Genomic DNA, 115,063 nt, shown 5'->3' with positions numbered 1-115,063 from the left:
TGTTTTATTACTTCCTCCACTGGTAAGTAAGTGAATGTTTTAGTTACTAATAGGATCCAGGATTACGTTTGAACCTATGATCTATGACCTTGTTGGAACTTTTAAAAACAGCACTTGGGCCAAATTCCTCTGCCCTTATGTTTTTGCTCCTGACAGCCAATATCGCCTGGCCTAAGGCACATACAGTATATCTGTCTGTCTGAGTTCCTAACAGTGTTTGGGCAATGACGGTTTTATTAATGAAAAGCTTAGACCTCAGTTAGGGTTCATAAGGAAACTTGTGAGACAGTTTGGTTAAGTACTGTGAAAACAGCCCTTAGAGCATGTGTGCTTTTTCATTGAGCATGATAGGGTCAAAGCTTTATTTTGAATGCTGTGACCCATGCTTGTGGATGTATGTGCACACATTTATGGTTTTCATTAAGATCCGTTTATCCGTTCCTGGGTTTCCCAGTGTTTCTCTTATTTCTTCCTAAACCCATCTGGTTCACCTTAGGAACCACCATTCCAATCAGACATCCAGCTTTGGAACAGCCAGAGTCCTGATCATATGTTTGTTTCTTTATTTTCATCATATTTCACCCAATGTTTTAAAAACTAGACATTAAAAGCTATAAATTAAATGCTTTAAATCTTGATATTTGCCTACATGTAGGGCTGACGTGATTTATACGTTTTCAGTATTAACCCTTTTCACACTTCTGCGTTCGCGAAGTGAAAGTCGTCATAGTTGGGTAAACTAGGGCGGCGATCAGGAAGATCGGTAATAACTTTTATCGGTAATAAAAGTTTGTGTTTCCATGAATTTCCAAAAGATGCTGAACTTTACGAGCATGGTAAAGTTAATAACTTTGTTATTAAACGAGGAAGCACTTTCGTCTGTGGACAGTATTTTCAAAATGAGGACTTACAGCATTCGCTCACAGGTGGAATTGCGAAATGCTTTGAAATCTGAGCTGTACCGTCACGGTTTCAATGGAATGATTACACATCACAACCAACACGAGAGTGTGTGTTTGACAGGGTTAGAAGTTGGATGGAGCGGGACATGGGTCTCTCCACTCCTTCACATCGTGCATCGCCCCTATCAGGTATTTGTTTCACAGATTTGTTAACTGCTGATTTAATGCACAACCTCTCAATAATAATTTATTTTTATTGATTTACCTTCTTATTTGTGCAGATAACCCTCTAAAAACAACTTGTAATCTTTGTTGAGTTTAGATTTAACCATTGATGGCCGATGCGGTTTATGTCTCCAAACGTAAATGCAGGCAAATCTTTTAAGGACTTGAAAACACATAAACCTCGGCAGTGGCCATAGTTGCGTTTACCCAACCATGACGACTTCCGTTTTGCAAACGCAGATGTGTGAAAAGGGTCCGTACTTTAGAATCTACGATTAAAAACCGTGAAATGTTTAATTTACATGTGGCAAAAATATTATGTTTAAAATATATATATTATAGAGTTTTTCGGTGTAAGCCTAAATTTTTAAATCTCTTGTGCTTGTGCCTTAGTGGATTAATGGTATCGTGGCCTGAACATAAACTTTAATTTCACATGAAATTGGATCTACACACAAACTCTAAAATATAACAGTGGAATTCGATCTACCAGACTCTTATCCACCAAAAAAGCACCTTAAATCAGCTGTTTGGGTGCATTTGAAGGACTGAGGGTTTCTGAAGATGACGGATGTTAATAATCCAGAAAGAAGTCATGCACTACATGCAGAATTATTAGGCAGTTAGTATTTTTAATTTTACCGGTAAACAGACACAATGCTGTCAGTGATTCCTAAAACCTTATTTGGTACCTTAACTTAATATTTAACAAAGAAAAATTGAGAGTTGTGTTTCTCAGGGAGGTAAAATGTAACATTTAAAAAAGTATGTTTTAGTAAATAACTCATTTAAAATAACATATAAAATGTAACATTTTGGGTCATTTCAAGATATTCAGTGGTCAATAAAACACTTCACACCCACAACTTTCATGAACTTCATTCATAAATTCTGTCATTTTCTTGATGTGTTCTCGAACAATTTTAGCTCAAGCAGCCGCCACAGCCTCCTAGATGTAATTCAAAGATGTGAAATGTTTTGGCTCACTGTAAATCTTGCATTTTAGAAGGGCCCACAAGTTCTCCATTGGGTTAAGTTCAGGTGAGGAATGGGGCCAGTCATGTGTTCACACTTGGCAGGTTTGGTTCGATTAAAACGAACTCTGATGTGATTGCTTTGTTAGTGCGGTTCATTTGAACAAGTGTGAATGCTGCCATCCGAACCTTGGTGAGCACCAAACAAGCGGACCAAGACCCCCTGAATAGTGGGTCTCGGTCCGATTCCAAAGGAACTCTGGTGCGGTTCGACTGATATATGAACGCAGCATGGACCAAAGATGTCTAAACGGACCAATAACAGGATGTGATGTCACAAGATGCGACCCTAAAAATCACGTGATTTGATAACAGAGCGGTAAGAGCGGTGTACGCAAAGCAAAATGAGCAGAGGGCAAACATGGCGCAATGAGTAGGTGAAGTTCCTTATTAACATTTGGTCCGATGAGCAGATTTCCAGTATACTGGAAAAAAATGTGCAAAAATGCTCAAGTGTTCAAAATGTTCAGTGATAGGTTAAGGAAAAGTGGGTCCAACGCGCACATTTAGCCCAGCAGCCAGCATTGTTTTGGATGTTCGGCAAGTTCCGTCGCATAATATATGTCATAAAAGCTGTCCAATCAGGTTGTGACCTTATCCTTATGCCTTTTGTATCTTTAGGTTCGGTTTTAAAAATGCCACTGTGAACGCTAAGCAAACCAGGACTAAATGTATCATTTTCTTTTTTGGTCCGGACTGAGAGAACCGAACTACAAGTGTGAACACACCCTTAGTCACCTTTCAATCCTTTTCTGGGTAGTTAAGTAGTGGAGTACCTAGATGAATGTATAGGAGCCTTATTTTGCATGAAGATCATAGTTGTCTTGAATACTTGAATTCATCTTGTACCAATGTTCGAAGAAAGTGTCTTCCAGAAACTGGCAGTAGTTTTTAGAGTTTATTTTATTTATTTTTATTTTTTATTTTGTCCATCAGTAGCCTGAAAAGGTCCAACAAGCTCATCATTAATGATAGCAAACCACATAATTTCCTCTCCTCCAACCTGCTGGCACCTGACCCAAACCCATATTATGTGTGCATTAGTGATCAAGCTACTGTATGTTTCCACACGTCTGGTCGGTCAAGAGCCAATCTCATCACATCTGTCCATAAAACCATTGAAAAATCAGTTTTCTGGTATTTCCTTTTTTTTTTTTTTTTTTTTTTTTTTGCCAATTTGGAATGCCCAATTCCCAATGTGCTTTTAAGTCTTCGTGGTCACGTAGTGATTCACCTCAGTTCGGGTGGCGGAGGATGAATCCCAGTTGCCTCCGCGTCTGAGAACATCAACCCGCGCATCTTATCGTGTGGCCTGTTGAGCACGCGGGGGTCACGAGGAGGTTTTCAATTTCAATTTGTGCTTTTTCTTAACACATTTTTGTGGTTCTCCTGACTGATTATTAATGAAGTATTTCATTGTCTTTTGGTCACACCTCAATAGGATGGAAATTTCAAGAGTGTTGCATCCTTGTGATTTATATTAAAACAGTAATATTTTCAGCTGTGGTGCTTTTAAAGGGATACATTGAGAGATGCAATTTTTTGGAATGTTTAAAGGCCAGGGTATACTTTGTTTTTCTGCATATCGGATCACACCCGGTTGACCACATTGCCTTTCAAAGTATACTCTTTTGATCGTATATATGAACAAGTTCTACGCATGTGCACAACGACTACATTGTGATTCTCTTTTAGCATAGTCAACTGTGAGAAAATCTGTTTTTTAGTTGACATATACAGAGGACCATTTAAAGCAAAGAAAAATCTGAGTACAATACTTCATGATTGATGCGCGGAGTAATCGGTAATGCGGACAACGATTTATACTTTGGCCGTTAGCATGCTGACAGTACGCGGTGTATTTGTGTGTAGTTACTTTCAACATGGTAAACTTAGTCGCATCATAAATCATCCTAATTATTTAAAGCTGTGGTTCTTTATAGTGGTGTGTCTGACAGCTTTAATAAACTGATGCAGAAGAAAAAAATGTTGGATGCTGTGAACTACATGTTGCGCAACCACAATAATCTTACAGTTATGCACTTTTGAAGCGCATCATATTTGTTGTGTCTGTATCAGTTTTCTTATTGTAGGGCCGCACTTAGCTTCAATATATCTCTTGGAAACGTGTCCACTAATACATTAAATTGTAATATGATATTACTTTTCTGACTTTTTTTTAAAATTTTTATTATGTGCTGTTGCATAATTAAAAAAAATTGCAAATTATCGTAAAACCGGTTAAACACTTTTTTTTCAACAGTAATCTAACCGTTAAAAACTGACACCGTGGCATCCCTACCTACGTGAAAGTTTAAAATGTTTTAAGATCTGTCAGTTTGTCTGGTTAAAGTTTTATTTCCCCTGAAATTATTATATGTGAATGTGTGAGGCAATGTTCCAGGTAAGTTATATTTTTGTATAATAAGATTGGGTCGTTATCAGAGGTGGAAAGTAACAAATTACAACTACTCTCGTTACAGTACTTGAGTACATTTTTCACATTTTTCTGCTATTTAATTATAAATAATAGTACTTTTACTTGAGCTGATTAAAAATGAAGTATCCAACTTCGCTACAGTTATTTTTCACCACAATTACAAAGTACAAAAAAATACATAATATTTCTGAAATTTTAGGAAGAAAGTTATAAGAGCTAAATCTGTTTATACAAAAATGTGCTGTGCGCAGCACGATGGAAGCCCACAAGGCACAGCATCATGAGCACAGCAGCTTGCATAAACTGCCGCCGGTGTCCTCTCTTCTCTAGCTTCTCCAAGACTTTCTGCCTTGTCACTATACAAGAACTGTAATACTGTGATTTTCTGCATATTTCATTTTATTCTGGAAAGAAGCCGTTCATGCAGGTACGAGGGAACCGTCTGAACACCTTTAACCGCTGATCAAAATTCACTTGTTTTTAAGGTAGGCAATGTTTTAACTGTGTCAAACATTAACACAATGTAGTTTGGCATATAGTAGCAAGTAAACAAGATATCCCCACATATGTATAAAACAAACTTTTAATACCATAGAAAGATACAATGCCAATAGTGTCAGAAATTAACGGGGACTTGGGGCAAAATTCAAAATATTGAGGCAAAAAATGCCCACGTAACGAGTTTCCGTGTTTTATTGTTAATATCTGATATAGTTACAATTACATTTCGATCTTCTTTCGACTTTTCACTGAACATTATTTTTTTTCCTGCCGTCCGGTTCCTCGCACTCCGCTTCTATCAATCGACAACAATTTGGTATTGTTCTCCCACGTTAAATTCCATTACCGTTCGCCCCTCTTGTTCAAATGAAACTGTCATAGCGGGTACTGTTATTCCCTACCCTGTGCTGCTGTTTATCTGTCTGCAAAGCCTCACCCACTAGAGGCCAATAGTGCGCAGGGGATGGATGTTATATAAAGAAGGTATGAGAAAACACAAAACATAATGTAACCAAATGCTACAATTTATTTAATAATAATAATAATATCTCGGTATGATAAATAACCATAATGTTAATTAAGACATTATTATTACCACTGTAATACAAGAATACATATACAGAAAAACCACTTTAAGTGTTTGAATCAATCATATCTCTCACTAAACATTGTGAAATGTTTATTTTTGCCTTATTTATTCAGTTGGCATGTAGGAATTGATAACAGTTTGCTTGATAATCTCATTCCATATCTGGATAATTGCTGCAATATCAAGAGGATAAATTTCATCTATGATATTGCATTATATTAGTTTTGTAAAGTATGTTAACTTAGCCATACTTGGACATACACTGACGGCCAAATGTTTGGAATAATGTACAGATTTAGCTGTTTTGGAAGGAAATTGGTACTTTAATTCACCAGAGTGGCATTCAGCTGATCACAAAGTATAGTCAGGACATTACTGATGTAAAAAACAGCACCATCACTATTTGAAAAGTCATTTTTGATCAAATCTAGACAGGACCCATTTCCAGCAGCCATCACTCCAACACCTTATCCTTGAGTAATCATGCTAAATTGCTAATTTGGTACTAGAAAATCACTTGCCATAATATCAAACACTGCTGAAAGCTATTTGGTTCGTTAAATAAAGCTTGTGTTTGATTTTGAGTTGCCACAGTATGCAATAGTCTTGCATGTCTTAAGGTCTGTATTAGGTCAAAAATTATAAAAATGAAACCGCTTTCTCTAGAAACTCATCAGTCAATCATTGTTTTGAGGAATGAAGGCTATACAATGCTTGAAATTGCCAAAAAAAAAAACTGAAGACTTCATACAAAGGTGTACACTACAGTCTTCAAAGACAAAGGACAGAAAGAGATTTGGAAGGCCAGATGTACAACTAAACAAGAGGATAAGTACATCAAAGTCTCTAGTTTGAGAAATAGATGCCTCACATGTCCTCAGCTGACAGCTTCACTGAATTCTACCCGCTCAACACCAGTTTCATGTACAAAAGTAAAGAGAAGACTCGGGGTGCAGGCCTTATGGGAAGAATTGCAAAGAAAAAGCCACTTTTAAAACAGATAAAACAAAAAGAAGAGGATAGAGTGGGCAAAGAAACACAGACATTGGACAACAGATAATTGGAAAAGAGTGTTATGGATCTTAACCCCATTGAGCTTTTGTGGGATCAGCTAGACTGTAAGGTGCGTGAGAAGTGCCAGACAAGACAGCCACATCTATGGCAAGTGCTACAGGAAGCGTGGGGTGAAATGTCACCTGAGTGTCTGGACAAACTGACAGCTAGAATGCCAAGGATCTGCAAAGCTGTCATTGCTGCACATGGAGGATTGTTTTGATGAGAACTCTTTGAAGTAGTTTAACGTTTTTTATCAAACTATAATAGTAATTTTTCACGTTATTAATATCCTGACTATACATTGTGATCATTTGAATGTCACTTTGGTGAATAAAAGTGCCAATTTCTTTCCATAAGAGCTGTAAAAATCTGTACATTATTCCAAACTTTTGGTCGCCAGTGAACATAGCAACAATGCTTATTTAATTATGGTTCCTCTCAATAAAAAAACGCATTATTCCAAACTTCTGTCCGCCAGTGTATGTGAATGAGAATAAACCTGAAATAGGAATGTGTTTCAGTCACAATGCACATTATGTAGTTTACAGACAATTTAGAGACATTTAGAATTTTACAAATGGCTATTTCTGTTTAAACAAATGTTGTATTCTTAATTTTCTGTTTGTCCAAGTATCATCTTGCAGCAATGCAGGTCTTTGGCATTTAGAAGCTGCTAGTTTAGGACCTGTGAGGAGTCAGTTTCTCTAACTAGAGACCTTGATTTACTTGTCTTTTTGTTGTTCATCTGGGCCATCCACTTCCCTCTCTATCCTGGTTAGAGATTATTTTTTCAAAACAGTAATGCATTAAATAGCCTTCATCTCTCTAAATCAGTAGACTAGGAGAAAATAGAATTTCAGGGGAAATGCGTTTCTTTTTGCCTGTTTTTAAAACCAAAATTTGACCTGCAAATGTAAAGCAACTTGTAAGAACTCAATACCTCAGCAAATGGGGAAATAAAACACTGTATTGTGATTTCCGCATGGTAGTGGAACCATTTTCAATTGTTCTAATAATAAGAATTTTCTTGAGTACAAAATTAGCACTTTAGAATGCTTTTGTAAGGAATAGGTGACAGTATATGTTTTCCATCATGGGTAAAGATTTTTTTTTATAAATATCACTTAAAACAATTATTTCAAACCGTAATAATAATTTGCAATTAATGATTTTGGCAGTATTTTTGATCAACTTAATGCATCCTTGGTGAAAGGAAGCATCACTTTCTTTCAAGAACAAAAATGCCTTTGTGTTCTAAAAATGGAAGCGTATATACTAAAGTATAATTTTCATAAAGTAACTTGAAACGTAATTACTTGTAGCTTTTTGGCAAACTACTTAATTTTTCTTACTTGAGTCATAATATTTCTCAGTACTTCTACTTGTACTCAAGTGAATTATTTCTTAGCATTACTTTTACTTAAGTAAAAAAAAATTTAAAAAAAAATATCAGTACGCTTTCCACCACTGGTCGTGATGCAATAAAATTGCAATTCTTTGTTTAGTGTATTGTGAATAAAAATACACACTAACGGAGCACTTTATTAGGTACACCTAGTTATTCATGCGATTCATCTAATCAGCCATTCCTGTGGCAGCAGTTAAGTGCATAAAATCATGCATATACAGGTACATATACTTCAGTTTATGTTCACCCCAATCATCAGAATGGGGAAAAAATGTGTTTTCAGTTATTTAGACTGTGGCATGATTGTTGGTGCCAGACGGGATGGTTCGAGTATTTCTGTAACTGCTGGGATTATCACGCACAACAGTCTCTAGAGTTCACTCCGAATGGTTCCAAAAACAAAAAACATCCAGTGAGCGGCAGTTCTACGGACAGAAGCGCCTTGTTGATGAGAGAAGTCAACGGAGAATGGCCAGACTGGTTCGAGCTGACAAAGGCTACAGTAACTCCGATAACCCCTCTGTCCAATTGTTGTGAGCAGAATAGCATCTCAGAATGCACAACACGTCGAACCTTGAGGCGGATGGGATACAACTGCAGAAGACCATGTTGGGCACTTTATTAGGACCATAGTGTTCCTAATAAAGTTCTCAGTGAGTGTATATTGCTATCTTTTACTCGTTTGTGTTTCATCTTCACTGGTGCTTTTCACAAGTGAATAACTTCCCACGTTACTTCATCGTAAATTCATAGAAATAGCTTAGAGCAAAAGCATGTCACTGTCAGTAAAAAAGATGACGTGAGGGAATAGAATACATTAGTTTCAGGTGTATCATTACACAAGAACCCTTGCAGTCTAGCTGCATGGATGGTCTATATCAGACATCCCTCCAAATGAAATGGGTTATAAACTTAAATCAGCTTGTTCAGAGTTCGCATTTTGGTTGAATAGAAACCGCACATTCGTTGTCCCAATGCCACAGATCGTTCCATATTTTCAGACATTCTCTGAATGGTGGCCAATCTCTTAACCCAAAAACTAAATATATATGTGAAAAATATAAAAGAAATATTAATTCTTGACTTTAAAATATTCTACAGTATCAAGAGGTCAAATATATTTGGAAAAAAAAATCCATCAAGCAATTTGTCTGTCTCACTGGGATTAGACAGTGCAGCTGAAATGGAAACAAGGCAGCTTACTAAATGTCCTGTAGCTTGTCACGGCTGGATAGAACAAAACCTAATGAACATCAAAAAGAGCTTGTAGTGCTTGTCACTTTATTACATCACTCAGTTTATCGCAACATTGTGTAATAAATAACATGTTTAGGGCATTATCTTTGTCCACTGGTGTTCCCTCTGCTCTGTAATGTTAGTCAGCTTTGACCTGCACTTCCTCTTGGTCAAGTTTCTTTTATATAGTTGAAGTCAGAAGTTTACATACACCTTAGCCAAATACATTTAAACTCAGTTTTTCACAATTCCTGACATTTAATCGTAGAAAACTTTCCCTGTCTTAGGTCAGTTAGGATCACTACTTATGTGAAATGTCAGAATAATAGTAGAGAGAGTGATTTATTTCAGCTTTTATTCCTTTCATCACATTCCAAGTGGGACAGAAGTTTACATACACTTTGTTAGTATTTGGTAGCATTGCCTTTAACTTGTTTAACTTGGGTCAAACGTTTTGGGTAGCCATCCACAAGCTTCTCACAATAAGTTGCTGGAATTTTGGCCCATTCCTCCAGACAGAACTGGTGTAACATGTTTGTAGGCCTCCTTGCTCGCACACCATTTTTCAGTTCTGCCGACAAATATTCTGTCGGATTGAGGTCAGGGCTTTGTGATGGCCACTTCAGTACCTTGACTTTGTTGTCCTTAAGCTATTTTGCCACAACTTTGGAGGTATTTTGGGGTCTTTGTCCATTTGGAAGACCCATTTGCGACCGAGCTTTAACTTCCTGGCTGATGTCTTGAGATGCTGCTTCAGTATATCCACATCATTTTGTGAAGTGCACCAGTCCCTCTTGCAGCAAAGCACCCCCACAACATGATGCTTCTACCCCCATGCTTCACTGTTGGGATGGTGTTCTTCGGCTTGCAAGCCTCACCCTTTTTTCTCCAAACATAACGATGGTCATAATGGCCAAACAGTTCAATTTTTGTTTCATCAGACCAGAGAACATTTCTCCAAAAAGTAAGATCTTTGTCTCCATGTGCACTTGCAAACTGTAGTCTGGCTTTTTTATGGCGGTTTTGGAGCAATGGCATCTTCCTTGCTGAGCAGCCTTTCAGGTTATATCAAATAGGTCTCGTTTTACTGTGGATATAGATACTTGTCAACCTGTTTCCTCCAGCATTGTTCTGGGATTGATTTGCACTTTTCGCACCAAACTACGTTCATCTCTAGGAGATGGAATGCGTTTCCTTCCTGAGTGGTATGACCATGGCCCCATGGTGTTTATACTTGTGTACTATTGTTTGTACAGATGAACATGGTCCCTTCAGGCATTTGGAAATTTTTCCCAAGGATGAACCAGACTTTTTTCTGAGGTCTTGGCTGATATCTTGTGATTTTCTCATGATGTCAAGCAAAGAGGTACTGAGTTTGAAGGTGGGCCTTAAAATACATCCACAGATACATCTCCAGTTGACTTCAGTTAGCCAATTAGCCTATCAGAAGCTAATTGCCTAAAGGCATGACATCATTTTCTGGAATTTTCCTAGCTGCTTAAAGGCACAGTTAACTTTAAACTTCTGACACACTGGAATTATGATATAGTCAATTAAAAGTGAAACAATGTGTCTGTAACAATTGTTGGGAAAATTATATCATTATCTCATGTCATGCACAAAATAGATGTCCTAAACGACTTGCCAAAACTATAGTTTGCTAATATGAAATCTGTGGAGTGGTTAAATTAGTTTTAATGACTTCAGCCTAAGTGTATGTAAACTTCTGACTTCAACTGTAGTTCCCCAGTTTGATTTTGCCAGCATTTTTGTATGTACTAGCATGTTTAGGTCCTTGTGTGTTTTGTTGGCTGGGTTGAGTCTCAGAGAAGCAAGGTCATTTCCGGGTTGAGAGAGAGGTCCTGACTGCGATGATGAGTCGGGGTTGGGGTGAGGCGTCTGCAGTGCGCCATGCTGGGAGAAGGGTAGCTGTGACCCAGCCCCTCCGGTCTGACCGCTGCTCTGTCCCCTTTCATCTCCATGGCCTGCTGCGGGACACGGGGCCAGTGCTTGTGATCTCTTACCTTCAACCCCTCTCAAACTTTACTGCCAGTGCTTTGAACTTGCGTGTAATCTCCTGTTAGATTCAGTCTCCCACTAGAACTCTCTTTGTCAGAAGAAATCCAAATATCAGAGTTTTGTCAACATCAACAGCATATGATAACAATTCTACCACCCCAAGAATAGGCAGAGGCAGAAGGGGAATATAGCAAATGGTAGAAGACGAAGTCATAGTAAAAATGTCTTTTTCTCTATTTCACCATGATTTGATTTGATTTTTTACATTAGACACTACCTATACTACAACAGGTAAAACAGTCAGAAGTAAATCATCAAAATTATTAGTATTTGCAAAATTATTGACCATTTTCAAAGCAGGTTTCCAGAATACTCCCTTTGTCTGTCATTGGTCATTGCTATTCAATTAAGAATATAACTAAATGAATATAAAATTAAAATGTGTCCAATCTTTATCCAAAAAAGTAATCCGTAACAATCATTTTCTGTACATAACTGTGGAGGTTAAGCTTGGTCTACAAGACAGGTGTGTCTTTGCCTGCATGTTACTTCCAATGGTAGCCCCCGAGGGACAAAGCTTTGGGGGTTAAAGGAGGAAGTAACTGATGTCATGCAGCAGATATGTGAGGGAGGGGTCAGCCAAAGAACAATGGGACTCAGCAAATCTTAGCCTTCACTCAGGAAATGTATTGCCCAAATCTGTGTCTGCTGTAAGCCACACAATGGATTCCTGATGATACTGTTTAAAAGGCTTATGGTGTTTTGGCAACCTGACCAACACACTGACATGAACACATGTCAATAGCATTTTATGCATGAGCATGCTCGTAGGAAGTATTAACAGACTACAGTATGTGGTAAGGAATCAAATTGCTTGGAGCAGTACACTTCTTTTTGATCATTGTCAGTAACAACATAATGGAGTATTGTGTATGGAAATAACTGGGGGAATTTATTGGCTTAATTTAGAATAGCATCCTTGTTTTCCATTTTGTTATGTTTGGTAATGAGCAGATAACTGAGCACAAAATGAACTTTTAGAGGAAGAAACAATCTCTGTAATTTCACATTCAATTTGAATCCCAGTAAACTGAATCCCTTGTATGTTTTTGGAGGCAAAAGATGTCCCAACATTAATTTCTCAGCAAATGGGATGACTTTGACTTTAAGTTAATTTGCTGTTTGCTGAAGCAGTGCTGGATTTGGTTTCTTTATGATACAATAACGGTACAATAAACAATTTTTGTACTGTGTTGGTTTACCACTTGATGTCCAATGTAAATTTAATCGAAACCAGTTAAGAACCACTGCCCCAGACCCTACCCTTTATCAGGTTGCCAACTTATTTCTAATATTTTCTGCTGGTTGGATAAAAAAAGTCTAATGTCTTGAAATTATGTATTTAAAAATAAAGTAAATGGACGAATCAGATTTGAATCAAAGGCATTTAAAAGTCAGTCATTTTTCAGGCTTTATTTTTGAGAAGGAAATGGTCATCAGTCCACCTCATCTTTCTACAAGGAAGCTAATTTGTTCTAATAAGCCATTAAATGGCTGCTGGGCCATCAGGCCTGAGAGGAATCTTTCTTTGAATTAAATTATTCAAAGCTCAGCTTGCATAACAGGCTCAGAGAGAAATTAGGCTTTGTTCTAAGAAAAGTTAGGAAAAGGAAGTAGCTTCTTAAAGCAATATTCTGGTTTCAATACAAGTTAAGCTCAATCGACAGCATTTGTGGCATAATGTTGATTACCACAAAAAAATTATTTTGACTTGTCCCTCCTTTTCTTAAGAAAAAAAAAAGAAAAAATTGAGGTTACAGTGAAGCACTAACAATGGAAGTGAATGGGGCCAATATTTTTAGGGTTTAAAGGCAAAAATGTGAAGCTTATAATTTTATAAAAGCACTTGCATTCATTTTTCTGTTAAAAGTTGTGTATAATTTAAGCTGTAAAGTTGTTTAAATAATTTCATCACTAAAATCATGTTAACAAGCATATTGTTTATGTCTTGTGGCTAAACATTTGAAGCAGTGAGTATTTTAATGTTTACAGATTTGTCCCTTTCACTTCCATTGTAAGTGCCTCACTGACACCCAGATATTTGCTTTTTTTAAAGAAAAGGAGAGGCAAGTCGAAATGTATTTTAGCGGGAATAAATATTACGCCACAAATGCTGTCGATTGAGTTGAACTTGTATTCCATGTACCTGGAATATTCATTTGGTTGCTTAGGAGACCTGGCTGGAGTCACTCAGCATGCCCTGGATTCGAACTTGCGAACTCCAGGAGTGGTAGTCGGCGTCTTTACTCACTGAGCTACCCAGGAATATTCCTTTAACTGATAAAAAGTGTTGGGATGGTGAATGTTGTCCTCTGACTTCCAACCTTTGAATGACAAAAGGAAAGGTGTTAATCAGTGAAACATGAAAACATGTTAAGAAGTCATGAGGAATGAAATATTTAAGATTGTGCATCCTCTTGTAAACTTGTAAAAGATTTTTGGAAATTGGATCCAGTGGATTTGAAACCTCCGTAAAAGGTTAACATTTACTGGGCAAGGTGAAATAGCTGGATAAATTATGTACTGTTTGGTTTTCAAGTCTCTGTCTTTTTCCTTTTTAATGATGAAATTTCATTAAGATAATTCCCTTCTTTTGCCTGTCTCTCACATGTGTGCCAGTCACTTGATTTTAATGTGTGGTATCTTAAGATTTGCTGTTCATTTTTCTTTTATATAATCAATTAGCCACTCAGGTTGACCTTCGGCTTCAAATTTTGTTGTTTGAGAATCAAAATGAAGACCATGAGTGAGATTATTATAAAGGCATCCCGAGTTGGCATATTCTCAGAAAGCGATGAAAAACTGAAAACGTATTTTAATATATAAATGTATTTCTTTGCACTGATCTGTCAACATTTATGAATCATTCTTAATTCATATTCTGAAACATTAAGCTGCTCATTGTGAGCCTGATAAGAGCAAGAACTCAATTTTATAAACACAGTTTAGTTAAAGGGGACATGAAATACGCTTTATATATATTACACAACAGTTAGTTCTGGTCCTCGAATCTGATTGGACGAGAGATGTTCCATGAGTACTGATGGTCTCACACCATCATCACTCAGATGCTTCACTGTGTGTGTCATTCCACTTGTGTTCGTGCCGTTCTAAACTAAAGTGTAAGAGCAGTGCAGATGTGTTAAGAGCTACTGTATATCTTTAAAAAAAAAAAATATTTTACATTACATATGTTAGCCTGCAGGTGGTGGCAAAAGATCATTTTTGTGTGTAATATGAGCCAGTTAGGTGACGTGAAGTGAATCCGTGTCAGTCAGTGTTTACATACAACAGCACTCTGTGATCGCTACTACACTACTAAAGCTAGGAAATAGCTTTTAAACTGCTTTAAATGAACAACTTCAGCATTAAGGCTCATCACAGCTGAGAGACACAACAGACTGATTAATTACACAAACTCAAGGCGCTTACCTCTTATCGGACTTTCCACATTGGAGAGGACGTGCTATTTAAAATGGCAGAGGATGTTGCAGTTTCTATAATGAAAGACTTTTGTGCACCGGCTACCATGAAATAGGGAGAAATACCCTTGCTTGGATGGCTATTTTTCCACTGAGAAAGCTGATCTTCAGAAAGCTGACAGCATCTCTGCTTGGGTGTGGCAACAGGTGATCGCACATGCTCCACACACACTCTCACTCTCACTCTCTCTCACACACACACACACACACACACACACACACGTTGGTGCCGCTATCCTTATGAGGACTCTCCATAGACATAATAATTTTTATACTGTATGAACTATAGATTCTATCCCCTAACCCTACCACTAAACCTGACCCTCACAATAAACTTTATGCATTTTTACATTTTCAAAAAAACATTGTTTAGTATTGTTTTTGTTTTTTTGTTTTTTTTTTAAGCAATTTGAATTATGGGGACACTAGAAATGTCCTCAAACCACATTTATAGCATAATACCCTTGTAATTATCAGTTTGTAACCTAAAAAAATGTCCTGGTAAACCACCCAAACCCACCCCCACACACACACACATCCATCCTTGTTAATCCAATTACTTGTTAGAAACAGCACTAGCCATGATACTATTTCTGAAGTGACATTTTTGAATTACTAACGAAGGCTTGGATGCATCATTTGGTTTGAACCAGCAACGGCAGATTCTGATCCATCGCATAAAGTAGTTACATGCACAAATGCGTTTTTTGTGACCTTTTTTTTCCTAATTTTTTAAAATGTACTTGTTCATTGAACTGTTGTATATAAAGGGCCAGGCAGCTTAAAACTGAGCATTTCAGACAGGGTGGAAAATGATTATATATGAATAAATTATGACTGTTTGGTGCAAAAAAAAAAAAAAAAAAAAACTTTTAATAATTTTCCACCCTGTCTTTAGCCCTCTGTCTGAAACGCTCAATTTTAAGCTGCCTGGCCCTTTAAGACTTCAGTGTAAATGCCCACTGTTGTGATTGGCTAGCATCATGAAGCCCTTCCAATACAGGCATATTTGAAACAAAATCCAAAGAAAATGAATCAAGTCCACACAACACTAAAACTACATTTCAGAGTTAACACATGATGTACACCCAACACATTTCATCTGAATGTATGAAACTGTTCACTCAAACACAGCATAAACTATCAAACAGTCATGACATATGAAATATCCATGAATGAAATTGGCTACTTGCAGTTTTTCATCCAATAGTCCAATTTTAACTGCCCGTCTTTCAATAACAGTTCCTTTGAAAGCTTGAATCGCACTGAAAGCAGAATTCGCACTGAAAGCGGAGATGCTGGTCTTCACATCTCACATTTTCCCAGTTTGTTTAAACACATTGCCGGAAACGCATCAAAATGATCACAGATGTTTACAGTTAAAAATAGCACAGATGGGTGCAAAAAATGTTCAGGATGCCTTCTAAACAGCACAACAGCAAGACAGCACAGCTGAATGAAACACAATGGGGGGTCCTTTTTAGAGTTATAACTTGACATTGCGTCTTTTAAAAGCGGCGTGAGATGTATGATAACGGTCAAAACCGTTCATCTAGTGCACATTTATGTAGAAAAACATTTAAATCCAGAGAGGCATAGTGTCCTGTGTAAGTCCACTTTGGATGAATCTCCCATGACAGGCCCATCTCTCTCCTCTTCTCCTCTGTGACTGACTAAGCTCCAGTGGGCGGGGCCAAGGGTGCAATGACGGAAAAATAGGTGTTGCATATGTATTTTATATGGTGATGGATATGGTCCTTGTGATGTCACAAGTTCCATAATTTTCCAAACGAGCCATTTTTGCAGCTTGGTTTAAATAAATGCTCTTTTTCTACAGTATTAAGGAGGAAGTTTTAAAAGAATTGAATAGAACCAAATAGAATATAGATTTTCTTGAAACATGTCCAGGCCTGTTGATTGTAGTTGTTGTAGGTACAGCTGTGTAACATGCGGTATAATAAAGATTATAAATGCAGGACTATGTTAGTAATTAGCTCAAATAATTTTATGATTCTGAATGGTGGAGTTATACACTCTGTGGTTATTAGGCACAGCACAATTTATTAGATCCATGGATTCATGTGTTTAGATATTTCCAATTTGTATTAACTAGCCGATGTATCTTTGTATCTAAGAAAGTGGCCACTGAGTGTAAGACTTGTAGCTGAGGTTTCTCAGATCAGTTCAAGAAAAGCTTCTGGTGTGATGCCAGTGTTCTTCTTATGGACAAAAACCAGATGTGGTGATTGGAGCATTCAGTTCCCATTGACAGAACCTAAACCTTTGGAGGACTACATAAGTGCAAGCATTTTTGAAGGGGCAAAAACTTCTTTTAATAAAAAAATAAATACATTTGTCAAGCGCATCTGCTATTGAGTGCCTGTCTTGTTGTGCAATGGTCCACTTAATACTCAACTCAAACTTGATGACCTGCTCTTTAAGACAGAATTAATAGATTTGTTGCCAACAAAGTAAACTGTCTCTGTTTGAGTCGTGGTTCTGAAGATGTTTTATATCTACAGTGATTTTTAAAATTGGAGTGTAATGTCTTAAAATTACAGTCATTTTCCAAAGGTAAAAGACACTGCAGTGAATTTTCAATTATCTCTTTTCTGGAGCTCAGAGAAAATACATGCATTGCCATTTAAAAACACAAATATTTACATGATATGCCACTCAATCGCCTAGTTATTCATTATGGTATTTGATATACATAATGTTTCAAAATAAAGCACTTACTAAGAAATGGCAATCGTCTCTTTAAAAAAGTTGCATTCATAGGGTTGTTTCGAGATGGCTAGTTTTACTGGCTCCAGCATTCCCCTCAGTTTGTTGTCAAGATGTGTCTGCCAGTAAGGTCTGTAACTGAATATATGCCTAAAATAGAATAGAATAATTGAACGTGCTTTGACATCTGTTAAACAACCTCTGCTTTGTGACTGAATCTATGATGCCACAAAACCAAGTAAAACTTAAAGGCAAATTCAAACAAAGTTATGAATTAACACAGACAAACTATGTATATTACTATAGTAATAGTCTACCTCAAGTACTAATGCTGAATTCAGTATATACCTCAATTCACTTTCTCACTCATTTAATCTTGTGTGCATTTTTGACATTGTTTATGCCCAAAAATCATTTTCCTTGGGTTTGATACCTCTATACCACTTTCAAATAAAATTGAAATATTATATACATATCTATAAGAGTTTTGCTTGCTCATTAAACTGTACGTTTCTTACAGATGAGCACCATGCCAGGCTTGCCTACACGACCCTGTTTTTATGATATTGACCTTGACCCTGTTACAGAGGAGATAAAAGGGCTCTTCTGATGGTGCTTGTTTCAGCCCCATACAAGCCCTTGACTGGTAAGAACATCATGACATTGTTTTGTCTTTGTGTTTCGTTCATGACACATAGCAAAAAGATCAGATCTAATCAAACAAATCTAACATGCCATTTTTTTCACTGAAAAAGGGAAGTTGCTTTGTAATTGATCAAATGTGTGAGGATTCAACTGACACTGATTTGTATTGCAACCAGTTCAAAGTCTGTATTTACAGATATTTGAATGTTTTCTGCTTTGTGAACCTAAAGGATCACACCTTTTATAGTTTGTGATTTTAATTTACCCAAAATTATCTCCTCCTTCATTTGTTTTTCTCATCTCTCTTTTTTTCCTCCATTCACAGGTGTTCCACAGGGTTCTTGTTGGTCTCCATTCATATGTGTCAGATCTTCACATTTTTTTGCACAGTTACTTTTCAACCCAAATCTTGCTTCCAAAGTAAGGTTCCTTTATAAACTGTTTTATTTTTATTAGTTACTTTTGATTTAATGAGAATTAGATTCAGTTGTTTCAGTTGTAGTTTTGTTTTAGGCTTTTAACATTATCAGTAAACTTTGCCATTAACATACTTTTCGTTTTTATCATTTATTGGTGCACAAAAGCTTCTAAATTAATTCCATGGAGCTATTATTTGTTTATTTAAAAGCTATTATCTAATATTTGTGCTTTTTAATGTTTCAAATTACAAATTAATTCGTAGCATATTAAAACAAAGCAGTTTCAGATTTTTGTTACAGCCAAATTTGTTACAGGAATCTAAGGTGCTCTTATTTAAACACTAACACAAAACAAATTCCAGCTGTTGTGCTTGATTTGATGCCTGTTCTATCTGTCTATTATAGATGCTCTGACCTCTTAACATTATCTTAGTGCAGGCAAAACATACTTCACACTACCTCTGTACACACCTTTTGAACTTGCATGTATCTACATGCCAGAAAATCTTGATTTAGACATTCCACCGTTATCTGTTATTCAGAGTCATAAACTACAGTGTGCTACGTGAGTAAAGAGAGGAATTCCATTGACTGTGTTGCAATGGTGTGGAGTCATGAAACCTGCATTTTTCCTGTGTTGAGTGAAAAATTCTACTGTAAAAATGGTACTAGATCAAAGAACAAGGTGACTGGACAGTACAAAAATAAAACAGTATTTTGCCAAACTTGTATTTAGTTTATTTTGATTGAAGAAGGGTCATTGAGTGAACAATTAACATTGCTATGAATGTGTATGTGCTTTGTTGAATTAGGTAATCTTAAGGTTCACTCACTGAAATAACCACACTTTCAATGCTCTTGCAATAAATTACTGTTTGACACATTCATTGTGTGTGTGTGTGTGTGTGTGTGTGTGTGTGTGTGTGTGTGTGTGTGAGAGAGAGAGAATTAGTGTGTGAGAGAATGCATTTGTGGTGTGTGCACATGTATAAGTGAGTTAATTAATTACTAATCCATATTGTGAAGTCAGACTGTTAGTCCATGAAGATGAAATTCCTCTTGATTAGATTTCTCATTCTTTTATTTAGAGCAGTGATGTCTGGAACAGAAGCAAATGACAGGCTCCTACTGAGTCTTTCCATTCTTAAACCTCTACAGGAAGCTGTCCTATCAGAGACACCCTGTCAAGATATTAGTACTCATTCATGCCCCTTTCAAAGAGAGGCCTGTTGCTCCTGTCATTGAAGACACCCATAATTAGTTGACCAACTGCTGGCCATCTACACTACACACAAAACCACAATGATCTGGCATTAGTCTAAATGTTGTTATTGTTCCTTTAAGAAATTACTTTTCTTGCTGTTTAAGGTAGTGGAAAGGAATAGAGTGTGTGTGGCCGGTAAGGAAATTATTCAGTGTATTTGAGATTGGTGGGATTTCAGATAGATCTCTGATGCAGTGAATGCTGACCTTTGACCTTTTGTTAGGATTTTACTAAGGTCATGTCAGGTACCAATATGGAGCTGTTATTGTTCCACAGGGGTACCTGGCCAAGTGAATGGAACTTCATATGTTTAGACTTAGTTATTATAACATTACATTTTACACAAATTAAACCTTTACATTTTAGTATTTAAGCTGACGTGTTTAGAGCTAAAAACAAGCAATTTCTTGTGTTTCTCACCAAAACCTATTGTATGCCTTCAGAAGACTTGGAATACGATGCACAAACTGCATGGACTACTTTTTTGATACTATTAGATGCTTTATTAAGCTTTAACCTTGTGCGACCCCATGTCCACATGCGTGTACGTTGAATTTTGTCTTCGTTATATGCAATGCATAATTTAATTTTAACCGACAATACTGTTCACAAAACTGTAGACTGTTATTTAAGCGGTAAACCTCTGGTGCACAGAGTCACGTGACACAACAACATTACGTTGATTCCCGTGAAGTGCTTCTGTGGGCACTGAGCCAAAAAAAGTGCCTCTGGTAAGACACCTCTTAAGTTTTGTAATTGAAACCTGTTTGGTTGTAAAGATTTCAGATGTAATTTCCGTAGGGTCTCAAAAAATATGAATAACCAACACTCCTGGAAACAAACAATTTGATGAAAAAAATCTGACTTTCTATAGCTTAGTATTATTAAAATTTCACAACATAGTCCTGCTGTCCACATAAGAGGACATACATTTTTAGTAAAAACTATTTGCTCTAGGAATTACATTTTTTTTATTTGTATTTTTTTGCTTGTTTATTAGGTGCTACTAGTTACAAATAAAAAAGGGAAAGGCACATTGCAATTACGCTTGGGTCTCAGGAGGTTACAGTGTGTCACTACCTGCCGCCATTGTATTGAAAAGATGGACCAGGATATTAATTTAATAAAATCGAACAGTTTTGGAATGACTTGAGGGTCGGTAAATTAACAGTTTTAATTTTTAGGTGAACTATTTCTGATCTTTGATGTGAACTTTAAATATGGGGTAATGGTGAAAACGTATGTTTAAATACTAAAATATGACCTGATCTGATTTATTTCATTTATTAACATGTAACAATAACAAGCAATGATTACATCATTTCAATCTGAAGGTGTTACTTCCTTTTTGCCAGATGTGGTACTTGGGTAAATAATCAATAAACATGGGATAACAAGAATGTGTATGATTGCACCCCCATTTATTTGATGGGACTTTTTTTTATTTTTTTTATATCTGGACAAGCACATGTACAATGTTGAAAGTGCCAGATTCCATTTAATTCTAGAGGCTTATCATTGGGTGGAATTATTGCTGAGGATGGGGTTACTGGCTGGTTTTTAAGAAGAATTTTTGCACATAAATTCCAGCTTGGTGCCTTCAAGACGAATACAGCTTCTACAGTTTTTAGGCATGGTAGGTATGGCCTCAACACTGTCTCAATGATTATGCTCCAAATATCCTTTATTTTGGCCAATGTATTAGTCAGCTTCCTATATATCCTTACTGAATAAGAATCTCAAAATGAATTATGATGAGTAACATTTCAGCCAATATGGAGGACCATGAACATTTCGTTTATGTAATTTTTTTATTCAGAGAGTGTTTATTGAAAATAGCTTTGGCTCATTGAGAGCATTTCAGTATTTGGTGAAACTGGGTCACAGAGGTGCTTATTCAGTTCTATGTTTAGGCTATATTTTTGAGGCATTTAGAAAATGTCCTTGAATGATTCGGGCGCCAGCTATTTTGCCTCTTTGGAACACCTTTTTTATTTGCCTGGTATTACAACTTAAGCTAATTCATGTATGTATGACACTTTTATAGCTGTTACATACTGATTATGTAACTCACCTTTGTAGCTGTATTTCTGAATGTGTGGTTTTCGCATAATATTACAGATATTTTCCTCTCAGATTATGCAAGTAATTTAACTGTAGGCACTTAACCTTTGGTTGTTCTATAGAACTGTCATTTCACTAACTGTATTATAATTATCATTGTATAAAAGAATCAGACAAAATTTAAATTTGTATTTCTTTGGTAACACTTTACAATAAGGTTCCGTTTGTTAACATTAGTTAATGCACTAGGTATAATGAACTAACATTACACAATATATTTCTTACAGCATTTATTAATCTTTGTTAATGTTAGATAATAAAAATACAATTGTTCATTGTCCGTTTATGTTAGTTCATAGTGCATTAACTAATGTTAACATATACAACTTTTGATTTTAAAAATATATTCCTATGAATTGAAATTAACATTAACAAAGATTATTAAATGCTGTAAAATTATTGTTCATTGTTAGTTCATGTTAACTAATGTTGTTACTGTTAACAAATGGAACCTTATTGTAAAGTGTTACCAATTATTTAGCCTCTGTGTTTCAGCTTCTCACTGAGCTTCTCAAGTGAACATCAAAATTATGAATCACTTAAACACACTTACATCTGCGAGAAGTAACACTGGGCAAAGTTGGAGTAATTTGATCAAGTCATATTAAGACGTTATCATAATTCTTCCACAATTGAATTGAATTATCAAATGAGATGAGCCCACAACTATTTGATGCACGTAGACCAACAATTTAACCAATAGGGGAAATTTTCTTGAAGGTTAAATGTGGTTATGATGCCACTCTCTCTGATTTACAATACAGAGTCATGGCTTAAACTTTGGTTCTGTGAGTTCAGATCAAAAGTTCAGCCTCTTTACAAGATAAAAAAATTAAAAATAGATAAGTCCAAGTCATACTTATTTAACCAGCACAAACTGCTGTTTCTCAACAGTAAATATGGTCTAAAGTTGGTTCCTGCAGCTAGAACTGAGTCTGAATATTTTCAAAAAGCAAACATGTCTTCAATTCATTCTTTCAGTTTTTTTCTCTTTCATTGTAACATAGTGGAGAAGGTACTATACTCTAAATTGACCCTTTATGCCTATACAAATGTCCACACATTTGTCCAGTAAGGCTTATTTTTTTAGAGATACAAAGGAATTATATGTTCATAACATAAATATGCAACATAGTTACCCAACCTGATCACTCATAAACTGATGAATTAAAATGACAAAGTCTAGTCATTTTAATCTTAACCCTGCACTGTACAGCACTAACAGTTGTTTACTTATCTAAATGCAGAGCCACTGAACCCTGCCACAGAAAGCTGGCTTGTGCAAACTTGGTTGTACTTTACAGGTGGCCTGTAATTTACGCATTTAAAGATTCTAAACAAAATGCCTTGGAGCACAGCCAGATGAACAATTAACGCAAAGAGAGAGAGAGCTGAGCTCTTGCTACATGGTTGTTTAGATACATGCACGTCAAACGTGCCTTGCTTCTGGACACAAAAAACAGTGCCCTCTTAATTCGAGATTTCCTGTGGGACACATTCCATAGGGCTGTTTTTCAGTGGAGGCCCATCCTGCTCCATTTTCTAACATGAGTCTACTGACTGCACAATGCTGACATTTTCACTATTCGTAAATAAAACTAGTGCTGAAGCTTATTATAGTTCTGCACACTTGTAATGTTACTGAGGCAAACAGGTGCTTTAGTAGGCTAATACAAATCTTAATGTTTTAAAAAATATATTATACAGAGCCAAATTCTGCAAGATAGCTGTCTAATTAAAGTGACAATATAGTTGTTTAGCCATGATGTCAATTTGTAGGCGAACTGGGGAGGGTTTTTGATGTTTGTTTGTTTTGTTTTTTTTTCTCATGGGATTTTCTATAGAGCTGTTTAGGTAGTAGCTTAAAAACCTAAAAGAGAATTAGTATTTTCAAGTCTTGGATTCCCTCTTGATTTTCCAGTCTGTTTTTATAATGTTTTTTTTTTTTTTTTTTTTCTATGTATCACACAACAAACATTACTTTTGAAGCTGCCCTGTTTTTTTTTTTTTTTTTTTTTTAAGTAGGTTGTTTACATGTTGCTAAATAAGGTCTATGGCAGTTTTCCATTTCGTCAGGCACAAATACTCAAGCTTGTGGTAGCTGTAGTCTTTTTTTTTTTTTTTTTTTTTTTAAATGGCAGCTTCAAAATTCACATTTGAGGTATGACTGTGTGAACCAACAAGTATCTTCAAGATACGGACATTATGGCTGGACAGCTCTTAAAATAAGGTAAAATAAGGTCTGTGCTAAACATCACTTGAAGATACTTGGACGTTTTGTTCTAACATAAATCGCCGAGTCATACCTCAAACGTATTAAAAAAAAAATAAAATAAAATAAAACATGCCAGCTTCAAAATTCATGTTTGAGGTATTACTGTGTAATTTATGTTGTAGACATAGAACAAAACGTCAAACTATCTTCGAGTAATGTTTACCACAGACATTATTTTACTCATAAAATCAAAACTGCCATTATAAAAACCCATAGGAAAAGCCCGAGGGCTTGAAAATGCTAATTCTCATCCCCGTTTGTGGAAAACAGTCTGTAATTGTAATCTATAAACTATAATCAAGCATTTATTTATTTATTTATTTATTTTCCAAAAATGTTGATTTATATTCGGTTGAAGTTGTTTTTAACCTGACGTGTCGCTCCTGCGCGAGACGCTGAAAAAACAGACGTTAAAGACATTCATAAGGCGCATGTTTACATTGAAAAACAGTGCAGACGGACGTGAAAATTAACGAATTTTACAAAGACATGCAGGTGCTTTAAAAAGATTTAAATTTCGCGTAATATTAAAATAAAACGACAATAAAATCAGTTCTTAGTTTATAACCAAGCGATTTTTGTTTTCTAAAATGTTGTTTTGTATTTATGCAGTTCTGTTTTGATGCTGTAAGGCGTGTCTGGCTGTTCTCCCTGTGATACTGATGGGAGGAGGGCTCCTAAAGTGAACCTACAGACCCGTTTCAACAATTTCCAAATCAGACAACCCTCGGGACGGACTGCAGGGCGCATACGCGGGCTGTTGGATACCTAATTCGGCAACGGTAGTTTCCTTTTGAACGCTCACAGAGTGGAGAAATAGCTTGGTTTTTAACCATGGGAGCGACACCATCCGTGCAACGGGACGACAAGAGCCCTGAAGATGCTCCAGCAGAGGACATCAGCGCAGAGGTGAACGAGACTCAGGATGGAGAAACCGTTGATTGCAAGGTAGCATTACGCATGCAAAAGTAACTGTTGTGACGTTTTTGACTTGAGTCGCTGAATTTGCTCATCTCAGTATCCCCGTTCGAGACCCCTAAAATCTGATGTGTGGCGCAGCTAGTTATCGAGTTACGCATTGTGTAGGTAAATACCTGATACCTCGTGACAGCTGTGACAGCGGTGTGCTTAGCAGTTAGTGAAGGAAATGTAGAAATACGCTTGCTTGTGCATATTCTCAGAGGTTATGCATTTTATTGAAGTTTAATGGGAGGACAGCCCGCATTGGTACTGTTGTTGACTGTTCTGCATTATGAGGCAGTCTGGCAAGCGGTTTGGTCATATTGGCTACTGAAGCACAGAAGCCACCGGTGCAATGCTACAGAAGTGTGACACATTTTGTTTTGTCATTAGACAACAATATCAGATATCATGAGGCAAAACAAAATCAATGTTCTGATTTTTCTATCCTATTCCCAGTTTCCTGTGATGAAGATGCATGTTCTCAATTTTTTATGAGATAGTGAGAGAAACAGGGCTACTGATCTACTAAAAGCATCAGATGAGAAAAATCATCAGAAAACTTGGATTGTTTTCACTCTTGCATGATGTTAGCACTCATGTTACTTAATTTAGACACACAAAATTTGCACTGTGGTGTTATTTTTTGTCAGATCACGGGATGCATAATTTACACCTTGGTGTTATGCCACTTTCAAAGATCCATATATCAAACTGACTGGGGAAGTGGCAACAGAGTAATAGCTAGGGCAGAAAACATGGGGATTACCAAGATTCAGTGCATACTTTTGAAGGGGAAAAAAGGTTAAACTGTTCAAGGGGTGCCCTAGTGGCATCACCTGGGTCTTAAAAGTGTTGTATTCACTGTCACCCAAGCACCTCAGCTTCAGTTGAAGTCAGAAGTTTGCATACACCATAACCAAATACATTTAAACTCAGATTTTCACAATTCCTGACAATTAATCGTAGAAAACATTCCCTGTCAGTTAAGATCTCTGCTTTATTTTAAGAATGTGAAATGTTGAGTAATATAAGAGAGAATTATTTATTTCAGCTTTTGTTTCTTTCATCACATTCCCAGTAGGTCAGAAGTTTACATACACTTTGTTAGTATTTGGTAGCATTGCCTTTAAATTGTTTAACTTTGGTCAAATGTTTTGGGTAGCCTTCCACAAGCTTCTCACAATAAGTTGCTGGAATTTTGGCCCATTCCTCCAGACAGTGTAACTGAGTCAGGTTTGTAGGCCTCCTTGCTCGCACATGCTTTTTCAGATCGGATTGAGGTCGGGGCTGCGTGATGGCTACTAAAATACCTTGACTTTGTTGTCCGTAAGCCATTTTGTCACAACTTTGGAGGTATGCTTGGGGTCATTCTCCATTTGAAAGACCCATTTGTGACCGATTTTTAACTTCCTGGCTGATGTCTTGAGATGTTGCTTCAATATATCCACATAATTTTCCTTCCTCATGATGCCATCTATTTTGTGAAGTGCACCAGTCCCTCCTGCAGCAAAGCACCTCCACAACATGATGCTGCCACACCCATACTTCACATTTGGGATGGTGTTCTTCAGCTTGTAAGCCTCACCCTTTTTCCTCCAAACATAACGATGGTCATTATGGCCATCACAGTTCAATTTTTGTTTCATCAGACTAGAGAACATTACTCCAAAAAGATCTTTTGCCTGGCTTTTTTATGGTGGTTTTGGAGCAGTGGCTTCTTCCTTGCTGAGCAGCCTTTCAGGTTATGTCAATATAGGACTAGTTTTACTGTGGATATAGATACTTGTCTACCTGTTTCCTCCAGCATCTTCACAAGGTCCATTGCGGTTGTTCTGGGATAAATTTGCACTTTTCGCACCAAACTATGTTGAGTGTTGGCTAAATAATGAGTCTCCTTCCTGAGCGGTATGATGGCTGCGTGGTCCCATGGTGTTTATACTTGCGTACTATTGTTTGTACAGATCAACGTGGTATCTACAGGCATTTGGAAATTGCTCCCAAGGATGAGCCAGACTTGTGGAGGTCCACAATTTTTCTTTCTAAGGTTTTGGCTGATTTCTTTTGATTTTCCCATGATGTCAAGCAAAGAGGCACGGAGTTTGAAGGTAGGCCTTCAAATACATCAACAGGTACACCTCCAATTCAGTACACCTCCTATCAGAAGCTAATTGGCTAAAGGCTTGACATCATTGTCCGGAATTTTCCAAGCTGCTTAAAGGCACAGTTAACTTAGTGTATGTAAACATCTGACCCACTGGAATTGTGATATAGTCAATTAAAAGTGAAACAATCTGTCTGTGTCACGATTGCCCTGGTGTCCACTAGGGGTTGCCATGCATGTTTATTGTTTCCCTGCCTGTCTTAGGTTTTGTAGTTCTTATCTTTGTCTTTTGTTTCACTGGTTCTTGTGATTATTAGTTCCAGGTGTTCTTTGTTTGCCTCTTGTGTATTTAATCCCTTGGTTTTCCTGCATTCTTTGTCAGTTGTTTGCTAATATTAAATCTGTGGAGTGGTTAAATATTTTTTTAATGACTTCAACCTAAGTGTATGTAAACTTCTGACTTCAACTGCACATCTCATCAGTCTTACAATCTAATATTTTGTCATAAGACCCAAGAATAATTTAATCTGTTGTTAACACAATGAAAACCCATTTGAATACATTTATTAGCTATTAAAAAGTGATAGCTTTAACAGATGCCACAGAGAAAATAATTGACAAAGCCATTAAGGCACTATAATAAAATAATAATTTTGCATATTCAAAAATAGTGTATTTTAAAGTATGACTGCCTGTGTTCTTGTACAGTATACCATCTACCATTAGATTCAGCCCTCTGGCACAGCGTTTACTGTTTTAGGTTTGAGAAGATATTCATGAACTTAAATATTTTAGATATTTTAGAAGATATTTTTGAACTGATTACACAGACTTTTTAAAGCGTTATAGCCTCTAAGTTGTGATAGCTACATCTTTTTCTCTTTTCAAGGAGATTTATCACCACAAAAAACATTATTTGGTATGAATGTTTGTGTTTTTTTGTTTGTTTGTTTTGGTGATGACATTTCAAATATGAAAATACTTGTACAGCTTGTTTAGGAACGTATTGCACAAAACACATTTAACTTGATCATTGAGATTATTATCTTTCATGTTACGATTTTGTAAGATTGTAATATAACATGTTCCAGACACATTTTGTTCCAGAAAACAAAAATAAGTTATTTTGTAGCTTGCTTGAGAGGCAATAAGCCAAAAATACAGTGACTTGCATTTTGTTTTCTCCCAGCATTCCATACTTTTTCTTCAGATTAACCACATTAAGTTTTCTGCAGTGTGTGATAACTGTCCCACCTGCTGAGCTTGTATACAGTATGTATCTGGGTAAATAGGCAAAAAATGAATGAATAAAGAATTAGTTCTTGAAATAATACTGTAACAAGTTATTTTGGGCAATGGAGGAGACAGGAGGCAGCAAAGCAGTACAGGCAAGGTTTTTTATTTCCTTTTGCCTCAGGTTTACAGTAATGCAGTCTAACACAAATATGCAGTCTTGCAGTCTTTACACTCAATCAGGTAACACAAAAATGCAGTCTTTACACTCAATCAGGTAACACAAATATGCTTTTTCTGGAACACACAGTCAGATCATCAGTAAGCGTCAAGCTCATACTCTCTCTCCCTCTCTCCCCTTCTCTGGTGAGCTGGTGGCCTTTAAGTCTCCTTCTGCCATCACTATAACAAGAGACAGGTGTTAGAGATAATTACAACCCGGGTGACGAGCCTTACCACTCTTCCTCTCCAGCAGACAGACACATGACCACGCCCCCATCCCCACATATCCCCACCGCCTGACTCAGGCCAGGGCAACATCCGGCCTGCTAACACCCCCCCCCCCATTTCTGGAGAGGAAGGTGTAATCAGAATGGTGTGGAAAAAGCCATTTTTTTTCGGGAGATTGGAGTTAAAGGGATCTGCCAATAACCCTTTGTTAAGTCCAGTGTAGAATAAAATTGATCCACGCCCAACCAATCGAGCAATTCGTCAATCCGAGGCATTGGGTACGCCTCAAATTTGGACACCGCGTTCACTTTGCGATAGTCAACACAGAACCGGACCGACCCATCTGTCTTAGGCACAAGAACCACTGGGCTGGCTCAATCACTGTGCGACTCTTCTATTACACCCATATCAAGCATAGCCTCTAATTCTTCCTTAACAACCTTTTTTTTGTGTTCAGGAAGGTGATAGGGCCGGCTACAGTTCACCACCCTCGGGGTGGTCTCGATATGGTGTTCTATGAGGTTCATGTGACTGGGAAGTGGCGAGAACACATCCGCAAATTCCGTTTGCAAGTTGGCCATGTCTGTGAGCTGCGATGGTGAGAGGTGGTCACCACAAGGGACCGGGGTGAATGAATTTGGTTTGAGCATCACCTCTGGCCCGAGTTCCGCCCTCTCGGGGACAACCGTCGCTAGAGCCACAGGGACCGCCTCCCTCCATGCTTTTAGGAGGTTGACAATGGTAAACCCCTATCCATTCGCTTAACCTCATAATCGAGATCTCTGACTCAACGTGTGACCTCAAAGGGCCCTTGCCACTTGGCGAGTAATTTAGAAGTTGAGGTGGGCAGTAATACAAGCACTTTATCTCCCGGTGCGAATTCCCGTAGTCGAGTGCCCCTGTCATACAGACGGCTTTGCCGTTCCTGAGCTTGGAGCAAATTCTCCTGTGTTAGTCACCCTAAAGTGTGGAGTTTTGCTCTAAGATCAAGAACGTACTGGATTTAATTTTTACTATTTGAAGGTCCTTCCTCCAAAGCTTCCCGTATGACGTCGAGCATGCCGCACGGCCGACGCCCATACAGTAGCTCGAATGGGTAAAACCCTGTGGAGGCTTGCGGGACCTCTCGTACTGCAAATAACAGGGGATCGAGCCACTTATCCCAATTCCTGGCGTCCTTGTGTACGAACTTACGAATCATGTTTTTTAAGGTTTTATTAAATCGTTCCACCAACCCATCTGTTTGTGGGTGGTAAACACTGGTGTGAATCGATTTAATACCTAACAATTCATAAAGGTAGTGCCTTGATCAGTAAGGATTTCTTTTGGAATCCCCACTCGGGAGATTATTCTGAAAAGTGCCTCCACAACACTACGTGTTGAGATGTTGCGCAGGGGCACTGCTTCCAGATATCGCGTTGCATAGTCCACCAGAATTAATACAAAGCAATGCCCGCGTACAGTCCATTCTATGGCCCGACGAGGTCCATGCCAATTCTTTCAAAGGGGACCTCGATTAGTGGCAGAGGGTGCAAGGGCGCTTTTGGGTGACCGGTGGGTTCACCAACTGAAATTCCCGGCACGCCGCACACCACTTGCGAACGCCCGGCCAAAAGAAACGATTGGGTGTTTTCTCATGCCTTAAATGGCCAGCCATTAGATTATGGTGAGACGCCTGGAAGAGGGTTTCCCGACGGCTCTTCGGTACTAAAAATTGGGTTGTATTTTCTTTCGTCTGAGTGTCCTGCATCACTCGATACAACCTATCTTTGATAATAGAAAAATATGGGTATGTGAGTGCGACGTCAGGCCGGAGTCATTGACTATCAGTTACTCTCACTTGGTCAAACACATGCTTGAGAGACTCGTCACGTGACTGCTCTAGAGGGAAATCCTCCACACGGAATCCCCTGAGTATGGGAACCCTCTCCTATGCGTCATTATGACGTGGAGCAGATGTAGACGGCCCTGGCACCGCCTCTCCATCTATAGCATCACATGTCACACACCGAGATAAATTTGACAGGACCCATCCACACATATTTCCCTTAATAGATTCTTAAACCTGGGCCAATTCGTTCCAAAAATCAGTGGATGGGTGTGGCGGGAATTAACCATGGCATCTACTCTATGCAGGAGAGAGAAAGAGAGTCTGTTTCGCTGCCTCCCGTAAACGCCGCCATGTAGTCCTCTGCCAGCTGGATGGCCTCTTCCAATGATGCCGCGCGGTGGCACTGGACCCACTCGGCCATCCCACAATGAGGCTGGCCGATGAACTGCTCCAGTACCAGCAGGCCGACGATGTCCACGGCGCCGCGGTCATCAGTAAGCATCAAGCTCATACTCTCTCTCCCTCTCTCCCCTTCTCTGGTGAGCTGGTGGCCTTTAAGTCTCCCTCCACCATCACTATAACAAGAGAAAGGTGTTAGAGATAATTACAACCCAAGTGACGAGCTTTAGCACTCTCCCGCAGACAGACACATGACCACGCCCCCATCCCCACAAACCAAAATACCTAAAAGACCTGTTAAACCCGGTCTGTTTTATGAGATTGCTGTGAAAATCTAAATTCTGGGTAAGTGTGAATCCTGACTGAAACATTTCAAGACCTGTCTGAGGAATGGAATATTCAAAACTCCTGCCACCATGTGTTTGTGTGTTTGTTGTGTGTTTGTTGTCTATAAGATAAAGGTCGATTTCTTCCAGCTGCACTTGAACAGTTGTGGTCTGACACGACATGAGAGGCTGCCCTGTCAACAGTGTATGCGGGCGTGCGCTTTAGCAATGTGAGTACATGCTGTGTATACAGCTTGAGTGAAAGGCGCCCTACTGGAGATGTGGTTGATAAACATCCTCTCTGACACGCATAGGAATTTTAGTAATTCCTTTCTCTCTCTCTCTCTCTCTCTCTCTCTCTCTCTCTCTCTCTCTCTCTCTCTGAATGGATCAAAACATGGATGGGGTTGAGCACCTACTCAGAACATTTCCTCCCTCTAAATTGGCTCCAAAACACTCACTCACAACCAACAGGGTGCTCTGTCAAAAAGCATTTGCTGTTTGCTTTTTTTGTCTCTTTGGTTGATTCACTGGCTAAGGCCCCAATTCAATGAAGCCACATTCGCAAACATAAACTCACAAAAATGCTTTTGTTTGTATTTACAACAAACTACCACAAGATATGCTCTCAGGCCAACAATGCACTGATTGACGAGTTCATAAACACCCTTTATTTTGTGATTGGCTAGAGTGTATTCACACTATTCTAGAGTTTGGCCACACATTCAAACACTCAAAAACACACACCAGTGTTTAGCCTGCATTTAGCATTTAGGCTTATTTAACATTATGAAGGATTGCATAAAACCCTTTATATGTCAGAGTGGTAATGAGAGAGGGTGGGAGCGTTTGCAATCAGATAAGAGTCTCATAAAGGATGGGACTCGAGAAGAGGAGGGAGGAGTGGGGAAGGATAGAACAGAGGGCCCATTTAGGATGTGCTGGAGGACAGGTCCCGGGGCAGAGGGGTGCTGTGTGTGCATCGGCCTGAAGAAAGAGTGAGAGAGAGAGAGAGTGATGGAGGGAGGGAGGGGGATGTGGGAGGAAGGTTGTTGGTTTGAATGGGAACATATTACATAGAAAGAGTGAAAGGGAGGGCACAGGGAGGGAAAGCAAGTAGATGGACAATTAGCATTTGCTTTGTTGAATGGAAGGACTCACTAAGATGCAAAATGGAGAGAGAGGGATATATTTTTCTTTCAGAACGATGCAGTTTTGGGATATGAAGTGAATTCATGCTGTCATGCTAACTTTCTCACAGTCACATAGAATTCAGGTAGCATTGAAGAGTAAAATTCTCATTTTTCACTCTTTTAAGTCAGGCAAATTTTTTTTACTGAGGTAGCATGTAGGTGTGCGTAAGAAATAGACAAAACTTTGATATTAGTAATAAAAATCACACAAAATAACTAATAATCAACACTTGATCATAACCAGCCCAGAAAAATCTGTTAAACATTGTGAAATGTGATCAGTGGAGCTAAGAGTACATCACTCTTATTGATAGCTGTTAATCTGAATGCACTTTGGATAAAACCATCTGCCAAATGCATAAATGTAAATGATAGCTGAAATCACCATGAAATTAGCTAAAAATTTTAATAAACAAACACGTAAGGGTTGCATACTGTAGAACTTTGTGAATTTTCAGATTCTGCAAAAATCAGCTGAGCTTTCTGTATTCTGTATTCGCAGATTCCATGTTAGTCTGATCATAGATCAACTATCTTAGTATGAAACACAAAATATATTGTTAAATACAAACATGTATTGGTATGGATAAGATATGACAATATTTCTTAAGATTCTTAGTTCTCACTGTTTCTGTGAATTCTGTATTGATTGGTCGGTTGTTATTTTGTTCCTTCTTTCAAATATTTGGATGCAGCATAGCTGAAAAACTGTTGTCACCCATCAGCAGGGATGGATTATGACTTGCAAAGGCCCTGGGGCCAATTATCTCCAAGGACCACCCTCCCCTCCCACCATTTTTTCCTGTTCTTTCCCTTAGCTGCACATTCACAGTAATAGAAAGTGGAAGTTATGATGATCATGAATATTCAAACCGTTCTCACTCCACGTCAAATGCCTGCGCTACCCCTGTGCTAAAAAAGCATTTGTACACATTGTACAAGTCTAATATTAGCTACACAACGAATAATCAACAATGAGGCAAATTAAGGCGTATGAAACACACGTCTTTAATGAATTAACTGTCAAATATACACGTATTTAATGCATCACATTAATCAAAAAATTATTTGTCACCATACAACCACCCTGTGACACACATCACATGCCTGTAAACATCAGATCATCAAGCAAGAAAATGCAATTTAAGAAAACACACAATTACAAACACAATTTTTGCAGGCCCTGACAATTATACAATCCAGCATATGGTTACTAAAACAATTTCTTACAGGAGTTTCTTTCTTGTCTTCCTCCTCGCGAAGTCATCCACCGCTTCATCGAAACAGCTCTTTTAAGAGTTCGGACTCAATGGCCATAAGCGATAGAGAGTTGTGACGTTCTTGGCACATTCACATTCTCATTTTCAGTTCATTTTTAACTCTAGACATTTTGGAAAATGAGCGCTCTCCCTCACAGCTCGTAACTGGCAGTGTCAGAAAAAGTCTTAACGCAATGTACACGTTGGGAAAAGTTGATTGTAAATTCAGATTAATCATTGTTTGGAGCATGTTGAGGGGAATTTTTTGTTTATCTTGCATAAATGATCTGAAATGGGTCAGTTCATCTGCCAGGCTCTTATCCAAATCTAGCGGGTACAAGGCTGAGAGCAAGTCGGCGCTTGCCTTAATGTCAAAGTTTTCGGGCATGAAAAGAACACTAAACAATGTGGTCAGGTGTTTGTAAGCCTCCAAACGATGTTGAAGTCAGGGTGTGAGTTTATCAATGATGACACTGAATGTCTCTACTTGAAATTGATCCCTTCCATCATGCAGCACATCTGGTTCTGCACTCTCATCTGCCATCGTTTTGCGCCTTTTTGCACGCTTGTTGTCATGCTTGTAACACTGAAAAACGCTGGACACATTCATGGCTGCTCTTTCAAATGCTTCAAAGCCATCTCGCTGTGCTGCCACAAAGCCCTGCAGAGATGACATGAGACGAGTTGCCGTAAATATGTGTATGTAATGCCTCTGTAATTGCTGGCTTGTGGCCTGGAACCTCTCTCGTACTGTGTTCCAAAAATGCGCAATGATGGCCATCTCTAAAGTGTCCAGCTTGTTGCACAGCGCAGAAGCTTCGCTGGGAGTTTCTCGTTTCTCGTGCATGTCATTGGATATTTTACCCAAGGCCTCTCTGACCTGTGCATAGTGTTTCCAAAGTGCCTTACAGGACTCTGCTCGCACACTCCACTGAGTATCCAACAGTGATTTTAATGTCATCTTGATATTAGTATCATGGGAGACCTTTCCCCAGCAGTGTGTGATGCGCAAAAAGAATAAATTGACTGAACTAAATAAAAAAAACTACCAGCTACTTTGCAACTATCAACAGCATTGATGCCAACCAAATTTAATGAATGCGCTGCACGTGGCACAACATGGATTAAGGGATTTCTCCATTTAAGGTGTGACTGGACCCCTTTATACTTCCCCGGCATTGTCGTATGACTGCCCCCTACAATTGGATAGGTCAAGCACAAGACTGTCAACCATAGCCTAAATGCAGTTGGCCAAGCTCTCCCCAGTGTGGCTTTCTATAGGTTCGAATGCCAAAAAACGCTCCACCACATGCCCATCAGGATCAACAAAACAAAAAGTAAAAGTCAGTTGATCAACATGAGAGAGGTCTGGGGTGGAGTCTACAATTACATAAAAGTATTTCGCATTTTGAATTTCCTTAGCGATGGTTTGCTTGATTTTCTCCCCCATTAGCTGAATAAACTCTTCACACGTCTTCGATGATAAATAGGACACAGTGCCCTTTCCCTTCCACCCAAACTTTCTGATATGTTCAGCTAAAAATGGATCATACTCTGCCAAAAGTTCGAGGATGCCTAGAAAATGTCCATTATGGGCTGAACCCAACAACTCATCATTTCCTCTGAAAGCCAGTCCTCTCTCCCCTAAAAACTTGATGACTGATACAACTCCCCATAATACTTGCTTCCAGTATTCCCTCTCTGAGTCCATTTGTTTAATTAAATCGGAGTCAATTGTTTCTGTGCCCTTTGAGCGCCGATGTAACATTTGCATACAAGCCCTGTGCTCCGCGCTCCTCTCATGTTCCCCAATCCTCTCCAAATGTTTCCAATCGCAAAATCCGTCAACGAAGGCATTATGCTTAGTGGAAAATAGTTTGCATGGGTAACAGTAAATACATCCATTTGACGGGGTGTACAGTAACCACTGACGAGAAACAGTTTGTCCATTTGGCAAAGAGCAGCTGAGTAATGTGTTGGTAAAACTCCTAGCCTTCCCACCAATTGTCCTACTCCTATCCCTCACAGACGCTGGGTATTTGCTGCTTTGAATTAGGAAAGGAGCTGCTCCTCTTCTGACAAGAATAGACTTAACTTTATCATTGGAAGTTTTTTTCCATAAAGCGGGGTGCGCCATGAATTGGGATCCTCGTCCTCCTCACCCCACGAATGGTGTTCAGCACGCTCCACCTGTGGGTCTGAAGCAAGGCTATTATATTAAAATAAAACTAAGCAAGAACAAAAATGAAATAAAATTAAACTGTAAAAACTCAAATGAAAGATAACTGACAAGCCCATCAAAGGATTAAAGTCCAACGTGAAATTTTTAACATTTTTCCATCACAAATGTGTTGAATATAATAAAAAAAATATATTAAAAATGATCTAAATATTTCCTATGTAAAAATGTAGGATATTCCATTTTAAGTTCCTCATTTAAGGAAAGAAAGATAAATATTAAAGATGTTGCTGAGCTCTAGTTTTCTCATTAGGTAACATTATACTCTTTTTAAGCTTATATGAGTTAAATTCCACCCTATAAAGAGATCGAAGGACATAGCATTTGCTAAAGACTTAATAATAAGTCTTTATATAAATAAATAAACTTTCCCATTTCCCCATGCCAGGCCTCAAAATACTGCTCTTATGTGAACCCGTCCTTAAAAATCAAACTGAATATTGAAATATATAATGCCACATTTGGCACCCAACGATATGAGGGTGATTAAATTAACAATATTTAGAGGAGATTTTTTTTGGTTTGTTTGTTTGTTTTTTGGGATGAACTAATGAATACATTTTCAGCAGTAAACATATTTAAACCATCTTCATTAACAAATTAAAATAACTAAGCAAGAAAACACTGAAAAGATAAGATAATCTGAAACCGAAAGTGAAAATGAAAGTAAAATGGAAAAAAACTAAAATGGAATTAAATCAAACATTGAACATTGACAAACTTAAAATAAATATAAAAACTAAATTAAATATATAAAAAAAAAAAAAAAATCACAACTATATTAACCTTGGTCTGAAGCACCTATTCCATCTGTCACTCACTCGACATTGTGTCGATGTAGTGACACTAGGGGTCACTCTTGGGAGCCCCAAACACCTCTGATTTTGAAAAAAGGCTAATGGGAATTGGCGAGTGGAATTTGCATGCCACTCCCCCGGAAATACGGGTATAAAAGGAGCTGGCTCGCAACCACTCATTCAGATTTTCTCTTCTGAGCCGAGCGGTTGTGTTCAGTGAGCTGAATTACTCATTCACCTCGAAAAGCTGTTGGATTTATGGCGCATTACAGCGGCTTCTCCCCCTCTTGCACTGGTGAAGTGCTGAGAACGCCCCTGGGCGCTTCAGCAACTAAAAGAGTATATTCTTCCTACTGAAAGAGTATATTTTCCCTTCTAAAAGAGTGGCATTAACGGAGAGCGTCTTTTTAAAGATGCCTCTCCGTTTGTGTGTATTTCCTGGTTGCGGTCGTTACCTCTCCACTTCCGATGGCCACGATCGTGGTCTTACGTGCTTGGCGCTGCCCATGTGGAGACAGCGTTCGTAGACAGGTCATGGTCTCACTGTGAGAGCATGACCATGGCAACGTTACGGTCACGGTTTTTCCTTCGTTAGAGGGAAAGACCACCCCAGCGGCTCCCCGCCTCGATCCTTTTACCTACGGGTTTGAGGCCACATTGGTTAGCACTGGGGGCGATTTGGGGACCCCAATGGGAGCCGCTCCGCCGGGTAACTCCCCACGGACCTCCCATTCCCCAGTATGCTCATTTGCCCCACTGGGATGAGACTGCCGGCTCGTCTCAGGGCGAGTTCGCGATCTCGTTTTGGCACTCGCGAAGTGGATGAGCTCTCGATTCCAGCATCGGAGAGTGGGCTGTCCAGCCTGACACGCAGCTGGCAGCCATGCTTGCCTGGGTGGCTGTGTGTGTTGGGCTGGAGTGGAACCCTCCACCCCTCCGATATAGCTTCCGCTAAATCGTCTCCCTGTCGGTAAACTGCGTCTTCCTTGGGCAGAGGTTCCTCTGCCCCCGGTAACCGTGTTTGTAGAGCTCTTCCCCCTTTGGGTAGGACCTACCATGGGACTTCTACCTGTCCCTATTTGTTGGGCAAGTCGACTTGTTTCCAAAGGACCATTTGATGCTTATAAGAGTGGTGGGGGAGTTTACGTGACGGCCTAGTGCGCTGGCTACGAGGCACACAGCGGTCTGCCTGTCTCACAACACCAGTCCACGTAACACAGTTCAGCTTATTGTGGCGTTTCGTATAGGGACCCCTAGTGTCACTACATAGACATAACGTTGAGTGAGTGACAGATAGGGAACGTCCTGGTTACTTTCGTAACCTCCGTTCCCTGATGGAGGGAACGAGATATTGTGTCCCTCTTGCCACAATACTGAACTACCCGCTGAAATGGCCGGGACCTTGTCTCGGCTCCTCAGCACAAAACCTGAATGAGTGGTTGTGAGCCAGCTCCTTTTATACCCGTATGTCCGGGGGAGTGGCATGCAAATTCCACTCGCCAATTCCCATTTTTTCAAAATCAGAGGTGTTTGGGGCTCCCAAGAGTGACCCCTAGTGTCACTACATCGACACAACATCTCGTTCCCCCCATCAGGGAATGGAGGTTACTAAAGTAACCAGGACGTTTCATGTTGTTGCTGTGGGTGGTCTGTGCCTGCTGGGTTGCGGGAGAGTTGAGGTACCTGCTATGAGACTGGTAGCAATGGGTGTTGGATCTTCGTGGAATTATCATCACATTCACAAAAAGTGGTGTTATCCTCTTCTTTTTCATGGTAGCAGCCCCTTCCCTGCTAGTGCAAGGCTCTGTGCTAATGCTAGCGATTTCCTTGTTGTTGTTGAAATCCAGTTGAAATCCAAATCCAGTTTTGCAAAGAAATTAGAAATTGAAGGAAACCTCTTCAGAAAAATAGCTTCCTTTGCTTCCCTGATCTTTTTGGATTTTCTTTTAAAAGCACCACTTGTTTTCCTTAGATCCATTGTTATGCATTAATTACCAAACTAAAGTTACGTGAATGTTTCGACATCACTAGTCTAGCGGTAATAGGTATTACAATCTGATTGGACCAGTCATTTCAAGCACCTTAGCCATTAAAATCTGATTGGACCAGTAAAAAAAGAAAATCTGTAATTTCAAATATACACCCTACTTAATTGGCTGAACTTCTATATTTGAAGGAGGGCCTTTTATAGTCATTCAACCAACTGTATTAAAGTGTGTAAGTTTTGACAGTTAACATTTTAAATCTTAACCGTGCTAAAACAGACTCTATTGCTCTCTCTATGCCCATTTTTTTTCCATTTAGAATAATACATTTAGGCAAAAAAAGTGATATTCGGGTGGTGGACACAGCATCTCCATCTGTCTTTCCCTTCTTTCTTTCTTTCTTTCTTTCTTTCTTTCTTTCTTTCTTTATACAGTTATAATAATAATTACAGTTATAATAATAATTGTATGTACAGGTGTGCTATTTGTATATAGCACACCCGTACATACAAATTTGTCTATTTTATATATATATATATATATATATATATATATAAAATGTGTGTCTCATTCACATATCTTTTTTTTTTTTTTTTTTTTTTTACTATCTGTGTACTGTTGTTGTCTCTGTGCACTAGAAGCTTCTTCTGTCACTAAAACGAATTCCATGTGTGTGCAGACATTGGCAATAAATCTCTTTCTGATTCTGATAAATAGTACTTTTTCCTATACTCTTTACACAAAGAAAGAAGCTCAAAGAGTGGTTGAAATAAATATAATTTGAAACAGGATGGGACAGTGGTTCTATTAGAGGTTTGGAGGCCTTCATATTCACAGGACCCAATAGTAACAGGAGTGCCAGCCAGGGAGCCCTCATAGACCAAGAGCCTTGTTTAAGAGGCCTTGTATAGGCTATAGGACCCATATATTCAAGTATAAATAAACATTTGTTTACATTATTGATGGGTTTTCTGTACCAAACTGGATCATGCAACCTTAAAGCCCAGGACCCCCTCCACCCCTCCTGGTAGTCAAGGGCCCCTGGGCACTGGCCCCATTAGCCCGATCAGTAATCCATCCCTGCATCAGCAGTGTGTTTGAAATGTACATTCGCAGCTTTCATTAATAACAAGTATCTTAAATGATCACATTGACTTGAGATCAGTGATTCTTGTTCAGAAGGAAACTGCACTTAATGACCACATTTGCATGCAAATTTCCGAAAGTGGCATTTTGTCAAATGTAAACGAGAACGCCATTTTCCTTACGCCATTTAAGGGATTAAGAGTAAGCAGGTAAACACACCCAGGTTTTTCTTGGAGAATGCAGCTTATGTGGCCATGTAAACGCACTAGCAGCATTCAGGTTTTTGAATACAACCTGTTACATGGGGTCAAAATGGAAGGGTTTTAATTTCGCCAGTCAACTCTCATTGTCCTCCTCTGTCACACTCACTTTCTTTTTTGTTTTTCACTGCCCTCTTCTCTCTCTCCCTATTTAGATGTACATTTGTCCTCATATGTTAATAAGTGCCGTAGTTAAATAAAAAAACACATTCTTCCAAAATAGAAAAAGAGAGGCCAGTGAGTGCAAAGGTAGAATAAAAAGGACAGAGTAGAACACACAAGACATCCATCAACATATTTTCTTTAACTAATAATATGAAGTGAAGAAATAATTCATGCAATCTTTTTCTGTTTTACTCTTTTTTTTCAAGTAAACAAGCGATCCCAACCTATTTCCTTATCTGCTGAATTATTCCTCACTGCAGTTGGATTTGTGTTGATAAAAGTGAAGCTCTCTCCTTGTGGAGAGCCCAGACTAAGTGCTTTCATCAGAAGCCAGCATCAATAACGTTTCATTACTGCCCTGCCAGAAATAGACAATCCCTGTCAACGTTTGCCTTTGTCTGAACCTCAGAGCTCAAGAAACCTATTGTACTGGTCAACAGCAACTAAAGGATTTTGGATGTGCTGGTTTCACAGCTTATTACAAATGTAGTGGAGACTATAAACTCATACATAGCTTTTTTGAAGATAATCAGCCGAAACTCAGGATGGTTACTCGAAGTATTTTGGACTGTGAAATTTCAACCGCAGGTGATTTAGTGCTTTTGAATATATTTTGGTCTTTAAGAAAAAAAAAAAGAATAACAATCATTGGTAAGATTACTGGTATTCTAATGCAGATTGTGTCTACTAAGAATAAATCAAGTCAGTTCTCACATGGACAAAATGAGGATGCTGGTGGTTGGTAGCCATAAAAATTGGAATGGTCTAGTAAATTGTGCTGTCCAGCTGGTCCCACATAATTTGTATGCTAGTATTATTGATTAGCAATGCTGATTGGTTTTAGCTGATTGGATTTAGGTGTTGTTTCTCTGTTTATGGGTGGACGCACCCCTGTTCTCCATGTTCCTGTGAAATTTTGCTTGTGCCATGTCTTGTGCCATGCATGTAGCAATGAGCCTTAGAATCTGCTTTTAAGATCAAATAGTTTATGCAAATACAAACACACAGAGTAATAATTATGATGTCAACATAATTGGGCAGAACAATTTATCCACGATCAATGGATGATGGTACAAGATGCAATGCCATCATTGACAGGAACCACTGCCATTCAAATGAACCAAAACAGAAAATCTGATATGTATTTGTTCCTGAAAAAGAAGAGTTAGCTACTGAGTTTTAGATTTGAGCAAAACTCTAGACTAAATTAAAAGTGGTGTGTTAACCTCTTTAATTTCATAAAAGAATCCAAGATCCAGTTGATTATGACTTTTTAGCAGTTCTTTGTGTGAGAACTAGCCTGAAACTGTTCAATCTCACTCATCAAAACAGAACAGCTCTTAGACACTAAATGTACTTAATTAATCCATTACCATAAACAATATGCATTTCCTATAGAAAACAATTCTGTGCTAACTTCTGTGCTGCTCTTATTTACTGTCGGAACTATGTTTTGCGGTGGTGCTAGTATTGTTGGCTCCTGTATAATAAATTGCTTGTGATTGTCCTTATTTGTAAGTCTCTTTAGATGAGTCTGCTTGATGATTAAATGTAAATATATGTAACATTTTCCTCATTTATGAATGTTTTCTGCTTTAAAGGTGTAGGTGACCTTGCTATGTCCCTTAGGGAGATGTAGTTCAGTGAGATAAATGGGATCTTGTAATTAAAATGTGGCCTCCATTTACCATCATACATCTTTGGGAAATTACCTTCCTACTCTCCCAAGAGCCCTTCAGTCTGACCAAAATTCATTCAGAATGACAGTTATAGCAGGTGTAATGGCTTCCTAGCATGCTTATTGCCCCCTTTCATTCACACTTTACAATACAAACTTTTTTGTCTGTTGTATTTGTACATTTGTCAAGGAAAAGGAATATGATTGTACAAGCAGTATGTGGGGTTCCATAATGATTCCTTAACATCTGGTTTCTCATCAGGTGTAATAACTGATTGGAAACAGGTTCTAGCATTCAGTTTAAGACACATACTGGACAAAGCCGAGCTACTGTACAATTGCATTATACAGGTTTGATAGTCTGACTTCGCAAAAATCAGACTATACGGTTACAGTCAGACTAAAGCGTTTACATGACATTTTAAAAAGACAAATAATTTTTTAGTCTGACTGAAATTGATCTTTTAGACCCCATTTACACCTGGTATTACGAAGCGTCTCGTGTTATCCGATCACATGTGGTCAGGAGTGACACATTGCTTTTTACACCTGGTCACTTAAATGTATCTCCTGTCACCACTTGTGTTCGGATTTGGAGGGTAGGGTCTCTGTTTCATGACGACATGCATTACTGCTGTGTTACTGCTGATATTAAAGTGCAACAAAGTCAGAAATTACAAAAAAAGCTCTGAAAAAACACTGCAATTTCTCCCGGATGCTGTTGCAATTTAATCGAAGCACAAAAACAACATTTCGATTATTTTAGTGGATTACCTGTATTTGAAGAGCTTCAGGTGTTCATACTTCTCATTTGTGTTGATATTAGACACACTAAAGAAGATCTGTGAAGCTCTCATGATTGTGTATGTATCCGCTTTTTTAAATTTTCCAATCGGATGGTTATTTCCTTTTAAAGCCATTCGTAACCGGCAAAGTTTAAACTCTAGTTTTAGCGCAGCGGTTGACTGACAGGTTAGGGGTGATGCTTCACTGCTGCCGGGATCCATACAGGATGGATTAGCGTTTACACCTCAAATGCGATGTGGTCACATGCGTTTTTGACCACATTCGTATGTGGTTTTTGTGATCCAATCACAAAATGTATACCGGTGCAAACGAAATATTGTGATATCAAAAATTTTAAAATGTTACGATTCATCATGTTGCCAATTTCGGTACCATATTTCAGTATAGTGCTATTAGCAAAATTTTACAGGATGAATTTTTTTTAGATGAAATCAATGACAGTTTGACATTTAATCAAATTAAAATATCGATATGGCCAAGTGTGATCAATGAACAGCAGAAGGATGTAATTTAATGTTAATGTAATATTTAAATAATATACAGTCTGCATGTGAGGTGCCACTGTGCTTTCTGTCATACACACATTTTATTTTCATATTTTCATTTAATTAAAGTTTTATGTATCCATTAGTTTAAACACTGTTTTGATGTTTTTATTAAAACATTAAATATGGAATCCAGAAAAATTTGATACAAAACTTGATACAGTTCGTTTAATCAAGTCCTTTTCTGTGTTATTTCATCAGTAATCTGAGGCTATTTTTTCTTGCCTAAGTATAGATTTAGTATCGTCCTGAAGCCAAAATTTTGGTATGTTAACGAACTGATATTTTGTATGTAAATCACTCTGACCACAATGGTGAAGTGGTTTGTTTAGGTGGTATCCTATTTCTTTATATGAAAAGATTCTTTTTACGTTGCTATAGTTTGAGTAAGTATTATAATAATGGCACAGTTCCCATTGCTGCAGTTTGACATTGTCCCAATGTTTTTGGACTTTGGTGGACATCTAAACAAGGAAGGAATCAGGGGGAGGAGTTAAGGACTTCCTGTATCAGGCACATGCGCTGTTTTTCGTTCGCTGCTGTGCAGACTCTCATCAGCTCTCTGCTGTACCAAAAATAACCAGCTGTCCTGTCTCCATCTCTCTCTCTCTCTCTCTCTCTTTGTCTCTCTCTCTGTCTCTGAGGACAGAATAACTCTTCTTCATCCTTGAAAGTCAAATCATGACGAATGCTTCGTGACAAACTGCTGTGATGTTCTATTTCTGGTGTTCAGGTGCAAATGTGTATCTTTATTAATTGAACATCACTTTGGCTGGCTGATGAGCCAGGATATAAATGTTATCTGTAGATCACAGATCAAGAGGTCTGGTCTCTACATTTCCTTCCCAGCAAAGATCTGGATAATAATATGTAGCTTACATGGTGTCAGTAGTTATATGGCTAGGAAATTATGTATCTTTTTTAAATAGTTTTGCAGCAATAGTACTTTGTAATACTGTATACTATATATATTCCTAAACAGTCAAAATAGTCTTTTCAAAACTGGGCAGGGATGAGGACATCGGGGGCCCAGAGACAGCTAAAGTAGTGGGGTTTGAGAGATCTTTTCTACCAAAAGATTATACTATTTCATAAAGACTTCATCAGTGGAATATTAAAAGATAAGATCAACAGTTCGTTTTGAAGCTGAATCACAGCAGTCCAGTTTTTGTGTTTAAATATTTATATATATGTATGGGACACAGGAGGCCTTTTGACAGATAAAAAGCACTGTATGTGGGTTCAGGGTTATCCCCTGAGAGAACATTTATAAAAATGTAAAAGTCTGAATGGACCATTTTTATATTTTCCTTAAAGTGAGAATCTATTAACAACAAACAAACCATTTACATAACAACAGTGAAGCATTAAAATACTGTTTGTATAATAAGTATAAATAGGCTTTCCTTGCCATCCATGGTGACATCTAATTTTCACAAAATTAGAACAAAAATATTTGTATTATGAAAGGCTTATAACATGCTGATTAATAAAGCTAAATTTAGATGGGGGAAAAAAGTTATAGTCTAAAGGTGCCATGTTAACGTTTTTTAGATTAATGTTTTTGATGTTACAATAACCACACCTGCAGCAGGTACATACAGTAAATTAGGCTTTATGCAGTGCCTCATGTCTATAGCGGGGAGAGAGGCAACGCGCGCAGAGTGGGAATAAAGTGATCAGTGCTGAAGAAGTTTTATTCCCACTCCTCGCACCTATAAACGTATGCTTACACAATCACTTAGCCAGGTGTCAGATAACTAGCACAAAGATTTAGAGCTCGGTCCAGATTGAAATGTCCTTTGGTCCGGAGTCTGCCCATTGAGTACCCCTGCTATAGAGAGTCTTAGAATGCACTGTAGTAAACCCTGGTTGCAGATTCTGAGCTAATTAGAGAAGGTAGTGATGGTTTCCTGTGTTAAGACTTGTTTTTCTCCTGATGGTAATGGACTATGTCATGGGATGGCTCAGTAAGTCTCACCAACATGGCTTTAATTTTTGATCACACTTGATTACACTAGCACCCACATATTTCCACTTTGGCTCTATATGCTTTTTTTCTTCTGGTGATTAAAGGAAATGTTCACCCAAAAATTTTAATTTTGCCATCATTCACATTATGAAACATGAATCAAAATTAAAAATGGTATGTCTGAGCAGCTATTTTTACCATCCAACAGATGTGATTTATAACGTCAAGCTCCAAAATGGCAATAAAAGCACCATGAAAGTATCATAAAGCTATGCGATATTTACGATTTTAATTTACATTTTGGATGAACTATTGCTTTAAGAGTGCTTGATCAGTGACATGTAATTTGTTTCTTGTGCTGAAGGTTAAAGTGAAACATAATTTAGAATACTCCTAACCTGATATTTTCAAATGTTGAAATACATGTATTTATACAAAAATGGTATTCAAATACATGCATAAGACAGTTTATTGATAACATCTTGACTTTGAGGATGCTCAAAGGTCATCATAGATGTTAATGAACTACTAGAGGGCGCATAAATTTTTCTAGCAGTCCAGATCAAGGCCATGCCAGTGAAATTGGCATTTTATAGGAGCAAATCACATTTAAGATTATCTGAAACAATTTGTGAATGTGCATGTCTCCATCAAAGTTGGTTGCATGCTTCTACCTCAGTAACATTGTTTGGGTATAAAATAAAATCAAGCAGCATATGAGAATCGAGCTTGGGTAGTCCATTTGTCTGAAACAATTCTGTATCTTCTTCACATGGAAAATAAGATCATGAGGCTGTTGGCAGCAGTACATATATGAACTAATGCTCACAGGTCTACTAGGAAAAAGCACATACTGTAGATACAGGAATTGTCTGTTGGAAATGTCTCAGATTTAAAGGAATATTCCGGATTCAATAAAAGTAAAGCTCAATCAACAGCGTTTGTGGCATAATGTTGATTACCACTAAAATTCATTTCGACTCGTCCCTCCTTTTCTTTAAAAAAAGCAAAAATCAGTGGAGTTACTTACAATGGAAGAGGCACTTACAATGGAAGAGAATGGGGCCAATTTTTAGGAGGCTTTAAAACAGCACTTACATTAATTCTTCTGTTAAAACTCATGTATTATTTAAGCTGTAAAGTTGTTTAAATCTTCACAGTTTTAGGGTTTAAGTTTTAAAATTGACTATAGCTTAACACAGAAAAGATTAGTAAGTGATTGTATCACACTAAAATCATGTTAACACACTGTAACAATTAAGAAGGTAAGGAGGAAGCTGGGACCGGCTTGACAAACACAGACATTTAATGACAATTTTCAGTGTATAAAGAAACAAAAACACACACTGCTTTTCAGCCAGCTATGTCAAATCATAAAACACACACAAGAACACGGACAAGCTTCATGCATCTCTCTCCCATCAGCTGCTGTCTCTTCTCCTTAAATACTCCCGCCTCCCCTCGCTGGAACGCAAGGACGGTGTGGCACGCAGGTGGAAGTCATTTGCCACTTATCTTCCCAGCCTTGCTCTGCCCAGACGCCGCTTGGCTTCACCTTGCTCACCACACATGCATATTGTTTATGTCTTGCGGCTATACTTTTGAAACAGTGAGTATTTTAACGGTTACAGATTGACCCTATTCACTCCCATTGTAAGTGTCTCACTGTAACCCAGATTTAAATTATAATTAATCTGGATAAATTTGAAAACACTTATTTTTCTCTACGTTTTGGCCTTCTGTCCACACTGAGACAGCATTTCTGTCCAGCAAAAACTGAGCTTTTCAAAAACACTCTTCCAAGTGGATCAATTTGAAAACGCCATATTCGCGTTGTTGTGTGGACAGGGAAAACATTAGCCTTGTTCGGAAGGGAATACTACCATTCTACTCTTACTATTTCTGCCATAGACATATATGGCAGAAGTAGTAAGAGTAGTATAGGTAGTATGCCATTCCGAACTCAGCCGCCGATATTCGAAAACGATGACGTATTTGTTGTCATGTGATGCAGTCATGTGATCCATTCAGCAAAAAACAATCAAAATGGTGGCCTATGTTGTAGCAGCGTTTTTGTGCCTGCACTTTTGATAGCATTATTAAAGATAAATGTTATTTTGTACAACCTTCAAAGTGCGTTCCTTCAAAGAACACTTCAGCTTCTGAGAAATCGGATAATAAAGTATCAATCAATCAATCAGTCAAAGTTGATGGGAAGTTTAATCCGAATTGCTGTCTGGTGGCAAAACACAGGGAAAATAGCATTTCGGGGGCATGCTCTTATGAATTTTTTTTTTTTTTTCAACATGCACAATAAGAAAATGTAAGCATTTTCAGACATTTCAATATGGATGAGCAACTTTTGTAAAATGTTGAAGAATGGCAATGTGGACTTCTGACCAATGGAAGACAGGGGGTGCGTTCAAGAAACCTGTTTGAAACCTTTTTTTTTTTCTTTTTTTTTTTGCAGTTCAGTTTAATGCTGCTAGTGGCACAAAAATTATACACTTCAGCTTTAAGTAGGCCTAGTTACAGTACACGCGCACTACATGACTGAAATTTGTTGGTCAGTGTGTTAAGCAACCATTTGTCATTTTATTGAAAAATAAAAAGTGTAAACTATCCCTTTAATTCTGTAGCTATTAATCTGATCTCCACTAGAGCCACACATTAAACTCGAGATTGTTGTTTCATTAAAGTAACAGGAGAGTCACGTCTGGACATTTTCTTTCTTCTTATGGTCTGAATCACTGATACAGGAGGACATTTGGGATAGAACAAGGGAGAGGAGGTTTATTGTTTCAGACTGACTGTGGGGGGGCTGAATCTGGGACGCTCTGGCTGATCTGCCGAGACACAGGGAGGTCTTGTCCTATCACATTGATGTTTGCTCATGAGGGTGGCCTTGGTGACAGCTGTTTGGGGAGCGGGAGGAATGGAGAACTCGCAGTATTGCTGGAAGACAAATAAGGGGGTCAGTAAAATCAGGAAAACACAGCTTGGAAGACTCTGCTATGTACACAGAGATCTATTTGAATGGCATGCATACAAGTTCCTGGAATGTAGTAACAAAAATATGGATTTTGTTGTACAACACTCATCTAATCTGATTGGATAAGCAGCGTTCCACATTCCAAGAGTGCTGACAATTAGTGTTACAGCAAAATGGTTGTTTGGCTTTTCGATAGCAAAAATATCTTGCCATATTGTGTCTAAATTATAAGTAACTCTATATTAACTTCTTGTTTATTGAACTGTTGTATAAAAGCAATATCACATTTGCCATCATGCTGCCGTACTAAATATTAGCATGGCTATGTGACAGCCTCGTGCATATAAGCGAATCCCAGCCATGTTGATATTCAGTACAACAGCACAACTGAGAGTGTGATATTGCTTAAATGCATATAGCTCCATTTCAGTGCCAAAAATTTTGAGTTCTACTTTCTTTAAACGAGAGTTAACAAATTCACTGCAAATGTTTATGTGAAACAAACAAATCTAAAGCCAACATGAAGGAAGTTTTAGAAAGGTGAGCCCTTAATCCCTGGCAGCCTTGGAGAGATGTAATTTATCAAGTCAAGGTGAAGAAATGCAAAGTTGTCATGTTGCTATTTGTAAATCCGAGGCGCAAATGCCATAAATTTGCCACAGTATAATAAGTTTAGGCACTAAAATGATGTGTTTGTCTGCCTTTGAAGCCACAGATTTTCCCCTTCAGTGAATGAAAAACAGGTGGTTTGAAGTGTGCATTTCTGGTTCTGATTGAGAGTTTGAGTGGGTTGATGATTTGTGGACCTCAAAGGCTGTTGTGATCTGAAGCAGTGTTACTGAGTCAAATCGTCCGTGTGCACATTTGATATGATTAGGCCTGTAAGAGCGCAGTATATTTCAGTGGCCTGTTTGTCAGGATCAAGTTGTTAGCATTAGCCTATTAAAACACTAAGTCAGTTTACTACAGTAATACTGCACTAGTGTAAATTGTTTGTGAAATAAGTGACTGTTGTGTGTCCTGACCTAACTGAGAGAGACTGAGGTTTGCTGTTTGTTGCCAGAGTCTGATCGTTTCACATCTGTGTTTACATAGAGGAAGATGATGCATGCAGTTTGTGGTCTCTGAGGCTCCAATACCGACTTTGTGTTACCATGTGTGTCTATGAGCACAAAGTGCAATTTTCTATCTCATTGCTTGATGAGTAGTGCACGGTTTCAAAATTCAGCTGGAATTTTGAACAGATTAAGTTCGCTTAAGTCTGTACTCCTGCCCATTTCTTCTGCATTCAAACGTTGACTACGAGAACTGACTTTTCACTTACCATCTAATCTACCCAGACCTTGTCATGTGGCCTTGTTAGGAGGTGATCAGTGTTATTCGCTTCGCCTGTGAGTGGTCATAATGTTTTGGCTCATCAGTGTATGTGTACATCAAAAACAGCCAAATTGCTTGTTTATGTGTGTGATCTTTACTGTCTCAATAACTGTCTCTCAAAGTAAATCTCTTTCAGAGGGCTGCTGACAATCATTTATAGGAAAATTTCAATCAAACTGTCCAAAAAGAGTTTGGATATTATTCAGAAAATTTGACTTTATCAGTAGTGGTAATCTGTCTAGACACTCTATCATGCTTATTATTAGATTCTCTCTTAAAAGTCAAGACTAGTTATATATTTTTCACTTGTGTGTGTCTTACATCATGTAAAATAAAATAAAAAAATGTTGACCATTAATGTACATATGTAACAACTAACAAGATAATATGTGCATTTTATTGGCATGTGTGCCATGCCAGATAATTTGTTTTTTTTAATTAACAAAGTTCCCTTTGACATGCTGCTGAGGGCTTTAAGGCATTATTTTCTGTAAAGCTGCTTTGAAACCCCTGTATATGCATTGTGAAAATCTCTACACATTTAAATAAAACTGACTTGACTTAAATTATTACCAGTCACAGTGTAGGTTGCAAAATGTTGTGCATAACTTGCATGTTAATGCTCAGGTTTAGCATGAAAAACAATAGGTGAACATGAGAGAGCAAGAAAAAGGATACATTGAGCAACAGTTAGGAGGCCTATACAGTGTGTTGTATCAGGTATGTTTATTTTTCTTAACAAGAGAGTTTGTGTTTGTGTTTGTAACTTAAATGGTAAAAAAAATCATGCATCCATCATAATCTCAAAAAACATTTTTCTGAAAGTAGATTACAGTATAACCAAAGCAAAAACACCAAAAATTGAAGTCATTTTAATTAATTAATTTAAGCTATTTAATTTTCTTCATTCAGATTAAGTGATTTTCATTTCATTTAGTTAAATTATGTCAAATCAGTGTACTATAGTGTAGGGGTGGATACAAGTAACCCACACATTACTGATTCATAAACATAATTCACATACCACTGACACACACATGCATATAGGTATGTTCCCCTTTAAGAAGTTCTGTGTGTGCACATGTGTGAAAAGAGTTGTTCCAGATGTGCAGTTCTGGGTGTTAATAAACACGACCGCATGGTCTCAAGTTGTAATCCTGCCTCCGTGTATTCTTTGTTAGCTCCATAAGCTACAATAGTAGTTTTAACTAAACTTCATTAGTCAAACTCAAACTTAATTTTCTTATGTTGGTCCAACTTAATTTATTTTATTAATCATTAGTATATGCCAGGTGAGCAAGTGTAAGGACAGTGAAACTGTTGCACTGTCAATTTGAAAGCAATTGCTTATGGAGCTCAACAGCATTCGAATCAAACATTATTTGAAAGTGAAAGTCCATCCTCAACATAAGCACAAGTGCCAAATCTTCACCACAATGGTAAACCCCAAAACTCCAGCCCAACAGACACTCTTTTAAATACCAATATAACAGAACATTAAACATTTAACAGATCTCCTCATATTTTCATTTTGCTCAAAAGTGCATAAAATTTCAACATTTGTTCACTCCATCCAGTCCCATGCAAAGCATGCTGGGAAATGGAAGTCTCTTGCCCAGTTTCATCAATGCTACCAAAAGTATTAATGTAGTCCAAACTCAAATGGATTAAGTAAACTTAAATTTTACTAATTTAATTGGATAGAACGCATTGAAATCAAGTTCTAGAATTGTGTTGCTTCAGTTGGAATCTCTGACAGCGCTTCCCTGTCAGTGATAAAATGATGGAGAAAGGAGCTCTTAGAGCAATTTGATGTACAATACAAAACAAGCCTAGATGGGACTTGTGATAGAAATCAAGTATTTTTAAGCCTTTGTTAGTGTGTTTGTTTGCAAGCACATTTCATGGTGAGTTCAAAGCAGCGCAGGCATTGACGCTTTGATGAGAATCATGAACGCAGCTTCATGATTGCTGTAACAAAATGGATAGCCACAGTCTACCAGCAGATTAATATTGTGGAGGATGAGAGTTTAAGGGATTTAATGCCCATTGCAATGAATATGCAGCATATGTTGGGACTAGTTCTTTCAATCAGTCAAACTCCCACTTAGACTTTGAGAAATGTTTAATGTTACTTGAACTGGTGCTATTTTATTTTTTTATATTGTGGAAGGCTTTGTTTGAAAAATGTTAATAAAGCATTATATTGTTACATATTGTTTTGTTTTATTTCCTAAAATGGAAATAAATTAATTTTGACAAGAAAATAAGTATATATAGTGTCAAATTTCAGCACTTTTAAAATCTGCGATTAATCGCAATTAACTACAAAACATTATGCGATTTAACGTGGATAAAATATTAATCGACTGACAAGACTATTTATTATACATGTTGTCTGCACTGCAGGGAGCAAATAAATGAGAAAAATACTGTATGCTTGCATTTGAGTTGTTTAAATAATAATAAATAAATATTTTGCCATGCTTTTGACATTCCATGCTGAAAAAGAAATAATCAAATTAATTAATTACTACTCGCTTGGCTAATACTAAATGGGTGTTGTTTTAAAGACTTTACAATACATATAGGCAATATAACCAACTCTTACTAGGTGCTTTTTAATTTGCTGACAAATTAGAAGTGTTCCATCTCCATAACATATGAAATATGATTATTTAATAATGTCAAACATACATTCAAATCATTGTCCTGATCGGAAAGTTTGCGAGTAGAATACAACATATTATTTAACTCATATGTCAAATTAATATAAAGTAAAAGCCCTGAGAAAAAAGCTTTAAGAGTTTATAAGCAATAAACAGAAATCTTTTGTCGTGTTTTGCTTGTAACTTTAAACACAAACAGAACATAAAAACAGCAGATGATCTCGACTGAGACAATTGCTTTAATGCATAAATATTAATATAATCTCTTTAAAATGCGATGCTACTTCAGATATTGTTGTTAACATCCTGTGGGGCGGTCTCTGGTTACAAAGTGCACCAATCACAGCTGTTGTGGTCCGTGTCGACGCGACGCGCAGCTAAATTTTTGAAGAGGTGCATGTCAGGCTTTGACGCAGAAGTATAAATTGGCCTCTACTTGTCAGTTGTGGGGTGAAGGACATTCTTATTCTAGAGAGTGTTTGATTGGACAAGAATCTGTGCAGTGCAAGATGAGTCTTAAATTTTTTTTGTCCATTCTCCCGAAACAGAAAGACTTTATATTTTCATGGTGTACATTTGCTAAAATTTAATTTGTTGATGTTTAAGATCAGACTAGAATATATATATATATATATATGAATAACCTCAAAGCAAACATAATAAAAAAAATTTAAAAAACACAAAACTTCAATATTTTATGACTTCATTAAGTCAGAGCATTCAGTTATTCATTTCCAATTTACCTGGAGCTGTCCGCTGCATTTAACATGGTTAACCATCAACTGCTGACTTTGTATCTAAAATCTTTCTTCCTTGCATCCTCTTTTGATAAATACATCTGCACACTCAACACTGGAGGTTTTGCCCACAGTTATTGTCTGTCTACAGCTCATTTAACTTGATTAACATACAGTACAACATGGTTTCTCTTATGACTTCTGATGAAACACAGCTTTACATCTAATATTCCCCTTCCATGTAAGCCTGCCTCTCTGACTTCTCAACTTGGAAGGCTTCTCATAATTACCTCATCTACTGCTGCTCTCCTCTCTCCATCCTTAGAGTTGCCAGAATCAGATTAAAACCATTCTTTCTGGTCTATAATGCAGCCAAAGGGCAGGCCCTTCTGTTACATACACAAAATTGAACCATGCATCACATCACTGTGTCCAATTTGCTAGTTCTTCTCTTTGTCTGCACCTGTCTATTTAGATCAGTGGTTCTGGTGGGTCATGACCCAAAAATGATGCAAAAAACAGTTGAGAACCACTGGTCTAGATTGAGATATCTATTCTTGCCACCAAGTGATGAATTGGTGCCCCTTAAATACAGTTAAAACTGCATATGGTGAAAAGCCTAACGCACTGCATACACAATATACTTTCTGATTAACAGTTTTTGATTCATACAATTAACAAAGATAAGCAAAACATATTCACAGAATCAATATTTAACCCCCACTATTACCCCTCCCCATCCCCAACCCCACCCTCAACAAACATCCCTGTAGTCACACATGAGTATACAACACACACACACACACACACACACACACACACACACACACACACACACACATCATGAAAAGAAACTACAAAGGACTACAAAATTAACAGGAAACAGGAACGGGATACTAAAAAAAGAATTTCAAAATAAAAGTCTAAGGAAAAACACAAGGAATACGCGACAGAGCCCCCCTTTTAAGGAGCGGATTTCAGACAAAAACCAAAATTGTCCATGGGGTGTGGGGGAAAACAGGTAGTTCAGGGGGGCACAAGGGGCAAGGGAAGCAGAGGAACAAGGCAAACTCAGGGAGGCTTGGAACCAAGGCGGAGCCAGAGGGATGGAGAATCAGGGTGACTCTGCAGGCTCGGAGGACCAAGTTGACCAGAGCAGATCAGGCGGGCGGCCAGGAGACCAGAGCAGATCAGGCGGGCGGCCAGGAGACCAGAGCAGATCAGGCGGGCGGCCAGGAGACCAAGGAGATGACCTCAAGTTAGGGACTGGGTCTGGAATCCTGGGACTCGGCCGCAGGGCCGAGACAGGGTCAGGAGGCCTGGGAGGCGGCCGCAGGGCCGAGACAGGGTCAGGAGACACAGGAGGAATAGTCTCTGGGGGAGTGGGTGGAGCAGCAGGAGGAATAGTCTCTGGGGGAGCGGGCAGAGCCACAGAAGACTCTGGGGGCGGAGCCGCGGAAGACTCTTGGGGCGGAGCCGTGGAAGACTCAAGACAAAGAGTCCTGGATGAATGGGAAACGACCTCCATGGTCGTGAACATGGGAAGAGACTCGGGAATGACCTCCATGGTTGTGGGCATGGGCAGAGACTCAGAAATGACCTCCATGGTTGTGTTCATGGGATGAGACTTGGGAACAGAAACTTTTCTTCTCCTTCTCCGGATGGCCGAAGTTGACAACGCTGGCTCTGGGACGGATGAGGCTGGCTCTGGGACGGACGAGGCTGGCAATGCTGGCTCTGGGACAGACGAGGCTTCTAGCTCATTGGCCATGGCAGGTGTGGGCGCTGGCTCGTTGGCCGTGGCAGGCGTGGGCACTGGCTCGTTGGCCGTGGCAGGCGTGGGCACTGGCTCGTTGGCCGTGGCAGGCGTGGGCGCAGACAATTTGAGGTAGGGTCTTCATGGACATAAGCACTGACATCAGTGGCAGATCATACAACTTGGAGACAGGGGCTGTGGAAGGCTTCGAGACAGGGGCCGTGGAGGGCTTCAAGACAGGGGCTGTGGAGGGCTTCGAGACAGGGGCCGTGGAGGGCTTCGTGAAGGGAGCCGAAGATGAAGGTTTTGTCCCGGGGTTCCCGCCATAATCCACTGTATAATGGGAACCGCAAAGTTCCAGAGCCTTCTCCACATGTTCACCGAGCGTCCAGTGAGGATCAGCCGAAGGCATCAGTTTCCTCAGTGCACTATTCAGACCGGCCCGGAAGAAAACCACCAGAGAGTGGTCTGGATAGTGCACTTCATTTGCCAGCTCTAAAAACTCACGGACATGATCTTCAACTGGACGGTCCCCTTGTTGAAGGAGTAGAATTCTGACAGCCGCTAGATCCATTCCTTGTTCAGCCTTTCTGTGAGGAGGCAGGTGAGGAATGAGGATCTAAATGCAGCTTTCAATGGAAATCAAAGATAAAAAAAAGTACTTAGATAAAATGAAACAAAACACGGGAAACCAGGCACAGAAAGTGACAACACATGTGAAGACTGACAAAGAAACCGTCATGGTTACTGGTGTAACCTCCGTTCCCTGATGGAGGGAACGAGACGTTGGTGTTGATGTATTGACACTAGGGGTCACTCTTGGGAGCCCGAGACACCTCTGGTCTTTGATAAAAGGCCAATGAAAATTGGCGAGTGGTATTTGCATGCCACTCCCCCGAACATACGGGTATAAAAGGAGCTGGTATGCAACCACTCATTCAGGTTTTACGCTGAGGAGCCGATATAAGGTCCGGCCATTTCAGCGGGTAGTTCAGTGTTGTGGCAGGAGGGACCAACATCTCGTTCCCTCCATCAGGGAATGGAGGTTACACCAGTAACCATGACGTTCCCTATCTGTCACTCACTCGATGTTGGTGTCGATGTAGTGACACTAGGGGTCCCTATACAAAACGCCACAAGGCTGAACTGTGTTACGTGAACTGGCGGTGTGTGGTGGGCAGACTTGCTGTGTGCCTCATAGCCAGCACACCAGGTCGACACGTAACCTCCCCCAACACAGTTATGAGTGTCTAACGGCCCTTTTTGGGGACAAGTCGACTACCCAGAGAAAGAGACAGGCTTAACCCAGTCGTGGCCTCTTTCCCCTTCTCTTTTTCCACTCCCTAAAAAAGAAGGGGGATTATCCGACTGGGCCGCCAGGTCTACTCGGGGGGTGTCCCTCCCAAGGGGAGGACACCACGGAGACCACACCTTGCCCCAAGAGAGGGGGGGATATTTAAGTGGAAGGATACATCACATGGTCTTTCCAACCATGTGGAGAGCCTTCAAGGTAGATCCTGCCCAATGGGGGAGGAGTTACTACAACATGGAGACTGGGGCAGAGGGGCTCTGCCCAAGGAAGACGCAGTTTGCCAGCAGGGAAATGAATTAGCGGAAGATATAGATCGCATGGGGTTAGCCTTACAGGGAACCGCCACATGCGAAGCACCTACCCCAGAACCGGGCTCTTAGTTAGCGCGTGTACTGGGTCGGCAGCGAGTCTCTCCGAAAACTCGACTGCCACAGGGCTCGGAGGAAGTCAACCAGGGAACAACTTTTGTGAACACTACTGGGAATTAACAGCGCACATCTTCAGCTCAAAAGGAGGTGGAAGGCACTATGTGCAAGCGATACACCCGGCCGGCTATCCTGGGCTTATCCGCTTGTGTTGCGTGCCACTACCTGGCACGAAACCGGTTCCACCCAGAGGTTGTAGAACCTTGCAAAGGTGTTGGGTGTTGCCCAGCCCGCTGCTCTGCAAATGTCTGTTAGAGAGGCACCTCTGGCCAGGGCCCAAGAAGCCGCTACACCACGGGTAGAATGGGCTCATAGCCCTACCGGGGGCGGCATGTTTTGGGCGAGATATGCCATAGTTATGGCGTCAATGAGCCAGTGGGCGATCCTCTGCTTGGAGACAGCGCTTCCTTTCCGCTGTGCACCAAAGCAGACAAGGAGCTACTCAGAGACTCTAAAGTTCTGCGTGCGATCCAAATAGATGCATAAAGCACGCACCGGACACAGCAATGACAGGGCTGGGTCTGCCTCCTCCTGGGGCAGCGCTTGCAGGTTCACCACCTGGTCCCTAAAAGGAGTGGTGGGAACCTTGGGCACATAGCCCAGTCGGGGTCTCAGGATCACGTGAGAATAGCCCGGACCGAACTCCAGGCACGTTTCGCTGACAGAGAACGCTTGCAGGTCACCTACCCTCTTGATGGAAGTGAGCGCAGTCAGGAGGGCAGTCTTCAAGGAGAGTGCCTTAAGCTCGGCTGAATGCAAAGCTCAAAGGGGGCTCTCTGTAGACCCTGAAAAACTACAGAGGTCCGATGAGGGAACGAGGCGCAGCCTGGAGGGATTCAGCCTCCTGGCGCCTCTTAGGAACCTGATGATCAGATCATGCTTCCCTAAGGACTTACCGTCGACTGCGTCGTGGTGTGCTGCTATGGCAGCAACGTACACCTTCAAGGTGTAAGGGGACAGCCTCCCTTCCAACCTCTCTTGTAGGAAGGAAAGCACTGATCTGACTGCACATCTCTGGGGGTCTTCCCGATGGGAAGAACACCACTTAGCAAACAGACGCCACTTAAAGGCATACAGGCGCCTCGTAGAGGGAGCCCTAGCCTGAGTGAACGTGTCTACCATCGCAGGTGGGAGACAGCTTAGGTCTTCCACGTCCCGTCCAGGGGCCAGACATGGAGATTCCAGAGGTCTGGGCGCAGGTGCCGGATGGTGCCCCTTCCCTGAGAAAGAAGGTCCTTCCTCAGGGGAATTTGCCCGGGGGGAGCTGTCGCGAGGAGCGTGAGGTCCGAGCACCACGTCTGGGTGGGCCAGTAGGGTGCTTACCAGGACGACCTTCTCCTCGTCCTCCCTGACCTTGCACAGGGTCTGTGCAAGCAGGCTCACTGGGGAAAAATGCATATTTGCAAATGCCAGGGGACCAGCTGTGTGCCAGCGCGTCTATGCCGAGGAAGGCCTCGGTCAGGGCGTACCAGAGCGGGCAGTGGGGAGGATTCTTGGGAGGCGAACAGGTGCACCTGTGCCTGTCGAATCGACTCCAAATCAGCTGGACCACCTGAAGGTGGAGTCTCCACTCTCCCTTGAGGGTAACCTGTTGTGACGGCGCATCCGCCGAAGTGTTGAGGTTGCCCGGGATGTGAGTGGCTTGCAGCAACTTGGCTTGCAGCGACTTGAGACGGCGGGCGAGTTGTGACATACAGCGGGAGCGCAGACCGCCTTGGCGGTTGACATATGCTACCGCTGCCGTGCTGTCTGTCCGAACTAGCACATGCTTGCCCTGGATCAACGGCCGGAACCTCCGCAGGGCAGAATTGCCAGTAACTCGAGGCAGTTGATGTACCAACGCAGCCGCGGACCCGTCCAGAGGCTGACGGCTGCGAGCCCGTTGCCAACAGCGCCCCAGCCCATTTTGGAGGCGTCTGTCGTGACTACGACATGCCTGGAGACCAGTTCTAGGGGAACACCTGCTCGTAGAAACGAGAGGTCGGTCCAAGGGCTTAAAAGACAGTGACAGACCAACGTAATGGCCATGTGGTGTGTCCCGTGGCGCCATGCCCGTCTCGGGACTCGAGTCTGGAGCCAGTGCTGAAGCGGCCTCATATGCATCAACCCGAGCAGGGTGGCCACCACCGAGGATGCCATATGCCCCAGGAGCCTCTGAAAAAGTTTCAGTGGAACCGCTGTTTTCTGTTTGAACACCTTCAAACAGGCCAGCACTGACTGGGTGCACTCGTTCGTAAGGTGCGCTGTCAAGGAGACCGAATCCAACTCCAAACCGAGAAAAGAGATGCTCTGAACCAGGAGGAGCTTGCTCTTTTTGGAGGTGACCTGAAGCCCTAGTCGGCTGAGGTGTGAGAGCACCAGGTCCCTGTGTGCGCATAACACGTCTTGAGAGTGAGCTAAGATTAGCCAGTCATCGAGATAGTTGAGAATGCGAATGCCCACCTCCCTTAACGGGGCAAGGGCAGCCTCTGCGATCTTCGTAAAGACGCGAGGAGACAGGGACAGGCCGAAAGGGAGGACTTGTACTGATACGCCTGACCCTCGAACGCGAACCGCAGGAAGGGTCTGTGTTGAGGAAGGATCGAGACGTGAAAGTACGCGTCATTCGGGTCTACCGCCGCGAACCAATCTTGATGCCGGACGCTCGCTAGAATGCGTCTTTGCATCAGCATCTTGAACGGGAGTCTGTGTAAAGCCCGGTTCAGTACTCGCAGGTCCAAGATTGGCCGCAACCCACCGCCTTTTTTTGGTACAATGAAGTAGGGGCTGTAAAACCCTTTCTTCATCTCGGCTGGAGGGACAGGTTCTATCGCGTTCTTCCGTAGGAGGGTAGCGATCTCCTTGCAAGGTAGCAGCGTTTTCATCTTTCACCAAGGTGAAGTGGACACCGCTGAACCTGGGCGGATGCCCGGCGAAGTGAATCGTGCAGCCGAGTCGGATGGTCCGGACCAGCCCTCGTGACGGACTGGAAGGCGCAAGCCATGCATCCAAGTTCCGCGCAAGGGGGACCAAAGGGACAACGTCATCGGATGTACCGGCAGGTGGGGCCTCGCGGCGGGTCGGAGCTCGAGGTGCCACACCACGTCGTGGCCGTGCTGAGTCCGAGGACATCGAAGCACTTACCTGGCTCCTTGTGACCACCCCAGGAACAGCCTGGGATGGGGGAGGAAGAGGCCTGTCCTCGTGACCCATGGAGACTGTCACATCGGGGGCGGATTTGTGCCACAGCTGGGCGCTCAGGGCGGGAGACCGCCGCTGGAGCGCCAACCTGCCAAATGGAGTGGTGGACGGTGGTCGTGATGCCAGCCGTACACACCGGATACGTGACCCAGGGAACAAGGAAACCACTCTTGGTGAGCTCTTGAGTACTGCAGCCACTTGGGCATGCAGTGCAATTAAATGCAAAAGGTAACAAAAAGATGAAGATCTGCTTACCAGCTTCAGAGCAGCGGGTTTCGTTGTCCCGTCTCAAGGGTGCTTTGAAGCCTTTCACGGGTTCTGGGTGGCCGCGAAACGGGTGGCATCTGCTTCCTGCGGTGGGCTCCACGCCGGGGCCAGGCCGAAGGGGCGGGCTGCGGTGGAGCCGGTGCAGTCACCGCAGGGGGACGCCCTTGGCGATGAGTAGATGGGTGCGGGATCTTGAGCCGCGCCGGGGCAGGATATGCCGGCTAGCATCCATCTACTGCTCTACCATCGAGAACTGCTGGGCAAAGTCCTCGACGGTGTCGCCGAATAGGCCCGCCTGGGAAATGGGGGCAGCAAGGAATCGTGTCTTGTCGGCCTCACCCATCTCGACCAGGTTGAGCCAAAGGTGGCGCTCCTGGACCACTAGTGTGGCCATTGTCTGCCCGAGAGACCGCGCCGTGACCTCCGTCACTCAGAGAGCGAGGTCAGTCGCCGAGCGCAGTTCCTGCATCAATCCCGGGGCGGAACTACCCTCGTGCAGTTCCTTTAGCGCCTTGGCGGACTTGCAGGAGAGCTATGGCATGCAGGGCAGAGGCAGCTTGTCCAGCGGCACCGTAGGCCTTGGCCGTCAGAGATGACATAAACCTACAGGCCTTGGACGGGGGCTTTGGGCACCCGCGCCAGGTGGCGGCGCTCTGCAGACATAGGTGCACCGCGAGCGCCTTTATCCACCGGGGGATTGCCGAATAACCCTTGGCCACCCCAGCATCGAGGGTAGTGAGAGCGGGGAAGCTGAAAAGATCGGGACCGGGCAGTAAAAAGTGCCTCCCGCGACCTTGTCAGCTCTTCATGCACTTCCGGGAAGAAAGGAACGGGGTGGGGCGTTGCTTTGAGTGGCGCCGCGAGCTCCGAATAAGAGGTCAAACTCGTCGTGAGACGAGCCGGCGGACTCACCCGGAAGCCCGATCGGGGCAGACGAGCGTGCTGGGGAATGGGAGGTCCGCGGGGGGATACCCGGCGGAGGCGGTCCCATTGGGGTCCCCAAATCGCCCCCAGTGCTAGCCGCGCTGGCCTCAAACCCGTGGGTAAAAGGACCGAGGCGGGAGCCTCTGGGGTGGCTTGCTTTCTTACGAAGGCGAGCCGCGACCGCAACGTTGCCATGGACATATTCTTGCAATGAGAACATGACCATCCACGAACGCTGTCTCCGCGTGAGCAGTGCCCAGACACGAAAGACCGTGACCGTTAGAAGGCGAGAGATAACGAGCACAACCAGGAATAACACACAATCGGAAAAGCATCTTTAAAAAGACGCATCTTTAAAAAGACGTTCCGTGTGTGCACTCTTTTAGAGAAATATATACTCTTTTACAGGGGAAAAATGCTCTTTCAGAAAATATACTCTCTAGTTTTTCTGCCGAAGCGCCCAGGGGCGTTCTCTGCAGTGCACCAGTGCAGAGGAGGGAGAAGCCGCTGAAATGCGCCGTCAGATCCAGCAGAGGTGAATGAACAGTAGTATTCAGCTCAGTGAGCATGACCGTTAGGCTCCGAAGAGAAAATCTGAATGAGTGGTTGCATACCAGCTCCTTTTATACCCGTATGTTCGGGGGAGTGGCATGCAAATACCACTCGCCAATTTTCATTGGCCTTTTATCAAAGACCAGAGGTGTCTCGGGCTCCCAAGAGTGACACCTAGTGTCACTACATCGACACCAACGTCGAGTGAGTGACAGATAGGGAACAGGGGAAACAAGGGCTTAAATACAAATGGGCAAACAAGGAAATGAGGAACACCTGGGGAAAACAATCAGGGGAAAACCAATCATGAAAAGAAACTACAAAGGACTACAAAATTAACAGGAAACAGGAACGGGGAACTAAACAAGAATTTCAAAATAAAAGTCTAAGCAAAAACACAGGGAATACGTGATAATGGCCCCAAATAAACCCCACCTGATCTATATGTATAAGAGATGTCATAACTTTACTTAATCGGTTAGCCAGATTTTTTTTACAATATTTTAACCTCTAGCTTGATCAGGGAAATTGGACGGTAACTCTTACACTCACTTGGATCCTTGTCCTTTTTAAGAACTGATCAGACTGATCCGGGCTTGTGTCATGGTTGGCGGAAGCTTTCCATTCTTTAGTGAATCCTTATAAACTTCAAGCAAAAATGGAGCCCGATGCCAGCCAAACATCACTTCAGTCTATTATGATGGACTTCAGAGGATGAACTGATGCCAACTCCAACCATAAGACATGGGATACTTCATATGCCATTGCCTGAACCTTAGATTTAGGATAGACCTCACCGAAATTACCAGCCAGGTTGAACTGCGATGCACCTAACTGATCTCTGCCTGCATCACCTCGGTCTAATGATGGACTATGCTCTTGAAATGGAATACATTGACTATCAATTAATTGCCAACAAAACCCTTCATCAGCCAACTAACAAGGACAGTTGCATCTATGTGAACTTCTGCAGTTAATGCAGGATGGACTTCAAAGACATTAGTCATTAATCATACAGTTCATACAAAATTTTTGTTTTAAACACTGACCCTTAACACTTACTTAGTTAAATAATTTTAAAGCATGACTTGCACTATACATAAGTAATATTGGCATTATATTCATGATGTTAGCCAGAGAGGAACTGGCCCCCACAGTGAGTCTGGTTTCTCCCAAGGTTATTTTTCTCCATTAACCAACATCTTATGGAGTTTTGTGTTCCTTGCCACAGTCACCTTCAGCTTGCTCACTGGGGTTATAAATACAATTATTATTTAATTACTTATTTTTAAATACAATTCGCAATCGTATTTTATCAAACTACACAATGATGACTCTAAGACATTATAGATATTACAGTTTTATCTTCTGTTAATGCCTGATCTTCTGTAAAGCTGCTTTGAAACAATGTGTGTTATGAAAGGCGCTATACAAATAAAAATGACTTGACTTGACTAGCATAAGATCTAAGAATTTCAGTGGCAAAGCCATCTTTTTTTAAATTATTATCCCCTTTTCTCCCAATTTGGAATGCCCAATTCCCACTACTTAGCAGGTCCTCGTGGTGGTGCGGTTACTCACCTCAATCCGGGTGGCAGAGTACAAGTCTCAATTGCCTCCGCTTCTGAGACAGTCAATCCACGCTTCAGTCTCTCAATCCATCTTATCACGTGGCTCGTTGTGCATGACACTGCGGAGACTCTGCAAGTGGAGGCTCATGCTACTATCTGTGATCCACGCACAATTTACCAGGCACCCGATTGAGAGCGAGAACCACTAATCGTGACACGAGGAGGTTACCCCTTGTGACTCTACCCTCCCTAGCAACCGGGCCAATTTGGGTGCCTAGGAGACCTGGCTGGAGTCACTCAGCACACCCTGGATTCAAACTCGCGACTCCAGGGGTGGTAGTCAGCATCAATACTCGCTGAGCTACCCAGGCCCCCAAAACATTCGTCACGAACAGGATAAAAAGGATTATTAATATCAATGGCTGAGGTAAATATTTCACCACCAGAAGATTTCACTGAGGGAATGGGGGAAAAAGACTCTCTCTGTTATATATCTAGCCAGAAGCTTCCCTGATTTGTCCCCAACTCAGTGTATGAATGTCTTGCCCTGAATAGCCAAAACTCCACCTTCCGTGACAAAATAGTATTATATCTGTATTTTAATCGGGTCAATTCTCTGAGGCTATTAGATGACATTCGGCGCTTCAGCTCTACCTCGGCACTTTTAATATTCCCTTCCAATTCCACTAGTGCTTTGGATTTTTGGATGAATGAGGCATACTGTATGATCTGGCCCTTAAGAACCGCCTTAAGTGCCTCACAAGCCATGGCCACAGAGGATACTGAGGACCAGTTGGTCTCAATATAGGCATTGATTTCAGCCTTTAGTAATTGTTGCAATTCAGGATTTTGCAAAAGGGACATATTAAAGCGCCAACTATATGATTTATTTTTCTCCGTATGTGGCAACACCTCTAAACACATCAGGGCGTGATCTGAGACTAAAATGTTTCCAATTGAGCAGACAACAACAGATGAAATGAGGGAATTAGATATAAAAAAATAATCTATTCTAGAGTAAATCTTATGGCCTGAAGAAAAAAATGTATAGTCCCTACCAGATGGGTTCAAAAGTCTCAAAATATATGTAAGACCAAGATTTTTACACATCCTGTGAAGCGTCAATGTTGCTCTAGGGGGCTTGCACACTTTTGCTTAATTTGATCAAGGACTGAGTCCATCAAAATATTAAAGTCTCCTCCCAATATTATATCATGAGGGGTGCCAGCGGCTTTCGACATCCCTTCAAGATCTATAAAAAAGCCCTGATCATCAATGTTAGGTGCATAAATATTTGCCACAATAAGAGTTTGTCCCTGAATTTCAGCTAAAACAATAATGACTGTTCCTAATTTATCTTTACTCTGTTTGAGACAATTGTATTGTAGATGTTTACTTATTAGTGTAATGACTACCCTCCTCTTACTCGAGCCAGCACTATAAAAAAAATGCCCACCCCATATCTTTCCAAATTTTTCAGCTTCCTGCAGGGAAAGATGCGTTTCTTGAAGAAACACTATATCATATTTCTTACGCTTAAGAAGAGAAATAACCTTCCTTCTTTTTATGAGGTGCCCCAACCCATTCACATTCCACGTGGAAAGAGACAATCCACTCATATTAACATTTGACATTTTAACATGTAAGAAAAAATAGATTGTGTGTCAAAAACAGGATTATAAAGACCACATTCCAACATTAGTGCAACAGTTGAGCCCCGAACATTGCCCAGAACCAAACAAACATGCGCATTAACCCCGTGCACGACAGCGGCAACTGGCGTCCATCCCTCCAAACTCAAACAGTCCATGTACGCCTACGAGAGCCCCTATGACAACTTTGCAGTCGGATTGCTCAAGTCCGGTGTTTCTATACAAATTTTGTGAGACAGAATTACACAGCAAAAATAATCTATAAAACAAAGTTATGGAACAGGGTGTATCGAATCTCACCAGCAAAGTGCACAGAGCTCGCCGTTCACACATCCGAACCTCGCATGGCACCACACGACTCCCTCTAAAATTGTTTAAATGAAACCTTAATGTTTTAAGTAAAATAATAGTGGATCAAATGTGACAGTTTCCAGTAATAAATTGATTGCACTTTTTTTGTACACTTTGAACTTGTTCAAGATTCAGTTTAATAAGTTTTAACTCTTGCGGGACATTTGTGTCTTTTTCATTTTTGTTCTTTTGATCATTTTTTCTGTGTTAATGCCAATGGCATACATTTTGCCAAAGGTGTGTATTTTTGGGGGGAATTTTGATATTTCAACCTCAGTTCCTAAAATACATCTATAATACACTGTGTACACAAAATAGTTACACTCAGGACCTTCATGACTAAAATGTCCCCATTGAAACCCATTAAAATTGCAATATTTGATCCCAGTGCCATTAAATCTAAAATCATGAATTCTGTGATATTATGCCTTCATTCTGGAGCCCTGGCTTCAAAATGACAATTTTTAATATTTTCCAGTAGATGGCTCTATCTTTCTCATGTTTAGCTATGGAGCAAATTCATGCTTTTTTCCTGTTTTCTGTTTGCTGTATTATAGAGCACTGCAGGCCAATTGAATAAATGATGCAGCTAAAATTGTGTAGGTGTGTTGGTATGGGTGTCAGAGTGTGAGAAATTTGTGCGTGTGTGTGTGTGTGTGCGTGGGCAGGTTTAAGTGGTTTACGATAACTTTTTTTAGGTAACAAATTGGTAATTACAAGGGTATTATGCTATAAATGTGGTTTATGAGGACATTTCTAGTGTTCCCATAATTCAAATCGCTTAGAAAACATACTAAATTATGTTTTATTGAAAATGTAAAAATGCAGAAAGTTTTTTTGTGAGAGTTAGGTTTAGGGGTAGGGGTAGGGGTAGGGTTAGGGGATAGAATCTATAGTCTGTACAGGATAAAAATCATTATGTCTATGGAGAGTCCTCATAATGATAGCTGCACCAACACGTGTGTGTGCGTGTAAAAAACAACAGTGGCATTATGTAAACAAACTTGCATTTAAAGGGTTAAAATTCTAAAAATGTATGTATATTTGGTAGTTATGATCAGGGATGATGTTGGTTAAAAAATGAAAGTGGAGAATAGTATTAATATATAATATTTTTATGGCAGTTTTTTGACTGACATATTTGTCCTCTAAGTGTGTTTTTTTTTTTTTTTTAAATCTGACACTGCACAAAAAATAATAATGCATCAAAATCAATGATGTCACTAATCATTGACATATCCCAGACTGTGATAATCCAAAAAAAAAAAAGAAAATCATTAATTTTTTGTGTTTTTTTTTTCTTCATTAAAAACAACAGTGGCATTATATAAACTGACTGGCATTTAAAGGGATAAAATCTGAAAATGAATGAATATTTGGTAGTTATGATCAGGACTGATGTTGGTTTAAAACTAATTGAAAGTGGAAAATAATATTAATATATAATATTATTATGGCTGTTTTTTGACGTGGACATTTTTGTCCTCGAAGGACCTCTAAGTATCTTTTTTTATTGACGCAAAAGTGTTAAACAACTCTGAAGTCTTATAAAATTGAGTTGAAATGACAAAAATTATGAATGAAAACAAGGATTGTGTTGATAGCTTGTAAACATTTTTACTAGGGCTGTTGATTTAACCCGTTAATTCAGTACAATTAATTCTACAAAAAAATAATGCATTAAAACAATGTGCGCAATGAATCATGTCCACGGACCGTAATAACTATTATTCCTATCGGAGCAATTCACGCTTGAAGTACCACTTATTTTAGGTGATAATTCACAATTTGAGAATTCACAGCTCATTGTGGGTGATAGTGATAGCCAATAATGTTTTTTTTTTTTTTTAAATGTATTACATTTTAATTTTTAAATTTTAACCTGGAACTGCTAGATAATTTATTAAAAGCCACTCATTTGAAAAATAAGTGTCATTTAAAAGCTTGGAAACTCTTAACTGCAGCAATTTAAGGTTTGCCAGATGTAATCTGAATCAGAAATGTGCCTATAATACAGATGTATACTGATTTGAATGAGAAATAAATGATAAAACACTTGCATAAATTGTATGGTACCTTAATATATGTGTTTATGGTAATCCTGATGAATTGCTTACAGAAAGAGAATAAGGAACTTCAAATAGATGTAATAATGCATTTAAAAAAATTAAGGCGATACATTAGCTTCATATATATTATTTATGTATGCGATTAATTCAATTAAATGATCAGCATGTCATGAAATTAAAAAATGTTATCGATTGATAGCCCTAATTTTTACAGTATATTTTGATTGCACATATTGCTCCTGTCTACAGTGATTCATAATCCCAATAAATGTCTTAATTTAAAATCAAACTATAAACTTCATATTAAACAGTCCAATGTCATGAAGACAAAGACAGCCTTGAGAACCTTTAGAAGGTGGCAGATTTGTCAGGTAGACAGATGACATTTGACAGCTATCTAGAGTATTTGACAGCTGGATAGATGTTTAGGAGGGCATTAATTCACTCCTTCCCTGTCTCTTTCTGTCCCTTCTCACCTGCAGAAAAGTGATTTGCAATCTCTTTGGAGAGTGATGTTTGGGCCAGACAGTCACCCATTAACCTCTGATCTGTAGAAAGGAACAGATAGAAGGCAAGAGAGGAGAGAGTTGGGCAGGGTGGGAAACGAGTGCAATACAGATATTATATTAAGATTTTTACTCCACTGACAGTTAGGTTTAGGGTTGTGATTTGGGGTAGAGTTAATAAAATATGCAATCCTTTACAGCAAAAAACAACGCTCTTTTCAACTCGCTTTTCAACTCACTCACACATGCCCTTACGTTCAAAAGCATTTCTCACTTTGGCCACTGGGGGATGTGCTTTGAATTTCGATAAGCACAGACCGAGTTTAGCTCAAGAAATGTCAACCTACTGTTTCCGAATTCTCTGTGAGATCAGTCTCGAGTTAGGATCATAAAAAAGGAGCTGTGTCAGGATTGAGTATATTCTAAAAATAGCCAGATTTAGCTTTTAATTATCCATAATCAAAGTCATGTAAATTTTCCTTGTTCTCTCTCTGTCACTGTATATATAAAATAATGGGTATAAAAACTTTGCTTACCATCGAAACAAATGGTTCGGTATTATGATCTTGACTCAGATGGGGTTTTATTTTTTCTTTCTTTTTTTCAGCTAGAAAATGTCCTTGGGCCTAGTAATTTGCTAAAAGTTCTTGGTGGCTCTTGGGGATAAAGGTGAAATGATATACTCAGATATGTAGTAAACAACTTGCTCATTTTGTAAAATCCACTCTAACAGTTGCATAAATTATGTGACATTTATGGAAATACATCAGTCATTTTATTTAAATACATTTGATGATGTTCAGACTTAACAGTCCTCCTTAACATTCCTCAGTAAATATATTTTGGAGATTTAATTTTAGATGTTGATGCCAAATACTGTATAAAAACATCAATAATAATTTCTTTTCATAATGAAATAAGTGATATTTATCATAAAAATTGGAATGGGGAGGTAAAGAGTTTAAAGCAGATGTCTTTGTGGCATTGAAAAACATGTGTGGTGCTAACCAGATTATTCTTTGTAGGCCTGTATTTTGCACTAAAAAGTCACAGATCTGAAAATGGCCTGTGACGTGAGGTCAGATGAAGGCAGGGATGAAGCAGAGGTTTGTCTGGAGAATTTGGGTGGGGTTGACCCCATCAGGCTGGAATTCTGTGAAGTGGCCTTGGAATGTGGGGAATGACAGTTATGAGATAGGCCTGGGGGCCAGGGACCAGGAAGGGTTAAAAGGACACCTGCCAGAGCACTGTCAAAGCTGAACAAGGCTCGTGTTTTCACGCTCATGTTTATTTCTGCCACTAAAAATAAAGCAACTTTCTTAATGTAACTGCATTGCTCACAAGCTTTTCTACAGTCAGACAAGAGAGTACTTAGTGATTCCTATTACTGTTCTATTATTAAACTATTAGGGAGCTTGATTGACCTTTAACTTAATAGAACTGTGCTGCTCGGAGTGAAAAGTCATTCTAATATGAAACCTACAAATTCTGTATTTTCTTTTTTCTCCAAACTTGCTGTAGACTGCTGTAGAATGCAAAGGCCAAGTAGACATTAGAAGAAGAAAAAAGAAGAAAAATGAAGAGATGTTTATGAAGAGAAAGGGACATTATTATTTAAAAACCAGATCTATGCAAATTAATCTTATTCATACAGTTATTTTATCCAGATTACATTTAAGAAGCCAATTTAGGATCTTTTTGGAGACGTTACTGCACTGAAGGGTGCTATTTACATTTACAGTCCTGTCCAACAATGCTGCTTGGCTCCATAATGCGATAGAAAACCCACAGTTGAGAATCAGGACATTCTACCATTACTGAAATATGTAATGTACCCAAGCAAATTGTGGATGCATAGTTATTTGTATCAACCGTAGGGCTGGGTAAAAATATAGTTTTTCCAATGCATCGCAATCTTTGTTTGAATGATCTCGGTATTGATTCTTAAATCCCAAGATTGATCTTTCAATGTATGTGGCAACCCTCTATAATGCAAGCAAATCACTCACATGTGCAACCAAATCTTACTCTATGCGACTAAAAATGTCTATGATTAGCTACTGGCTAGCTAGTAAATGTTCAGATTTCACTCAACAGTGATTATGTATTATAGTGGAGAAGTTATTAGCACAGAGGTCCTTTCTCTGCATGTTGAGAGTAAAAGTTTAGTTTAACTTGTTCTGTGTCCAAAGACGAGATCCATGCAATCCATACGTCATTGAACAATGTTTCTTTTAACACCCTTTCTGTTCTTTACAGTCAGTTGGTGATTAAAAACAACAAAAAAATTAACATTTAATTCTAACCACACAAACTGTAGATGGACTAAAGAAACCACGCACGTCTTTTCTCGTTATATGCGCTTTCTGGCTGATGCCACTAGTCTTAAAGAGACAGGTTTAGCACGTGTTCTACAGATCAATGTAAATACTTGTTAATAGTACAAATTATGCAAGTAAACAATAAACATAACAAAAATATATATGCAACATAATATTTGCAATTTCAAGACATTAATTGATAGAATAGACTGAATTTGAAAAATGTTCAAAAGCTAAAATATCTTTTATATGTAAGCAAAATGGACATTGTAACAAAAATGTACCCAAATTAATCGATATCGAATCGAGATCTGAATCGAAATGAATTGAGAGGTGAGCTTGAATGAATCGGAATCTAATTAAATCAGGAAATCTGTATCAATATCCAGCCCTAATCAGCCGTCCAAATCCACAGAAAATCCTCAGCCAGTCAGATGGGTCACCTCTCTTGGATTTTTTTCCTCGCTTTGTTTTTCCTTCTGTCTGTTCGTCACATGTCAACATTAGTTTAATGCATGAAGTTATCCATATGGGAGCTAATGCTGAAATTAAAACTATGAACTATCACCTCTCAAGTCGCTTCTCAAATCTTGGTTCTCCACTAAGCTCTTCCTTTGGACCTGTTTTAACACATAACTTTAGGGCACAAGAGAAGTGCCAAAGCCTTTGGATGGTGCACAGGAGGCGCCTCCCATTTAGAAACCAGCCTGGACCGTTAGTTTGATTAAACCATCCTAGGGAGCCTGTATGTAGGTGTATGTTTTTGACTGTGCGTGTGTATGTGTATATACTGAGCTCTTTGCAGCCAGACTAGTCAGAGGCCTGCAGCCACTGAACCCATTGTGTTATTTTCAGTTACGTTTTTTTTCTTCTTTAAAATCAGGTGTGGTTAAGATAACATCACCTTAAATACATAAACACCAAAGCTCGTGTACTGTATCTGAAATCGATGTAGCATAGCATATAGTGTGCACTACTTAATATGTTGTAGGCCTGTAGTTGTAGATGATTAAGATGCAAAAATAAGTCAGCAAACTTGCCATTGTGATTGCTTACACCGATCAGCCACAACATTAAAAAAAACGCTTTTGGTAGGTACTAACCACTGCATACGGGAACATCCCACAAGACCTGCTGTTTTGGAGATGCTCTGACCCAGTTGTCTAGCCATCATAGCTCTTTTCAAAGTCGCTCAGATCCTTACGCTTGCCCATTTTTCCTGCTTTCAACACATGAAATTCAAGAACTGACTGTTCACTTGCTGCCTAATATATCCCACCCCTTGACAGGTGCCATTGTGACAAGATAATAAATGTTATTCACTTCACCTGTCAGTGGTTTTAATGTTGTAGCTGATCAGTGTATTACACAATAAAAATATGGATTGTTATATGTAAATAGAGTGCTCTAAGATGTCTTTCATAAGTGTGATGTAATGTAGGCAGGGTCGGGGAGTAACAGAATACATGTAACAGGATTAAGTATTTATAATACAAAATATTAGTAACTGTATTACACTACAGTTAAAATTTAAATAATTGGTAATCAGTATAAGTTACATTCAAAAATTATTTTAATTACTGCAGAGATTACTTTGCATTTTATTGTTATTTATTTCATGTAGTATTTGTATTTGTAAATTATGCAATCAGATGATGTGGTTGTGTACACTGTGGGGTTTTGAAGCAAGTTTGGAGCAGCATGTAGTGAACATTTAGCTTTATGCTAAGCTAAAATGCTGTTTAACATGCACCCATTACCAGACACGATTATTTTTTTTCTATCAAGAGAATCCAAGTTTGATCTTTTTTTCTCTCTCTAATAAGACATTTGATATTAGGGCAATGATGTATTGCAAAAATCTTATTCTTGATGAGAATTTGTTTCCTTCAAAAATATCTGAAAATCCTTAAAACAAGATAAATGTGCTTTATCTTGTTTAAGAAGCAACACTGCATGATATATTTAAGCTTTTTTCTGAAAATGTCATTTTAATATGTGTCTTACAATACTGGCAGATTTTTTTACTTTTAACTTATTTATAGTCAAACAAGTAAATAAATCTGCCAGTGTTGAAGAAGTAATCCAAAGTATTTAGAATATTTTACTGACCTTGTGTAATCTAACGGAATATGTTACAAATGACTTTTTTCTCAGATTCTGTAATCTGTAGTGAAGTACATTTTAGAAGTAACCCTCCCAGTGCTGCATGTTGGCCCGAAACATACTCTGCGCAAGGACATGAATACAAATGTGTCTAGTTACACATGGTTTTGGTGCGGTGTTGCATTTCCAAAATGTGTCAGACAGCAAATCATTACTCTACGCAAGTACGTGTTGCATTTTCAGTGCTGCCACAAGGGGCACTATAGCGGACAGTAAATTTTATACAGTTAGTGTTCTCTTTCTGGTCAATTCTTAATGTTGCCATGGGGCAAATATAGTTGACATTAATTTAAGATCAGTTTCAGGACAACTGCTGTCATGGTGGATTAACAGTTTGAAGAGAAGCTTATTGCACAAGTTAAATCTTATTAACCTGAACAATAACAAATATTCTAAAATGGATAGTACTGGTCCTGGTAGCAGATTGGTCAACAGCCGTGCTTTATTCACAATGTACTCTATTTTGCTACTATATGTATCACTTGGCAGCACCCATAGCCGATCATTATTTTTGTTGCATAGCATCTTTCTGTTACTGTTTACTGTCAGGGACTATATCTTTCATATCTTCTAATAGAAGGATGGCGTTTAATTATTTTAGATAAAATATTAAAATTTTAATAAAACTTTGTGTTAATATTTTTATTATGTGTTAACCATTTTATAAAAGCCATAAGGAACTTGAGGTTGTGCTCTATTGTGAATATAGTCAAGACAAGCCAAGCCTAAAAATGCTCTATATTCACAGTAAAGCACAGCCTCTTGTTCATCAAGTCAGTAATCCGGTTTCTTGGCACAGACATTTGAATGTAATTCTGTGCCACAGCAACACAAGAGTGCATGTTTAGGACCACTAATTTACAATGTATTAGTATTTGCATATGCATTTACATACTTACATTTACATAGCATGTTGGTTGCCACAACATTAAAAACACAATCAGATTCAACACATTGCAAAGGTCAGTTGTTTGTAGCCAAGAACATTTTGTAATTCTTGCCCTCCCTTTCTCTCTTTTCTCCCCCTCTCTCTCATTCTTCCCTATTAGCCTCTTCAGAAGAATGGACAGATCTCAATCTCCAGTCTTAACGGGAAGACAGACGATCAGTCAGAATTTAACGGTCACACGGAGGAGAACCCACCGGCCGAGGGTATGTGTAATGTCCTCTATGTGCTCATATCGATATATGCTTGTATGTTACATCACTGGCCTCCATATCTTTATTGTCATGTCTGTATGTGTAATATGACAATGACTGACACTAATAGTGAACCTCCACCCAGTGTTTGGGGTCTGTGTGTGTGTGAGGCTTAAGATGTGATCTTTATCTCTTTATCTTGTGTGCCCTCATACCCCAACTGATCCGTCACATAATCCCCAGCTAACCGAGAGAGGAGAACACCTACATAGAGGCTATGGTGACTGGACACCAACATAGACCTCCTTAGGGGCTGAGCACACATTGCATGTTCTTGCATCTGTCTGCAGTGTTTTTAAATAGTTTTTCTATGTAAACATGCACTAGATTAGTGTTTCTTGACCGTTACAGTGTCTCGCTGTTTTTTTAAAACTTTTTTTAAGACATCATGTCAAGTGAAAAGAAGTTCAATTTTTAAAACGCATCTTGAGAGCCCTGCCTTGCTGTTTTTTCTGGGCAAGAATGTGTCCTTTGTGAACATCCCCTTACTCTCCCCTGTAACTCCCTTGGCCATTTCTCTTAAACACACCACGGTCTGTGAGAAAACCCTCAAGGCAATAATGCATATTGTATTTATTTATATTTGTTTTTTGCATTCTTTCCTATTTTTTTTAATTCAGAGACACCACCAAGGTGTTCCCCCCAATAATATTTAGCAAGCCATGACCTAGTCAGCCCCTTAAAGTGTCCTGTGCATTTTTTTAATAAGCTCATCTCATTGCATGTGTATAAATCTGAGATACCTTTAAATATGGAGATATGCACTGTGACCTCAAATGAACCATACAGTTCTAAAAACTCCCACTGTTATGCTCATATGGAGTAATTTTATTATAAATCAAATAAAGAAAAAAAAAAAAAAAAAAAAAAAAACAGCGATAAATAGCAACAAAATTATGTAGTGAATTTGTTTTGTTTTTGTTTTCTTTTTTTTTTTTTTTAGAATTCTTATGAGTTGGAGTTGGAGTTTAGGAAACTGCCAAAATGGAATTGTTTATTTGCACTTTGATGTGTATAAACAATGAATCATGAATATGATACAGCTAAAAAATGGGCTTAGTAGTACTTCATATAGCTTTCAAAGGATATGCCAATCGATTCAAGTAATAAATTTAACACAAACAAGCCCAAAATGACTTTTCAGACAATAAAAAACACATTTGTCTCTGAAAACTTCAACAAGTTGCACACATACAGTTGCAATCAAAATTATTCATCCCCCCTGACCAGCAATACATTCTGGTGATGTGAATTTAAACATATCAACTAAAACCTCAGTAAACAGTCAAAGTAAGTTTTTAATACACATTTGAGTGATTTTGAGAACAAAGAGTTCAGTTTACCCAAATGTTAAAATAAAAAATAACTAATTCTCTCCACAAATGTCGTCAAAAATATTCAACCCCCAAAGTCAATCATTTGTGGAGCATCCTTTATCCTTAATAACAGCAAATAAATGTTTCAGGTAAGTGTTCTCAGGCTTCGGACACCTCTCTATTAGAATTTGTAAACATTTCTCATGAGCAAAAGCTTCCAGCTCATTGACATTCTTTGGTTTCTGTGCTGCCACTGCTTCCTTGAAATCCCAACAAATGTTTGCAATGGGATATTAATGATGGATTGAAAGGGTCATTTAAGGGCATTCCACGACCTATCCCTGAACCAGATTTTGGACAACTTGTACAAGGAATGTATCCTTGATGTTATTGTCTTGCTGGAAAGTCCAGTGATCACCGAGCTTCAATTTACACACTGAAGTCATCACATTTTTCATGCCAAAATGGCCTGATACCTGAAAGAATCCATGGTGTCAGTCACATAGTCAGGATAGCCATTTCCTGCAGCCGCAAAACACCCCCATAACAGGACTGACCCACCTCCATGCTTGACTGTGGGGATGGTGTCGTTCTTGTCATCACCTTGTCATCTTACTCCAGACGTACTGCTGACCCATGGGTCTAAAACTCATTTTCAGTTTAGTGTCATACATCTATAAAACCATCTTCCAGGACACCACAGGTCTTTTCTATACTTCTTGAATATTCAATTTCGATTGCAACTGTACAAACTGCAACTGCATCCATAAATTAAAGCCAATAGAAAATAATGTATATATCTTTTACTGAGGTCTTTGTGTGTATACTGCATGTCATTCACATACCCATAATATTAGATTATGGTGAAGACCAGGGGGGTATTTAAGGATAGGGATAAAAACAGGGTTAATGTAGAGAATAGAAAAATTCAGATGGAGTCTATAAAAAATGAAAGTTCTCTTTCGCCATTAATAATTTTCAACATACATTTGAATTTTTTTTTATCACATTCTTTGATCATATTTGTATCATAACAAGCTTTTGAGGTATATCTCTCAGTTACCTTAAAATCCATTAATACCCATCACAGTAAAAAACACAGAACTTTGAAAATGATGACATATAATATTTATAAGATATATTTAATGTGGAAACTGATATTTTATATATTTTTATATATGCAGCCTGCTCTGTCATTATAAAGATCTCATTGTTTTACATCAAAAGCTAGCATGGTGTCATCTTACTACCTCCAGAGTCCCAGCAACAACAAAAAAAGGTTTTATAATTTAGCTTTTTTAAGTGTCAGTATAGCGTTTGGTGCATAAAAATCATATGATAATTGTTTTTTGAAGAAAAAATAAAACATTTGATGTTTTGATTTGATTTGTTGAATTTTAATGTCATACATTTTTATAGACCAAGGAGAGAAAGTTGAATTGGCAAAACTCCCAAACATTTAGTATCTCTGAAAAGCCCAGAGAGTCCTATTAAGATTCAGTAAGATTTACTACTACGAGAAACAAAAGTCCTTTACAAAAATTAATTGATGCGAATAAAGACCTTTAAAAGCCTCATGTATCAAATGTGATATACTGTGTATCATATATTTAAAAGATTTTGTTTTTTTGTCTAAAAGGTAAAAAAATAATTAATTATTAAACTTTTAACCTCTGTTTTTGTGTGCATAATGTTTAAATATATGTCTAGTATATGTTTCAAAGTCAGAGTTTTGGTTAATTGGGTATGACACATAGAAAGAAGCTGTTGCTCACAGGGACTAAGGTTTGAGTCCTGTTTGCATCATGTCCTGAATCCTGATCCCATTTCCATCGCTCGCCTGCTACTTTCTTGTCTACCTCCACTGTCCTGTCAATTTAAGACAAAAGCCCATAAAAAGTATTTCAAATCACAAACGAAGTTGACTGGGAAAAATATCATGCTAGAAAGAAGGAAAGCACAAGAAGACATAATAAGGTCATATAGTAAAATAGTCTCCCTTCTGTGCAACATCAGAGCCAAACCTGACAGAGTAGACACACAAATGAAACCTACTCCTGACTTTAGTAACTGTAGATGCAAAAACACATTATGTGTAAAAGTCTTGAAAAGTTTATGGCCTTATCTTAACGCAGACTTTATTTAATCTGCATGATTAATGCTATGATGCCAGCCAAGAGTATTTAGCCATAATTTTCTTGCATGCTCAGTACAGCCATTCATTTTCTCCAAAATCCCCAGAGTACCAGAAAACCCCTGGAACATGAAGCATTCTGGGAGAATATTGTGAATAAAGTGAGTGTTGATGTATCTGTCTTGCCTCCATTGTTAAGCAATGTCCCCTAAATATTGTATTGTAGAATTGTAGTACAACTTTATAATAGAAACCATGCACACAAAGAGCCATGAGTGGGAAGTTTGATCAACATTATTTCATTGTCCACTCTAGTATTGTGCAATGCCTCCTCTGCCAAAATCAACAGAGGAGGAAGTAGTGCTCTAAATATTAACAATATGTAACTTGTTTACCATATCCTTTAATCTGAGTTTTTTTTTTTTTAGATTTGTCTTCCTCAGACTTTTCATACATTCGAGCCATTAGAAAGTACACATTTACATACACCTGATTGAACTGGTGTATCACTATTCAGTATTTTTACTTAGAAGAAAATTATAGATTTACTTGTATTACCTACATGCACAGACATGCATCAGATACATATATACAAAAGTATGCAAAAGAATTAGGCTCTCCCACCCACCCACACACACACACACACACACACACACACACACACAAAAGCTGGCTGCCAGGCGTTTAGGAGGGGGAGTGAGTCCAGAGAATGAGCTCAACCATTATCTCATACACAGTCCTCCCCCACCAAGCTGTGTGTGTGTATTTGTATAAGAGCATTTTAACTCTGATAGCATATGAGTCTGTGTATCAAACATGTTTTAACAGGCTATATGTGATTATCTGTTTATCTGTATTTCTGTCTCACTGGCATAAATTTGTTCCTTTACTATGTATTTTCTTTTTGTGTTTTGTTTAGTGTGTGTGCGTGTGTTTGACCTATTTCTGTGGAGTTGGGTCCACAAAGAGCTTTACCTACAAGATTGTTGATAATTGCTACAACTTTTCATTTGTGTTTGGAATCTGAATCCAGATCTCAGTAATTTGATTTTAACATTATGTGTGGTCAATACATGATATTTTTCAGAATCACTTTACCATAGCTATAGTATGATTAGAGGTCTTGTTTTCATTGTCAATAATGAATACATTTTTTGGAAGTTCAAAATATAAATATACAGGTCAGGGTCTTTCGACACTTGCACGTTTTCATACGACAATTCTGTACTACACGGAGATCTGTTAGTAACTCAGTGTTTAAAAACTTGATACTAAGAGTATGTTTCAGTAATGTTCACACTGTTGTTAAGACTGACACAGAGATGAGGTAAGATGAGATGAAATGAGAATGGAATTTGTTGAAAATGTGTAGAGAGATGGAGCGGTATGGATTGGCAGAAAGAGAAAGCCACAGGGAGAGTGTGAGTATGTGTTTGATTAGGTTTTATTAACGTAATTTTTGTCAATAGAATAGTATAAATGAACAGAGATGTGAAGAGTACAATAATGAAAAGAAATAAGTTTTGCCTTATGAAAGCAGAAAGGGTCTAGTTTCATAATTTTTTTCCTGTTAAACATTCATCCTGACTGATGATATTGACAAGGATATTGAAAGTGGGATTTGGGTGTGAGTAGATACACCATTAAGGAATACACCGTTCAGACAATTAAATGTTGTCTTAACATTTTCAAACAGTTACATTGCTACATGTTGTCATAGAATCACCCTGACTTTATAAACATGTATTATTACCTTTATGTCATCGATAAGAAATTTGATTGTCACATATGTTCAATAGTATGTCATTGTAACAGTATCAAGGATGGGCAAGGAGGAGGTGGGAAGCGGATGAACCATCAAAATAATGTTTAATGAAAACTTAAAAAGACACAAACAAATACACACACGGCAGCTGCGTGTGGCTCTCTCTTTCCCAAACCCCTGGCATGACGTACACTTGCCCTTCTGGCTGCGCCTGTGGCAGGCTTTCCCCACCTTTCAAGACCTGGGAGGGAGACAAGGGGAGGGAAAAGTGGAGAGGGAAAGAGCGAGGCAGCGCAACAGTGAGAGAGAGAGAGAGAGAGAGAGAAAGGGAAAAAAAATTATTTGCCGGCTCCCAGACATGCCATCGCCTGGTCCTCGACCACTCCTCCAACCTCTGGCGGATGACAGCCACTCCTCCCCGGGCGGACAGCAGCGAGTCCTCCTACCCCTGGTGGATGGAACGCCCCTCTGCGTTCTGGCAGCTGGTAGCGAGCCCCTCCACCCCTGGCAGCGGCTCCACCACTCCAGGTGGCCGGCAGTGAGCCCCTCCTCCCCTTACGGACGGTGGCCTTTCCTCCGCATCCAGTGGGCCGGCAGTGACTCCTCTCTCCCCCGGTAGCTGCTCCTTTGGGCGGACGACAGTGGCGAGGACTCCATGACAGGGCATCCCTCCTCCTTCCGTTTCGGTACATCGGTTTCAGCACCAATGTAACAGTATCAAGGATGGGCAAGGAGGAGGAGGGAACTGGACAAACCATCCAAATAATGTTTAATTAAAACTTAAAAAGACACAAACATATACACACACGGCAGCTACGTGTGGCTCTCTCTTTCCCGAACTGCCGCATCCGGCTCGGCGTTATCCCTCTCCTCGGCTGATTAGCCCGATTGTGGGCCGGCCGAGTGCACTCACGGCCTGGCCTTGCCCTCCTCCTCATCACAGACATCAAGCATCATTGACTGTTTAACTTTGTAGAGACTTAGTGGATACCAACTGTACCTGCTTATATGTTTAATTAATTACACATTTTTGGAGATTAAAAACTTATATATCATTTACATGTTATAAAGAATACATCACAATTTTCAATCATTCTCGGACCTGTAATTTAGTTGCATTACTTATTTTGGCCATTTGAAAATACCATGCCAATATAAACCATCCAACCAGTATAAACCATAAAAAAATGTGGGTCCCACTTTATATTAGGTGTCTTAAACTTCTATGTACTAAAATTAAAATACATACAATATAATGCACTTATTGTGTAACTACATGTCGTTCTGCAAAATTCTCAAAAGATTCACATTTGCTACTACTGTGGTTGAAGTACGGGTATGTTTAGGGGTAGGGTTAGGGTTTAGATTAGGGTTAGGATTAGATTTAGTAGCAAGGTTGGGCACGTACCTTCAGGGTTAGGGTTAGGTAGGGTTAGGGTTACGGTGAGGGTTGGGATAGGGTTAGGTTTAGGTTTAGGATTAGGGGCAAGGTTAACAGTGTAACTACAGATGCAATTAAATGCAGGTACTTTAAATGTAAGTACAATACAAAAACAAGAAGTATGTTTATAATAAGTGAATTGTATCAAATGCTCAAGTACATAGCAGTTAAACACACCGAATATACGTAAAGTGGCTCCAAAATTTCGATACTTTACAAACTTATGCATAATGTAAGTGATTAGATTGCAGTATCATCAACATGGGTACATAGAACACAAGTAAACAAAATTATGAAGTAACTGGTACAAGTCACACCTAGCATTGTAATTGCTCATAGAGAAGTTATGTACTATCTGTAAACTGAGTCATTGTCAGATTGTCCTTTCTGAAAAGTGAAAAATTGGCCCAGGAAAAGAGAATGATCTAACAGTGAAGGAAACTGGTAAGGGAAGAGGAAGCCGTGACGCAAAAGAATGAGGGTTCTTCCTGTGCGGCATTCCTCTGCTTCCTTTTATCTATAGAAACGAAGGGGAAAGCAAGACAAAATAGGGAGAATGTGATACAGAGAAATAGAAACGGAGGAGGGAGCAAAATGTAGAGCTGCTGGGTTGAATCTAAAAAGCAGTGAGTGAAATCAGGTGGAAGTGTTGCATATAGCAGGAGAATTCTGTAAAGACAGTTCTCTGATCCTGTGCAGATCTGCACACCCTCATTTCCCCTTCCTCCCATTATTTCAACATCATCTTCCTGTCTCGAGGAATGCGTGCACAGATGAGGGCGTGTGTATGTGGAAGTATGTGTGTACGTGTGAATTGGGTCTGCAATGACTTCGCAGTATCCCGTGCAAACCCCAAGCCAGTGTGAAGCCCACCTTCCCCTGTTCCCAGCCACAACAGACCTCGGTTCACACTTCTGTGTTTGCTCACGTTTCCCTGATGCTACAGATAACATGGGTGTTATTTTGTGTATCAGCTTAACTTTTCTAGACCATGACTGTTGTTGGCTGTTCCATGCCAGCAAAAAAGTTCAAGCAAGCATCACTATTACTTCTGCGCATACTTAAAACCCCTAACCCTGAAGACATGGAAGGCGGACGACATAAAAATTAGACAAACAGAATGCTGTTTGTTGTCCATTGATGATGGCCAGTTATGATTTCAGGGGGCTGCTCAAAATTCTTCCTTTCCAATGTGTGCTATTATGTGGTTTTTAGATAGCGCTTTTGTAGATGTGGCATGGCGCTTGTGATACCTCAATATCGTGTGGCTTGTTGTGGAGAGATGAGCAATTGCTTTACCAATTGGAATTACGATTTTAGCATGGTGAGACTTTTGTAGACCTTTTGACTGTTTGAGGAAGGGACCCGAGTCATATAAGAATATCATAGAGACTTGAGGGTCCTTTGGTCTTGGCCCACCTAGTAACCACCCAAAACACCTAAACAACCACAGAGCAATGCACTAAAACCACCCAGAACACCTTAACGACCATAGAGCAACACTCTGGCAACCAGCCACAAAATCCTGACATTGTGTTTTTTCAAAATCTAGTTTTCTTAATTTCTATATATATATATATATATATATATATATATATATATATATATATATATATATATATATATATATATATATAATATACAGTAGATCAGGGTAGACTAGGTCACTTTGCCTTCATGGAAGTCCTCAAATATGACTCGGCTACATACAGTTAGATGCTGAGAACAAGCTTCCTCTTTTGAATAATGTTCAATATAGTACAGTGGGAGTGACTCATAATGTAAAACTTTATTTAGTGTGAGGAAGTTTGTGCTTATTGAATTCCACTCCTATGGAGTCACTGGGGACAAAAAAAGCCTTTCCCATGTGTTAAATCCCTGTGATCTGAGGCCCATGGTGCCAGTGTATGCCTTTGGCTTCTATAGATCACAATAAAGTCTGAGAATGCCTATTCATCAGCTATTCAAGAAGAACTTGGCACTACTTGTTCCCTCTAGCTTTGCACCCAAACATTTTATGTTGAGTTTGTCTAGCACCACAGTTCAATTCAGTTCAGAACATAAACTTAGATATAACAATATCATATCAAGTCATTTTAAAACAATTTATTTTTAATAAAGTGAATAACACAACAAAAGCCATTGTTTTAATTAGCAGAGTCCCAGTCGTAACCAAATGAGTTCCTGTGTAGTCTGCAGGTTCCAGTCCAAACTAGATTTTAGTTGTTATCTCCCATTTAGAAGAAGATTTCACCTGGATTTCGCACATTCCATAAGAACAATGGCAAGGTGAGAGATCTCTGATTAGACCCCTGTATGCTGAGGAATCTTGCTGCCATTCTTCAACTATCCTCCTTCAACAATAGTTCATTGATCTAAGATCTGAAGTTTATTCTTTGAATGAGCCGTTAGAACACTTTGTAGCAGCCTTATTGCTATAGTACTCCACTTGCTAATCTAGGAAGTGAATTTTAAAATTCACTTTTTTGCCTGGTAACTTTTCATTTAAAGGAATATTCCAGGTTCAAAAGAAGTAAAAGGAATAGTTCACCCAAAAATAAAAAAATTAATTCACTTACCCTGATGCCATCACATGTATGACTGTCATTCTTCATCAGAATACAAATGAAGATTTCTAGAAGAAGATAGAGCTCTGTCAGTTCCTTACAATGGATGTACACGGGTGCCAGCACTTTGATGGTCCAAAAGTCACATTTAGGGAGCATAAAAGTAATCCACACGAATCCAGTCAATCAATGAATGTCATCTGAAGCAAGTCGATACGTTTGTGTAAAAAAAAAAATTGATGATTAAAACGTTTTTAACTTTTAAAAAGCGCTTCCTGCCAGCAGCTGACTTCAAGCGTGATGTAAGCGCGTCAGCGAGTTCACTCAAGGGTTCGGCCATTACAAACAGCATCGGACCCCTGGATGGAAGTGCCAAATTTAAAGTTAAAAATGTTTTTATTATCAACTTTTTCTTACATAAACCAAGCGATTCGCTTCAGAAGACATTAATTGATCAACTGGAGTTGAATTGATTACTTTTATGCTGCCTAAATGTGACTTTTGGACCACAGTGCAGGCACCCGTGTACTTCTATTATAAGGACCTAACAGAGCTCTATCTTCTTCTAAAAATCATCATTTGTATTCTGCTGAAGAAAGACAATCATACACATCTGGAATGGTATCAGGGTAAGTGAATAATTCGAGAATTTTTATTTTTGGATGAACTACTCCTTTAAGCTCAATCGGCAGCATTTGTGGCATAATATTGATTATAACAAATAAATCATTTTGATTGGCCCTTTCTTTAAAAAAGCAAAAATCTGGATTACAGTGAAGCAAATACAATGGAAGTGAATGGGGCCAATCTGTAAACTTTAAAATACTCACTATTTCAAAATTATAGCCACAAGACGTAAACAATATGCTTGTTAACATGATTTTACTGTGATACAATCACTTACTAACCTTTTCTATGTAAAGTTATAGCCAATTTTACAATTTTGTTGCCATGACGATGTCAACAAACCCTAAAACCCTAAAATGATGGTAAAAATGACAATTTAAACAATTTTACAGCTCAAATAATACATGAGTTTTAACAGAAGAATTAATGTAAGTGCTTTTATAAAATAATAAGCTTCAGAATTCTGCCTTTAAACCCTCATTCGCTTCCATTGTAAGTGCCTCACTGTAAATTTGATCTTTGATTATTTTTAAGAAATTGAGAGACGAGTCTGAATTATTTTTTGTGGTAATCAACATTATGCCACAAATGCTGTCAATTGAGCTTAACTTGTATTGAACCTGGAAATGTCCTTTAAGAACAATCCACCTGGAGATTCTAATGATATTTTTAGCTTTTTGACAGTAAGTGATATTGAAATACTGAAATATCTGTTAAAATACTGATATATACAAATATTTTGTACTAAACATTTTATTACATGAAAAAAATGCCAAGCTGGGACTTCAGTGAATATTTTTGAGTGATGAGGTGAACGAATCATAGAATCTGAGTTTAGAATCAAACTTACCAAATCTAATGCAGCTTAGCTATTGATGTTTAAATCAGAGAGGCTATTAAAACAAAATATGACACAGTCTGAAGGAAATGTAATGGCCATATAAAAAGCGCATAAAAATCATTGCAAAATTCACAACATTGCTTAATTGGTAATACAATAAGGTTCCATTTGCTAACATTAGTTTACAATATTAGGTAACATGAACCAACAATGAACAATTGTATTTTTATTAACTAACATTAACAAAGATTAATAAATGCTGTAAAAAATATAATTGTCCATTGTTAGTTCATGATACCTAATGCATTAATGTTAACAAATGGAACCTTATTGTAAAGTGTTACCACTTAATTTTATGTCGCCAGCAAAATCATTTTTAAAATATTGTTAATATTCAGTATCGCATAGCCCTAATAAAAAAAATTAATTTAAATGTAATTTAAATTAATATTTAAATTATTGGAATATTTGAAATAAACTGAGCGGATGAGATCTGTTACAGAAGGAAAGACCAGTAGTGTTTGCATACATTGATATAGGAGAGTGGGGTGGGGGAGAGATTTTTTCTTTTTCTTAGGCCTATTTTCAGGAATTGAGGATTGAGTGATGTGGAGGAGAAATAAAGAGTCAGTTTAGGAGAGTGAGAGGGAGAAGAAACAGCAGAAAGATAAGATATAAGAGAACATACTGTGGAGGTCCTCATTTCACCCCTGCCCATTCATAAGTCAAATGGAAACTGCTTTATAAAGACGGGAGAATACAACAGGGGATGGAGCTCTATAAAACATCATGTACTATCCCTCCCTTAACTCACACACATTTTAACTATGTCTTGAAAATTTCTGTCAGTTTGAACAGGAAAAGATAAGGTAAAGACAAGAAGAGTTGGGAGTTTGTGAGTGGGTGGAGGGAGTGTGTAAAGAGAAGTGGAGGGGGAAAAAGAGAACAATTCATTCAGTAGAGTGGGGCAGAGAACAGCTGAAAAAAGCTGAGGAGGAGGAGGGGGGTTGGGGGTTAGATGGGCGGGGTGGTCCCCACAGGACATGTGTTAGTGTCTGTTGAAATGTGTGTAACCCTACCACTCTTCTCATTCTTACCCAGAAACTCAGAGGAGGAGAAGACTGCCCTTAACACGAGCTCACAGGAGAGAGAGAGAGAGAGAGAGAGAGAGAGAGATAGAGAGATAGATAGATAGATAGATAAAGAGAGAGAGAGAGAGAGAGAGAGAGAGAGAGAGAGAGAGAGGGAGAGAGAGAGGGGTGTTTTACAAGTGGGCAGTTCAAAAAGCATCACTGTCAGAGAGTTAAACAGCTTTATTGAACAATTATTTTTCTTTTTTTCTTAAAGTAATTGAAAAAGTTTTTGAAATGCTTGGGACAATAACTCTAACAGGTAAGATGCATCATGACTTTCTACACTTGTTGTTTCATTGATGGTATTTGGGGACTGTTAAGGGCAATGATAATTAAAGTGGGGGTGCCATATGGATTTCCTGATTAGGATAAATGTCTTGCTGTTTCATTTTCAGAGTTGTATGATTGTTTGAGCAATTTCTTAAGTAATTAAGTAATCAGTTTTACTTTGTGGACAAATTTTGATACAAACTTTTGGATGTGTAAGTCTGTAGCATCGTTGTGTAGAGAGTTGTCGGATGCTTGAATTTATATCTGTATCTCTTCAGGATGTATTGAATTGATTTTACTTTTCAGTTGAGTAGTTTAAAGCTTGCACCTCCATATCTCAGCGTTCTTTGTATTGTGTGTGTGCGCCAGTGTGTGTTTGTTAATGATTCTGCATTTAACTGACTACTGGTCTTTCATTGAAATTCAGAATGTAAGGATATCAGGATATTTCTTGGAAAGTTTCAGTGATTCATAGTAATACAGGTTTATAAAATTGTTCGGTACATTGGCTGTAAAGATTTTCTTTGAAGCTAGAGGTTTTTAGAGTTGTGGTCACTTATCTAGTCTCTTAATAAAAGCATCAACCCTATCTAGGATGAAACCCTTAGAATCCTATCTCTATCCTGCAGTTTATATGTGTGATACGAGGCAAAACCATCAACTGCAGCTTGGTGGGCCTATTTATGTACTGTAAAGAATTCTTGGAAATGTTCGAAGCTGATGGGCTTCAGAGATCTCAGATGTCCCTCTTGTAAGGAATTTTAATTAGTTTTTCAAGGCCCTCAGATCTTAGTCAAGGTTCTCTAGAGTTACAATAGGTGGTGTGGGTGTATGGAATTGATTACCTGCTTCATGTGACTTCGGAGAGTATTTTGATAAGCTGAGAATGTATATTAGGATTTTGTATGGATTTTGTTTTAGCTTTGTGTTTATGTCTGAATATAATATTCTATTTTTTCAATTGACTTGTGCCCAGCTTTATTTCTAAAATTTTCAAACATTAATGTATATCCTAAATATATAGGAGCAATTTTCACTAGTTGATTTACTAGTGGAATATTGACGGTATATAACCTTTTTCTTTATCTAATATTCTTACTAATTTAACACTAACCATTTCCAAGACTTTAAATATTGACAGTATCAGTTATGGAATCTTGATTGTTCCATGATTCACACCTAACTCAAAGGGAGTTGGAGTCTTGGTGGACTAAAGTGTTGTAATTTAGTGTGGGAGGTGGGGCAGTTGTCTTGGTAGGGATCCGACAGTCAGTCTACTGCCGAGTCTTCTTGCAAATTCCCTAAACTCACAAATTCCACAAATGAACAGCCTACATTTGCATATAACAACGATGGGGGTGGGTTGTTTACCATTACCACAGACCCCCTCATCTTAACAAACATCTACCGCTCACCCATCTTTACAGAAAACCCCACTCTCACACCACTGTGATTTCAGATGGGATCTGCCCCCACCCATTCCAAAAAGCTCATCCACAATTCCACACTTTAGCAGCCACAACAGACACGCCATCAAATTCCTAGGCTCAAGTTTCCCCAGTCGGATCCACCATTGAGACAAAGGCAAATGTAGGCTGACTGGTGCCTTTACTAAGCCTTTGACCCATTTTGACTCTAATGTACAAATTCACACCCACATTCACAGAGACTCCGTCTCCAGCTGTGTAAAGCAACTGCAATGTGTCGTTTTCCTTGCGAATGTGTTTCCTTCATAGTTAAACCATTACAACACTGTGAGCAGAAACCTCTGGGAATACATTCAGAGATGTTTGTAATATGTTGTAAAGATGAATTAAGAGCATATAATCTGCAGTTTCAGAACTATCTGCTTAAGAGCTTGTCTTCAAAAATGATAACTTATCCAGCCACAAAATAGCTGCATGTCAGCATGATTTATGGCAGTTTTCTAGTTTTACAATATTTGCAGTCCCACCCTAAATGTTTACCATAACTTTGGTAAAGCATTAAAATATTACAACTGCTTTGACATTTTAATCTTACCCAACTGTCCCACTTTTCCAAACACTCTTGCCTTAAACCATAAGCTCTACTTCTTGTTTCACTACTTAGTCTTGCATATCTCAAAGACTGAGAAATTTCTATCATTCTAAATGGCCTCACATAATGCCCTTTCCCAAGTACAGCTAGGATTTTCAGGATGGTAGTTTAAGTTCCAGGGTGGACAATAGTGTGTCTCCTGGAGGCCCACACTACTTGTTAACTCAACTCCCCCTTCTAGCCCCACACCCTCATATCCAATACACTCCTGTCAAAACAAAGATAGACAAGTAAGGAATTTAAGGCATTATGAGTTTGTGTGTGTTCTTTTTTATCCCACCTGTCACCATCCTAGTTGTCACATTTTGTCTTGGATGCTCAAGAATTGTGCACATATGATACAAGCTTAAGAAAGATTTATAAAGGCATATCACAAACCACCCCCATCATTATATTTTTGCTGTTTTTAATTAAATGAGGCAATTGTGTTTGTCCAGAAATTTGGCAACATAGCCTGCATAAATGTGAAGCTTATAACATGGAAATTTCCCTTTGTAGCCTTGATGTTGAATGTTGTCATCATTCTCCAGCTTATATTTTTTGGTTTGTGCTCACAGGAAAGAGATCAGCAAATGTAAACGTATATCAAATTGCCTTCGTATGCTTGATTAAATCTTTTCAGGGGGGTGAAAATATTTTTGCAATTTTCTAGCAAATGTGGCTCCAATTTCCCTTCAAAAGCCTTAGCCCTCCATCTTGAACAAAATGTATTACTAGATCATGTATATTTCTTTACTTCTCTAACTTATTTTTGTTTACACTTTTGAGATGAACGAACCGTTATAAAACCTTAGGACAGTTCTAAAATTTGATTAAAAGCTGTTAAAATGCTGATGGCATGTTTTACCCAATTTCTTCATCATTTCTTAAGTAATTTTGTTGATGTAGATAGGTTATATGATTATCTAACTAAATAATTTAAAAACTCTAACTACTTTAATTTAGATAATTCTATTAGAAATTCAACTCAAATGTTTTGTTTTTCATTCCAGTTGGCCAGACGGATGCCATCTCCCAAAAAGAAGACAACCCTGAAACAATTGAGGTGCATCAGGAAGAAGTAGCCCCTCAGGTTAATGGAGAGAAAGGAGACGACTCTGCAAATGCAGATGAAATTACAACCACAGAAGAGAAGGTAGTAGAGGAAAAACAAGAGGAGGCCAATGAGGTGGGCTTCAAGAAGATCTTCCGTTTTGTTGGATTCAAGTTCACACTGAAGAAGGATACGAATGAGAAGGTAGAGCCTGTGCAACTGCTGACAGTGAAGGAAGCAGAGAATGGTGCTTCAGATGCAGCCACTGAAGAAAACAAAGAGAAACCTGCAACAAAGGAATCCAAATCTGAGGAAGAGAAATCAGCAGAAACTACAGAGAATGAGAAAGAGTCCATGACTGAAGATGCAACTGATAAGGCAGAAGAACCAACAGACCAACCTGAAGTTAATGCCCCTGCAGAGTCTGAAAAAAGCAGTGATGAGATGCCAGAGAAATCTGCTGAGGAAACGGGGACAACATTGGAGAAGGAGCCAGAGCCAGAAGTGCCAACGGAATCATCCACTAGTCCACCCTCTCAAGAGACACAGAGTCCCTTTAGAAGATTTTTTACTCAGGGAATCTTTTCCAACCTGCGAAAGAAGACAAGCTTTAAGAAGTCAAAAGATGAGGAACAAGTCAAGGAAGAGTCAGCAGAGGAGGACATTAAGAATGCTGAGGTGACAGCAGCTGATGCTGTTGAGAGTACAGAAGAAGCTAAAGTACATGCAGAGAAAGGACCAGCTGAGACAGAGCAGATAGAGAAGCCAACTGAAACAGTTGAAACTGAAGCAGACACAGCTGAAATTACTTCCAATGACACAGAGGAGCAAAAAGATCTTAAAATAGAAGCTGAGGCTACAAGTGTGGCTGAAACTGTGACTCAAACTGAAACTGCTGAAGCTCCTGTTTCTGAAACTTCTGATGATGCCCAACCCAGTGATGATGCGAAACCAGCAAATGACAAGTCAGATGTTTCTGAAGAGGTGAAAACTGAAGCAGAAATCCTGTCATCTCAGGAGAAAGCCAAGGCTCAGGGAAGCCCACTTAAGAAGCTGTTTACAGGAGCAGGTCTAAAAAAGCTGTCATCAAAAAAACAGAAGAGCAAGAAAGAAGCTGGGTCAAAGCAAACAGAATCAGGTGAACAAGCTGCGGAACAGATCCAGCAATCCACTGAGTCAACAGAGCCCCAGAAACCTGACAGTGGAGAATCTTCTCCAGATGAATCTGCTGAGCATGTTGTAGTGGAGGTAACTCAAGCTGAGGTAGCTCAAGCTGTCGAGTCTGAGGGTGAGCCAGCCACTTCTGACAGTGAGAAGAAGAAGGATGGAATTTTACCTTGGTCATCTTTCAAAAAACTAGTCACTCCAAAAAAACGTGTCAAAAGGCCCTCTGAAAGCGAAGACGAGGCACCTGGTGACAAACCCAAATCTTCTACCCTGTCTTCAACTGAGAGTGCCGTCTTTGATGAGAAAACCGATGAGACTAAACCATCTGAAGATGTACCATCTGAGTCTAAAGAAGAATCACAGGCAGAATCTAAGGATGAGCCAAAAGCTGAGAAGACTGAACCAGTTGCAGAAGAGCCTAAAAGAAAAATTGATACATCTGTGTCCTGGGAAGCTCTGATTTGTGTGGGGTCAGCTAAAAAAAGGACCAGAAAGACTTCTGATTCTGATGACGAAGAACCTAAGATTGAGGAAGAAGTCCAGCAGTCTGGGGAAGAGCAGGCAAAGACTGCCGAGTCCCCTCTTGTAAGCTCTGGTGAAGCTGACCATGAGAATTTGGCATCCTCACCCGAACCAGAGGAAGAGCTTGTTTCGACTTGGGAGTCCTTTAAAAGGCTCGTAACCCAAAGAAAGAAACCCAAAGCTGAAGACAAGTCGGATGAAGCCTCAGGTCCAGAGCAGACAACTTCTGACAGTGAAATCCCCAAAGAAGAATCCTCGTTCTCTTTGAGGAAATTAATTCCACGCAGGAAGAAGAAGTCTGATGGTAAACAAGTCTCTTTGGATGTTGGCTCTGCAGAGGATGATTCTGACACTCCAGCTGTGGTGCCTCTGTCAGAATATGACAATGAAACATCTGCAGAAGTTGTAGTCAAGGCAGAGGAGATAAAGCAGGAAGTTGCACCAGTCACTCAGGCACAGGCCTCGGCTGAAGATAGATCACCATCTTGGATCTCAACCACTGTGGAAAATATCGAGGATGAGACAGAAGGAAAGCAACTGTGTGACATACCCGAAGAAGGAGACACAGCTGCCACATGTAAATCAACTGATAACACCATTGCAGAGGACATAGTTAAGCTTACATCAGAGGCTGTTACTGCCCTTGAACAGGCGGAGACAGAAATGGTTTCTGCCATTATACACATTACAGCATCACCAGTTACATCAGGGGAGACGACTCCTGTCTCAGGTGATAGTGTGGAGAAGACTGATGTGGTACTGCAGGAAGATGCGGAAACTATTTCTGTTACCACAAGTGCCATGGATATCACCATGACTGAGACAGAGGAAAAAAACTTTGATATTACCACTGATGTTTATCAGGTTGAGTCAGCCATCAAGGAAGAGAAAACAGTCTTGGTTGCATATGAGAAAACAGAGGCTACAGCCATTTGCACTGGGCTTGGCACTCATGAAATACAGGCAGTTGAAGAAGAAAGCCTCTTGAAACCTTCAGTAGAGTCTGTCACTGCTGTTAGCCAGGCACTAGTCACAGGGTTGGTTGTTGAAGGCAAAACAGAAAAGCCTGAAATGGCCAGTGTGACTGAGGATAAAGTCCATGAGGCTCAGGTGAGTGAAGTTCAGACAGAGCTCAAAGAAGAACTTCAATCGCCCTTAGAAAATGCTGTTGAGGAGAAACCCCTTCAAGGGGTGCCTGCTGCTGAAGCTGCCGAGTCCAAGGAAGATCCCATTCCTGTTGTAACACCCACTGAAGAATTTGCAGTCGTCAGAGAGACTGTCTGTGTTATAAGCTCAACATCAGAGTCTACAGATTCCCAGACAGCAGAGCTAGCACATGAAGCTGCTATGGAAAAAGTCCCCCTTGTTCTTCCCACTGGTGACCACAAAATCCAGGTTAAAGTGAATGATGTTGAGGTTGTCACTTCTCAAAGATTTGTTGAGGGAAACTTTGAAGTGACCTCAACAAATGTTAGTGTTCTGGTTGAGGAAGTTTGTGAGAATCTGAAAGAAGTTGAAATGATAAAGGTAGACCAAGTGAGAGAGGCAGAAATCATTAAAAAGCAGAGCAGTGTTATTGTGCAGGAGGTCATTCAACATGTTGTAGAGAACCTTGCTGAGGCACATGAGGAACAATCCATATCTGAGAAGGCTAGTGAGGAGGTAAGCTTTAAGCTTGAAGAGACCCTAGCAGCTTCTGAAATCATTGAGGAAAAACCTTCAACAGAAGTCGTTTTAGATGAAAAACTTCCATCAGACACAATCCCTGAGAAGCCAAATACATCTGACACTCTCTGCGAAGATGGTGGTGAACAAACTTGTATTATCACTCAAAAACCCACAGTCAATGAAGCCATTTTGATTGCGGAAAAAGTCCCAGTTTCCATCACAGCTCAGAGTGAGGAGGTTGCCACAGTCTCTGTGACAGCTGTGCAGCAAGAAACAGAGCTAACAAAAAGTGAAGTCGAACTAAAGCAAGCAGAAGAGAAAACAGTAGAAGACAAAGAAGAGTCTAATGAGACCACAGAAAGTGAAGATGGAAAAAGTCAAGTTCAAATAGATCTCAAGAAAGTGCCAACAGAAATCCAAAAAGATACCACAGAGTCTTCAGCCACACAAGAGGAAAAGTGCCAGTCTATAGATACATCTGCACATCAACACCAGGTTTTGGCTGAGCAGTGTCAAATGGTCCAAGAGGTACAGATTGAGATGGCACGGGATTTAAATGTTGGTGTCGTAAACGTAATAAATGCAGATGATGTACCTGAGACAAACATGAAAGACGACAATTCAGAGGGTCAGAAATCAGTAGAAGACATGCCTCAAAAAGACTTGGACGAGCCTGAAATGGAAGTTTCAACACTGGACATGAAAAACCAGGGAGAGTCCGGAGATGCAGATTGTCAAAAAACAGATGTAAAAAATTTAGCTGCCAAACTGGAGATCACTACTGAGAAGACAGCAAACACCATTGCAGTGGAGGAGGTAGTGGAGGAAGTCGGAAATGAGATCGGGCCGGTTTCAACAGAGGTTGTCACAGTGTCATGAGCAGGTAAATGTTTATTAATTTAATCTTATAAAATGTATGTAATCATGAATCTTTAAAGGAATGTTCCAGGTTCATTACAAATTAAGATCAATCAACAGCATGTGTGGCATAATGTTGATTACCACAAAAAAGAATGTTGATTACCACATTTAATTTTAAAAAAGCAAAAAAGAGTCGAAATAAAGAAAAACTGAAAACAAACATATTGATATAATATATATGAAAAAATAATTTTTCAATGGTAGTTCCCCCTTTGCCACATTCCTTAGTTGACCTGTCACAGTTCTCGCATGGTGTCTTTTAAAAAACATCAATGGATCTTAGTTTTATTAGGGGTGGATTTGCATTTGGTGAGATGAAAAAGCTTTTGTTCCATGTACCAGTAACCAAGGGACCTTCGATATCAAAGCAAGAATGCCGCCGCCTGACCCTTCACTTTGTATGCTGGGTCTTAAAGGGAAGCCGTGTGAAGGGAGATGAACTTGTGCTGAAAGACTGAGTATAATTCCCCTTGACTTACCCCCTCCCTAATGCACAACCTCTTATTCTCTTCCCCTCATCAAAGCCATATGTAAAGCAATATGTAGTTTTAGAAGATTAGTTTTACAGATTTGATTTGATAAGATTCATTGTATTATCAAATACAATCCTTAGTAGTGTCTTAGCAAAACAAACAATATTAAACTATGGTTTAAATAACTCAAATGGGGGAAAATAATGTAGTAGATCCCAAGAAATGTTTATTAAACTAATAGTTCACCCCAAAATGAATATTAACTCACCCTCATGTCATTCCAAATCTGTATGACTTTCTGTTTTATGTGGAACACAAAAGTAGATGTTAAGTATTCATAGGGGCTGACTGCCTCAGTCACCATTCACTGCCGTTGTATTGAGATGATGCAGTGAGAGTCAATGGTAAATGGTGCTAACATTCTGTCTAACATCTCCTTTTGTGCTTCACAGAAGAAAGAAAGTCATATGCTTAGAAATAACATGAAAGTGAGCAAATTATGGCAGAATTTTCAGTTTTGAGTGAACTATCCCTTTAAGTATTGTTTGGTATAATTCAGAAGGAGCACTAAAGGGCAAAACTACATTACAGTGTCCATGTTACACATTTTTAATATAATTAACTACAGTAAAAAAGCAATAGCAATAAAAAAATAAATAATAAAAATCATGCACAATCAGTAACATCTCCACAATGTAAATACATAAATCAGGTATTATTTCTTAGTATTATTCTGTTGTTCCAAGAAGTTTTTATTGTTCCTTAGCACTTATTAATGTAATACACAGTAAAATGAGCACTTATGTAAAGCATGTAAAAAAGAAGAAGAAAGGGGATGGGAGAAGAGAACTGGGTGTGTCTGATAAATGTTTGATAAGTGCTAATGCAGCACTGCAGTAGAGCAGAGGCAGGTGAAATATAGCCGCACATCATGAGGTTTGGTGCAGGACAAACACTCTATCTCTCTTTCTCTCACTTCCCCCTGTGCCTTGGTGACTCGTGCTGAGTCATAAAAACAGAGTGAGACAGAGGGTGGAGATGCAGAAGATGGAGTACTGCTGGAAAGAGCAATGTGTAATGTAGTACATGGAAGAAAATGGTTGAAAGAGGAATACAGTAGTATTTCGGTACTTTGTCATGCTAATTGATTATAGACCTGAGAGAAGAGCAAAGAAATGTGGGAAAAAAATCATCTCTTCCACATTCCACTTGAGGGCGTTTGAAATAGCATTACAGTAGCCATTAATTTACTTGCGCTTGTGCATGATAAATATGCTTAAATATTTTGGCAACTAAACAGGGGCATCATGCACCCTTTTTTTCACCTTTGGAAGTCCTGGCTTACCCTGTGCCCTAGGAGGTGATAATCCACAAAACAAGTAGTTCTTAATGTTAGTAGTTACTTACAGTAGGATATGTAAGACCAGTGGTTCTCAACATAAACAATTAATCAAAATTAAGTTTGGGATTACAGAAACATCCAAGAACTGTTCTTCAATAACACCAAGTTGTTGAAGGGAGTTGAATTAAAATAGGAAACAAACCAAGCCATGAAGCCCAAGGAATTGTCTGTAGACCTCCGAGACAGGATTGTATCAAGGCACAGATCTGGGGAAGGGTACAGAAAAATGTCTGCTGCATTGAAGGTCCCAATGAGCACAGTGGCCTCCATCATCCGTAAATGGAAGAAGTTTGGAACCACCAGGACTCTTCCTAGAGCTGGCCGCCCAGCCAAACTGAGCGACCGGGGGAGAAGGGCCTTAGTCAGGGAGGTGACCAAGAACCCGATGGTCACTCTGACAGAGCTCCAGCATTTCTCTGTGGAGAGAGGAGAACCTTCCAGAAGAACAACCATCTCTGCAGCACTCCACCAATCAGGCCTGTATGGTAGAGTGGCCAGACGGAAGCCACTCCTCAGTAAAAGGCACATGACAGCCCGCCTGGAGTTTGCCAAAAGGCACCTGAAGGACTCTCAGACCATGAGAAACAAAGATTGAACTCTTTGGCCTGAATGGCAAGCGTCATGTCTGGAGGAAACCAGGCACCGCTCATCACCTGGCCAATACCATCCCTACAGTGAAGCATGGTGGTGGCAGCATCATGCTGTGGGGATGTTTTTCAGCGGCAGGAACTGGGAGACTAGTCAGGATCGAGGGAAAGATGAATGCAGCAATGTACAGAGACATCCTTGATGAAAACCTGCTCCAGAGCACTCTGGACCTCAGCGAAGGTTCATCTTCCAACAGGACAACGACCCTAAGCACACAGCCAAGATAACAAAGGAGTGGCTACAGGACAACTCTGTGAATGTCCTTGAGTGGCCCAGCCAGAGCCCAGACTTGAACCCGATTGAACATCTCTGGAGAGATCTGAAAATGGCTGTGCACCGACGCTCCCCATCCAACCTGATGGAGCTTGAAGCTTGAGAGGTCCTGCAAAGAAGAATGGGAGAAACTGCCCAAAAATAGGTGTGCCAAGCTTGTAGCATCATACTCAAAAAGACTTGAGGCTGCAACAAAGTATTGAGCAAAGGCTGTGAATACTTATGTACATGTGATTTTTTTTATTATTTTTTTTTTAATAAATTTGCAAAGATTTCAAACAAACTTCTTTCACGTTTTCATTATGGGGTATTGTTTGTAGAATTTTGAGGAAAATAATGAATTTAATCCATTTTGGAATAAGGCTGTAACATAACAAAATGTGGAAAAAGTGAAGCACTGTGAATACTTTCCGGATGCACTGTAAATGATGAGAGAATTTTCCTTTTTGGGTGAACAATCCCTTTAAGATATATTAACATATTTAACATATTGTATTGAATTTCTGGTTTACTGTTTCCTCACCACTCTCTTTCATTTGTTATGTCTTTCAGTCTGCATGCAAGAAGCAGTCACATGACTGGGACACAGAGCTTTCCGGAAAGCAGGAATTGAGAGGTTACCATGGAGGATATTAAGAGACAGTGTTCTGTCCCAACTCCCAGAGCAAAATAATAAAGGCCAATCTCTCTTCTCTCTCTCTCCTTTAATCCATCCATTCACCTTTCTATTCCTCTTTCCAAATTCCCTGTGACTCTATAACAGCTGCCATATCACTGAGGTCTCTCGCCTCCTTGGACTCATCAAGGGATGTCCTCTATTCCCACTCTCCTAAATCTTGCCAAATTGCTTAAGATGCCATTTTTCCACCTATAACTTTTGCAATGAACATTTGCAATTGTATTAGATGTTCAGCCGCCTTGCTGCTGTTGAATGGAGAGAATATGTATGTGCAGTTCTTGTATGAGTGTATGTATGTCTGTATTGTCAGAATAGGAGGATTGTTATTTTGTATATTGTATTTATGTCTAAAATATTCTTTGAAACCTCCCAAACACAGTCTAACCTTCTAAAAACCCATTGCAATGATGATGTCATGCTGGTGTAAAACTCAAAAAAGATTATTTAGACAAGTAACTTTAACAAACATGGTACAGATATGCATTCTACAACTATAGCAAATAACAAAACGCATAGTATACTGTGGCTGTAATATGAAAATGGAGGTAAAATGAAATTTACTTGTGAACCCTGAAACACAATATCCAGCCATGACCCATTTCCATTCTCACTGTAGATATGCTGCTTCTGAGTCCCTTACTGTGACAGGTTGTCTGTTTATCACGAACATTCACAATGAGCAATCTCATCTTTTATGCGTGACAACTGAGATTTAAAAAACAAAGACCTTGATGTTCAGTGTGGTTTAATTTTGCTATCACCTGTGAACCTGGAACCTGTGAAATAGATGAATTTGATGATGATGATTATAGACACCTGCATTAATAGGGAACATTTAGTAAGGACATTTTATTGCTCACAACACACATATGCACGTCACTGTTTGATGGCCTTAGTGAAACGCATGTTTCAACACGCAAGAAGCATCTGAGGTTAAAAGAAAATAGTGAGATATTGTGCATAAGATTAGAGAGCAGGACTGGGTGAATTTTAATTGCATTATCTATTGGTGAACTGTCCAGTTACACATGTTTTGAATTCACAGATGAGTGGGTATTCAGTACTATATTGTAGAATATTTTTTTGCATTCCTAATCTCTGTATCGAGGACTGTTATTCCTTTGAAAGACGTAGTAGATGCCATATTGCCAGTCTCTTTGAAATGAACAATATCATAGCCATAAATGCGGGCAGGATCACAGAGCTGATTCTGTTGGCATACTTAATCACACAGATGATGAGCGTGGCAAATAACACAGGTCAACATTCAAGAAAGTCTGCAAATTACAGAGACTGCGGTTGGGATGCATGGTATTCTCAGTAGAATGTTATTTTCAGTAGAAAAACAGCTCTGCTACTAATATCACGCCTTGAATGAACAGTCACCTCACATCTTTTTCTTAGCTTTATATAATACAGTCTACTGTGAATCTCTTTAACATTTGTACAAATTGTATACCTGTGTACCTTAAGTCATATTGTAATATTAACAGATAACCAATGAAAACATTAAGGAATGTCATATACCAGTAGCATGATCCTTACCTTATCTTTTTGTATTCTTCAAGCTGTTAATAGTATGGATACAAATTCATGTCTATATTTCATTCAAATAAAGCTAGCATAAAGCAGGCTGTCTAGTTTTCCATTGCTCTTCTTGATCTGTTTGTGAGTGTCTGGTTGGATGGCAAAGAACATAGAAAGTACAAATATCATAAATGAATTGGCAAATAAGCTAAATGAGGGTCATTTTTACTTCCCTTGTTGAATGCCTTTTTACAAGTTGTGGTATAGTGGCGCAATTAAAAAAGACAATTATGCCATCTTGTGGAGCATAAAACTAATTTTACACACAAATGAAACTTTGCTCTCTTTATGCATACACACCAACAGGGTTGGGAGGGTTACAGAATATATGCTGTAAAATGTCATTTGTAACGTATTCTGTTAGATTACTCAATGCCAGTATTCTAAATACTTTGGATTACATCTTTAGCACTGGTAGATTTTTTTCATTTGTTTTGACTATAATAAAAATCTGCCAGTACAGTTAGACAAAATACACATTAAATATACATTCTCTGAAAAAATCCTAAATATCTTATGCAGTGTTGCTTCTAAAACAAGATCAAGAAAATGTATCTTGTTTTAAGGATTACATTTTGTTTTTTACAGAAACACAATACAAAAATTCTGATCAAGAATAAGATGTTTACCCTTATATTAAATGTCTTACTAGAGAATTTTTTTTTTTTTATCTAACGTGGATTTTCTTGATAAAAAAAATATCGTGTTAAAAGGTGCGTGCAAAATGGCTAGAAATAGCATTTTAGCTTAGCATTAAGCTAAATGTTCACATGACAATTTGCACAAGGTTTATTTATGTTTCTGCTGCTCTAAACTTCCATCTCTGTCTGATCGTATAAATGAAATACATCTTAAGTGTTTCACCTAGATCGTATAATTTATATGGATAAATGTTTTCCAACTGAATACTAAATATTAATATGGAACAAATGAAAATAAAATGCAAAGTAATCTCTTTCGTTATCAAAATACTTTTTGAATGTAACTATTCTGATTACCAAAAATTTAAATTGTAACTATAGAGGAGTACGGTTACTTATATTTTGTATTCTAAATACATAATCCTGTTACATGTATTCTGTTACTCCCCAACCCTGCACACCAATATTCTAAGTACCAATATTCAGCTTATTCAAAAAATCAGAAAAAGCAAGAAAGCCATTTAAAGCGTTAACATGACCATACACATAGTTGGTTTATTAAGCATAATTGGTGCATAACTTATGTAAGCGTACACATACTTTTAAATAAAAGTAGCAGTGATAGCCTATTCTGTCACATTAATAGTGTTTATTTCCATGACTATTAATATGGAGAGAGGTTTCAAAGGCAAAATTCTTGACCTCATGGTTAGGTAGAAGGTAAGGTCAGTGTGTGTGTGTGTGTGTGTGTGCATCATTTCTACTACCTTATGACTGTACAAATTTGTTTCTAGCAGAGAATACTACATTACTTATATAATAACGATATTTAAGAAGAAAAGTGCACTCTTCAAAAAACATAAGGATTTATTATTCACAATGAAAATGAAAAGAAAGTATTTTTTCCAGAGACAACTGTTCATGTTCCTGAGGAGCGAGAGATCACAGTATGTTTGTCTTGGCTTTGGGGTTTGTGCGACTGAGGGGCTGCCTTTACCCTCTCCCCTCCCTAAAACTGGCTCAAAGTATTACAATTTGCATATGTAGAAAAAATAAAGAACTGTAATAATATAATAGAAAAAGGCATGAAATTACACATTTGATCAAACATAGAAGAAAGGAGGCCTTGGCCAGATTAATTTTAGGCACAATTAAAAAAAAAAAAAAAACCTGGTTGTAACAAAACAAATGAATATTCCTGGCTTTAATTCGTTATTCAGTAGTAACTTAACTCACAGTGCCCTGTAAAATATATTCCTACAAGATTTTACAAAAAGAAACAATGAGAAATATTTAGCACTGAATGTAAATAGCTCTGGTTTAAAATGATAGAAGGTTCCTGATAAAAAACAAATATATCAAAGAAGTGAGGGTTCTTTAGTAGATTTCAGTGCTTTAACAGCGTAACCTCACTATCAGTTTCATTAAAATGAACGAATGTCTTCAACACAAAGACAGCCATTACATATAAACAAGTACACATAAACTTGTGCTACACTAAAATGGATAATCACCTACGATAAATGCAATTAGCAATATACAACTTTTGAGATTATAAAATTATTTGTAAATGCAGCACTGCAGTTATAAAAATAAAAAATAAGGAATTTAAGAGCATATTCAAGCAAATCAATTGATTGCAAAAACAACAACAAAAAAAAATATTAAAATGTAATTGGCGAACATGACAGAAATGTCTCCCTTTAAGCAATGTACACATGTGTAAAATTGTCCACAGTGTTTACTAAATTTATGCACAGCAACAGTTTTGAAAAGCATGTTGATTAAACACAAAGCCCAACTCTAAACATGTTTAACCAAAATGAAAGCAGCTGCCTCCAATAAAATGGCATATATGTTTTTCATTTATGTGGTATTGGCACAAAAACAACAATGTAACAAATTGACAAATTACAAGAAAAGAATAATTAGGCAAATACCTGTATATTGTGGGTCACATTAATTCAAATATAAAATAATCAAAATTATATTCGACACGCCTTTCTCTTGCTAACCCAAAGCACGTAATGAGAAATACGAAACAGCATCAGAAGGAAAAATATCTCGAGCAAAAATTCTGTGAGAACAATGTTACTCCTTGGAGACACTGACAGATAAAGCTGACTGATCCTCTACCCTAGAATAACTCTTTGATGCAAATTTCAGGTTTGTCTGATATTGCATGTCCAAAACTGGTGTAACCGGTTGAGGTAGTAAAGGATACTTGTTCCATAAATCAAGCCCAGAACTTAGCTGCACAGAAAATGACATTCAGAGATATTACGATTTTGTTTATATTAAAATTACTGGTGATTCCATCGGGACACTCACAATCTAAGGATTTTCTTGATTAAACGTTTGATTGAATTACCAAATGCAACCTAATGTCTAATCTGCATCCGATCTGCACAATGTAATGAACATGTAGGATTCCAACAGTTCACTACATCATTTTCCTGTAGACTGTTAGACAAAGGAAGAGCTTGAACCGCAATGCAACCTGTGCAAATGAGTAAACCAATAAAAACCTTGAAAGAAATCTAAAATGAAGTGAAGCGTTAACTTCTGCATCTCAGTGGAATAATCACATTGTAAATCTGTTATAAATATAGTAACCAAATTTATAAGTGTTGGTTCTTCATTGAAAATGCATAACACAGAAAGAAGTAGTACTCAGTAGATGTAGAATTCCCATATGTACTGTTAGCTTAATTCTGATTATAATTTACCCCCAAACAATTAAAATACAATACATTAAAAAACAATACTTTGAAGTGGATGCATACGGAACTATTCCACAAAACACTCCTCGGTTTTGATGGGTGTTATCAACGGCCCACCACTGGATGAATCTGAACCTTCATCTTTGGCCAGGTTGTCACTGTTCAGCCCAATGACTCCCATTCCTATTGTTGCCCCACCCGAGAGTGCCGCCTGGTTGAAGCACAGGTGTTTGATTACCTCACTGGGGCTGGAGAAGGTTATTTCGCACACATTGCATTTGTAAGGTCTCCCTGATGAGCCAAGAAACAGTGCCTCCATCTGGCTGGAGTCATCAGCTGCACACAACTCCATGCTCTGTCGGTCCACCATGGTGTACGCTGGCTCTGAACTCTGATTCATGCAAGCATGTCGCGCCGCCTGGTTGGCACGACAGAAGCTTTTGCCACAGGCGCTGCAGCGGTAGGGCTTGCCTGTGTGGATATACATGTGCTCTCTCCAGTGGCTCTTCTGAATGAACTTGCGCCCACAAGTAGAGCACTCATATTTCCTTCGCTTCACTTCCCGATCCATGTCTGCCACACCCTCCAAGTTGTCGATGTCAGCAATATCGGATGGAGGAGGCGTGTCCGCCTGTGACTGCATTGTACACAGGCTGACTGCCATTGCTGTAGGGACAGGCATTGCAGTTTCAGCATGTTGCGAGTCTTTAGAGTATAGAGGCTGCTCGCTATCGCCAGCAATGTCCATGATGACAGGGGTGGCTGCAGCGGCTTCACTGCCTCTAAAAACTTCCTCCACCTCTGGTGTTGCAGCACCTCCAGTAGCCATGGGGGAAGCTGCACCGCCTGGCTCTAACACCAGAGGGAGCATCGCCTGAGTGTGTAAGAGCAGGTGTTCTCGTAAGGCTCCTCGCTGGGTAAAGCGGCCACTGCAAACATGGCACGTGTAATGCTTTCTCATAGACGAACCTCTTCTCATTATGCTGGGCTTCACATGTAGAATTGTGTTGGTGCTCATGGAGGAAGTTGGGGCCTCACCTGCAGATGTTTCCGTCTCAGCGCTTTCCTTCAGAAACTGACTGGTGCTTGCAGTCGCCTCTACCTCCGTTTCTGACAGGGTGTGTCTGTGCCTGGATCCAGACCGTGTCAGTGAGGTAGCAGCTTTATTTGTGGTGACTGACTTCCCATCGAGCAAACCACTGCCTTCCAAGTCAAATGGTGAAAACAAATGCGTTCTTGCTGGGTTTGCGATCGAGGCCTGTTGGTCTGATATCTGAATGCCATAAAGAGAGGAGGAGAGGGGAAGGCTGACCTCAGGGTGAGAGAAAGCTGAATGGCTGGTTAGACTGGCCTCCTGAATGAGAGGGTAGGCGTGGAGAAACTTCACGCCCTGCTCCAGACGAGCTGGGTCTATAAGCTGTGTCGCTAGTTTGCCAGTATACATTAGATTGAGGAGATAGCTGAAGATGTCCGGCTGAATATCTCCAGGCTTCAAGCGAACACAGTCACTGGAGGAGAGGACAAAGAAAAAAGATTTCAAACATTGAAGAAAACCCAACTTTGTGCTTTAATGCTTGTTTTTAGCATTAATTAAAGAGATAGTTCACCCTCAAAACATTATTATTCTCTCATCATTTATTCACCCTTATGCAGTCTCAAACTCATATGACTTTCTTTCTTCTGCGAAATCCAAAGATTTTTGAAGGATATGTAATGTGTGTGTTTGTCCATACAATACAAGTCAATGGGATCCAAAACCTTCAAACTCCAAAAAGGACATTAAGGCAGCATAAAGGTAATATCGATACAATCAATTTTGGGTGAAAAACAGACCAAAATGCAACTCTTTTTTCACTGTAAATCTTGCGCATGCGTCAAGCACGAGGAAGTGTAATCGAGCTTCAAATCATGATCGTACCAAGGAGACTTCAGATGTCAAGATTTATAGTAAAAGGGAGTTTTGGTCTGTTTCTCAGTCAAAACTGATTGGATCGCTTCAGAAGACATGTATTAAACCACTTGAGTCATACATATTTCCTTTATGTCCTTTTTGGAGCTTGAAAGTTTTGGACCCCATTGACTTGCATTGTATGGACAAACAGACATCATATATCCTTCAAAAAATCTTTGTTTGTGTTATATATAGGGTTAGGAACCAAGAACCGGTTCTTTTCCAGAACTGGTTCCATTCTTTAAAAAATATCGGAATCATATGATCTTCATGACTTTCGGTTCTGTTGCAATTTTCCGCTGATGCAGCTTAAACACCTTATTGAAATACTCAGACACTGTTTCATTTCTGCAGCAGCGCTGCCCTCTGCTGACTCTACAGTATAAAACACTGTATTTTCCTGTAAAACACTGTCTCTTCCAGTGTATTTTGATTTGTGTCTTATGAGCCAGCTCATTTGAATCTACAGCGCAAAACATACAGCGCTTCCGTTATAGTCCCGTATAGAAGTAATCCTTTACTTATGCACAAGTTATGAATGTCCAACTCAAAATGAATGAGAACTGTTGAAGTCTCACAAGCCTGAAGTAAAACATTAGACTAAAAAAAATAAATAAAAAAATAAATAAATAGTATAAACTGCCTCTGGAACTGTTACTATAATGTCATGTTACTTTAGACCTGTGAGACTTTAATAAAGCAGTGCAGTTACTGACTGGTTGTTCATATGACAATGTGTAATAAAAGATACATGAGTTTTGTTGTAATAAGTTGAATTTTATAAAGTTATAAATGAATAAATGAAATATGCCGTCACATTCCTTGTTTGTTTAGATTTATTCAAAATATAAATAGAATCTATTTATCTGCAAACTATTTATCTGAAAGTCTGCAAACACACCTTTTACAAGAACTGTAATACAATTACTTCTGATTTGTTATATCTGCTCTGTAGCAGAGGGTAGTAAATACAATAAGAATTGCATTTCTCATTTCCAAATAATTATTTAGAAAAAGTACTACAAGAATTACTGGAATTGTTACTGGAACCGTTAAGAAGAATCAAATCCAGAATCATTAAATTATTTGTGATTCACGTAACTAGTTCAAAAGAAGAAAGTCATAAGAGTTTGAGATGACATAAGGGTGAATAGATGATGAGAGAATTATTTTTAGATGAACTATTTCTTTTAGTACAAACATTATTTTATACCTGAGCGATGAGTTGTGCCTAACCCACTAAGAAAACAAAACACATTTGATTGCACTTTAAAGGTGCACTTTTGCTCATTGCTAATTTTTTAAACAGAAAGAAATAGTATTTTTTTTTTTGTTTAAAATTATATACACTCACATTAGATGAAAACGTGTGAAAAGCTTCTTTATTCTACATCTAGTGCTGGTTGCAGATTCATGAGCACTGCCATGTTGAGATCATATTACCAGCCAAATATTACTCACTTTATCTCAATAATAAAACAATCATGGCTGACTGCAAACAGCGCATTTTTACTATGTCTAATTGTTTTCAGTTTTCATGTGATGCTGCATCTACACCACTAGGTGTCTGCGCAACATAAATGCAAATATTATTGAGTGCATTTTTTAGTAAAAAAGAAAAAAAAAAGAAAAAAAAAAAGTTTAGACACAAAATGGATGTTTAAAAACAAAGGAAAAACGTTTGTTTGGTGTGTTAAAACTAGGTATGGACCATGTTACCTGTCCTGGTGTATAAATAGCATTCTAAAGTAGTTCGAGAATGCGGCCAGTACGGCCTTGTGTGCTTTGAAAAAGACATCACCGATGGCGACCGTGCAGTCACACAGGAAGCCAAACTCCCTCTGTGCATTGAGCTGCTGCAGAAGGATAAGACCATGATTGGCCAGCTCCATACTTCCACCTACACAAAAAGGGCCAGAGATGACAGTCAACTTCCTGTCTACTACAGACCACAACGCACCACAAAAAACAAACAAAAACAAAAAAAGAAGAAAGAAGACATTTAAGTTTGTATGTCTTTTGCCATGGAATTCATCAGTGAAAAAAATCAATTAATACAATTATCACCAAAAAACATTTGTTTTTATTTTTTTATTGCCATATCAGCATCACTGGCTATTTTCATGGTAGTTTTAAAAGGTAATATACACAATATAGTATATAAAACAGTAATATACACAATGAACATTATATAAGACCTTTCATTATAATATGGTGAGACACTTTTGAAAACATCCACTAAAAACATTTTCTGAGTAAAAACGTTGCCTAGTGGCATTAAAAGTAGGACCCAAAAAACATTTAAGAGGATTTATATATATTGTAAACCCTATTAAGTTAGCAGAACTCAGTCAAATTGAGGCAATCAGTTACATCAATTTTTTTAAGTTAATAGAACTTTCAGATTTTTATTTTTTACTAAACATGAATGTTAATTACTCTTAACTTGAAATATTGAGTAAGCTAACAATTAAATTTAACTCTTTGGCTGAACTTAAAATTAACAAGTAATCTCAACTTAAATACTTCAAGGAGGGAAAACATAGCTAGAAATAGATAAAATTAGCTAATACAGTGAATGCTACAATGCATGCTATTGCTAACACTATGCTTTGATTAGCATAGTGATTGCTCAATGAGGAAAGCAATATAAAAAATTATTATCTTGTACCTGTCCTCAACCAAAGCTCAAGCTCTACAATTCACAATAATGGTAAACTCCAAAACACCAACATAACAGAAACTCTTCTTAAAGGATTAGTTCATCCAAACATTAACATCAATCATTGTTTACTCACACCTGTGTTGTTATAACTCCATTGGACTTTCTTTTTCTTAACACAAATGAAGAAATTGTGAAAAAAAAAAAAAATGTGCTAAGTGATGTCATACAGTTTATGGTGACTACCTCTTCAAGCTTCAATAGAACACAAAAGTATAATTCAGAAGTCTAATAAATTATTCCATGAGACTCATGATTGTTATGAAAGCATACGATAAGGTTTGCCATGAAACAAACTGAAATCTAATGTATTATTTAGTGAAAATGTTCACTGACCGTTACTCTCCTTTATGATAAGGCATGAGAGCAACTTTTCATGAAGCCCCCTTCGCAACATTGGGGCATTCAAGCGAAAACTCGTTTTGTTTATCTTAAAACAGTTCCGCCACAGTGATAGTGACAACAGGGCACAACAAAGCTGCACACAAAACAGAGAACAGAACTTACTAAACATGTCTGAAGAGTTTGTAGTCGAAGAATTTATGCATTTCTATGCCCAGCCTTATTTTTTGGACTCCTTGGAAATCAAACAGAAACATAGAGGCAACAGGCAGCCACAGTCACCATGTCCTAATTTGACGGCAAACGACGCGATACAATTTATTTTTGTCCTAACCAGCAGTGACGAGCAACAGTACATTCTATCAATCGCTTGTCTTCTATTTTTGGCATCGTACGGTAACTCCGTCCACTGTAAACTGGCACCGGTCCAACTACTTAAAAAAAATAAGGCTAGGCATAGAAATGCATCAATTCTTCAACTACAAACACTTCAGACATGTTTAGTAAGTTCTGTTCTCTGTTTTTTGTGCAGCTGTGTTGTGTTCTTTTGTCACTATCACTGTGGCAGACCTGTTTTTAGATAAAAATGAGTTTTCGTTTGAACGCCCCAATGTCGCAGGGGGCTTCATGAACTGTTGCTCTCGTTTCCGATCATCAACAGTCAGTGAACATTTTCACTAAATAACACATTCAATTTCGGTTTGTTTCTCACCAAACCTTATTGTATGCTTTCATAACAATCATGAGTCTCATCGAATAATTTATTAGACTTCTGAATTATACTTTTGCGTTCTTTTGAAGCTTGAAGTGGTAGTCACCATAAACTGTATGACATCACTCTACACAACATTTTTTCACAATTTCTCTCTTTGTGTTAAGCAAAAGACATATAGGGTTATAACAACACAGGGGTGAGTAATCAATGACTGAATTTTCATTTTTGGGTGAACTAATCCTTTAATAACTCAACAAAACATTAAACACTAATAAGTCTCCCCCTTTACATTCATCTTGCACAAAGTCACATTATATAACACTTTATTTTAACATTTACTCGTGCCATGCAAATCATGTTGGGAAATAGAAATCCCCTGCCCAATTTCAGTTACATTAAATTAAGACAAGTTCATTAAACTCAGAACAATAAAACAATTCAGGTTATTCACAATGTGTCAGTTTTGTGAACTCAAAACAATGTTCTAAATACTCATCAAGGTTAATTTATTTGAACTAATTTGTATGATTTAATTTTTCCCTACTCAAAACAATTATTTTGAGCATTAGGGTTTACAGAGATATATATATATATATATATATATATATATATATATATATATATAAAATTTCCTTCGCTCATTATTAGGGTTACGGACTTAATCAAAAAAGATAACATCAAATAATGGGAAAAAATTGTATACTCCGGATAAACCAATATGACTGAGAATACAAACAGATTAAGTGAACATTTTTAAATCATCATGACACGCGTTTTATGAGCTTGCTGCTAGCTTTATTAGACATAATATTTAAGGCAAATAACCAGTTATCAAGACACTGGACTACAACCATGTGATCACTTTATGTTGTAACCCTGAGGACATAGCCCCAAAAGAGTGCTCAATATGGCATAGGGCCAAACCTCTGAACACTGAACCCTGATCACCAAGCTTGACTTGTGAGGTTATTAACCTTCATCTACCAGGATCACCTTAACAACCTCTGCACCTTGAACAGCCACTCTGTTATGTCCATTACCCTAAAGGTCATCCTCAGGCTTTGTGTCACATGATTGGCTCTTTAGACAGCATTTCTGAGGCTACCACCACACTCAACCTCACTTGAGAGGAGAATGGATGTGTCCACATAGCCTACAGACACAGTTACAAAGGCAGGCTGTACTGTTAGCACAGGCTGTACTGTTGCAATGACATACATGCAAACAGTCAATTAACTAACTTGTTGCCCACTTCAGTCACCCAGTGTTTAGCGATTAACTGATATTGTCACAATAAACAAATAGTGACATTTTCCCCAAGTAGTTTTATAAACAGTTTAAAGATGGTTTTTTGGATCTGTATTTTTACAGTTCAATTCCAACAGTTTAACTTGCTCTCATTGTGGTGTTGTACACTGTCTCCGCCCACTACGGAGACACGTGGAAGGGACAGCTCTCCCGCAGAGACCGACCACTTCCGCAATCTGTAGAAAATAAACCGTCAAAAACTGAAACGCGAATACGTTCAGTGTTCACCTAGCACATGATCCAACGACCGTATGGCGAGCATAACAGAACAATTCACAACCATAACAGCAATAAAACCCGAGAAAGGATGTTAGCGAGCATCTGCTCAACGAGAAGCAAAAATAAACGGAGCTTCGTGAAACGGACACACACACACTCACGCGCCCGGGGGGAAGGGGTGGTCATCAAATACATTTCCTAAACTAAGAAGAAACAAATACAGAAAACAATCAGTCAACGATAAACACGGATATGTGGAAGCACACACGTACCTTTCCTCCGCTCGAGCGTGTGGAGTGTGGCGAGTTGTTGTCTTTTACCGGGGCACTTGTCCGTTGGACTCGCAGCTGCTCTGTTCCTCTCAAAAGCAGCATTTGCGGCGATGGTCGTCGTCGGTGTTTTCCGGTCGGGTTACGTTACAATCACATGACTGTCTAAAAGGGCTTAGAAACAGCGGTTGTAAAACCCACTTCCCTGGTGTGCCAAAACGAACGGTCTTTGGCGATAATAGCCGCCAAATAGGAGAAGTAGTGAACGTTATGGTGTCATTCCCCTCTCTCTCGTGTTTACGGTGCGGCGGAGATGAATGTTGGGCAAACGTTCATTCAGGGGAAATGAAGTGTCTAGTTGGTGAACGTTACACATAAACGGATTTTGGTGGAGCTGGATAGCCGTAGGTCACCCTACCCACCCCCACATGAAGATAACGTATTGAGACAGATGTATGCGGCAGGGGTGTTTATATTTCAGTTGACAGACTCTACACTTTTACACCGGAGAAATGAGCACATAAGAAATAAGCTTATAATGTGAATCTCACACCCACAGGCAACAATAAACGCAATTAAGTTTATTATATTTTAACAATATTTTTTTTCCAACTGTATGTATTTTTAATACTGGCTGGCTGGTTTCATTTGGCTGAAAATGTTTTATAATAAATTATTATTTTATTAAATGTATTAAATAATTAATTAAATTCCATGCTTTTGAACGGGGGTGAAGGCACACCTTAAGGAAAATGTGCTTTTTTTTCTGGTCACAAATTGTATCAAGATGTATTATATATATATATATATATATATATATATATATATATATATATATATATATATATATATATATATATATTTATATTATTATTATTATTATTATTATTATTAAATAAATTGATGGAGCAACATAATTCGTGTGAAAAGAAATCATAACGGAAGGTTGCTTTGATTATTTATTTATTTTTAACTCTGACCCTAACTCTTACTCCACACTTGGGGTAAAAATGCCCTACTTTAAATTTTTCAACTTAGTCAAATACTTTTGAGACAGCAAGATGCTTTTTTGAGTAATAAATGAAGATAATACTTATTCAAAATAACCACTTCTGTTGATTTCAATCACATTTGGCATTTCATAACATCTCAAGTAGCCTATTCTATAAATACATTAATCTCCATTGTTATTGGATCAGTCAGTGTGAGCCCACTTTTAACATTTTTCATAACAAATCTATGTGCACCACTTAAGAAAAACAATGTGTTTTATGGGGACCTTTATACCCTTCAACAGGGGGGCTTTTTACCACAAATACTATCCTTTCACTTACTAAATGGTTATTAAAAAAAACTTTTGATTTATTCACATTTCACAAAACTGATAAGTATTTTGCCTAAAAAATAAATAAATGGGATAATTTCAGGGATTTTTATAAGCTACATGAATGTGCAACATTTAAAAATTATTTAATATTAGATCAGATTTCTTCAAAGTCAAACTTGAATCAAACCCCATTGTACCCTAATCATACAAAAACATCATGTGATGGAAGTTACTGTATATTGGAGAGCTATTATTGCAATATTAAGACAAACTGCTTTTTAAACTTAGATTTTACCTGTGTATTTATGTATTTGCAGCAGTATGTTATTATATTGCAAGAGTTGTTGTTTTTGATTTCATTGTATTCATTTGTTTATGACAATTAAAATATTAGGATCAATGTCAATCAACATTTTACCCCCCAAAAACATTCAATTGAAAACCTTTTTTATTTACTAAGATGTTTCAAGAAAAAAGGGGAAAAAACATTTGATGTGCTGCATGGCTACTGTAAGGGTGCTGACTTTATTCCCTTTTAAAAGCCTCATGGTATCCTTTTGTAAGGCTCTAGTGTTTTTGTTCTCATTAATCAAACAATTTCATATTAACAAATAAGTGTAACCCTGACCTCTAGTTTTCAGAGGGTTGTTTTCAATGTTTTCAGCAAAAAAAATATTATTTGTTATATTTTCTTACTGATACTGTTTAGTCTTACAACAGCTACATTTGTCGTAAGAGAGATAATTTTCCTTTACAACAGATACTTTTTGTGAATGATTACCCTGAGTAAATCATTGGTTCCATTTGCAAGTGCAAGTGGACATAGTAAAAAAGATTCACATTATTGTGTCCAGAGGTACTGAGCTTTTGTTATACTTTAGTGGACAGGATGTGAATTGGCATGACCAAGCCTGCCAGAGATGTCAGGAAGCGTGGGGGAATAACATGCACAAATACAAAATTGTGTGTGTTATTCACAAAAATTGTGAGAAAACATTAGCAAAATATAATAGGGTAGTCTAAAACAACCTGGACATTTTAGTGTGTAAAATGAGGATGTCAGTTTCAGATAAAGTTGTGGGTTTTGCAAAAAAGAACAAGGAAAGGGAAGTCGGGGGGTGGTGTCTCCATACAGAGTAAACGAGCTGTCTGTTAGGGCCATGTTGTCTGGTGACAAAGACATTTGGGACCATAGTTACCAGTTTCTGAAAATCACATTAGCATTCTTAAATAATAAAATGTTGCAGTCTAAGAAAAATTGCTGACAGAATACAAAAATGTAAGAGAAGTGTTGAAGTTAGTATACAGTAAATGACCTATACCAACAAAGCACCCTTAGTACACTGCAAAAAATCCATAATTTTAATGGTAAAAGACACAAAAAAGTTAATTGGTTAACAGGCTGTTACCTTAAAATAAAAAATGATAATATATTTAAAAAGACAATACATGAAATTTCACAGGAAAAGGTTGTAAAAATGACCTTTTTTAGATGTAAAAATTATGATTTTACTGTATAATTAATGGTTAAAAAATATATGTTTAACAAAAGAGTACATGTACTTTTTACGGTAAATTATTGTTAAATTTATGGTAAAAAAACAATAATTGGGTGTTCCCTGAGTTCCCTGCGTGACCCATCACATTTCATTATATTTTATGGGAATAGATATGTTTCTTCTTCTTTTCATCTACATTGGGGTGTTCTGTGTTATATTTGATGTAGTTTAGTTAATGTTTATTGCATTATTTTAATTTCACATGCGTTACCCTGATGGTGTTTAGTGTTTGTGTGAGTGACACTGAGCACTGTCTCTTCATGTTTATTGGTCATTGCTCTTAGAAAGGCCTCCATTGTTGAACTTCATGTCATCATGTGCCTTTCTGTAATACATTATAAAGTGAAAAAGCAGATTTTTACAGTTTGAGAAGGTTAAAGTATTACATTTATATCATTTAATAATAGAGACGGTAACGCACCGTAAAACACACAGGCATCAAAATTACATCCCGTAAACCTGAAGCATGGTTACTGTCTTTTTTACGGTGAATTTCTGGCAACCACAGCCAGTGTAATCAGTTGATTACACATTCTGTTACTGGAGATTACAAATAGATTAGATATATAAAACAGACCTTGATTTATCTGTTGTAGATTGCCAACCGTTCAAGAATTTCCAGGATCATCCCGATTTTTGTCCATCTGTCCTGGAAAAATTTAATTCCATTCTGGGATGCCAAATGTCCCAGAATTTCAATATTTTACTGATGCAATTTATCACACATATGAACCCTTGTTTATAAGCACACTATGCAAGGAGGAGAATCAAAAGCATTCTCATATGAATCATAAGAAAGTCTGATTAATATTAGTAAACAGGTTTATTTGGATGACTGAGATTTTTAACTTTTGTGTGAAAATTCTTTAAACTTTAGTCTACTTATGCTTTAATGCTCTGGAAAACATGTCCCAAAAAGGAATTTTCTTCCTTTTACTGTAAGATCTCTTAGGTTCATAAGACCCAACACTAAAAAAGAAAACCTATTTTTAAGATTTATGCATTTCAATTTCATAATACATTTCCATGAAACTGAATTTTGTGATCCTTAACTAAATTAAATTAGTAAAAAATATCTACGATTTTTTAACGTAATTTTGTTAAAGACTACTCTATTCAATTTAATGGAAATTTTTTTAGGAAATTGAAACGTGTAAATCTTGAAAATTATTTTTGAGGGAATGTTAATTACATTTATTTGATTTCCTTTGGTTCAAATGAACCAATGTTTTTATTTATTTATTTATTTTACTTTATACATAACTTTATACATATTTATCCATTTAAAAATTAAGCCTAAATGTTCAGTGTGAACCATGAACTCAAGAAAACTGCTTAGGGCAAGAATAAGTAGGCCCTACGCTAAATAATTTGTCAAACCTGTACACACACACAAAAAAAACATTTTTGTTTTCACATTTCAATTCCATTAAAAAAATGCCATCAAATTGAATTGAGTAATCTTGAACAAAATAAAATAAAAAAAAATAAATATTATAAGTTTTATTTAATTCTGTTAATTTTTATGGAATTTTGTACTGAAATTGAAATGCGTATCTTAAAAATAGGCTAAAATATTTTTTGAGTGTATTATGTTATTTGATTGAATTATATGCTATGCATGCGGTAATTTCCATATCAAACAAGGAGTAAACAATCATAAATAATATGTTTTATTTCGTGTATGATGGCCAACAATACGTTTTTCGGTCATTGACCTGGTGTCCAGGAATTTAACAGGGCCAAGGTGGCAACCCTAGTTGCAGATCATTGACAGTAAATCAGTAACAACCCTTTAGATCCTTACTGGAGATCTCTCTGTCATAGCAAGGCATATCCTGAGCCTTCGAAGGCAGATTCAAATATAGATTTAAATGACATTTTGGCCCTACAGTTTGAATCATGTTTAGATCAGTTTTGGGTAAATTACTTGAAAATAGTAACCCACTACAAATTACTAATTATTTCCTCTAAAATTGTGATCAGATTACTTTACTAATTACTTCATTGAAAAGTAATCACATTACTAATCACTTTACTTTTAAGTTTCTTTCTAAAACACTTTTCCGCTCAACAAACTCAAAATAATGTCTATATTTCTTTCTTCATTGTTATACACTCAGTACCTCACATTACTCCTTCACAATGACTCGTTTCAGGGCCATAATTCATGTGCTCTACCATCTCCCAGGGCCTGAAGTGAGACACCCACATAGACTCCATTGTGAAGAAGGCTCAGCAGACATTGTACTTCCTTCACCAGCTGAGGAAGTTCAACCTGCCACAAGAGCTGCTGACACAGTTCTACTCGGCCATCATTGAGTCTATCCTGTGTACATCTATAACTGTCTGGTTTGGTTCAGCCACCAAATCAGACAGAAGGAAACTACAACAGACAGTCAGGACTGCTGAGAGGATTATTGGTGCCCTCTGCCCACCCTCCAAGACCTGTATGTCTCCAGAGGGGGGGAGGCTTTTCGCTGTCCTTTTCTGCATATCGCTGCCCCCTCGGCATATCGCGGCGCCATTTTGTGGCCTGTTCTGCATAACGCAGCAGCTCATTTCAGCTTAGTCCCAGTTCTCCAGATGGCCAGTCCACCCCTGATTGGCCCCAAAATGCGTCAGCCCACCGGGAAAATGTCCGGTATGCCAGATTACCAATACAGCCCTGCTCTGAACCCCAGACACCCTGCCCACTCCCTCTTTGAACTGTTGCCCTCTGGCTGGTGCTACAGAGCACTGAGTGCCAGGACATCCAGGCACAAGAACAGTTTTTACCCTCAGGCCATTGTCCACATGAACAATTAAACTGGCTCAGGACTCCCCCATAGTGCAATAATGTGAATACATCATGTACATATGTAAATTCACATATTTAATTAAATAACTGTACATACCTTGCATATACATTACCACCTGCACATGTACATATGCCATTCTGTTATATTTCCTATTATTTGTGTCTGTTTATACTCTTACCTTGTTTTATATTCTGTCTCACTGTAATGTTCTGTGTGCA

The 115,063-nt window shown here is 38.8% G+C and overlaps 3 protein-coding genes across 5 annotated transcripts in view; 2 read left to right on the top strand and 1 right to left on the bottom strand.

Annotated features, from left to right (window-relative positions):
* LOC127410335 (monofunctional C1-tetrahydrofolate synthase, mitochondrial-like) overlaps positions 1-19,616 on the top strand; it is a 67,799-nt gene extending 48,183 nt beyond the window's left edge. The window contains exons 27-28 of the mRNA XM_051645537.1: positions 18,200-18,325; positions 18,650-19,616. Of these exons, the coding sequence (XP_051501497.1) occupies positions 18,200-18,289 (90 nt within the window). The 3' untranslated portion in view covers positions 18,290-18,325; positions 18,650-19,616. The remainder of the gene's footprint in view (positions 1-18,199; positions 18,326-18,649) is intronic.
* A 5,517-nt stretch (positions 19,617-25,133) lies between these two features.
* On the top strand, positions 25,134-98,313 carry LOC127410333 (A-kinase anchor protein 12-like). 2 transcript variants are annotated; one of them, XM_051645535.1, is made up of 4 exons: positions 25,134-25,354; positions 73,572-73,674; positions 88,888-93,168; positions 96,555-98,313. In XM_051645535.1, exons 1-3 carry the CDS (start codon positions 25,241-25,243, stop codon positions 93,162-93,164), a joined length of 4,494 nt encoding a protein of 1,497 aa, XP_051501495.1. In that variant the 5' UTR covers positions 25,134-25,240; the 3' UTR covers positions 93,165-93,168; positions 96,555-98,313. The 2 variants fall into 2 exon arrangements, with proteins under 2 accessions (XP_051501495.1, XP_051501496.1); XM_051645536.1 differs by lacking the exons at positions 25,134-25,354; positions 73,572-73,674 and adding an exon at positions 85,524-85,805.
* Positions 98,314-99,458: 1,145 nt separating this feature from the next.
* Positions 99,459-109,747, bottom strand: LOC127410338 (zinc finger and BTB domain-containing protein 2-like). Of its 2 annotated transcripts, none has more exons than XM_051645543.1 (3): positions 109,162-109,747; positions 105,303-105,525; positions 99,459-103,140 (listed from the first exon to the last, which is right to left on the bottom strand). In XM_051645543.1, the coding sequence occupies exons 2-3, from the start codon at positions 105,473-105,475 to the stop codon at positions 101,700-101,702; spliced, it is 1,614 nt and encodes a 537-aa protein (XP_051501503.1). In that variant the 5' UTR covers positions 105,476-105,525; positions 109,162-109,747; the 3' UTR covers positions 99,459-101,699. The 2 variants fall into 2 exon arrangements, with proteins under 2 accessions (XP_051501503.1, XP_051501502.1); XM_051645542.1 differs by having other exon boundaries at positions 105,303-105,483; positions 109,162-109,745.
* Positions 109,748-115,063: the final 5,316 nt, after the last annotated feature.

The sequence above is a fragment of the Myxocyprinus asiaticus genome, chromosome 19 (genome assembly GCF_019703515.2).
Source record: "Myxocyprinus asiaticus isolate MX2 ecotype Aquarium Trade chromosome 19, UBuf_Myxa_2, whole genome shotgun sequence".
Lineage (NCBI taxonomy): Eukaryota > Metazoa > Chordata > Actinopteri > Cypriniformes > Catostomidae > Myxocyprinus > Myxocyprinus asiaticus.
The sequence above is the reverse complement of the archived record's forward strand: the minus strand, read 5'-3'. Positions and strand labels throughout refer to the sequence as shown.

What these genes read in the sequence shown, in the direction of transcription:
- LOC127410338 (XM_051645543.1), bottom strand. Translation starts at nt 105,475, where the DNA reads ATGGAGCTGGCCAATCATGGTCTTATCCTTCTGCAGCAGCTCAATGCA. An exon ending in CTATTTATACACCAGGACAG is followed by an intron (nt 103,141 to 105,302) that starts GTAACATGGTCC and finishes CCTCTCCTCCAG; the next exon opens with TGACTGTGTTCGCTTGAAGC.
- LOC127410333 (XM_051645535.1), top strand. Translation starts at nt 25,241, where the DNA reads ATGGGAGCGACACCATCCGTGCAACGGGACGACAAGAGCCCTGAAGAT. An exon ending in GAGAAACCGTTGATTGCAAG is followed by an intron (nt 25,355 to 73,571) that starts GTAGCATTACGC and finishes CTTCCCTATTAG; the next exon opens with CCTCTTCAGAAGAATGGACA. An exon ending in GGAGAACCCACCGGCCGAGG is followed by an intron (nt 73,675 to 88,887) that starts GTATGTGTAATG and finishes TTTTCATTCCAG; the next exon opens with TTGGCCAGACGGATGCCATC.